The 109806-nt window shown below is 44.0% G+C and overlaps 1 protein-coding gene and 1 long non-coding RNA gene across 2 annotated transcripts; one reads left to right on the top strand and one right to left on the bottom strand.

Moving 5' to 3' along the window:
• Nucleotides 1-563: 563 nt before the first annotated feature.
• ELOVL6 (ELOVL fatty acid elongase 6) lies at nucleotides 564-80860 on the bottom strand. Its single transcript, XM_081209413.1, has 4 exons — nucleotides 80523-80860; nucleotides 9784-9915; nucleotides 6371-6522; nucleotides 564-2465 (listed from the first exon to the last, which is right to left on the bottom strand). The coding sequence occupies exons 1-4, from the start codon at nucleotides 80609-80611 to the stop codon at nucleotides 2041-2043; spliced, it is 798 nt and encodes a 265-aa protein (XP_081065539.1). The 5' UTR covers nucleotides 80612-80860; the 3' UTR covers nucleotides 564-2040.
• A 7678-nt stretch (nucleotides 80861-88538) lies between these two features.
• Nucleotides 88539-89248, top strand: LOC308594485. Its single transcript, XR_014011489.1, has 2 exons — nucleotides 88539-88598; nucleotides 88980-89248. It is a non-coding gene; the product is annotated as an uncharacterized lncRNA (long non-coding RNA).
• The last annotated feature ends 20558 nt before the right edge of the window (nucleotides 89249-109806 follow it).

The raw sequence follows: 109806 nt of genomic DNA, 5'->3' as shown, positions 1-109806 counted from the left end.
CGGACATTTTGCATGCGTCTCCTCAAAAATAATAATAATTTTTAAAAATCGCAATTTTTCTTTCATGAAAATGACTTTGCAGATCATGTGGTGGGAACCATCATGGGCAGCACCAGAATCAAAATGGATGCTGCCACGATCAGGATATTTTAAAGTACCATTTCCTGTTCCAAAGACCAGTCCCACCATAATGTTTTGTATTCGCAAGATGGCTTTTGGAACAATTCCTGTGGTGGATGTGTGCACACAGGGCCAGCTCAATATACTCTGCTGCCTGAGGTGATTCAGAAAATGGTACCCCCAGGAACTGGAATTTGTTAAGGGTCCTGGGTTGGCGGAGGGATAGGCAATGTTAGGTTCATGGAGGCAGGATCAGCTGCCCCTCACCTCACCTCATGGGCCCTGTGCGCATAGGGAAGCCTCACATCAGAATCTATTCAGCTTCTCGAAAGAGACTGCATGAAATGGATCTGTCTGTAGGGTGGCCGTTTGCACAGCACCAAAAAAGAAGAAATCACCTCCCCCCCCACCCCAAAAAGACAAACAAGAGGGCACAGTTAGCATAAAATCTGCATGTTCTTTTTATAAAGATAGGTGCCAGTTTGGAAATAATGGCTGAAATTTAAAGAGAAATATAATACTTCTCACTCTAGTGAGAATGGCAGTCCGTTGCCCGAGTGCTGGCTGTGGTTGGGCAACCTCAAGACTCCTTCTTTCCCTTGTTATGGTTCTTGCTCTTTAACCTGTGCTTGAGGAGTCCCTGGAATTGACTTTGGGCAAGTGATGTTGGTGATATATTCCCAACAAAATGCACCCATAGCAATCACACTCAGAGCCATCCTGTGCGAGAATTGGACTTCAGAAAAATAAATTATATACTGTACTATGACTCTCAAACGCTTCTCACCAGTATTTTGTAGGGCACGTTGAGGACTGGCCTACTCTGCCTTTCTTAGCTCCTGGATTCCTTTTCCCTGCTCTCCTTTATTACTAGCCCCAAGCATATTTAATTATAACTGACTGTATATTAAACTGCTCTTTTATACGCATTGCTTTTGACCAGACAATGCACGGGAACACATTCTTTCTGATACTGCATCTCAACAGTATTTAATTCTCAAATCAATATCTCATACCAGGTCTTCTCACAGCATAATACACAGTACTAAAAACAAAACAGAAACCCAACCAATTCCTCTCCATTTATTACTTCAATTGAGCTTAAATGGCTGTCTACAGCAGGCACTCAAGATTAACCTTTCATTTTCACATTGAAGCATTTAGGGTTCATCTCTTCCAAGGAGAAAACTTTTAACTTTGCAAAAACCTGGTATTGTTGGGGGTCAGAGCTCAGTGGGAGAGAAGGTACTTTGCATGCAGAAAATGGCAGGTTTGATCCTGGGACTCTTGGAGTTTTTATTTTTATTTTTTAATGGCTGTCAGGTTGCAGAACATCTGCCTGAGACCTTGCAAGGGAGCTGCCAGTCAGAGGTGACTCTATGGGGCTACATGCAGCTCTGACAGGTCAAAGTCCTATGTTCATATGACACAGATTGTGTGTTTCCTCTGCTCAAATCTTGTTCAAGTTTTGTATTTTAAAAACAACACGTTAGAAAGTATATATAAATAATTAGTTTGCTTTTTTAAAAATAAAAGTCATCTATGCTCAGGGAAACCATTTCTTTTAACATTTTATTTTGCAAAATCATTATCTTCTTTTGCTTCCCCCCCCCCTTAAAAAAAAGTGTGGTTGGTTTTTTAAAAGAGCAGTAAGATGTCTAAGAAGGAAGATGTCTTACAGCAGCCTTTTGAGATGCAAGATCATTCAGTGAGTCCTCACCATGACAGGATCATAAACTTACTGGTTTTGAACAAACATAGCTGTCCCTCAGCTGCTGAGTTTTAGTTGCACCATATATAAATGTTTCCTTCTTGTGCCATTTCTGTCCCCCCCTCCTCTCTTTCTCTCTCCCCCTCTTTGTGTTTGCCATTTTGTGGATGACATGAGCAGCTGCTTCCTTCTCTCTCTCCTTTCTAGCTTTACTCGGCCTTCCTTGTTTTTCTGGTGTTGCTAACATATGCATCAAAGAAGAAATGGCAGAAGAGCACAAAGTAGCTGAGGTACATAAGAGAACACCAGAAGACGTTGGAAATGTGTGAGTGACACTGGCCTTGTTGCATCCAGGCGAAGACCAGGTAGTTGATGATGCAGCCCACGAACATCTGTGTGATCTGCGATAGTGTGATAAACATGGCAAACTTCCGGGACACTCTGAAGCCAGCAGCCCGCAAGGCGTAGTAAGTGTACATGAGTGCATGCACTCCATAGTTCATGGTCATAAACCAGCCACCACCAGCTACCATGTCCTTGTATGAGTACCAAGAGTAAAGCAGTACAGTAATATGGTGGTACCAATGGAGGAAGATAAGCTTCTGTTTCCTAAGAACAATAAATATTGTATCTCCTGGGGGGAGGAAAAAACATAAGAAAAATGTTAGAACCCTGAAGCGTACTTGTGAATCAGGTGGCACTCCTAGCCATGGAGGTCACCTGGCCCTCTAATAACAAAGATGCAACCAGGACTACCACCAAACTGCCCATTTAGACATTTACCTGCCCATCCAACAACAGGCAACTTACTTATCTTCCAGACATGGAAACCACAAAACTTCAATCTTCCCAGGGTTCACACTCAGTTTATTGGCCCTTACCCAGTCCATTAAGCCCCTCGTTCAAAATTTGCACAGCCTCTTCTGATTCAGATGTTATAGAGCGGGGATGTCCAACTTCCAAGAGACTGTGATCTACTCCCACTAAAAAAACCTGGCAGTGATCTACCCATTGTATTGACCAAAGTTGTTGAGCTTTCTTGACGATCAACCAGGATAGACCAGGGACACCCTGTGATTGATCGGTAGATCGCGATCGACCTGTTGGACATCCCTGTTATAGAGAAATTGAGCTGTGTGTCATCAGCATGCTAATGGCACCGTGCTCCAAAAATTCTAATGGCCACTCCTAGTAGCTTCAGATGTTAAGTGACATTTGAGACCAATGGGTGCCCTGCAGAACCCCATAGCACAAGAGTACTTGCCCAATGTTATTTTCTTGGGTAGGAATGGAACTAACGTAATACAGTATCTCTGATACCTCTCCTATTCAATTGATCCAGGATGACACCATGGTGAATGGAACAAAAGATGCTGAGAGATTAAGTAAGCATGGCAGGGTTGCAATCCCCCACTACCTCTCCTGATTCAGCTCCTCCAGTGGGGTGAGCAAAGTCAATTCAGTCCCATAACCTGGCCTAAACCCAGACTGAAGTGGTTCTATTGTAGATCATCCATGTCATCCAGGAACATTTGCAGTTGATTATACTGTCAAAACCCATGAGGTGTAAGGTCATTTAGGAATTTTTTGTCCAATTTAGTTGCAAAGATCAATTTTTCAATGAGATTGATGCTGCAATCCTACTCCCACTGACCTGGGAGTCAGTCCCATTGAACTCATATGGGACTTTTCAGTTGACATGTATAGGATTGCAGTGACAGAATCAAAAGTCAGCTTATGACTGGGTTTGCATGAAATTTAAGCAAAGGCAGACATTTCACAGAAGATATTATTGAGAAAAAACTAAAATACATTTTTGAAATAACCTATTATCTTTCTAAGCATGGATAATGGCTATTTATCTTGTATTAGCCTGAGGAAAATGGAAGTTAAGTATAGATGAAGAAAATGCATATCAATCCAAGCCCTAATTATACTATGGTCTCTGAAGTCATTACATTTAGTCATGTCAATAGGTTCCAACACAAATTAACTTTACATTTAGGGAGAAGAAAAGTACTGTGCAAATGAAAAATATTGTGCAACTGGAATCAAATCCCTGAATTTTACCTATAGAGATACAAATTGCTTTCTGAACAATGTACAACTTTAGAGACAGCGTAAGACAGAAAATCTCCCCACAACTCAGTTCTTAACACACTACTTAGAAGATTAGATCTACTCAAAGAGATGCTCCCCAGCTAAAATGGCAGCGCTCTCTCATAGACTGAAACATCACAGCCTCCAGTTGGGATGTTCTTACTGAAATTGCCTGTATGGGAAAACTATCAATATCTAAACATATTTCTTTAGATATGTTTAGAGAGGAAAAGATTGCAAGTAAACAATGCCCTATCAAACTTAGTTATTCCATGATTCTTTCTAAGATCATTTTGTATATTGTGAGGGAGGTTGGTGTGGTACTGATGCCCCAGCAGAGCCAAACTGGCACCCCCACCAATGTGTGTGCAATGTGCCAACGTTCCCACTGCCTCACCCCTCTGGTAAGCTGCAGAGACACTGGTTCCAGGAGGCCAGTAACATTGCTGCCCTGCCCTGCAGCCGCCCCTGCTTCAAAACTCAAACAAAAGAATACTAGTAAGGGATATGAACCAGTGTCTTCATTACCTGTAACCCAACCTCATACATGTTTACTTGCAAAGAGGAAGGGGGTGAACTGGTGGTGCCAACTTCCAATGAAGTGGGCTTAGGATGGTAACCTAAATCAGCAGTAAAGCTGATTAGTAAATCAGTTTTCATATTTCACCATGTCATTTTGTGACCAAGTTAAAATGCCTGGGCACCAGTATGGTGCCTGATGTCTCCACTATCTGGAGGTGCATGCCTGGGGATCCTTGGATCTTGACTGTTTTCACACACTAATAGCACAGCCTGTGGAATTATATCCGTTATATTTTATCTGCACAATCAGAATAAATTTCAGGAACCAAAAAATCGTATTGAAAAAATACAACTTCCGAGCGGTCTGGCCCCCAAATGGCAACTAGACATTCCATTTTGGCAACTGTAATGCTGGTTTAAGGAAACATTTGGTGCCTAGCTTATATACACATGAGTTTCTAACACTGCCCCATTTCCATAAGCAACTGCAGGACTAATATAGGTAACTCACAATAGGTTTTCACACATTCCCAGTGCTTTTTTTTCTAGGGGGACACAGGGGTACGCATACCCCTAAACATTTTATGAATAGTTTGGCCTCATTGGGAAGCAGTATTTCAATATGAGTAGGAAAATGAGAGTACCCCTAAACGTGTGGTTTTTTTAGAAAAAAGCACTGGACATTCTCAACAGCAGTCTGAAGGGTACAAAGTGGTACCATTCTAAATGATGTGAAGCAGGTCTGGCTCTGGTCAGTGCACTTGGGGAACACAGGTTCCCTTGGGCCCCAAGAGGAGAGTAAGGCAGGATACACAACAAAGTTAATATGAAGGATATCTCCTTCTGGCTGATGCTGAAAATCAGCAATCACTGAAACAGCATATTCTTAATAGTCATCATTGTTTTGTTGGGTCGGAAGCCCTGTGAGGTTTCATGAGAAACAAGCTGTGGAACGTCTGCCAAATCACTGCTTCCTATTTCAAATTAGAATCTGCCTAAGAAACTTCAGGATAAGCAAACATAGATGTGCAAATGGGTTTGCTACTTACAAGCTTTTTAAAACTGCTGGTGAGGAAACTGCTTAGACACATCTTCATAAACTAAGGGATTAAGGGAGACTAGGTCTGGCCATTATATCTAGGTGAGGAATTCGTTAGACCATCCTGTTGGCAGGCATATGAGCAGGCAGTCATATATATGACTGATTTCTGTATTATTGTTTTTTGCTGTTCTGTTGGCCCTTGAGAAGTTTGACCCTTGAGAAGATTGTGATGGTTATATACAATATTTTGATAGGTGTAGAAGTACTGCAGAATGAACAATATATGACCGTATCTGTGTTAGGTAGACTCTGCGCCACCAATGGGTCAAGGTTTTTTTGGCTGCATTGGCCATTCACTGGGTTGGTGAATGGTTACTTTGTGTGGTTGCTAAAAAGCTACTTTCTTGCTCTTGGAAGATAGTTGAGGAACAGAAGCAAATGTAGAACCCACGAGCCTTAATAATCCAAACAGTACGAGTTAAGGACAACTATTCCATCTGGAATTTTGAGAGTCTCTTTGTCATCGACATATTCTTCATCTTCATATTATTCTTATCTGTATTTGTTATTTTTTTCACAAATGTGACTCACAATGACTTAACTATATTACAATTTTGCTCCACAGAGGAAAACTCATTTGAGACCACAAATACAAGTGGCTGTAGGGTGATTAATATATTGACTGAATGCAAAATTTTAAAGGCATTTTTCTAGCACTGTTATTAAGCAATCAAACAAGCACCTTTTCCAAGCACATCAAGGTGATTTACAAATATACCATAAACAAGAGAACTGCTATGAAGCAATCCTGTCACACCTTTGTCCTTTTGATCCAAATGTACCCCATGAAGTGAGAAAGGAGAGAAGGCACTCACCTAGTTCTGGTGCTTTGCTTAGCACAAATGCATAAGCCCAGAATTTGCTGACAGGTCCATTGTAAAAACTCTGGTCACAAACTGACTGCTTCAGTCCTTTGGTCATCAAAATGTACACCATATAAGCACCCGTTCGAACAGCACCAAATATACTTCATGACCATAAAGAGAAAACAAAGAGCAGTCGGTTATCATCAGAAAGTAGAAGACAAAATCCTTAGAGAGCCCAGATATAGTTACTGAGTGCAAGAAGCAGGAAGTACCTTCATTGTGCCTATCCTGACCTCCATTTAAGAACATGAGATGAGTCCTGCTGGATCCGGTCAAAGGTGCATCTAGTCCAGCAACTTGTTCTTATAGCAGCCAACCAGATGCTCATGGGAAGACTGCACCCTTTCTGAATACTCAAATAAAAAGTTCCCACACAAGAATTTAGTTAAGGATGCTGCTATTAAACACATTTATTGGAAACACGTTCCTTTGATTTTGTTGGACTCCAACTTCCATCAGTCCCAGCCAGCATGGACAGTGGTTATTCTCCAACATAGAGCTTATCATACAGATAGCTCAGCCGGTAGAGTATGGGACTCTTAATCTCAGGGTCCTGGGTGAAATATTCCTGCATTGCAGGGGGTTGGACTAGATGACCCTTGTGATACCCTTCTATGAATCTATGTTCAAGGCTACCCATTTACAGACAGTGGACGCTTCCTCCATGCCTCCTGTGTGAGAGACACTGCTTCTAGTTGGGAGGATGATTGGTGAGTCAATACAGTTTAGCGCAGGGCCTTCCAGTTGTTGCTGGACTCTTAACTCCCATCAGTGCCAGTCAACAATGGCCAGTGGTCCAATATTATGGAAGTTGGAGTCTAACAACATCTGGTTGTCCATAGGCTTCCTATCCCTGCCTTAGAACAACAGAACTCTTGAAATAAATATGCAGCACCATACCTTCTCCATAGCATTTCACATCTAGTTTCCAAGTAACCCCCTAGAATTAATCAATACTGAATTTCATTGCTACAGAAGACAGAGTGTCCTTGCTTTTGTAAGATTCCTTTATTTTGAAATTACTCATCCGCTCAAATACATTTGTGGGTAAATTCAGCATTTACAAATAAATATATCAAAGCTTCTATAATTATGCCAAAGTCTGCTGAAGGCCTTGCAGAGACTGGGGCATAACCAATAATTTTTTTTATTAAGGAAATATCTTAGTTCCGCCACATTCACAGTTAACAAGACTGGACAGCTTCTGGATTTTATATGCAAAGGCAATACTCACTTTTTAGCTAAAACTCTGTTTGGCAAGAGATCTCATTGGAATTAAGGAAGCCACTTAATAATCTTTAGGATGGCACAGGAGGGATTCATAAGCATGGTATAACACTGAAATAATCCTTAATGAATACTTCAGGGATGTAGCCTTGTGAAGTTACTGGGGTCGGTGGGAGAGGGCTAGGCTCCAAACAGAATCTGAGAATACTGCAGTAATCTGGAGATTTGAACAGTAATCCGAAAAGGCAGAATACCTGTTTCTAGAGGATACTCTTTAAGGTTCTTACAAGATCAAAGGTATCCAGTTGTTATAGCAACTAGAATATTTAGCCCTGAAAAGTATGTATCTATGTGCCTGTTGAAAATTATCCTGAGCAAACAATGAAAAAAGTAAGAAAGCCGTGAGGCAAATAAATGAACTCAATAAGGCTAAACTATAAAATAGTTTAAGCAGATTATAAATGGCATGGAAAGTTTCAGATGGCTGGAAGGAAAAGCTGAGTTCTAATACAATTATAATAAATTGGTGAAAAGAAAAAGGCTTCAATCAGTGGTTCTAAGCTGTTTTAAACTGTGTTTTTTAAAAATTTTGTATTTCAAATTGTGGCTAAATAAATAAATAAAGGGAGGGAATTTCAAAGTGCCACCACATTAAATCTCTGATTCTTATACCAAACACATGGAACAGTATCTGCAGGAGGCGCTGCCCTGCACAGCATAGCAATCCATTGGGTATATATGTTATATATGATTTTTTTGGTATCCTGGTCCCAAGATATGTAGGGTTTTGCATACCAGTGCCATCACCCTGAATTTAGCCTACAGCTAACTGGCACACCAGGGCACTGTGGGAAATTAAAATGGCAGTTCCCAGACTATTATTATTATTATATCTTGCACAAGGCAACCCAACCAAACAAAACAAATCCCACATAGATACATTAAAACCAAGAGGAAAGAGAAATACATGAAAAACATCCCACCCACTTCTAAAAGGCCACAGATAGTTAAAGGCCAACAGTCTGGCTATAGAGGAATGCTTTAGCTTATATTAAAGGTGGGGGGCTAGATCAGGCATCAGCGGTGGTAACAAAAATGGTTGCATGCTGATGTCAGGTCTGATTGAAAGTTACACTGTTCTTTTAAATCATACTTTATTGCAACAGCCATTAGGTTCCATGCAGAAAGCATGCTTTTTCAGGATGTGAAATCTAGACTCTTGCCACATGGGGGTGCTTTCACCATGTGGGAAACATGTTTGCATGCCTTTCATTTATTTCAATCCAGCCTTTTCAACGCCTGTTCCTGGTGCAGGTACCAACTGAATGCCGAAGTTTGCAATGTTAGGGCAGCTGGCAGTAGCACAATGCAATTTTCTCGCTCATACACTTTGCCTAGCCTTGTGGTTTTTGTCTTCCTTCCTGTCGCAATGCTTGTAGTGTGCTGGAGAAAGCGGTTAAGAAACTGGCAGTAACTAAAGCAGCCTTCCCACACCAAGGCCAGATTTAGGACTGTTAAGGTGGCTCCTTCACACAGGCCGCTGAACTGAGGGGGGCGCAGAATGGAAGGCGAGAGGGAGTGAGCTCACTGCCTGGACCTCCTGTCTGTACTTTTGATGTGAAAATTCCCAACCACAGAGGCTGCTAGGTTACAGAATTAGCTTTTCTAAGAACAGACAGCTTCTAGAGCTATCATAGTAGCTGGTTTGTGTTGCCTGCTACTAAGGACTAACTGAGCAGAGGTCAAGTGGTGGGTGCATCACGACTGAACTCATGTCAAGTGGGTCTGTGACCTGGGTCCAAGTCACAGGAAGGCATGAAAAAGTGGGGAAATGGGGGGGGGGGATTTTATCCTTGCTCAAGGTGCCATATGACCAAAGACTGCCCTTGCCCCAACCTGGTGCCCTTTATCCCGTGAACCGCCTTGAACCTGTGGGTATAGGAGGGCATATAAATTTAATAAATAATAATAATAATGTAGTTAAACTGCATCTCTCATCATCACTGACCATTGGCCATGGTGTCCAGGACTGAGGGGAGTGGCTGGCTAAAACATATGGAGGATATCAGTTTGGGGAAGGCTGCATTATAGGATATTGATTGTCAGGGGCATTCTTGTCATATTCCTCAACTTACCTGAAGACTGCCAGGCACAGAGACCAGAGCACTAGTGGTTTCCTCAGTTCAAATTTTGCTCGTTTGTTCATTAGATGTCGACCACCAAATATAAAGGCAGCATAAAGAGCTGAAAACAGGAAAGATTTTTTCCTGAGGGAAAAAAAAAACAAAACCCACAATTACCAAAAGATATCCAGTGAGCTTTTTAGCTGAATAATAATAATAATAATAATAATAATAAAATAATTTATTTATACCCTGCCCATCTGGCTGGGCTTCCCCAGCTATTCTGGGCGGCTTCCAACAAAATATTAAAATACAGTAATGCATCAAACATTAAAAGCTTCCCTAAACAGGGCTGCCTTCAGATGTCTTCTAAAAGTCTGGTGGTTGTTGTTCTCTTTGACATCTGGTGGGAGGGCGTTCCACAGGGGAGGTGCCACTACCGAGAAGGCCCTCCACCTGGTTCCCTGTAACTTGGCTTCTCGCAGTTAGGGAACTGTCAGAAGGCCCTCGGTGCTGGACCTCAGTGTCCTGGTAGAACGATGGGGGTGGAGACACTCCTTCACATTTACAGATCATCAAGGTTGCAACCCCAGATCCCTATATCTGTAAGACCTATTAAACTCAATGGGACTTACTAATGATTGCCCTGTTGGTTGGGGAAACACATTTGGTTTGGAACAAGTTAGTAGAGATGTTTCACACAATACATTCCTTTGTCCCTGAAAGCAGGTATATTCCTGGGTCATGCTGATAAACTTTGACCAGTTTGCCGCCAGAGCATTAACCACAGATTTCCTGTCTAGACTTAAGAAGTATTCACAATGTTCTCAGTTTGAAAAACAAACAAACCCCATAGTTTCTTGGTCTGAGTTAGTTATTTATTTCAACAATTTATATGCTGCTTCACATCACAATCTGTTGAACAAGGGTACAAAAAGATACAACAGAGATCTCTACATCTGAACCTGACCAATGTTTCTCATGCACAATAGAAATACATCATGACTTGATAAATCACATGCAGATAAACCTGCCTGTTTTAGTTGCAGAAGGGTTTTTCTTTTCTTTTTTTAATAAAAAAAATAATGATCCAGATCACACAGGCTGTACAAGTGTGCCTCAGGAGCTGCATGTAACCAACAGGCCATATGTTGTCCAAATCTGCTCTGCTGAGTTATTTTCCATCAAAGACTTGCAGTCATCATACACAGCCTGAACCAAAATCTAGTGAAAGCAATTCACTAACACAAAGGCCAACCCACAACCCGAAATTTAATGGATTTAAGTTTATTTATATATTGCATTTATATGCCACCCTCCTGCCAAGTCAACCCAAGGCGGTTTACAATTTAAAATACATTAGAATAAACAAAATATATTCTCTCCCAAGCTTCAGGAGCTGGTGGCTATTAGCTCCCTGCCCTGCTCTTCTTCACTCCTGCCTTCTCTCAGGGCACTGCAGCCAGCAGAGTGACATCTCAAAAGTTCCTGTCACATGTTTCTAAAGCAGCATATATCATGCAGATTCAGGACAAAAAGCCAAGCTCAGCTTTTAGCCTCCAGGAAAACAGGTTTGCAACCTGAACACAGCTAGACAGTCTTTTGTGAACTGCTCTGAGACCTCCAGGTATAGAGAGGTATATAAATTCAAATAATAATAATAATAATAATAATAATAATACAGTCATACTTCAGGATGAATACGCTTCAGGTTGAGCGTTTTTGGGTTGCACTCTGCAGTGACCCAGAAGTAATGGAACGCATTACTTCTGGGTTTCGCCGCTCACGCATGCGCAGATGCGCAAAATGATGTCACGCGCATGCGTGGAAGCGGCAAAATGCAACCCGCGCATGCGCAGGTGCGCAGTCGCGTGTTACGGTCACTTTAGGATGCGAACAGGGCTCCAGAATGGATCCTGTTCACATCCAGAGGTACCACTGTAATAGCTAGGGCTGGAGGAAGAGGGGTAACTTTTGCCTGAAACCCTGGAAAGCTACTGCTAGCCAGTGTAGGCTAGGGATAAATAACCCTTTTCAGCCCAAGGGTCAATCTTCCTGGGACCACATACCAGTGATGGGCAGGACCAGAGCAAAAGTAGGTGAAGCAATGGATGTTGATTTTACCTTTCTATAGCAGACTGGTTTCTGCACAAACACCCCTCTCTATCCTCCCTCCAGGCAAGCAAGGACACATTCCAGCCAGGCAAAAACTCTCAAGGAGGGCATGAAGCAGAGCAGCAGATGTGCCTAAAGAGGGAAGGAGGCCTGGAGAAAGCCTCAAGGGCCAGATAGAGAGGATTGAGGGGCCACATTGGCCACTGGCCCTGAGATTCTCCTCCTCTAGTATGGATAATACTGATTAAGATGGGCCAACAGTCTGGCTCAATATAACACAGCTGCCTGTGTTCAAATCACTGAGCTACCATCCTTCCCCAGCTGCTTTTCCACCAGTGGGATGTGGGCGGTACGAGTCCCCCCATATTTTCCCTTCCACATCTGAGAAAAAAACCATCTTGTCCAGCATAGTCCTAATTAGCCCCTCGCAGAACTACATTTCCCAGAGTGCTCTGGGAAGAGGGATTGATTGTTAAGCCACTCTAGGAGCTGGGGTTGGGGGACGGGGTGCAGAGTTGGGGAGGCTTCTTCCAGATCCCACTTTCCTCTCAACCTGCTATCAACCTGCAGTTCATTCTCCCTCACCATTCCGGTCGAACCACTGAATAAATAAATAAAACCACCTTGTTGGAATCTTTGCCACAAACCAATTCCAAATTTCTAAATGAATACTGTAGTGTCACCATAAAAAAGCCACTCTAGGAGCTGTAGCTCTGCAATAGGAATAGGGGTCTCCTAACAACTCTTGGCACCCTTGACAAACTACAGTTCCCAGAATTCCTTGGGGGAAGCCGGGGCTATCTAAGTGCTATAAGGGTGCTTCAGACATATGGTAAGGCCATGGCCAAGGGCTAATTTGTAGTTCAAACTCAAAGCAAAGAATTGGGGGGTTGGCGTGAAGTGACAAGATGGGATGGAGTCTGACATTTCAGACATTTTTTGACTGCACCAAGGGAAGGATTACTTCCCATACAGTTGGCTCTCTGCTGGTCTGTTTTCTTTTAGCCCCACGAGGTATCTCTTGTGTCTGTCTTTGCAAGATGGTATGCTATTGGTGGGTGCCACAGCACTGAAGTTTAGCCGATGCTTACATTTCCCCAGGGAAGCCAATTAAAAGCAGTCAGATTTGTTTATAGCCAATCAATGGCATCCTCTGGGCCCATGGGCAGAGTAAAACTACCTACAGCTCATATTTAAAATATAAAACTACAGGACAGACTCAAATCCTTTCATGTAGCTAAACAGCTCTTTGGGTCTTTACCTCTGTTGTGAATGTATATCAAGCAGAATAAAATTACAAAACCATTTCTACCCTGTTGCAATAGAACTTACATCAGTGCAAGATAATAGACTGGAGAAACCTGACCTCTCTCCCAGTTCTTTGGTTTTTTTTATAGGCACAATGTAGTTATTTAACAGAAAATGGCACCCAAATTGCACCTATTACTTTGTGTTCAAGCTGTATTAAGTAGGTCAGCATCTATAATTATATCTTAGGTCACTTCACAACTTTTTAATTAGCTCCTTATTTCTGACTTTTAAAGGTCATACAGTCTACATTATCTGCCTGTCTACATTATCTACAGAAGGCGTTATTGCTGGGGATCAGTAAAATGAATGTTTTGCTTCCCTGGCAAGATATTTAAACAGCAGACCCTACAAATGGGCCGTTGAGGCCTAAAATCTGGGGGAAAATGACATTGTGGAACAAAGGAGTGATGGCGTTCAGAGGAGCAAAAAAAACACAGAGAGTTATGGTGAATACAGAAGACCACATCAAAGTGTGGGTGTCTAGTGGCTGGTAATCTAGTCATCCATACTGTCATTTACAGGTGAGGAGAGGAGGAAAAAACAGCAACCAACAGAAGAATAATACATGGGGTAGCAGAGCCTGAAATTCCACTTGGTTCGGGTGTAAACCCTGTGCGTGAGTTGAGCAGGCTGGGAGAAGCATGCAAAACTCTACCCTGGCATCATCCTCAGTGGGCAGTGGGAGCTTGCAGATGCTCCCACATGCCTGGATAGCTTAGCTGGTTAGAGCATGGTTTGAGCCCTGTATGAGACAACTGCATATTCCTGCACTGTACGATTTAGAACCCCAGTTATGCAGGGTATTAAATCATGCAGGGAACTTCTATGAGTAGAGGAGACTTCTCACTCCCTACAGGGAATATCCCCGCTTGTCTCTACTCACCCGGCTTGTGTGTAAGGATTATGTGCAAACAGAATACCCAAGTAGAGTTGAAGAGCAACAGGGAATTGTGGTAAAAAAAACAATCCATCAGAAAGACTGCTTTTTCTGAGTCATGAACATGAATAAAAAAGCAAGAGGAAAAAGAATGGTCTAAAATGAAAGAGGGGGTCTGAAAGCATGAAAAATGAAGGGGGAAAAAGGGTGATACTACAGTACAGATAAAGGTAAGGTCTTTATGCTGTGCCATCAGTGTGCGTTCATGGAGTACAAAATCACAGATCCCTGCCCTCTTACAAACTAACATGTGACACAAGCAAAACAACAGATGGAAGGGAAGGGATACAGCAGTAATGTCTCATTTATATTCTTTGTTAAATACTGAGAAAATTTATGGACCCACCACTCTACTGATCTCATAAAACAGTCTTCCCCCAAACCCCACCAGTTGATGTTGGATTCCAGCTCCCATCACCCCCAATGGTCAATGGTAAGGGATGATGGGAGTTGTAGTCCAGCTATTATCTAGAGGCCACCAGGTTGGAGAAGGATGTCATAACATATAGCACTGGTACCAAAAACACTAGACCAGGCACTGGCTGTGGTCAGTGTCATGCTAAACCATTGTTTAGCATTACATGCACAAGCATGAGTGAGCCATGTGCTCCTCCTCTCCTCTCTTCTCCTCCCGCCCTGAAGCCAGGATGAGGCCTTCATAGATATTTATTTCCATTTTCTCTGAATCTTGGTTTCTTCCATTATCCAGACCAGGGATTGCAGTTTATAACAAAATCTGATAAGTTTAAGAAGCCAGGCTTATCGCTGATACTGACCTAAACGAGCAAATGAATGGAAAGCAAAAATGTATGGAAATGTGTCAACATTTATGGGAATGTGCCAGAGATGTACCATTTTCTTCCCTGAAATAAAATATTTGGCTACCACATGCTAAATAATGTGTTTCTGTGGACTACCAACATTGGTTTATATTTTCTATTCAAGTATATTTTGTTTGAATGAACAGATGGTCCCAGCCACATAACAGATACATAGAAATATTTTTACATTATATTTGGAAGATTGTGGGTTGCTTCAAATATAAGCATCTAATAGTTGATGTGAATCTCCATTGAACTCAAGTAAGGGAATTCCAGGCTCAGCCCATCTGAGCTGTATATATTAGAAACCACATAACATCCATTGTGATGGCTTCCCTTTGAAATCCCTTCTGTGCCTTTCTCCACAGTGGACTGACAACACAGCGACGGATTGTAACAGACAGCAAAGCCATCTCATTTACCTCCCTGCTCCATCCACAGATTGATTAGCTCATAGTGAGCCGGACAACATCAGACAAATGCTTGGAGCTGGCCATGCTCCAGTAGTCTTGGATCAAAGACCTGTCTTCTCTGCAACAGGGGAAAATCCAGCTGTGCATATTTTCTGTGGTCAAAATGGGACCTTGTATATTTTGGTTCTGTGGTCCTTGAGAGGTGAGCACCTACAGAAAAGGACTCCAGAGCCAGAAGGAGGGCACATATGGTCCAACAGAACAAACATTGGGGGGAGGCTCCCAGGAAGGCAGGGAAAGATTAAACAGGCAAAGGGAGTTGGGGAATCTTGGGCGGGGTCCAGTCAGCTGGCTATAAAAGCCCTGACCCTACCCAATGAGAGAGAGGGAGGGAAGAGGATAAAAGAGAATTGAAAAGAGGCAGCAGAGGAATAAAAGAAACAGGAATTCCAGATCTGGGGGAGGTGTTGAAGGCAGAGGCCTTGCTAGCAAAGTCCACATTTGGAGTCCTCCACTATCCAGAAGGCTGCTGAAAATTCCTACTATGGATTTATTACATTTATGTCCCCTCCTTTCCTCCAAGGAACTCAAGTGTCAGGGACTGGCCGGATGAGGAGTTGTGGAAGTCGCTTGACCAAGAGACCCCCCAGGGAAAGCACAGAAGGGGAGGGTTTGGATCCTGACTCCTGGTGGTGGGAAACCAGCCACACCCCAGAGGAGGGGAAGAGCTGGGAAGTACTGGAGGCTGGGAGCTTGAAGGATGATGAAGAGGAGGAAACAGGCAGGTGCCCCATCACAGGGAATCAGCACAGGGAATCAGACTTGGCAGTTCTACCACAGAGCTACCCTGACAGCTTCTCTGCTGACAGTCTGCAAGCCCCCCGCTCCCAGAACAAGGTGTCTATTGCATGTTAAAGAGCAGTGAGCCAGACATAAACAGGGAGGGTCTCTTGGGACTGGCCGTAGGCAGAGGGAGGGGCCTGACACAGAGGAATAGGAAGTGAAGGCAGCAGTTACAAGCAGTCTGAGCAACTGCTTTATCTAGACAGGAGCAACCTGTGTGTTCTCTGTTCTGCTTTCTTAATAAAGAAACTGTGGGATGTGAAACACAAGAGCAGTCAAGTACAACATCCCTAGAGTGGATGTCTGGACCAGCCAGTCGGAACTTCCTGTTTCTCCTAGGCTGGGATAGACTTCCTCTGCATGTGACTAGAGGTGGGCATGACCTCACCTGCCCAGGTAACAAAAGAGCAGGACTGGTCAGCCATCTCTCTCTGTCTGACCACATTTGTCGAAGAAGCAACATCTGCCTGCTTGTTGGTCATTGACCGTATTAAAGATATTTGATTTGATTTGAACATCTGCCTAGCCTAAGATGCTCTCTTGGCTTCCAGCTTCCAGCCAAGAGAGGAGAAAGGGACTATCTCCTTATGGAATAGTTTCCTGGTATATTACTTTTCTAACTTAAGTCTGCCTTCAGGGATCCATTTGTGAACAGAATGTGAGTGAGTAAACTCTCTTTATACTTTTATAGAAGACTGTGTCATGTCTATCTTTTTATGAGGGACTAAAGGAGAAATTACTAACGAAACTTATTTAGAGGCTATAGCGAGCCTGAGCAAATGCATCCGCTATGCAAGTTTAAAAAAGGTCTTTCTCTGATCTGCAAATGCCCTGTCTTCCTTGTTGGCTCCCTGACATCAAGTGATGTACATGGTTTCCCCCCTCCCCATTTAACTTCACAACATCCCTGTAAGATAGGTTAGGCAAAGAGACAGTTTCTGTCTCTAGAGCACTGAACACGATGTGTGTGATGTGAACTCTCTTTCTGCCGTCAGAAAGGATGTTTCAATGCTTCCTATGGTCCTGGGAGAAGGTAAAATGTAAGATGAAATTCAGCTAACCGGAATACAGCAGAAAATTTTACTAACCATGGTCAAAGATGTACAGAATTTAAATGTGTTTCCTATTCATCATCTTCCCTAACCAAAAAGATTCAAACTTCCTGGCTGAGATTCATTGCCCGCTTCTACCCCAGATCATGCACATGTTCCAGGTAGGTCTCAAGTTGACCAGATTTATTTTAATACTGTGTTTAAACTGGGTGCAGGGGATATTGGGGAGAAAGGAGAAATATACTTGTTGTTGTTTAATTGCAATCTCATCAACTGCAAAATTCACCAGCCACCACCAGCTATTACCAAATGTTGAATTATCCTTGCATACATAAGTAAAACCAAAGGTATAAAAGTATCACATTTCCTATTTTATCGTTGTTGTTTTGTAGCTACGTCAGAAGCAATGTATTTTCAATGGGAATTTCTACCTCACCTACCACTGTTCCAGCAATACAGCAAACATTTAAGTTATGTTGCTACTCGAATCTCCTAACACCACAAACATGTCAAAAACTGTAATTCCATAAATGTAATAGCTTTCAGTACAACAGGGAGCTACATTAATCCATGTCTAGATGAATTGGTTAGGAAACATATAACATATTTTGTACAAACATAGTGCTAAAGCCAGCAATTGTCAAGGCAAATCAATTTTTTATGTCTATCTATAAGGATTTCTGATCCAAAAATTTAACAGCAACAACGCTCACTAAACAATACCTCAGCCCAATATTATGTTCAGCAGCCTCAGCTTTTGTAGCTGGGGTCAATCAGGGTTCTACCCTCACAGACCTAAATATACCAAATGAGGACAAGCTGGGTATATAACAAGCTGGATAAGTTCTGATCTTTCTTCTAGGGCCCACAAAGAGCTTGATAAAACTTCTTTCTCTTCTCCTCTTCTTTTTTGCCTTCCAATGTGGGGAACCCAAAACCTTGGAGTTTAGCTGAAACCTTTTGCCAGGCCAGAAGATATTGCTTGTGAGCAGCAGTTGGTTCAGTGGCAAGTTGCACAGGTCCAGGCAAAAGGGAGCAAAAGGGAAGCCAAAATTGCCTGCATGCTGCTTCAGAAATAAGACAGTAATGTTGTAAGACAAGCCTTGAAACAGAAGCCTCTGGGGAATACGGTTAAGGCGGAACTTACCCAAAAAAAACTGCAGAAAAGAGCAATGTTGGAAGGGAAGACAATGTCACCTAGAATGAGGTCAGTGAAGGTGCCTAAGGCAAGACTAATAAATATCTTTGCTCCTCGACTCTTCTTAATACAGACTTTCACCATGATGGCTTTATCTTGTTAAGAAAGACTGACAGAAGTAGAAGACTCTTCCATAGGGGGCTAGATGCCCTTATAACTTCTCATCCCATGGTTCAATTGGTAGAGCATAAGACTCTTAATGCCAGGGTTGTAAGTTAAATAATAAGAGTCTCTATGCAGCCTGGGCAAAACAGCCTGTGCTTGAAAAGTAGATGAATTCCGGCACTGAAAATAATACATTATATTTTCAGAAGCATTTTATCATTTCCCCAACTTTTCTTTGTCAGATAAGGCCCTGAGAGACCAGGGTTCAAATCTCCATTCAGCCATGAAGCTCACTGGGTGATTTTGAGCGAGTAACCAACTCTCTGCCTAACTTACCTCACAGGGTTATTGTGAGGACAAAATGGGGAGGAGGAGAACTATGTATGCCATCTTGAGCTCCTTGGAGGAAATATAGGTTATAAATGTAATAAAACAGACAGTCGGATGGACAGACAAACAGTAAAATTTGTGAATGCTTGAATTGTTTATATTTTTGTGTTGTTAGCTGCATTGAATTCTACTGTAGAAGAAAAGGAAGATGTAACAAAAATTAAATAAATAGCTGTGTAGCACAGAAACCTGAGCATAAATGTAAGGTGTTATTTTGGATCTAAGAAAACCATTATGGTAAAAAAGAAAAAAGAAACCAACCAGCTTCAGGAGCAGACGTTATGAGAAAAATTACCTTTAATTATACTGCACAAAGTTACAACTTCCAACGCCCTTAACAAATTACAGTTTCCGGTATTCTTTGGGGGAAGTCATGTGCTTTAAATGTATGGCGTGAATACAGCCGTGGTTGTAAATTTTGCAATGCAAATGGATTGCAATGCAATGCATTCTGCAATGCAGAAAAACAGGACAAGAACAAATAGACAGGTCAATGTCTTTTTAATTATTGATCCTACATTATAAATATCTTAAGTATGTAGATAAATCTATAAACTGGTGAATGTGCAAATGATGTAAACATAATATTTTCCTTTATACAACCAGTAAAATTTATATTTATCAATATCAAGTGCATAGTCGTTTAGAAAGAGAGTCAAAAACTTATTTATAACCGCTAAAAGAGGGCTTAACAGTAACCAAGTTACTAATTAATTCATCTTTACTTAAAAATCACACATAGTTTATTCCGATGCCTGATATTCATAATTCTTTATTGATATATTGTGTGACAAAATTCCATCTGTTCATAAAGTATTGACATGTCATAACATCAATGTTACTTTTTAATGTTACCCCAAATTGGTCCATAAGTATCCTGCCCTGGATTAAAAGTTTTCATCATTTTGTTAGGCCCTGCTCCTTATTACCCTGTCAGAGGAGTTCTGTTCATACAAGGTTTCCTTGCCCCTTCTCCAACTGTAGGCTTCTGAAATCCTGTTTTTAATGGTCAGGGTTAGGGGCCTCCAGAATGGTATGCTGGGGCTGCAACAGGAGAAGAAAATGTAGATTTGGGGGTGGGAAAAACCCAACTTGTATGGAATTGGCTTTCTACTCACAGAACAAGGCACTTGCACTGGCAACACTATATTTTGTTAATGGTGGACTTCTATTTATTTCTTTAATAGAATGTTGTTTACAGTGTTTGAATGTATTTTTGCAATTTTTGCTTTTTCTGGTTCTCGTCCAATGAATTAATAATATTAATATTTTATACTGGGAACTGGGCCTTGTGCATTTTAGTGCTGACCATTGGTTTTAAGCAAATAAATGACTGACTGAATTAACAGTTCATTTTTATTGTTCAATCAATACTATTTTTTTTAAGGAAAAGTAAGCATATAACTAGTTAATAGCTTTAAATAAGAGCTTGTGAGGTCAAATGCTCCTGCTGTACTAACTGTATCACATAATGTGCCTTAAAAAGGAAGACAGTGATGAATCTGTACATTTTACTTAGGCATGTAATTTCATTGGCATCGTGACAAGATGCCATTATTACATGATTCCCAGCTGCAATGATTGTTTAAAAACAATTCCTTGACCTTTAAAGTGTTGTTAGATTTTTAAAACGGTTTTTATTTATTTGTAGCTATCCTGGAAATGGCAATGACCAAAAATGTCATAAGATGGTGCATAAACTTTTGAATTCTCCATCAGGCTAAATCAGGTGTGAGGAACCTTGGGCTCTTCAAATGTTGCTGTATATCTGCCATCATCCCTGGGCACTGATTACGCTTAGTCGGGCTGATGGGAGTTGTAGTTCAACATCTGGAGGACCACAGATTGTCCACACCTGGGCTAGATGAACAGAGTAAGGGAGGCACGGAAAGAGCCTGATTTGAATGTTTGCTAGCTCCTCCCATATTCCATCTTGGAATGCAACTCTTATAAATGAACAAATGCAGTTGTCATGGCTCCAACATTTAACCAACACCTCCACCCCACCCCCGGCCCCCGGTCCTATCCCTTTACCATCAAGCCTAGTGACATTTTGGTTAATCTAATTAAGGTATTGTCCAAATATGGATTTCAGAATTTTCTTCATGGGCGAGCAATGCCATTTACATTTTGTGTATAAATACAGCAATACTAAAACAATGTCATTTCTAGTTTGGCTGTTGTGAAGTTAGGAGGGAATGAAGTAAATTCATTACACCACATTATTCTTTCATTCTTTTTGGGTGTAAAAATCTCTCCACTTGTAAACAAAAACATGAGGCGGATCTGAGGCACACTGCCATGCTCCTACCCATCACTTTCACACCGTTTACAGTTCTCCACAAGTTTTTAGGGTGAAAGTCTGAAGTGGGGGGGGAAAACCCCTGTACTTATCAAGTCTACCAAAGAGATCTATAACCAGGGGCATAGGAAGGGGTGGGGTGGGGTGGGGTTGCGATCTGCCCCGGGTGCCATCCTTGAGGGGGGTGACAAAATGGCACACCGTGGGGGGCGGCACTTACCTCAGGGCCTAGCCTGCAGCCATGAGTGACACGGTGGCTCAGGGCCCCGTGCTGCCTGAAACGGCAGCATGGGGCTTGCATTCGCCAAATGGACTCTGTGGGCAGCTCGCCACGCCACCCCCCTGGGCGGATCGCCCCGCCCCCATCACTGCGGGTGCCGGAGCTGCTAGCTACACCCCTGTCTACAACCTTGTTTGTACTCATTAGCTCCATTTAAAAACCAGTGGCAAAATGTGAATACAGTGGTGCCTCAAGTTACAATTGCCTTAGGTTACAAATGCTTCAAGTTACAAACTCCGCTAACCTGGAAGAGTTACCTTGAGTTGAGAACTTTGTCTCAGGATGAGAATAGAAATCGTGTGCCAGCGGTACAACGGCAGCAAGGGGCCCCATTAGCGAAAGCATGCCTCTAGTTAAGAACTGTTTCAGGTTAAGAACAGACCTTCGGAACGAATTAAGTTCGTAACTAGAGGTACCACTGTACCTTGTCAGCTACTCAGTTACCAGTTCTAATTATTAGCCTTTAAAAAACGTCCAAGGAGCTGCCAAATGACATGAACAATGATTGTGGCAGACAACCAGAAGAACAATGCTTGGATAGTGTGTGCAACCATTGGCCCACAAGCTTCAAACAACATAAAATGTCAGAGTAACCCTTGGTGAAGGCTGCAGCATGTGCTCCTTCACACTCAAAAAGCTTGCGATGAGTGGAACTGCCTCCTAAAAACTATTTTTTAAAAGCATGTTTAATTTATTTCAAGAAAAACTGGAAAGGGGTGCAATGATTCTGGAACCCACAAATCCTCACGATCTGGAAACATGGTTCTAAGCATAAATGACCATGTAGAACTCTGGGGATAGGGAAATCCTCTGAGGTATGATGGCCTGTTTTCTGCATGCTGGACTGCAGGTATGATGTTGTAGCAAGTTAAGTTAAATTTGTGGTTAAACTATCAAAGGTGCGAGGTCCATTCTCATAGCACCCATCTGCAGGAAACACCTGAGTTAACTTGGATGCTTTAGCTAATGCATGAATAAATGCCTGTAGTTGAAAAGTACATATGGAAAGTACAAAGAAATGTGCCAAGGTGCATGTCTTGGACAACCAGGATGGCAAAAGCTACCCAGTCACTGCTCAGTCTCAAGCGTGAAACCTATTGCAAGGGGAAATCGCTGTTGATTTTTGTACACGTTTACACTGGACTATATGAGATTTTTCTTTGGTTGTCTACAGGAACTCACCAAGCCTGGAGCCCAGGACAGAGAGCCAAAGACACACAGAGGAGCCATCATCACAAAAAAGAAGAAGCAAGGATGGCTCTGCTCTGCTGTCTCCACCACTGTGAACATGAAGAACAAAGAGGACCTTGGATGTCTGAGAAGACCTGATCCATCAATGTTCTCGGCTCCTGGAGTAAAAAAATCCAGACAATCTGCCTAACCCAGAGAGACAATGATCTACATGAGAGGTATAGTTTGCCTTGTATGTGCTTTTATTAGCCTCTTATTGCTAAATGTGTTATGCTAATGTGCTTAAACAAACTGATTAATTCGTGAACTCTTGACCTAGTCTGTTCAGCTGAACCTAAAAGAGGCTGTGGCTACTGTAATTGGCTTAGAGACAGCAACACAGTTCTACAGAACTGGAGTAGCCAGCAGGGTTCCAGGACACTGTTGAAACAACAGAAACAACACAGAGTGGGCCCATCCGGGGCAGAGTTAAGCTCACTGGGATAGCTGCAGACAGTCTGAGCGCAATAGGCAATTTGAGTCATGGGAACTGAAAAACAACGAGCACATTTGCACTAATAGGAGAAGGCAGTGATTGGTTGTTGCTTGCTATATTATTTGTTGCATATAAAATCTAAACCTTTAGACCTTGAACTTGCTTTCTGCCCTGTCAAAATCCACCTCTCATTTGGAATAAAAGGAACGGAAAAGGGGAATTATCCAAAACTAGGGAAGGTGAGTCAAGGTATGCCCTCCAGATGTTGTTGACCTACAACTGCCATCATTCCTTTCTCATCAAACAACATCTGTAGGGCATGACGTTGGCTGCTGACGCATTAGGCTAACTTGAACTTTTCTGATTATGTTTGTGGTGCACCTTCCCCAAGCTGGTGCCCTCCAGCTGTTTTGGAATACAACTCCCACCAGCTCCTCCAGCACTGGCTAATGGGAATTGAAGTCCAAAACAGCTGGAGGGCACTAGGCTGAGGAAGAGTGACCTAAATGGAAAAAAGACAAGAAAGGCTGCAATAAGAAAGGTGCTGTAGCAACATGGAATGTGGCAACAATCCTACAAACCAAGCTACAAGATTTGTCAGAAAAGAAAAAACCAGCCTCAGATGGCTGAAAGCCAACTCATTCAAGTTCATAATATAGACACCAACATTTTGGCATGCTTCTAAAATATGGAAGGAAGTGGAAGGAAGGGTCATAGTTCAAAGACAGAGCGTCTTGTTAACATGCAAAATGTCCATTAAACTTTAATTAGTTTAATGTTAAGTAAACGTCCAGTGCACTTCCAACGCCATAAATCTTATCTCAGCAGAGAATTTCGTGCAGCGGTTGAAGAAGGCAGGAGAGTCAGTACCTTTCAGTGAAGAATCCTGGAGCAAGCACTTTGGAACTCAGGAAAAAAACTTTATTTACAAAAGAAAAAGCCCTGGCGATAAAGCACACATGCTTTTATCTCCGGCATAAAGAAAACTTTACTCTAAACTTAACTCATACTAGCAAACACGCCCATGGCCACAAACTGAGTCTGCGAGTCAGGTGGGGGGGGGGAGAGAGAAAACACATGGGTGAACTGACTATTTATACAAACTAACTCACATTCCTGGATGCTTAATGACTTCCAGCTGCTCAGTGATTAGAGCGACTTGTTACCTCTTAACCCTTTAGTACCAACACAAAAGGTTCCAGGTACAATCTTCAGCAACTCCCATGTAGGGCTTGGAATAACCCCATTTCAAACTCCAGAGTACTGCTGCCAGTAGTACAGTGGTACCTTGGTTCTCAAACTTAATCCATTCCAGAAGTCCATTCCAAAACCAAAGCGTTCCAAAATGAAGGCACGCTTTCCCATAGAAAGTAATGCAAAATGGATCAATCCATTCCAGACTTTTAAAAACAACCCCTAAAACAGCAATTTAACATGAATTTTACTATCTAACGAGACTATTGATCCATAAAATGAAAGCAATAAACAATTACTGCAGTCACTCAATCAATCAATCAATCAATCAATCAATCAGTAGCTGAACTGGGTTCCACACAGCCACAAAAACAAAACAAAAAAGCTGCAAATTCAAAAACGCAAAATAAATAGCAAAAACAGAAAGACCTCAGCGTAACACTCAAAACGGAGCACGTTTGGCTTCTGGAAAAAGTTCGCAAACCAGAACACTTACTTCCAGGTTTGCAGTGTTTGGGTTCCAAGTTGTTCGAGTACCAAGGCATTTGAGAACCAAGGTACCACTGTACTGAGCTATGTAGGGCAATGGTATGATTCAGTGCGAGGCAGCTTACTATGTAAACATTTACCCATGTGGGGGGAAAAGTCAAGCGCTTCCTTGAACCGTGCAGCAATGAGAATATATAATAGGGGAAAACCCTGTACAACTACATAGCACAAATGACCTCCTTAATTACATCCTATGCTGCATAGTCCAGGAAGGGCATGTCCAGGAAGGCCTATGAAAGCTTGTATCACGGTAAAATCATTAGTCTTTCAGGTGCCACAGGGCTCTCTGTTGTTTCTGAAGAAACAGACCAGCACAGGTATGTTGTTATGTACGGTTATTACCACAAGTCCCCAAATCACCTTGAAATGAGCCACAACTGGAAGATAAAATCAGGACTCCATGTTAACTCTTTTAAACAGCATTAAGCCAAGAAAACAAGCAAATGAAACTATAAAGACAAGAGAAGCTTTTTGGGTCTATGAAAAGCCCGAGCATATGTGTTGCAGGCAAAATGTCTTTGGCTTAATCTCCAGCTTCTCCAGATAGGGGCAGGCAGCCAGCCACTGTAGATGTAAGAGCAGAAGAAGGCGGCGGCGGAGGAGCATCTCCACCCCCATCCTTCTGCCCAGACACTGAGGTCCAGCTCCGAGGGCCTTCTGGCAGTTCCCTCACTGCGAGAAGCCAAGTTATAGGGAACCAGGCAGAGGGCCTTCTTGGTAGTGGCACCGGTCCTATGGAATGCCCTCCCACCAGATGTCAAAGTGAAGAACAACTACCAGACTTATAGAAGACATCTGAAGGCAGCCCTGTATAGGGAAGCTTTTAATGTTTAACAGACCACTGTGTTTTAATATTTTGTTGGAAGCCGCCCCGAGTGGCTGGGGAAACCCAGCCAGATGGGCGGGGTATAAATAAATTATTATTATTATTATTATTATTATTATTATTAGGCCAATGGTGCATCTAGTCTAACATCCTGTTCTCACAGTGACCACCCAGATGCCCGTGGGAAATTCTCAAGCAGGACCTGAGCACAAGAGCACGCTCCTGTGGTTTCCAGCAACTGGTATGCATTACTGCCTTCAAACATGAAGGCAGAGCATTGATAGCCTTATCTTCCAAATAGTCAGATGGACCAATGATCTGGTTTGTTATAAGGAAGCTTTCTATGTCCCTAAACTACCAGCCTAGCCTGTCCATATTACTTGACACTATTGACTACACCATGAATCAACACTCTCTCTCTCTCTCTCTCTCTCTCTCTCTCTCTCTCTCTCTCTCTGTGTGTGTGTGTGTGTGTGTTTGTGATGGCAAAGATATTTTTTTTAAGTGATGGGGATAGTCTTCTCAAGGAACCTTCAGATAAGTGACCATTTAGCAAATCTGTATTCAGACTCTGAAGCCCACACTCTGTGACTTTACATAGGTACAGTGCTGTAGCGGGAGGGTGGGGGGAAGCAGGTGAGCATGGCTCCAAAACTTACTGAACAGCAGGAGTGCTGATGTCATTTGTCAGAGCACCAGAAAAACCTATGAACCTATTTTGTTCTGGGAAGTGAATGAAGTGATAATGAGGATTTCAAGTTTGTTTTCAGGTTGGAATAAGAGACTCACAGAGCTGCAATTTCCAGAATGTTTTAACAATACCTCTTCCCAGGGAACTCTGGGAATTGTAACTTTTTTTGGGGGGACTAGGGGTCCCCAAACAATTCTCAGCACTCTTAACAAACTATTGTTCCCATGATTCTTTGAGGGAAGCCATGACTCTTTGGAGTGATATGATACTGCTTTAAATGCATAGTGCAGATGGGACCTAACACAGAGGAAGTCGGTTGCATTTCAACTAGCAGTAGATACTTTGTTAAAGTTCTCTGTGTTTGACAAATTGCACCCACATATCCAGAAATAATCACCACTGAGATCTTTCCCCAGGTGACCGTGTACAGTGGTACCTCGGGTTAAGAACTTAATTCGTTCTGGAGGTCCCTTCTTAACCTGAAACTGTTCTTAACCTGAGGTACCACTTTAGCTAATGGGGCCTCCCGCTGCCGCTGCACAATTTCTGTTCTCATCCTGAAGCAAAGTTCTTAAACTGAGGTACTATTTCTGGGTTAGCGGAATCTGTAACCTGAAGTGTCTGCAACCCGAGGTACCACTGTATAGGATTGTAATCATAGTGATACTAACATTTTTGGCATTGTGCTATGTACTACTACTATTTGAGATGCATGTGTGTGAGACAGATAAACACAGCAGCTTGCATTTCTGAAGTCTTATTGGGAGTGTGGCTAGGGTGATGGGGAGCTTCTGCTTTTCAAAATTCACCGCTAGATCACTGTGCAGGAAGCTGAAATGCCCACAATGCTCATGGAAAACCTTGAGTATAGGTCTCATAAGAGGAACATTTACCAGACCCAAAGGAGTGATGAAAATCCTCCATCACGTCCCCCATTCACACAAATGATTGGCACTGCATGCTTGCTGTTTCCATGCCTAGGCAGTTTGCCTCAGTAGTTTGTAAAAGTGATTAACATTTTTCCCTGCTGGCATTCTGTACCTTTAAGCAAGTAAAATTGCAATTGCACCTAATATATCTGCTGCTGCTTCTTTCAGAGGGCGTCTGGTGAGCAAAGGCAAATTGCCATATGTATCAACTTCAGTAAAGAAAATTAAAGCTGCAACTTCATTTGCTGGTCTCCTGGAGGTGGATATACTTGTAGATGCCAGACACGTATGCAGACACAAGTAAAATAGGTGAAAAGGGGGTAGTGATTATGAAGTGTGATGGTCAGGCAGGAACAATGTGGGGTTGTGCACTGACCACAAGAAACTGTTTATACCCTAATCTGGTGCTTTGGAAAATAGCTTGCCCCAGCCTGAGAGGCTTTGTAGGCTGCCCAATTTGGCCCCATCTGAGTCTGCTTCATGCCCTGAGCTATTGGGAGATCAAAACAATGGTTTACTTTTCTTTTTACAAAAATTGATAAAATTGTGAAGGCATAGTAGCCCCTCCAATCTACAGACAAACAGGTCCTGGCTCTTTTGTGGTTGGCCCCTTAAAGTTTGGGTTTTTGGAAGGGGAGAAAGGGACAGCCCTATACCCATTTTGAGGAAAGAATTGCTTTTTGAGGAATTGCTTTTTGAGGAAAGGGACAGAATTGGATAAAATTTGCTGGCAATGTCACTCTTCTGAGGTCATGTATCTTGCTGACTTTGAGAAGGATAGCTGTAGCGGCTTTTCTGCAAGGGTAGTCAATTCAGTTTGGAAGTAAATAAGAAATGTATCACTTAATTTCCCCCAGTGTTTAGTTGGCAATTGCTTTGAAAATTGTAGACATGAGAAAGGTGTGCTGGGTAAGGAACCAGCCAAGTCACAGACAAAAAGCCATGGCTCCTTTGAAGCTGATTTTTGAAGGGAAGAACCAAAGGGGATTTTTCTTCTGAATAAAACCACTCCCCTTAAATAAAACTTCACCTGTCAATCACAACAGAGCTTTCCCTCTTCCCTAGCTCTCTACTCCAACATCATTCACTGTATAGTAAGCTTAGAGACTTCACTTTTGCATTTAGCAGAGTGTTGTCCGCAGCATTTTTTAAGATGCCTGGATCATTGAGGCACTACAAAGCCCTTCAAAGACCTCTGTTTTGACTCATGCAGACTTGTACTGAACGTGTTTCACCTCTGACAAGTCCAAAATCCCTCCAAGGCCAAGGGATTCATCCAAATATGACACACACCCATACATTTTAGTTTCCACTCCAAAATAAGTAATCAACTGTATTTGAATAGCAAGTTTAAGTACAAGAACTACTTCCACTTCCCCAACCTGGTGCTCTCCACATATTTCAAGCATAAATAAGAATGACATAAATGTTCTTGCCCTAACAGTTAGGTGTGGCTCATCCTCCAGGGTGAAGCGGTGATGCAACTCATTGCTTCCCTCATCCCACTTACAATTTCTTCCCAGCAACAGAAAGTTCTGTAAGTCATGTTTCCACAGCTGTGAAGGTTTAACATGCCCTTGGTGCCTAGATGAAGAAAGGTAAAAGCCCAAGACACACAACACTAAGGTGATATAAAAAAAGGAGAAAAATTGTCACTCTTTAAAGCAGACTGCAATTTATACCCTATACTCTTTAAAGAAGACTGCCCAAGTGTTTGTGGCTGTGCAGAGATTGTAGCAGAGGTGCAATTAAGGTACAAAATATAAAGCTGTTTGATTTATTATTATGTAACTCAGCTCACAGACCATTATTTTCAACTGAGGGCAAGAGTGCTGTTAGATGAGAGTGGTGGCCCTTATAGTGGCAACTCTGGTGGTACTGGGCTGCAGTGGCTGGGCATTTCTCTGGTGCAGATCTGCCCTCTTTAAAGGCATTCTTGCCCTTGGTCTCAAGGCTGAGAGAAGGTTGGTGCACCTGGTTGCTCCTGGCAGCCTCAAGCTCATGATGAAAAGGTGACAAAGGTGCAATGTGTTTTACAAGGAAGCTTGAATAGCACCTGTAAGTGAATTATCCAGGGAACTTGTTTAGCTGAGCATGAAGAACCCTAACTATATGGTCAAATGGGCAGTGGATAAAGTATATGACCCGCCACAGATTAGTTCAGTTCATGATGTTCATGTTTGCTTTATTTTGAATATGTCCCAATTTTTTTCCATGGGAATGGGTTAGGTCTGCACAAGTTACTTCAAGACTTGGGTGTTAACTACAGGCTGGGAGGTTTGGAGGCTGGCTATGTAATCGCTCTTATCTGATGTCCCCAGCTGCTCTTAGTATGAACTATCATAAAAATGTGTCCTCTAGTAAGGTATAATATTCTAGCTGAATGTAGCAGGGAAGTCTCTGGGCAATGTACCGTTCAGTAATCACAAAAGACTACAGAAAGAAAAATTAAAGGAACTATTCATTCACCCTTAGGTCAGGTCACTCTAGGTCATGACTACAAGTACATACACATGGCTTTACATATACAATTCACATCGTTTCCAAATATATTTAGCTGCAACCTAACCTCACAGAGCTTTTTCTGTACGCTTGTGTATTTACACGCATTGAGGTGAGGTGGAAAATGTGCAAGTTAACAGTCCAAACCTAGAGGGTTGCTGCAGGAGCACAGAAACTTGGATGACTGAACAATTAGTTGTCAGCCCCGCAGGCTACGTAGGAGTTTTTGGAGTTATCGCATCAATGATCTCTTCATGCCGCAGCAGAGCTGTGTCATGCTCAGTTCTGCCCTATCCTGACTTAGCTTACTATTAACACTTCCTATCTCCTTGGCATCACTTGGCATCACTTCAAGGTGCTTGCAGGATCCGGCCAAGAAAACTGGGGTGGTTCCACTGCTTCCTGAGAAGTTTCTCTCCTCCCCCCCTTACGCATACACAATGGGGCTGGCTGTAGCAGAGGTGGCCTTGAATTTCTCAAACACATTTTGCGGAGGGCTGCAGAGCAGTGGTGGAGTATTTGCTTTGCATAAAGAAGATCTCAGTTTCAGTCCCTGGCATCTTCAGGTAGGGCTGGGTGAGACCCCTGCCTGCAACTCTGCAAAGCAGAGCTGGATGGGCTGAGAGTCTTATTTGGTATGAGGCAGCTTCCTATATGCACATGTTTGTAGATATGATAGGGGCCAAAAACAGTGATGGCAGTTTCTTCTCATTATCTGTCTGTCCAACCACCTTCCCCTGTGACCATTTTTCCCTTCAACAAGCCACCCAGAAATCCTCCTACAGGTGACTCTCATGTGGGGGCTACATTACAGGGATAGTGCATAAAGCCGAAATTGCATAAAGACAAACACATTGGGTGCAATGGCTGAGTGGGGTTGCCAAAACCTTTCCCCCCGGAAACCCACTCCCTTCCATTTATATTTACTAAGCACGTAAATTTGAAGGCACACAAGTTAAATGTGTTTGAGTTGTGTATTATAGGCAACAACTGATTTACACATGTCTGATGTGTGACTGCGCATGTGCTGAACCCGGAAGTGACCAAAAAACATCACTAAAAAGTTGCTAAAAGGGAGGAACGCACGTGGGGGTCCAGAACATAACCCCCATAGAAGGGGGTTCATAGAAGGCATGGTTGTTGTTCTGGTGGAGTGCTGCTACCTAGCACTCAACAGCCTCATTCTAGTGTGAATGTGAATGTATGATACCACACACACATATCCTAGCTCTTTGCCTTGCAGTTAATACCAAATTGTCTTTTCCTCTCTTATACATTGTAAAATGGTATTTGTTTGATTGTCGTTTAGTGGCTGATCTGTGATTTTAACAACAAAGATTGATTGAATTAAAAAAAATATGTTATTTTTAAAAAACAGAAACGGCAGCTTTTCAGGTAAAACTGTTGCAAAAAAAAATAACTTCTCCCATCTCTGAGGATGTATTGCTTTCCAGAGCCCCTTCCCAAAGACCACACAAAGTTCCATGAAAAATTTAACAGTGGAGCTTCTGGGCAGGTTCTAGTTTATATACCACTATATCAAAGAATATAATGTTACAGACAGTGGAACCCTGCATTTCCAATTGTGATCTACTTAAACTATGCAACAAGTAAAACAGTGCTAGCCAAACAGTGTTAAGGGATATCTCCAAATTATTGACTGTGTTCTCAGGGGAGACTGATGCTCATTGTGTTCATTGGAAATCACAGCGACTCAGCTCCTATTACCTGTGTAGGCCAAGTGCCAGGGATGTGTCTAGCTGTAAAAGAGATACTATTCAGTTTCTCTCTAAACAGTCTCCAGAAGGGACCAATCCAATTGAGGGATTACCCTGGTTTTTCACATTCATGCATCTTTTGAGACTGTGAGGTTATAAAAAGTTTGCACAGTCATAACTGCTTCAGTGTTCCAGTGGTTTGATTTTTCAGGCTAGATATCCTACATCAGAACTGGCTCACCCAAGTCAGATATTGGACAGAATCTGCTTTCAGATGATATGGTAAGCCACAAACTATGGTTTGCTGCGAAGAAGCAGCATGCCCAGTGCATACTGATGATTCACTCCTGCTGCCCTCCTCTTCTAACATTAGCAAAAGCAGCACTCCACAAATCCTGGCTCATCCGGGCAATCAAATCAGAGCTTATAGTTTGTGGTTTGTTCAGGGATGCAAACCATGAGTCAGGGTTCAGACACCTCAGTAAGCGGGAATGAACACACACTAGCACACTGCTTATTCATGGCAAGCCATGGTTTATGGCTTACCAGATGGGTAGCAAACATGGTACCCTTCAGATATTGATGGACAACAACTCCAATCAGTCCCGACCAAAGGACAGCGATGAGGAGAGTTGGAGTCTAACAACAGCCACATTGGCTACCTCTGGCTTACTGTGTCATCCAGATCCAGCCCAAGGGTGATTCACGGAGGGATACATTATCATCATGGATCTTTCATCTGCACTGACATAGATTTCATCTGAGGAAGTGCAAATGATGAAAAATCTCTTAACCCAAGTCTCCTGTTTTAATTGCTGTGTTGACTTAATTGGACTTTCCCCCATATTTTAATTATGGGTATTTGTATTTTATTATTTTTAAATGGGTTATTTTACTGTTTCAATTATAGGTGTTTATTTCTTATCGCTAATGCTCTTTGCTGTCATGAGGCATTTTGGGGTGAGATGCCACCAGCGTGCTGATGATACTCAGCTCTATTTCTCCAGAACCTCTGAATCCGGAGAGGCTTTGGAAACCCTCACCCTGACCCCTACCCACAAACTGCTTCAGGAACAGATCCAGGAGGGGTTAAGTGGGCCTTGGCCCCCAGGCAGTACAGGGCGAATCAGTATACAGTGGTACCTTGGGTTACAGACACTTCAGATTACAGATGCTTCGGGTTACAGACTCCCCTACCCCAGAAATAGTACCTTGGGTTAAGAACTTTGCTTCAGGATGAGAACAGAAATTGTGCTCCAGCGGCGCAGCGGCAGTGGAAGGCCCCATTAGCTAAAGTGGTACCTCAGGTTAAGAACAGTTTCAGGTTAAGAACGGACCTCCAGAACGAATTAAGTTCTTAACCTGAGTTACCACTGTAATTGGCTGGGGATCATAGGATGGATAGGGGATCCATGAACAGCCTCGGTTGCAAATATTTGGTTACAGTAACTACTTTCCCCTCACCCTTAGCTTTCTGAGGGACCGAATGGTGTGTCAAACAAAACAAAGCATGTCTCTTTATGGCTACAGTAGCGAACTGACCAGGATGTAATGTTACTGCTCCCCTGTTTCTGATACAGTTATCCCATTTGCAACAGTGTCATTTCCCATCCTACCCAAATTACATTTGCTCTCTCAGTGAACAGCAGCTCTGCTATTAGCAAAAGGCAAGCGAGACACAACACAGTCAGTGTGCACATCAGTCTGCATTAACCCTTGCCAACCTGGTGCCCTCCAAATGATTCAAAATACATTTTCAATCAAACCCAGCCAACCTTCCTCCTCCAATTTACTGGAAAAAGCAAAAATCAGGCTGTCCTGTATAAAACGTATACCCACGCCATCAAGTATTGACCTACTACACTTTCTCATGCCCTCATGATTAACCTTCCCCCCCTCACTCTTTCTTTAAATTAAGCTTTAAGGCCAAAGCTCATCTATTTTTATGCTATGTCTGTGAGTAAATTATAAATGATTTTTTTTTATTGTGACTTTGGACCAGAAGCTGCTCCTTGTTACATTTCAGCAAAGTGTCCAGCAAAATGAGTTGATTTTGCGTGGACCAACCTGGTGTTATTACTGAATCATGGTGCTTCCAATTTTCCAGGGTGCTTTTTTTTAAAAAGGAGGAAGTTTCAGCTCATGACACCAACCGGAAGGAACACATGCTGAACACATGGGAGAGCTAGACTCCTCTACCACCTTACAAGGGTGGGGTGTCTGGGTGGTCTTGGGTGGGGTATCTGGGTAGCCTTGGAATCAGCATCTGCTTCCTGTCCAACACATTTCTGAGTCAGTTCTGCTTAAGGCTTTCAAGAAGTATCGACAGATCTAGAATAATGCTATGCAGCTTCAGATGTTATAATGAATTGGTGCAAGGGGAAGCAGAAGCAATTTGGCCTTATGTTTGAGTCTCCAGTGTTGAAGGAGGGACTTGCAGAGCTGCCCTGGGGAAAGATAGGACAGTTTCAGAAATGCATAATACTGTGTGGAAAACACACACACTCTCATTTTATATGTTCCACAGACAATATGACATAAATGTAATTTGTGCTTTCTCTCCTGCATCTATAGAACATCTGAAAATGCCCTTTGTTGTGAACAGCAGTAAGGATAATGTGATATGGACTCTGTTATATGTTGCAAATGCTAACAGGGGATGAAATGAAGCAAGGTCTAGCTGTGTTATAGCTGCATACACATTTCTGATGTTTTATTTAAATGATTGCATTAAAAGCAATTCGAACCTGGCACTCTATATTTAAAACACACTTCCAGATCAATGTTTAAATGAGTCTTGTCTCTTTCATGGACTACAATGAGCTTTTGTTTTTGAAATTAGTCTCTCTTTGCTTTTTAAAAAGGTAACATTTACCTAATGAGAGAGAATTTATTTTGCAGGACAAAATCAGCCTCTTCTGCTACCAACAGATGCACTTCAGTGTAATTAGTTTCATGACTATTAATGAAATAAATCATTTGAGCTTCTGCCACTCAAATGTTAATGAGGGGGACTGAACAGTGGCTTTGTAATGGGATCTAGATCCATTTACCTCTGGTTCATTAGTTCAAATCTGTCCACTGTCTACAGTGACCATGGGTCACTTTTGCCTGAAGGATATTTAAGCTGTGCAATTCAACAATTGTTGTCAGCACTCCAAGCATCATAATCTTGACCAAATCAATGTCCTCCTCTAAAGATGCCATTCCAAGTCTACTGCACACTTTATTATTTTGTTTAACATTTTGTTGTGGCAGCTAACAGGGCTCTCCCATTCATTTGCTGACCAGACCCAAACCTGGTAAGCTTCAGCAAGGTGGCCATATCATGTGTGTCTCCAGACCATGCACAAATTATTCAAGCACAGCAATTCACAGCAAGTAAATTTAAAGCAGTACTTTCAATATAATGTCTATCCTTTCTAGTCTTTTTTAGGATTCATGTAAGATTCCCCAGTGTGCTTTCCCCTCCTCCAGTGTAGACATCCCATTGCAGGGATACTATTTTTGCCAACACTTGATCTGCAAAACTTTGTACCTTGGAAAATACTATTCATGGTTGCACTTTTGAAACTTGGCCCACAATTCCTACTCGTGTAGAACAATCTTGTGCATGTTTATTCAGGAGTAAGTCCCTCTAGCAGAGCTTCTTCCAAAGTAAATGCACAAAGAATTACAGACTTAATGACTGAGAAATATGCATTTCATTTAAAAATAAAAGGAAATGACCTTCTTTTTAAAAAATGCTATATTCATAGTGTTTGGGAGTGTTGCACCGGAGGCTGAAAAGTGATCTCAAAGCAACCAGTTTATACCAACTTGAAAGACCATTGTCATCTAAAATTGCAGTCGTCCCTTGGCTAGCTGCTCTTTCAAACATTAAATCAACTGTGCTTCCTGATACTTCTCATAGGTCTTGGAACATTCTCACTCACTAGTTATAACAGAGGGATATGTTTTGGTCATTCCTAAGATAGGGATACCCAATGGATGCCCTTCAGATGTTGTATGAACTCCAACTCCCATCATCTTTGAATACTGGTCATTCTGACAGGGGCTGATAGAGTCAAATAACATCTAGAGGGCACAATGTTGGTGACTCCTGTCCTAGAATGAACAAAGATCTATGCTAATCGATGCATCTATCTCTTTACATGGGTGATGTCATCTATGAATCATTTATCTATGATGTAAATCTAGGGACCTTTCGTCTTTGCATGCCGACAATTTTCTTCTGAAAGTTGAGAAGGAAGCACAATAGAAGCCAGAACTTGAGAATACCTTCCAAAAGCATTGAGAATACCTTCCAATAGCATTCCTGAAATAACTGTGGAGAGAGAGAATAATGAGTCTTCTCTTGACTATAGCTTCTCTAATACAAAGTAAGCAGCTTAAGAAGGCTTAGCTCATCTCTGCTTACCTAACTGCATATTTTTCTTCCATGACAAGCTAACATATACTATTCTTCCCAAGACAATACAGTCAAACACACATCCTCCCTGCGCAAGAAGAGCATGCACCTGCTCTGCCCCTTCGTATCACAGCAAGGCATGCTGCCAGTCATTACCACTCTGACGCTCTTGTCCAAAGAGAGAGTCTTCATTCTGAGAAACAGCAAAACGTGTTGGTAGTTTCAGTGCTGGCAGTATTTTTACAACTGTTTCTGTATTTTGCCTGCCTTTCAGTGAATAATCATCAAGCACAGATGCTGCATCCAACTTCCTGAAGGCTGGCACCACTTCAGGAAGAGGCAACTGGCACTGCTGTGTTTACACAGGATCAGCCTGCAATGGAAAAGCGCCCCCTCTACAAAGAGCATGAGGTCACTTTGCTGAGCAGAGCAATCTGAATGTGGGTGAGCTAGAAAGGAGACTGGAATACAGCAGCACTTTGACATCCTCCTGCACAAAGGATTCCCTGGACATTGTTAGGAATTATAATATTGCCAGCTTAGCTACCCATTGCCTGCTAAATTATGTACTCGGACTAGTTAAGTTCATGAACAGGACATCTGTTGTTTTAAGGCAAGTTGTGTGTGCGCGCACACACACAGAAACACAAAATACACACATCTGTAAACAAACAAAGCCCTGCAGATCAGATGCTGTGTATATTTCAGTGATACTGGCTCTCTGAGGCCTGCAACACAGTAAAATGCTACAGATCTTCCTTAACTGCCTGGAAGGAATGATCCGATTCTTCAAAAGAGGGGTGTGCTGGCAGTTAGCAGAGGAGGTTAGCTGAGACAGAACTGGAACAGTAGAAGCAATTTTGAAGAGCTTGTGAATACGTATCCCATATTTCTAATGTAAAGAGTTCCCTTTGCTCTTGAAATCCACACCCAGATTGCCAACACACTACAACCTGATTCATCTGAACAGCTTGGGAGAGATGCAAAGTATACAGGTCATTACCAGAAGTTTGAATAACTAGGAGTGTCATTTGTTTTAAATTCTACCTAGCCTTTTCACCCACAGTATTTTGTGTGTTTGTTCAGTCTCACAAGAGCTGTATGGGACACTGTCTACCTCGAGGAATTACTGTACTGACATGTTTTATCAGTGCTATATATTATGCTGGGGATCATGAATAAAAATAAAAAGTATATTTGACAGGATTTGTTTTGCTTCACTCGTTCACCAAAATAAGTGTCAGATTATCTTCTAGACACAAAAGATGATGCCTTAGGGAAAGTGTTTGGTAGCTATGTAAAAGCTATGTAAATATGCACAATCTGATTTTAGAATCATAGAAGCATAGCATAGCAGAGTTGGAAGGGGCCACAAGGGGCATCTGTGGCCCAACATGGGGCTCAAGCCCATGGACCTGAGATTAAGAGTCTCTAGTGGTGCTGTGTAAACAAACACAGTTGTGCAAGTCATGCATTTAATTAAAATTCCTGTGGTTTTTTTAAAAAACATAGTCACAAATGAGTGGGGAGAGATGAAACTCAGATATTAACTCTGGGGACCAGTGCATCAGAAATCCAGTTTCTTTAATTTTCATCCTCATGTGGACAGCTGTATATGTGTGCAAAGTTATTATTATGACTGATTATAAATGTGTGCCATACCTTTATCCTCTTGCTAGCCTGAATCAGTGTTCACCCTGAACCAAGCTAGCCTCACTCAGCCTCAGCCTCACTGGCATTACCTGTGGTTGTCACCAGTACCATTGTTCTTCCCTGCTCCACTAACAGTAGTAGTGGATTCCTGCTATTGCAGTAATTCCTCCACAGTTGCGAACAAGAAGGGAGCTTAGCAGCTGCAGTCAACATGCTTTTGAATAGCTGCTGGCCCAATGGATTCCCCACCCCTTCCACAAAAAGACAATCCACTGCCCAATCAACTAAAATTGAGATTGCAAATATGTGCAGAGCTCTAGGCATTATTTGGCCTTTCCTCCCCTGGTATATATTACTGTTCAGCCTGCTTTTTCTTCAGCCATGCTTTCAGGCACTGGCATGAACGTGAAAGCAACACTGACCTTTATCTAAAGAGCATCCTTCGGTTGCATAGATTCAGGCAGGTAGCTGTGTTGGTCTGACACAGTTGAAATAAGTTTAAAAATTAAAAAATTGTCCAGTAGCACCTTAGAGACCAACTAAGTTTGTTCTGGGTGTAATAATAATAACAATAACAATAATAATTTATTTATTTATACTCCACCAATTTGGCTGGGTTTCCCCAGCCACTCCAGGTGGCTCCCAACAAAATATTAAAATACAATAACCTATTAAACATTAAAAGCTTCCCTAAACAGGGCTGCCTTCAGATGTCTTCTAAAAGTCTGGTAGTTGTTGTTCTCTTTGACATCTGGTGGGAGAGCGTTCCACAGGGCAGGCGCCACTACCGAGAAGGCCCTCTGCCTGGTTCCCTGTAACTTGGCTTCTCGCAGAGAAGGAACCGCCAGAAGGCCCTCAGCACTGGACCTCAGTGTCCGGGCAGAATGATGGGGGTGGAGACGCTCCTTCAGGTATACTGGCCGTTTAGGGCTTTAAAGGTCAGCACCAACGCTTTGAATTGTGCTCGGAAACGTACTGGGAGCCAGTGTAGGTCTTTCATGTGCATGCACATGTTCAAGATACAGCAAGTTTTAGTGCATATGAAGCTTATTTATACACATCACTTCATGGGGGAAACCGTGAAGCCAGCCAATGCTCCCCTTTACAGATTATGGTGAGCGGGGGAAGGTTTTCCACCCCAATATGTGGACCATAATCAGAAGGATGAGGCATGAACCAGAAACTAAACCCAGGGCCAGCCCAACCAGTAAGCAAAGGGAGGCAGTGGTCTCAGGCAGCAGATATTGGAGGTTAGGGAGTGGTGATGGGGTGTTCGGAGGACTGAGTGGCAGGTGCCACATGATCCGCCCTGCACCTCCTACCTTAACTTGCTGCCCTGCCCTCAGATGTGGTGGCCATTGGTGTTTCATTTTGATCAATGTATGTGTCATGCAGCCAATACATTTTTTAAAAAAATCCACAACCTTATGAGTCACACAGTTCTCAACTGTGCGGGCTGCAGTGCCAACAATTTCCATATTTATCAGCTATGTTGTTGACTATCACCACCTGCAAATGGAAAACTCCCAGCCCTTCCCCACCCAGGCAGATCCAGGCATGCTGCATAGCTCAGTAGTACACATGTGCTGATTGTAGAAGATTCTGGCTTTAATTCCTTGCATCTCCAGGTAGGGCTAAGAAATTCTAGAGAGCTGCTGTCAGCCAGTGTCAAAATCACTGAGCTTGATGGGCCAGCGGTCCCTGACTCTGCATAAAGCAGTTGGTTACATTCCTGTCTGCATGCTTGTGTGAGGCAGCCCTAGGCGCTCCTGTGCAATCGGAATGCGGTGCGTTATTTGTGCATTTCCTTTTCTTCTTTTATTTGTTTTTACCACCTGCCATCTTCTCTCCCTTTGTTTACCTTTTTAACTTAAGTCAAGAAAAGTAACAGCCAGTTCCAATGGAGAAGCTGCCACAGGAAGGCTGTTTTAATTGCTTTCCCCATGGCAGTTCTCTCCGTGTGGCACATTTCACCAGAGGCACCAATTACAGAAGGGTGCGGGACCTCAAACCACTTGCTTGCCTGGATGGAGGTTAAAGAGGGTTGTGGGGGTGTAGAGAGACCTGGATACTGGCCATGTGCCACAAAGAGAAGATGCCCAGGTGCCAGGATAGTGCCTGATATCTTCACCACCTGGAGGTGCATGCCTGGGGATAATAATAATAATAATAATAATAATAATAATAATAATAATAATAACAATAATAATAATAATTTATTTGTACCCTGCCCATCTGGCTGTGTTCCCCCAGCCACTCAGGGCGGCTTCCAAAGAAGATTAAAAATACATTAAAATCCTTGGATCTTGACTGTTTTCACACACTAGTAGCACAAACCACAGGTGCAGGCTATAGGGGGCAGAAGGGGCTTCAGCCCCTTCTATATTTTGAGGCAGGGGACTGAGCCCCCCCACCCCGATTGAGGGGGGCACCATCCCCTGCTGCTCCCGGGCATGCACCAGACAGGGGTGGGAGGGTTGGAGGGCAATTTTCGCTCTCTGTGTTTCCCGCCACGGTTGCCAGAGCATCCTGCTAGGTGCCCGTATGTCCTGACAGACATGGCCCAATGGGGGGGGGCGGGATGTTGCACATGTGATGTCATGCATGTGCGATAGCTCCCCCCCCCAAATGTTGTGCCCAACTTGGTGCATCTGACATATCCTGTAGAATTCAATTTTATCTGCACAATCAGAACGCATTTCAGGAACCAAAACATTGTATTGAAAAAGACAATGTTTGAATTGTCTGGCCCGCAAATGGCAACTAGACATTCCATTTTGGTGACTATAAGTCTGGTGAAAGGAGCCATTTGGCACCTAGCTTATATATCTGATCTTGCTGTTCAAGGTCCAATATGCTTTCCTCTACTCATGCCAGTATCTGTACCTTAGGTATACATATTGAGCAATAGCTATTATTCACTAGTATGTGACAACAATTATACAGCCCAGTGAGCTGCCCTTGAAACACCACAGGGTGGAACTGGCAACCATTCCTGCAGTTGACTTCCCCTTCTTCCTATGCAACAAGTTGGCAGGTGGACTGGGGTGTTCCTTCTCATTTTTGCTAAGCTTTTTAATGGTCGTCTGTCTCCATTCTGAGTAGACAAGTTTCTGTGAGTAGGGCTAAATTTTCAACCAAGTGTGACTTTCAACTACAAAACATGAAGCCAGAAATGCTATAGCGCCATTAAAGGCCTAGCACCTTGTTTGTGACTACAGTCTTCCCCCCCCCCCCATTTGAGAGTGATCAACTTGCATGTGGCCACATATATGTGCAGTGCCGGAAAATAAATTAACAATTTGATTCATACCTGGAAATGGCAGGAGCAAGCTGGAGAGTCTTTGTGGCTCATGAGGAGACCCTCCCCAGAGCCCGAAGAGGAAGGCCCCAAAGAGTCTAGAGGCACCGCAGAGCTTTGTTTATGCTGCTCAGCCTCCCCACCTAACAGCTGATGTGCAGGGTAGTGCAGCAGCAACAGCTGCGCTTTGCTGTGTATCCTCCAGCCTCCCACCAGCTCCAGAACTTCAGTTCTAGCTGGGAATATTTTTTGATACGGTATTTTTGGTATGGATTGAAGAGAGAGGGCATTTAAAGGGTGTTTAGAGAGTGCCCCCCCCCACATTATGCGATTTTTCACTTATGTGCACAGGACACCAGAACATAACTCCTATGTAAGTGGTGAGTCCTCTGTCTTTGAACCACCCAGTTTCGAAAAGTTCAGAACATTTCCATGGGATTTTGTTGTGTACATTGAAGTACACATGGACAGGACTAGGACAAAATAATTCCTAGTATAATGCTGCTGAGTTGGATTTCAACAACTGATGATGCAGTAAGTGATGTTATTAATTGCTAGATGAATTCTGTTATTCAGTAAAGACATTCATTACTGATGACTCTGCTGTGATTTCAGTACAGTGGTACCTCGGGTTACATACGCTTCAGGTTACACACTCCGCTATCCCAGAAATAGTGCTTCAGGTTAAGAACTTTGCTTCAGGATAAGAACAGAAATCGTGCTCCGGCGGCGTGGCGGCAGCGGGAGGCCCCGTTAGCTAAAGTGGTGCTTCAGGTTAAGAACAGTTTCAGGTTAAGAACGGACCTCCGGAACGAATTAAGTACTTAACCCGAGGTACCACTGTAATTACATTTACTCAATCTTGCGCTGGAACAAATGTAGATCAGGAAGTCTTAACATGCATTAACATCCACAATTCTTCTAGCATGCGTGTGATACTTATTTCCTCCTGTGGATACAAGAGCACATGTGCGGAGAGATCCCTACAAACTCAACCATTTCTAGCTGCCCTGCTCAGTTGGCTACACTTGGGCAGGTGTGTAGCCACTGTAGTAAGGCAATTTTTGGAAATAAGGAATCTGTGTAACATTTTGGAAATAAGAAATACTCCTCTAGCTCTCTCCTTCTAGCACAATCAAATTGTGTGAGTCCCAGAGTAGGGAAGGATCATATCCAAAGTGGGGTTGTTGCTGTTGTTTTGCAACAAACAAAAGAAAGTCCAAATAAATTATATTTCTGCCTCATGCAGGGGACATATTGAGGTCCTGTTTGGAAGAAGAGAATGCCTTGATGCAGACAATTCATCACACAATACAAGAAGCAATATATTTCTCCCTAGGGATGCCACAAAACGCATCTTTCAGGTCTCTTGGCCAATCACACAGTTCAAAACTGATACCACAGCATCCTTCAATGCTTCTTCAGCATCACAAATTCTCAAACTATTTTATTTAAATGCTGTAACCTCAGGCTAAACTCTGCTACCCCAGCAAAAAGCAAACAGAAAATTGCAACTCATTCTGGTCAGGCAAACCAAATAAACTTGCCTTGTTTGGGTGCAGTAATTTTCATTTTTTATGTCAATTAGTTTCTAATTTAATTCTCGAATCACAAATTATATACATCTTCCTCAAATGTTCCATTATGTAGTGGGCAAATGATAGCAGTTAGTTGTAGGAAGCACTGCCCCACAAATCATTATTCCTTATCAGTATCTGTGGTATACAGTATACAGCTGCGAAAGCCCTGTCTTGTTGCCGCCCTCCCTCCAGCTACCCCTTCCATCTTTGTGCCAGTAGGACATTATAGTACTGAGAAATCTCATGTGACCCTCCCACACCATAGGGCAGTGTTTCCCAACCGGTGTTCCCCGGCACACGAGTGTGCCGTGAGACACCGGCTGGTGTGCCGCGAGATGCCTGGAGGGAGGCGGGCGAGTCGGGCGGCGAGAGGCGGGGCGGGGGCGGCGAGGAGAGGCCGCGCCTCCTGCTGCTGCCTGGCGCTCCTCCTCGCAGCCGGCAGCGCTGCCTGGGCGCCTCCGCGCGACTCTGTCTCGCTGGGTTTGGTCTCCCAGCAGAGACGGGTCACACGCGCCCCTCCCTCCCTCCCTCAGCCTGCGCGGAGGCGGATTGAGCGCAGCTGAGAGGAGCTGCCGAGGGAAAAAACGTTCACTTTTGTGCGTCCCTCCCGGCGTGACGCTGCGCGCTGACGTCACGGGGCGGGGCTTTAATGGTGGTGTGCCGCGAGATTTTTTTTTAGTACACAGGTGTGCCGTTGCCCAAAAACGTTTGGGAAACACTGCCATAGGGTACTAATGTAGTTCTTTGATCACTCATCATGGGATGTCAAAGGAGTCAGACAACGCGTTCCTGCCTCTCACCCAGGGGGCAGTTTTAAAAGACTTCCAAGGCCTTAATGTTTTTATATGCAACCACCCTCTCAAGAACATTGCCCAATAAGGTGAGACTGGCAACACGCCAGGAATTACGGTACTTATGATTTTCTGAATCCAGGGAGGATTTCTTTAGGAGTAGTTTTACCACTGCCTTCTTCAAGCAGACAGGGACCAGCCCATCTCACAATGAGGCGCTAGTCACCTCCATGGCCCAGCCAGCTGTCAACTACCTTCTACTTTTCATTAGCCAAGATGGGCAAGGGTCCTAAGAGCAAGTGGTCACGATGACCAAACTAAACTTCTTGTCTATGTCCTCCAGCCTTACCAATTGTATTCTTGATCACACAGAAGAAGGGAATGGATCCTGACCACTGCAACTGAGTGCTGTTCGGCACCCGCTTATGAGAGATTCCTTTCCTTTGCACTGTGCTAGACAGCTACATTCTGAATAATTCATTCTGCCACAGCCTATATAAGCAAAATACAAGTGTGGGTGTCACAGAGTGTAGGGAAAAGGGGAGCTCATTTGCCTAAGAACTCAAAGTTTCATCTTACCTTATGGCACGGGGCCAGGTATATACCCAGAACATTTGTTTTGCTTTTTTATGACAGAACCAGGATACAAAAATGTGCTCTTGCCCAGTTTACAGTTCCTAGAACAATTTAAGTTCCTCCCCCTTTCAGTTTCTGGATGACATCTGATGTAGAAAAGAAATGGAAATGATGCCGATTGATGTTCTCCCTGCCTTAAAATAGGTGGCATGGGGGGCCCACTAGGGGGCGCATCAGAAGATGGCTGACAATAACATCTCTCCGACCCACACGAGGTAATTTGGAGGCTATGATGGGAGTAATTAGCGTCCCTACCCCCCCCAGGATGGCTGTGCCCTATACCACCCCCGAATTTGTGGGGGTGGGGGCACTAGGCACAAAGCCCTCCTGTGGGATTTCGGCGCTCCCTGATCCCTGATCCGCGCCACTAGCTGTAAGAACTTCAAAAGAAACAATTTGGATGAAGGAATGCACATATTTCAAGGAAGGAGGGGGAGTAAAGAATGCTAACATAAGAGATCTCTGATAAAACAAGACGAGTTGGAGGAACAAGAATAAATCCTGAGAAGATACGCCAAGACTCGGTATGGCAAATGACTGATGGGGGAGGGGAAAACTTTCCTTTTTTTCCTTATGTGATTAAACAAGAATCCCCTCCCCTAACAAGTCAGAAATGTCGTTTTAAGGACTTAAGCTGTGGATTTAAGGCTGTGTGGAGATAAACTTTCGAACCAAAGCATGTTTTAAGAAGAGCGTAGAATGTATAAGGGCTTTGGAATGACGCAGTTAAAAATGCCGTCGCCATATTGGGAAGTTCTGTCGGAGGTCTTGAGTCTGGGAGGAGAAATAGAGAAATAGAGCTGTTTTTATATTGTGGGTGAAACTCCTCAGAGGGACTTAAGAGCGACAGTTCTGTAATTAATGATGGAAAGAGCGATGTTATCTATGAAGGCGATGATATATGGAAACCATCTCGATTTGAGGATTGGAAGAACGGAAAAATTCACACAGGATTATTATTGATGTTTATCGGCTTAAGGAGACTATCAGAAGAGATCATAACGAAAAAAGAGAAAATATATGAACAAGATGTGATGTGGAAACAGCAAGTCTGAATAGAATTATGAACTCTGTTTGGGCTGATTTGGACTGATTTGGACATTAATGCAGTAGCAAGAAGATGATCAGAATCCCTCTTCGGATCTTGAAATATGGGTCCCCCCAACAAAATTTAAAATTCGGCTTTGTAATTTGGAATTTATGTGATTTAATTTGATTTGATTGGCCGGTTAATAAAAATTATTTAAAAATAAATAAATAAGTGGCATGGAATATAATAATAATAATAATAATAATTTATTATTTATACCCCGCCCATCTGGCTGGGCCTCCCCAGCCACTCTGGGCGGCTTCCATAAAAACCAAAAATAAAGTAAAATGTCACACGTTAAAAACTTCCCTGAACAGGGCTGCCTTAAGATGTCTCCTGAATGTCAGATAGTTGTTTATCGCTTTGACATCTGCTGGAAGGGCGTTCCACAGGGCGGGCGCCACTACCGAGAAGGCCCTCTGCCTGGTTCCCTGTAGCTTTGCTTCTCGCAGTGAGGGAACCGCCAGAAGGCCCTCGGCGCTGGACCTCAGCGTCCGGGCAGACTGATGGGGGTGGAGACGCTCCTTCAGGTATACTGGACCGAGGCCGTTTAGGGCTTTAAAGGTCAACACCAACACTTTGAATTGTGCTCGGAAACGTACTGGGAGCCAATGCAGGTCTTTCAAGACCGGTGTTATATGGTCTCGGCGGCCGCTCCCAGTCACCAGTCTAGCTGCCGCATTCTGGATTAGTTGTAGTTTCCGCGTCACCTTCAAAGGTAGCCCCACGTAGAGCGCATTGCAGTAGTCCAAGCGGGAGATAACCAGAGCATGCACCACTCTGGCGAGACAGTCCGCAGGCAGATAGGGTCTCAGCCTACGTACCAGATGGAGCTGGTAAACAGCTGCCCTGGACACAGATTTGACCTGTGCCTCCATGGACAGCTGTGAGTCCAAAATGACTCCCAGGCTGCGCACCTGGTCCTTCAGGGGCACAGTTACCCCATTCAGGACCAGGGAATCCTCCACACCTGCCCGCCTCCTGTCCCCCAAAAACAGTACTTCTGTCTTGTCAGGATTCAACCTCAATCTGTTAGCCGCCATCCATCCTCCAACCGCCTCCAGACACTCACACAGGACCTTCACCGCCTTCACTGGTTCTGATTTAAAAGAGAGGTAGAGCTGGGTGTCATCCGCATACTGATGAACACCCAGCCCAAACCTCCTGATGATCTCTCCCAGCGGCTTCATATAGATGTTAAAAAGCATGGGGGAGAGGACAGAACCCTGAGGCACCCCACAAGTGAGGGCCCAAGGGTCTGAACACTCATCCCCCACCACCACTTTCTGAACACGGCCCAGGAGGAAGGAGCGGAACCACTGTATAACAGTGCCCCCAGCTCCCAGCCCCTCAAGACGGTCCAGAAGGATGCTATGGTCGATGGTATCAAACGCCGCTGAGAGATCCAGCAGAACTAGGAAACAGCTCTCACCTTTGTCCCTAGCCCGCCGGAGATCATCAACCAGTGCGACCAAGGCAGTTTCAGTCCCATGATGAGGCCTGAATCCCGACTGGAAGGGATCCAAATGGTCCGCTTCTTCCAGGCGTGCCTGGAGTTGTTCAGCAACCACTCGCTCAATCACCTTGCCCAGGAATGGAAGATTTGAGACTGGGCGATAGTTGGCCATCGTGGCCGCATCTAAAGATGGTTTTTTAAGAAGCGGTTTAATAACCGCCTCTTTCAGCGGGTCTGGGAAGGCTCCCTCACGGAGGGAAGCATTCACCACCCCACGAAGCCCATCGCCCAGTCCTTCCCGGCTAGCTTTTATAAGCCAGGATGGGCAAGGATCCAGGAGACAGGTGGTTGGTTTCACTCGTCCAAGCAGCCTGTCCACATCCTCGGAGGTAACAGATTGAAATTGATCCCACTCAACTTGACTAGACAGAACTCTAGCACTCTCCCGCCCCGGCCCTGCTCCCACGGTGGAGTCTACTTCTTCCCGAATCTGGGCGATTTTATCTGCAAAAAACTTTGCAAAATCATTGCAGGAGAACATGTGGCCCGTACTGGGCCCCGATGTTGCAGGTGGTTCCGCTAAATTGTGAACCACCTGAAAAAGTCTCCTGCTGCTGTTTTCTGCAGATGCAATAGAGGCGGTGAAGAAATTCTTCTTCGCCGTCGCTATCGCCACTTGGTAGGCTCGACGTTGAGCTCTAACCTGTGTCCGGTCAGATTCGGAATGAGTTATCCGCCACCGGCGCTCTAGCCGTCTCAACGATTGTTTCATTGCCCTCAGATCCGTGGAAAACCACGGGGCTGTCCGGGCTCCATGCAATCGGAGAGGGCGCTTCGGAGCCAAACAGTCAATAGCCCTGGTTAACTCCACATTCCAGCGGGCCACCAGGGAATCGGCTGAAAGGCCATCAACATGGGATAAAGCATCCCCTACCACTCTCTGGAAACCATTTGGATCCATTAAGTGGCGGGGGCGGACCATCCGAATTGGTCCCACCTCCCTGCAGAGGGGATGGGTCGCAGAGAAGTCCAGTTGCACCAGGAGGTGATCTGACCATGGCACTTCTTTCATTTCGCTTTTACTTAGTGTCAGATCACCAACATCCATAGAGGTAAACACCAGGTCCAAGGCATGTCCACGGCTATGGGTTGGGCCAGACTTATTCAGGGACAGCCCCATGGAGGCCATGCTTTCCACGAAGTCCCGAGCGGCCCCTTGTAAGGTCGTGTCGGCATGGATGTTAAAATCCCCTAGGACGACCAGGCTAGGTGTCTCCAGGAGAACATCCGCCACGACCTGAAGCAGCTCGGGCAGGGAATCCTTGGTGCAGCGGGGAGGTCGGTACACCAAAAGGAATCCTGTACTGCCCCTATTGCCCAACTTCCAGAACATGCACTCAGAAAACTGGGTCTTCCCAATAGGACGCCTGGTGCAAACTAATGACTTCCTAAAAATCACTGCAACCCCCCCTCCCCGCCCACGTGACCTGGGTTGCTGTGCGTAAGAGAAACCTGGTGGACAAGCAGCGGCAAGGACAGGCCCATCTGCTTCATCCAACCAAGTCTCTGTTACACATGCCAGGTCAAATCCTCCATCCATGATCAAGTCATGGATGGCAGTGGTCTTACGAATCATTGACCTGGCATTGCACAGCAGCACCTTCAGGTCACGTGGGTATCCCTTGCTGATTCTAGTATCCATCCGGACAGGACCAGACCCGGAGGCAGGGATAGTCCTCAGACAACGACTAAACCTGCCTCCTCTGTAATGACATGGTCTGGTCTTATGTTTTTCTCACAACAGAAATAGAAATCCAGGCAATGGGGCAGATCTATTTTCTTGCAAGAAATTCTCTTTCTTCATTTGCCCTTTCCATGGCTAGTTGCACACCATGCTTTACATCTGAAGCCAGTGCAAATGTGTAGGATGGTTGGAAGTTAGAAGAGGGTACAAGAACTTCCAGGGAAGTGCCCACGCAAACCAGGTGCTGCTCAAATAGTGCCAAAGTGAGAAGCATGACTTCTTCCCACATCAGAAGGGATCATAACTCAGGGAGCCCATGCCTTCAATTGCAAAAGGTCCTAATTTCAATCTCAGGTGATATGGAAGATCTAAACTGTGAGCTGCCAGCCAGGGTAGACAAAGGTTGCGTTGTCCTGCTTTTGCTAACCTATTGTGCAGGTTATAGTGCCCTTCCTGATGGCAATAATGCAGCAGCATTGGGAAAGTATTGCAGAACAACTAATAAAGCAGAATAAGGTGTGGATGATCTGTTATAAATCTACCACTAATCCCCTACCATTACATCAATGCCATGTTGCAAAACACCTGCAAAACAGCAACAATGCACAGTCTGGAGCAGCTCAAGGAGTGAAATAAGACTTCGTTGCAATTTAAATGGGAAAAAAGTCTACACCGGTTGTGCCAATCTTCTCTTCCCTAAAATCTCTGGGGGGGGGGTTGTGTTAGGAAGAGCTAAAAGTGTCATTGCACTTTTCACTCCTTATCTGCTTCCTATTCACAGCTGATCTATTACAGTACTTCAGTTCCAGGAGGGCATCATCCAGCTGTAATCCTACCCAGTCAGGGATCACACAAAAAGCTTAATGCCATTGTATAACCATGTTTTACAACCTTTCTCCGGCCTTTAGAAGGTTCTACTCTTCCCACCAAAGGAAGGGCAGTGAAGGAGTTGCTTCAACTTGGATTTGGTCACAGACAGATGGAAAGAGATAATAGTTTGTAGGTGTAGCTGGACTGGTAGAGGAGCTCTGGCAGGATTACCGGTATGCTGTTCATCCAGGGACAGTGATGCAAGTTCCATACGGTAGGAGTTATTTGGTTACGAAGGTGCTCCCCCATATTTGTAATTAAACACTGCACATTGTAATTAAACATTACACATGTGCCAGTAATCTCAAGTGCTCTCTTACCCAAATAAAAGTTACAGAAATATTATTATCCTTTATTTGATTTGTTTATCATCCTTCATCATAAAGTCTCAGGGCAGTTCACAGACTAAAATATAGGATTAAAACAAGTAAATAATTAAGCAAAACAGCAAAACAATAGCCCCATCTTCCTACAGACACATATTTGAAAGGCTGTAGAATATTAATCAACCAAAAGCCTGATTGAAAAGGACTGGTGCCTAAAATGTATATAATGAAGGTGTAAGGGTAGCCTCCCTGGGGAGAGCGTTCCATAAACAAGAAGCAACTACAGAGAAGGCCCGTTTTCATGTTGTCACCCTCATGTGGAGGTAGAGGAGGCACACGAAGAAGGGCATCCGATGATAAATGCTGAGTCTGGGACAGTTTATATGGGTAGAGGCATTCTTTGAGGTACTGTATTGTGGTCCTGAGCTGTTTAAGGCTTTACAGGTCAGAAACTGCACTTTGAATTGAGCCTGGAAGCTAACTGGCAGCCAGTGCAGTCAGGCCAGATTATGCTCAGATATTGCACTCAGGTCTTGCTTGTGGGCTTCTGATAGGTCTATGGCCGACTATGGAAGGAACAGAATACTGGACTACATGGGTCTTAGTCTGGTCCATCAGGGATCTCATGTTCTCAACCTGTTGCACAACCCTGAATTTCTTGGGACAGTAGGGTGTGTAGCAAAGGCCTTGATAGTAGTTCCCCATTTATGGAATTCCCTCCAGCCTGAGGTGTCTCCCTCCTTCATCATTAACATTCAGGAAGAATTTTAAAACATTCCAATTCTCCCTGGCATTTGCCATCTGAAATAAACTGCACTTGAAATTATTAGCTGTGACTGTTTTTAAGCACTTTAAAAATTGTATTGTTTTGCTGTTGTGTTGTTTTCTGCTCTGGGCTACTTTGAGAGAAAAGACAGGCTAGAAATTTAAAAATAAACAAATAGCAGTGCTCTAAATCTCCCATCTCTTTTGCACCCTGTTAGCTAATATCCTCAGGCAACTCACAGAAAACACCTTATATCTGCAACTCTATTGCTAATGTAAATGAAATCAGTTTCACCTGGTTGGGTGAGGCAAGGAAGAACAGCTGTGTGCTCACATCTCTGTCTCACAGCCTGGTGTAAGAAAGATGTAAATGAATAAGGCTCCATTCTTTTACATATCAAAGCCTACACTGTGCATTTCTACAGAAGAGTCTTCAGAGGAGGTGGGGGGTTGAGGACGCCTTTCACAACCATCTCCTCAATGCACTGCAACGTGATTGCCTGAAGAATGGCACTGACAAGCAAAACTGCAGTTCTCTAAAAATGGAAGAACAAATTACCAGAATGTAACTTAAGCTCAAGGGGCCATAGTCGGAATGCTTCAACCTAGTTGCTCAAAGGTTCGCCATGGGGACTGTGGGGTGAGCTTCCTACACACCCACCAGAAAAGAGCTTAATGCCCATAGGACCATTTTGTGGCTGAGACCCTCAGAAAAATTATAAACACCAACACTGAACCATTAACAGGCATCGAAACACTGGCCTGATCTACTGAACTGAGATCGATGCAGACTTAACAGCAAGAGTACGCCCTGCCTTGTTTTTCCTATAATGCCCTTAAGCTTACTACTCCAGTGAATGAAGACCGATTAACACTTCGGAATCCCTATGCCAGAGCCAAAAAATGCTCAGTTTTTACTCAGGAATATTATACAGGGATGGAGTTGAAGGAAGGGGGTGAACTGTAGTCATCACCTTTTCTACTCTAAACAGCCCCATGATCCTTGGATGAAGGGCAGTGTATAAATTCAACATAAATAAATAAATAAATAAATACTCCTGGTTTTGCCAATTTCTGGGGTTACAAAAACCCAGCTGCCCACAATGCATGGCCAGAGGTTTGGATCACACAGATGTGTACTGTAAAGATGAAAACAAAAGCCCCAGGACTTTGGTATTGGTGATGTAATCTTTAGTCTTCTCCATAGGGGAACTGTCAAGAGCCAGAGTTAGAGCACATGCTTTGAATCCCTGTTATCTCTAGCTGGGAAGGGGATCAAGCCCTCATGGAAACCCTGGAGAACCACTGCTGACCTGCATGGACCAGCCGTCCCTTCCCTGAAGTTCTCCAGATGTTTTAGACTACAGATTCCATAATCCTTGATCATTGGCCATGGTGGCTGAGGCAGTGTTAGAAACGGAGATATGAAAGCTAGGAGCTAGATGGCACCTTAAATCTAGGTTATGGGAGCAACAATAGAATGTCTAGGCGTGCTTTTTTATATATAACAAAGCTGCAAATGAATGAACTGCAGCTAAAATATTATGTTCACCACCCTAATATTCTTAAGAGGGTCTCTTCTACAGTCTTCAGAGAGTAGCTGGAAGTGGGGAAGCAGGAAAAGGTCTTCCTTTCCTTCCACTCCACTCCACTGTTTTAATCAGAAATCTTAGGCGCAGTACTGTACCCAAAGCACAGAAACTGCTTGCGCTAATGTAACTCCCTGTTGCAAAATGTGCCTAGAACAATGGGAGTTTCGAACACTGGGCTGGGGCTGATGGGAAATACAGTCCAAAATATCTGGAAGGCAACAGGTTTTTTTGAAGGCCAGTGTAGCCAATACTGATCTAAATGGTTCAGTGATCTGAATAAGGTAGCTTCCTTTGTTCCACATAAACATACACTTAACCCTACTGTCTAGGTTAGGTAGTTTCCGTGCAATTCATTATTTAAAATGTGATATTTGCAATTAATATACACATTTGTCAGGAGCATTTATATGGCAAGCATAGTAACAATAAGTAGATGAAATCCTTCCTAGCATTCAGGGATGGTAGTGTTTAGTAGGCAGAGGGTGAGGAACTTTAATATTTGAGGCCATTGGAGTCTGGCTTCAAGGAACACACAAAGCATTTTAATGGGCATATTGACAACTCTTACCAGAGTGTGCATGCAGGACAAACAAGAGCATCCTGGGATTCAATGCCTAGTGCACTGTCAGAGCTAATTGCATTTTAAAATAGTAGCAGAGGCAGTAGTTAGATTACAGCTGCCGAGCACCACCACACAAGTAAAGATAACATCAAATTATGCCAGAGGTGGGGGAGCAGTGCAACCGTGACTCAGCAGACTGCCTTAATCTGTTCGATTGACAAGCATTTCTGACTATTAAGATCAATGTGTGCAATCAGACTTCCATCCGGCTCTGCTGAATGAGACAATACATCAGCCTCCCTATTAAGACCTCCTCTTCTGCAGCAGGATCTATTTGTTTCAATAATACTTTAAGCAAGGCTGAACTGCAGTTTTCTTTGCAATCTCTGAGGCCAGAGCAAAATCTAGATGCCGTTTCAACAGAGCATGGTTGCAGCTGTAAATTTATGGAGTGCATGTAGCTTCTGGGATGGGAAAGGGAGCTGTGTGGGACTTCTGGTAACCATTTGCCAACTGCAAGCATTGGGAAACAGAGGCCATGGGAGATGGCTTCATTAAAAGATTTGCAACAGCAGTCTAAGAAGGCATATGTAGGAGTACATTGATCATAATGGGTACCATGCCATGATGGGGAAATTGAGGCTAATTATTTGTCTGTCTGCACCTTTGCCATCTGCAGGCAGTTTGAGCTGGCACAATATGTTGCCAGCTCAAAATGTATGAAACTGGTATCATGATCTGAACGTCATACCACTCTCAGATAATTAAACAATATATCACCCAGCTCTATTGGGAATAATAATAATAATAATAATAATAATTTATTATTTATACCCCGCCCATCTGGCTGGGCTTCCCCAGCCACTCTGGGAGGCTTCCAAAAGAATATTAAAATACTATAATACATCAAACATTAAAAGCTTCCCGAAACAGGGCTGCCTTCAGATGTCTTCTAAAAGCCTGGTAGTTGTTGTTCTCTTTGACATCTGGTGGGAGGGTGTTCCACAGGGAAGGCGCCACTACCGAGAAGGCCCTCTGCCTGGTTCCCTGTAACTTGGCTTCTCGCAGTGAGGGAACCGCCAGAAGGCCCTCGGTGCTGGACCTCAGTGTCCGGGTAGAACGATGGGGGTGGAGACGCTCCTTCAGATATACTGGACCAAGGCCGTTTAGGGCTTTAAAGGTCAGCACCAACACTTTGAATTGTGCTCGGAAACGTACTGGGAGCCAATGTAGGTCTTTCAAGACCGGTGTTATGTGCTCTATGCGGCCGCTCCCAGTCACCAGTCTAGCTGCTGCGTTCTGGATTAGTTGTAGTTTCCGGGTCACCTTCAAAGGTAGCCCCACGTAGAGCGCATTGCAGTAATCCAAGCAGGAGATAACCAGAGCATACAAATGGCATACAAATGCATCATTTTGATTATTCTCTATCTTAGGATGTCCCAGTTTTTCTAGGAAGACCCCTGAGCTTTCGTAAACTAGCTGACAAACACAAGGGCAACAGGTGATGCTTTGCCTATCACTGCACCTTCCTGAGAAAATCCCAAAAAATTTCAGCTTGTAAACACAGCTGGTGAAAGGCACAGGAGTCCAGGAATCAAAAAGAAAGGAGGTGGTGAAATGGAAGCAACAATCAAACTCTGTATTTACACAATCTTAAAACTCTGAAAACAATGGACTTTTTCCCTGTGGGAGTTTCACTGATATAGGATTGCTCCTCTTATGTAAATACAAGCAGTGTATAACCAGATAAGCTATGGACACACCAAGTTTTTTTTAAAAAAAATGTATAGTGGTGGGTGTGCCAGAAACCAACAACACAACCCTTTAATGACAACAAAATGTCCTATACTGCAATGAGATGTTGTAACAATGTTCTGTCCTAAGTACTTGGTGGCTCACAGCCTTTGACGTGAGTGAGTTTATAGGCTGGAGCTTTTACTTGTCAATTCTGGGCCTTGCTATTTATTTTGGTGCTGGATACAATATAGTATTTTGAGTTTATTACTTGATCCATTTAACTTTCTGCATCTTGTTGTAAATTGCTTAGAGTTCATGACCCTGTGGGATATGTAGAATCTCAGAGTTGGAAGAGGTCTAGTCCTACTTCCTGCTCAATGCAGGAAACCCAGAGTTTGAGCATCACCAGTGGTTAGCTGTAAGCAATTAATCAATTACTAATACTGGGGGATCATAAATACAAAGTTAATGCTAACCACAGCCACATCACAGCATGTTATGAAAATAGAATTTTCATTTGTCTCATAGAAATGGAAGCAACTAGAAAATCTGGGCAGAAGGCCTTCCATGTCCCACTGGGATTCAACAAGTTGTAGCAGCCATCGCTAACCCGGTGTCCTCCATATGTTTTGGGCTATAACTCCCATCAACCCTAGCCAGCTGTGCTAGCTGGTTGAGCTGATGGGAGCTGTAGCTCAAAACATCTGGATAGCGCCAAGGCTGACACAACATAAGGGAAAATTCATGATACACAAATCACAACTACCACCTCTAAGCATGCTCCCTATAGGAAAAGCATTTTGCTTGACTGACATATAAAGGTAAAGGGTAAAGGGACCCCTGACCATTAGGTCCAGTCGTGGCCGACTCTGGGGTTGCGGCGTTCATCTCGCTTTATTGGCCGGGGGAGCCGGCATACAGCTTCCCGGTCATGTGGCCAGCATGACTAAGCCGCTTCTGGGGAAACAGAGCACTGCACGGAAACACCGTTTACCTTCCCGCTGGAACGGTACCTATTTATCTACTTGCACTTTGACATGCTTTTGAACTGCTAGGTTGGCAGGAGCAGGGACTGAGCAATGGGAGCTCATCCCATAGCAGGGATTCGAACTGCCAACCTTCTGATTAGCAAGCCCTAGGCTCTGTGGTTTAACCCACAGTGCCACCCGTGTCCCTTGACTGACATTTACAATAACACAAAAGCTAATTGGAAGTAGGTTCAAGGCAAACCAAACCAAAAGTACTTCTTTGCTCAACACAATAGTAGTTTATGAGATGCATTGCCACAAGCTGCAACAGTCATTGATTTAGATGGCTTTTCTAAACAATTAAGCAGATTCATGTACACCTTCATTCCCTCTCACAAGTCTATTTCCTCCACCATTTTCAGGTTTCTCTAACTATAATTTGTTGTGACATTTGTAAAAGGTTAAAACCTTTAGTTGCCCAGGCATTTTAAATTAGGATATTTTTAGCTGGCTACCTGGTTTTCTTCCTATTAATTTTAAAGCATTACTGGTTATGTTTTATATCGCACCTGGAGATTTTAAATTTTCTTGTACACTGCCTTGAAATTCATTTTCGGATACAGGACAGTTTAGACATTGTTAAAATAAGTTGGACAGCTGTAGTTAGCATTTGCCTCCAAACTATGGTTTGGGTTTAGCACTCACCATAGATTGCTTGATTTGTTGTTTTTTTAATAGATATTTATTGAGATTTTCAAAGATTATATATACACACATAGATTGCTTGATTTGAATGTCATAGCAAAGTACTGATCTTCAACATGTGGGTGAGGGTCAAGTTATGGCCTGATCCAAGGTGGGTCACAACAAGAGCATCACCACCATGCAAATATATGGGGAAAGATTAAGAATGGGTCCCCAAATGCATGTTTGGGTTAAAAGTCAGTCCTGGGTCAGAAAAGGTTGAAGATACCTGGTTTAGAGAAAACCAGAAATTGGAAGAAATAATCAGTATGTGCAAGAAGAGAAGGGGAGGGGAGGAAAAGCTCAAACGGACAACATATCCAACATATTTCCAGTCCTCCAAACAGTGATCTGAGCAGACAACTGAGCCACCTTTGTCCCAAAATAAGTGCCAGAAAATAGGCTAAGTGACGAATCTGAGTGAAGAGTTCTGTAGGTGTCCTGTTCCCTGCCTATCTCTATTCTTGTTCACCCTGTATGTTACAATAATTCTACTCTGGGAGCAGTAGTAAGTCTTCTGGTCCTGAGAACTGAGCTGCAATTACAAAAGACTGTCATCAGCTATTGCCATAAAATCGGCGAGCTACAAAAGGCAAGTCAACTGAATGTTGCATGCTGCTCATCTTGCAGTGCTCTTCACTCTGGGGCAGGGTGGCAGCAGATGGTGACATTTTTTTATAGATATTTAATTATTGTTTTAATTATATATTTATTCCTTCCCAGGGACCCTTGGGGAAGGGCAAGTTACAAATTGTACTGATAAATAAGCACATCGAGCAAAACATATTATAAAAGATGGTGTAACTTAGGCTGACCTAAGTTGCCCAAACTCCATTCAGGAGCATTTGGGAGGAGCTACTGTTGACTGAGCATGCAGGTGAGTGTGGGCCCAATTGTTGAGGATCAGGCCCTGGATCACATTGCTGAGATGAATAGGATTTGGCATAGGTGTCTCTTCTTGCCTCCTTTCGCCTTTGCCACACCTCCAGAACACCTCTTTTGGGGACTAACTTCAACATAAGTTCCACTGCCTGAGGCCTGGCTGAGCCAGGGTGAGGGAATTACACTAACATAGCCCTGGCTGAGTTCAAGATCCGTTGAATTCAAATTTTCTCATCCTGGAAGAGCTTTGGCTTGGATTTGGCTGACAATGATCTAAATTAGAGCCCTCTGGAAGTTGCCCTAATTTGTATCCAAGATTGGCTGTCACCAACTACACAATCAAAGTAAAAATGGCTTTTTCAATTAACAGCATAAATTGTTGCAACTCTGTGTGTGAGGAGTTGGAAAGATTTGACATTTCTGCTATTGATCTAGAAAGCTGAGGAAAAGGGCATTAGAGAGATTGCTCTGTTGTACAGAGAAAAATAAATGCAAATATAAATTTTTGATATCTATTCAAATATCTCTTTAGTTTCGTATTTTTTCCACCAGCGTACATAAAAACAAGAACATTTCTTTTTAATATTTCAATTTCTTATTCATGCACCACTTTTCTGTTACACTAATACTCCAATTAGTAATACTCAAATTTTTAAAGCCATGTTTTTTTCTTGCTAGGACTAATTGGTTTCAAACTGATACAGGGAGTAAGCTTGCATGCCTGTTTATAAAGAGCACTATAAACTTAGCCTAGGCTTTTGAATCAAATGTGGTTTTTTATTATTTAAACACTGCCTCTTTTAAAACAAAATCCATTGGCTGTTGTGGAACAAGCTTTCCTAGAAAACACATTTGCAGTACACTTATTTAAAGCAAATTTTCACATCACTTTGTATAAAGAACTCTGATCTTATGTTAAGTGTGTGTGTGTGTGTGTGTGTGTGTGTGTGTGTGTGTGAGAGAGAGAGAGAGAGAGAGAGAGAGAGAGAGAGAGAGAGAGAGAGAGAAGGAAACTGCAGCCAGTTTCAGAGCTGTAACAAATATATCAATCCAAATCTTTAAAAATACAGTCTTTAAAAATACAGCTTTACAGGGCAAAAATATACTGAATGCTTCATGGATGTTCTGAGAAGAGAAGAGTCAAGTTTTGATGGCATTTCAAACCAACCCCCTCCCCTCCTGATGACATAACCTCACTCAATTCTCTCTGAGCGGTCAGCACAGACTTCCTGAGTTCCTATTGGTGTGCCCTGCATCAGCAGACATCAGAAGACAAATATTACTGGATGGACCATTACAAGGGAGGTAACTGTCATTTACTGCTGATAGCCTAAAGCTGACAGTCTGTACAAATGAAAGAAAAAGTGGGGTGTTGTTGCTCGCTCAGTGGTTTGCTTGGTTTCCTTTTTTTTTTAAAAAAAGAAAACAAACAAATTCTACAGTCACCGACCAATTTTTGATACTTCTGTAGCTGTTTTGTCTGAATAGCAGCTTCAGAATCTATTTTACAGACCCTTTCAACTAGGATGGTGTTAGGTTTATTGTGTGCAAACTCTGTGTAACTCATCTTTTGCAAGAAGTGCAATCGGATCAACTGCATGGCTGAACTTGTGGGCATAATTATATGCCTCCTTAGAGAAGACGGTTGTTCTGCACAGGAGTTTGCTCTGCTGAATGTTTGATTAAAGACTGCAAAGGAAAAATCTGAGGTGTCCTGTGCACTTGTGCTAGCAACCCCAAAACATAATTCCAGTGTGCCTAAAGGACCTCTACTAAAGAAGCCCTTCTTGAATCCCACCATACTGGATAACTTTCAGACCATCTCCAACATCCCATTTTTGGGCAAGGTACGGGAGCGTGTGGTGGCATCTCAGCTCCAAGAGTTTCTGGAGCAGATGGATTATCTAGATCAGGGTTTCACAAACTTGGGTCTTCAGCTGTTTTTGTACTACAATTCCATCATCCCTGACCACTGCTTCTGCCAGATAGAGATGATGGGAATTGTAGTCCAAAAACAGCTGGGGACCCAAGTTTGCGAAACCCTGATCTAGATCAATTTCAATCTCGTTTCAGGCCTGTTTATGGGACAGAGATGGCTTTGATCAGCTTGGTGGTTGACCTAAGCCAGGAACTGGACAGAGGGTTCTGTTCCATCCCCCATGCTATTTACAATTTACATGAAACTGCTGGGAAATGCTATCCAGAGTTTCAGGGTTCTGCATGCTCCTTTTCTCCTTTCCACCTAAATCCAAGGAAGCTGTCTCAGTTCTAAACTGGTGTCTATCATCAGTAATGGCCTGGATGAGGGTCAACAAGCTGAAACTTAATCCAGACAATTCAGGTTAGTCAGAAGGTGCAGCAGGGAATAGAGATTCGGCCTGCGCTGTATGGGGTAACACTCCCTCTGAAAACACAGATTGGGTGTGCTTCTGCACTCAGCCCTTAGTATGGACACCCAGGTCTCTGCTCAACAAGATTTTGGGAACTGACTGCTTTTAATGAAAAGGCTGGTACTATGCTGCATTATTGTAATTATTTGTCTGGTTTTAAGAGATTTTATATAAGTATATAGTTTTAATTCTATATATATTGAAGGATTGTTTTTTCTATGCTTTTGGCAGTTCTTGTTTTTACCTGTAAGCCACCTTGAATCCTATTAGGGGAAAAGGTGGGGTATAAATATATGATAATGGTGATCATCATGGTGATGGTGGTGCTTATGTTAATGACCTTATACCAGGTCAACTAAAGAGTGTCAAAAACCTGGAGTAGGAAGTGTGAGCTAGTGCAGTATTGACGATGGGCGGGGTATAAATAATAAATTATTATTATTATTATTATTATTATTATTATTATTATTGACGAGGTGTTGGATTTACTTTGTCAGCCAATTACTCGCCCATTTCTCAATATGTACTCTGCAATACTAGCCAATTATGTCTGTACAGCAACCAGGTGTTGTGAAAAGAAAAAGTAGATAAGCTCGTTGGCTGCAGGTTTGGAATCTGAGAAAGGAGGAGCTGCGACAAGTGGGGAAAAGGACAGACCATGAGATAGCACTGAATACGAGCCTCCGCAGATGGACAGGTGCTCCTTTCCCCTTCTCACAACCAGCGCCATTCCACCTTTCTGAATTGATAGCAACAGGCGCTGGCATTCCTGCAGGATCAGGACAATGGCCTATCTAGTCCAGCATCCTGTTCTCACAGTGGCTGCTAAGATGGCTGTGGGAAACCAGGGAGCAGAAAGATGAGCACAAGAGCATTCTCCCCTCCCATGGTTTCCAGCGACTGGTATTCAGAAGCATTGCTGCCTCCAGCTGTGGAGGCAGAGCATAGCCATCACAGCTAGTAGCCATTGAAAGCCCTCTCCTCCATGAATTTGTCTAGTCCTCTTCTAAAGCCATCCAAGTTGGTGGCCATCACTGCCTCCTGGGGGAGCATGTTCCATAGATAATACAGTGGACCCTCCGGATACGAATTATATTCATTCCAGGGATCCGTCCGCAACCCGTAAAGTCCGTAGGGAGAGGTGCCATTTCTGTGCATGTGCACGGAGCGCTTCTGCACATGCACACATGGCAAAACATTTGTAACCCGAAAGTTATGTATCCAGAGTGGTATGTAACTAAAGGGTCCACTGTACATTAATAATCCCCACCCCACCCCAAGAAAACAGTTTGATTTGCTCCATTCAGGACCTAAAGCTTTGACCACAAGGCAATGGCAGCAGTTTGGAATCTATCCACCCAACTATCTATTTATCTATCTATTTATCTTTATGGAGGCGAAAACAACACTACCCATAGACAAGACAGAGGAAGGTGTCAGTAGGTGTGGAGAAGCCACAGGGTTCGCAGATCCAAAAGAGGAAAATAAGACTCGGCTAGCTTAATATGCATGGCATGATGAATGACTCCTGGTAACACACTCCAGCTTCCACCTGAGGCAACCAACTGCCTGACTCTGCCTAATGGTAAGGACAGCCCTGCAGATGCCACCCATATTTTAAAGCATAATCACACTATTGCACACAATTCCATTTCACACAGGTAGAAAACCAGGCGTGGGGAGGGGAAGAATTGGAATATTCTGGAAGAGGACATGGAACCCTAAACAGGAGCACTCCACACTGCAAAGCTTTGTCTCAGGTCTCATGTGTATAAACCTCACTGGGATCACAGGCATGTCGTTTTGAGAAGGGAGTGTATAAACAAAATACTGGTAAATAGGATTATATTCTGGTGCTGTTGTTTTTCAAAACGCATTTGGGAATGTTCCATATTTTTGTAAAGGCTGTGTGTTTGAGCTCATTTCTATCCTCTGACTCCACTGAACACCATCAATAGGAGCTACTTCCAACTGGTAAAATTAGATTAGTATTTTTTATGTATCTACAGTGGTACCTCAGGTTAAGTACTTAATTCGTCCGTTCTTAACCTGAAACTGTTCTTAACCTGAAGCACCACTTTAGCTAATGGGGCCTCTTGCTGCTGCTGTGTTCTGTTCTCATCCTGAAGCAAAGTTCTTAACCCGAGGTACTATTTCTGGGTTAGCGGAGTCTGTAACCTGAAGCGTATATAACCTGAAGCGTATGTAACCCAAGGTACCACTGTATTTATGTTGGGGGAAAACAATTCTTGCCTTCATCCCAAAGTCCCAGGGTGGATTGCAACTGAAAATTCAATTGTGAAAACAGATAACACCATTACAGTTATAAAACAGGTATAGCCTTCATTCCCATGGGAGTCAGTGATGGCCAGTAACGTGGGTGACTTTGATATAAGATCAGACAAATTCATAGGACTGGGATATCAATGGCTACTGGATACGATAGCTATGCTCTGCTGTCACAGTTGGAGACAGCAATGCTTCTGAACCCCAGTTGCTGGAAATCATGGTAGAGGAGACTGTCCTGCATGCTGGTTTCCCTCAGGCAACGGGTTGTCCACTGTGAGAACAAGATGCTAGACTACAAGGGCCATTGGCCTGATCCAGTAGGCTCTTCTTACACTCTTATGAAGCCTACCTGAAACTATGGATTAATTTCAAAAGTTGACCTCAATAAGATCAATTGCGTGTTATGGAATGTTTGGCTCCATCAAACATTTTGTAACACACTACTGACCTTATTGAGGTCATCTTTTGAAATTATTCCAGAAATTGTTTTATTGATCTTACTGAACCTATACTTAAGCAGGATTAATGGTATGCTAACATACCATTGGTTGGTTGTACAATGGTACTATGCAATCCATTGTGGCTTTAAAGTAGCTTCCATTGTTGCCGAATAGCCAGGGAGGGAGCCTGAAATTGCAAGATAGTTCCCTTCCCTGCTCCTCACCCACATATCCCCATGCTGACAAGACTGACAGCTGATTATTATTTTGACAATGACAATGGAGAGGACTTCGCAACATGGTGATCGGACTGGGAATCTGATGGCTCTATAAGATTTGGCTCTGTAGAGCGAGGGGAAGAGCGAGAGGGCGACGGGGTGTCTCAGGGTCCTGCAGACTCACTGATGGCCCACAGACTGACTCTCTGCAAACTATTTTACTTCTGGTAAAGTACTTTGGGATTTACTCTGATGATGTCAAAATTAACGGATTTACAACTATGTACTTAAAAGGCATTTGCTGGCTAAAAATCAAGATCAAAAGAAGAGGACAAGATTATTCACTGTGAACACTGACTAAAATAAATTTAATAAAGACTCTCCTCCCTGGAAGAGAGGGGAGTGGTTGTGGGCGGGAGCCTGAGCGCCGCCCCTAGCAGGGGGCGTAGCCCCCTGCCTCCACCTCACCTGGCTGGCACCCACGCCCCTCTGGAGGCATCCAACCAGGTGCCTCGGAGGGGGCGTGTTCAGCAGCCTTTTGCTGCGGCGCCAGCCTCTCTCCGGCCTCATTCTTCGCCGTCGTCTCATCACGAGTCACCCACCCTCCACTCCCTTAGAGTTAGGGCTTAGGTCATTGGCCTTGCTATGGACCTTAGGTTGGTTGCCCTGGTTGTCTAGGGGGCCTGGTAGGAGTTTTTCCATTTGGCATTAGGCTTTTTGGTTTTCTCGCCTACCCCGTAGCAATCGCCACAACTTTTGTGGTATTGGTGGGTAGGTTAGGCATTGGAATAATGTGTTGTTGTGTGTCGAAGGGCTAGGTGTGGCCATCGCCTATGCCTTCAATTTTTGGGTGTTCCGTTAAAGGAATCTGGTGGTTGTGTGTTCTGTCCGATGCCTGCTTGGCGGGAGGCCATAGCACGACCCTCGGTGACATCAGGGGGGAGCCTATAGTTGGATTAGCATCAACAGGCTCCACCTACTGGTGAATAAACCCACTTGTTTTGAGATCCAATGCCTAAGCCAATACCTTTTCACTGCTGTAATCAATAAAGTTGTGGCCTTTCCATGCCCATTAACCTTATATCACGTGTCCTTGTGTATTCATTTCACATCGCGGGGGTCGGGTCCTCGAACCACAACATTGATTTACTATATTAGATTCTCTTCACTGATTGTTAATATCAGGAGACTTTAAAAGCGGCTACTATGCAGGGTTGAGAGACAGAAAAGGGAAGGTGGTGCCAGACTCCTGGGAACATCAGAGAGCCCCAACACCACTGTCTTAAACCTTCTACTTATGGTTGTCCCACTCACTGGATCATCACCTTGTCGTCCATAGTCACTTACGGACTTATTTCTAAAACCGTATTTATGGAAGACAATCTTACTCGGCTATGACTGATCGCCAAAGAAGATGAAGACTTATGATTGTGGAAAGGAAAGTTTTTAGCAATTGAAATCTATTTAATATTACTATGTTGGATCTTATAATTATTTTGATGTGAATGGATTCAAAGATTTGAACATATAATTGTTAAAAACTGAGATTTGTGAGAAATGTGGGAGAGGGAGAGGGATTAGGTTTGAAAAATAGTCTTCCTCTACTGAGTCTATGACCTTGACCAGGGGTCAGCAAACTTTTTCAGCACGGGGCCGGTCCACTGTCCCTCAGACCTTGGGGGGGGGCAGGACTATATTTTGAAGAGAGAGAAAATGAACAATTTTCGTCTACCCGCAAAGAGGCCTGAAGATGCTTCGCTTTACCTGTCCCAGTTGTTGTCCCAAAAGCAGCAGTTGGGCTTCTCCAGCCAGCCAGGGCTATGGCAGGGTAGGAGGCTGCGTTAGTTGGCGAAGACAGAAGCAGCAGCCCTGGCAGAGGAGCCGTGGATGGAGGTAGGGGAACCGGGGCATCGCCAGGAAGGGCGGACTGAAGGAGAGGGAGGAAGAGAGGGAGGAAAAGGCCGCAGCAGCCTGCAGCTGGCATCACACGCCCCCTTCACAGTGCCGCCATGCTGAGGCGGGCAGGCAGGTGAGCCAACTCCTGATGTTGACGGTGCCTGGTGTGGGATAAGATTGCTCCATCAACTGAGGAGAAAAGCACCACCATGTGAGGCAAAGAGAGGGAGGGAAAGAATGCATGCACTAGCAATCCACGCAGCAATTCCCAGACTGTCCACGGGCCGGATCTAGAAGACAATTGGGCCTGATTCGGCCCATGGCCCTTAGTTTGCCGACCCATGACCTTGACAAAGTACTGATAAAACTAAAAATAATATACGCCATGGTGGGAAAGAACTTTGTGTTTTGGAATTAAACTCTATAGAGGTAGCTGAGGAAAGGGGAGAGAATTGGTCCCCCCTCACTCTAAACAGGAAATGGCAAAAGGAAATGTTCAATGTTAAAACTAACTAGCCAGACCGCAAGGCAAGAGAATTTAAAATATGAAGTGTCTGATTATTAGAGCAGGGTAGTGATTCTGTTAAATTCAGGAGGCTCATGTGTAAATCTCTCTCAGCTATGAATGGGTGACCATGGATCAGTCATTATTTCTCTGCCTAACTGGGTTGTTGTGAGCTCAAAGTGTTTGTCCAGGGAGAATTGTACATACTACCCTGAGCTCCTTGGAGTAAAGTCATGATGAAATGTGGATCAGCTGCTGTAAGTTTGGTTTGGGGAAAGGCAATTCTTGCAAAGGTCCCATAGACTGGAATATCTTTGCACTGCATGAGGATTTGCAAGAAACGGGTGTCTAGTGCCAGGGATCTGTGGGCATTGGGCTGCAAGGAGGAGGAAGAAGGCAACAGAATATTGCAAGGGCATTAAGGCTCATGTAAAACTGGTCCTGCCATCCAGTCCTCATCAGCTCTGCCCCCTGCCACACTTGCTTTGGGAGTTAGAAGAGGGAAGCATGCTCTACATGCTATGGATTTTGAACCCAGCAGAATCAGCTTTTCACACCATGGGGAGAGGCTAAATGCCTAGAGCAACCTCATCTCTTGAGAGCCCCCCCCCATGATGCATGGATAGCAATAATAGCTTTCCTGTACAATCCTACCTCTCACCTTGCATACATAAATTCCATTAATTTCAATAGTGCTCATCTCCCAGCAAACATGCCTAGAATTCCAACCCCTTGCTAATAATGCAATCTTCCTTCTTTACTGCGGGGTGGTGGTGGAAGTGGAAACTGGATGTCTTGAAAATAAGCAGTCCCTAGAAATGTAGGAAACATTTGCATGCAGAAAGTTCCAGGTTCGATCCCTGGAATCTCCAGGTAGGGCTGGAAAAGACCCATCCAAAACCTGGGTGAAACCTTTCTGTAGTACTAAGTGTAAACACCACTGAGGTAGATGGACCAGTTTCCTGCGCACCCTCCTCAATCTTTCCAGTATTTTCAAGGAATTTAGTAAACATCTCCCGAGTCTCGGTTCCATTCCATTTTCTACCCCATCCTAAAGCATTATGAAATGAAGCTTAAGGGTTTGCTTCACTGGGGCCCTTTAACACAGTACGCAAAGTCACACATTTGATATAGACTTGCGGCTGATCTAATACCTGAAACTGGAAGGAATCAGTGTAAAAGCACTAAGTTCCCCCATGAGGCAAAACAGTGAGAGCTTGCTATTACTGAGATCCCAGCAGGTAAACTTCTGCAGCGAATTAAGATACCCAAGGGATTTCATAATGAGGGTTGTGGTTTCTTCTTTATTTATACCACATTCTGCATTTTCCCTGTTCGCAGAGAGTTCCAGAAACAATAAGAAATTAATCCTCTTCGAGGTAAGCGTTATTCTCGTGTTACAGCTGGAGAAACAGAGGCAGTTGTATGATCCCTACAAGGTCACTCAAAAAAGATGCACATCAGAGCCTAGCTGAGAATACAGATTTATACAACGTTACCTTGGTTCTCGAACGGTTTGGCTCCCAAACAAATTGGCTCCTGAACGCCGCAAATCTGGAAGTAAGTGTTCCGGTTTGCAAACGTTTTTTGGAAGCTGAACATCCGACGCGGCTTCAACTTGAGTGCAGGTAGCTCCTGCAGTCAATCGGAAGCCAAGCTTTGGTTTTCAAACCATTTCGGGAATCGAATGGACTCCCAGAACAGATTAAATTCAACAACCAAGGTACCACTGTAAATCAAAGTGTCCCTGTAGTTGACTTATTTCTTTTATAAAACTGATACTGTACACCACTTTATTGTAAAAATAACCTCAAAGCTACTTACAAAAAGAGTTTACCTGCTGAGTCACTTTTGTACTGAATAATAGTTCTACATTAATAATCTTGGAATGCAACATGTATTGCCCAATCATTGTAACACTCTAAAGTAATCTACTTCATTTAGCTTAACAAATATTTGGTAGTTGATTTTTTTTTAATAGTGTGACCTAGCTATTAAAAATAATTGCTTAGTATTAGAACCAGAGGCATACCTAGGGTTCCTTGGCAAGGAACTGTATCAGAGTCCCTCCCCCCCCCCAAAAAAAAATCAACCACAACAGCCACACCAGAAATTGCTACATGTTACAGAACCGAAGTACTTGAAGAGTCCAGGGTAAGGACAAAGTGAGGAGGAGGAGGAGGGAGGCGAAGCATGCCTTTGTGCTACAGTGCAAGAAGGAAAGGAAGCTTCTCCTACATTTTATCTCACCACAATGCCGCACACATACGGTATATTTCACACTCCACAGTATCCCACAGTCTACCTTCACACTCTCACTCGCTAGATCATCACCTTGTTGTGGTGAGTGAGCTTGAACGTTCCTATGACCCTTGTGAGTGAAGCCGCCGGGAGTCTCGTACTCCCAGCAGGGTCACCCAAGATGGTAAGGTCAAAGGGGAGAAGCTAGATAAAGAATGACCCAAGAAGTCCTCAATGGAAGAACAGGCGGATGATAACAAGCGGTATGTTACAACGGCTGTGAAGGCAGATGAAGGCTGCAGCAGAAAAGAATCTACCGGTCGTCATGATACTTATGCCATTGAAATAGAGCCTTACTGCGAAGACCGTGCGTAAATCAGCGTGCACTGATCTACACAAATAAAACAAATTCATGCACAGGCGTCTTCCAAAAACCCATCCCAAGTGGACTCACTGTTAAAACGGTGTTTATGGAAGACAAGCTGACTCGGCAAAGAAGAAGAAGACAACACATAGAAGATGAAGACACTGGCTTGCCATTTCTCCTACCACTCAGCTCTCAGCTCTTGCCTAAACTTACCACTTTACACAGGTAATTAAAGACACATTTCGGGCAGCTGGTTTTCCCAATCCTTAGATATGCCTCTGATTAGAAGTAAGTACCATGTTGCAAATCAATATCAATAATATTTACTATGAAACACATACCGTAAGTAGTTGAAAGATACCTGGTGTAATTCTTTAACTGAACCTGCACACACCTTGAGTTTGACTAGTACACCTAAGGAAATGTCCGGGAAGCTAAAGCACAAGCTCATTACAATGTAAACAATCACTAAAGATTAGCAGCAAATATCATCTGACAATAAGCATCAGTATCACATATAATTATTGCACAAGTTTGAAATGTTTCATTTCCCCCTTTAGTGAGAAGTGTGAAGCTCAACATATATTGCTCCCAGCCCTACAAAGCTCCAAGAAACTTACCAGAGGCAACAGAAACTATATTTTTCAAAACCAGACAATTTCCAACCTTTCAAGGCTACCCTTCCTCATAGGAGACAGAAGAAGCATCCACACATGACTTCTTTTGTGTTACTTTCCAATAAATTTCGAAGGTCACACAGAAAATTCTGAAGATTCACCTAACAGAGTACAGGTTTGTTTGGCAAAGTGAGTAAAAAATGAGAGTTGGGTATTGATACTTGTCCAGCTCTCAGCCATTCTGCTACTGTTAGTGAGAAGTGGATAAAATGCTTACTATAGATATAGGAGAAAGACATCTGGACAAAATTTTGTGTGTAAATCAGTGATGGGGGTAATAATTTATCCCTTTCCTTCCCTCCCAAATGGATAAAACAATTAGAGAGCTTGTTGGTGCAACAGATAAAAAAGCAGAGATGGGTTGAACAGGATAGCTCATTGCAAACAATGAGGCAAAGTACTATAGAAGACTATAGAGAGGCCATAAACTAGAATACATAGAATCATAGAAATGTAGTGTTGGAAGGGACCCTGAGGGTCATCTAGTCCAGTGATGACTACTTGAAAGAGTGAGATACAAAGCAGATGTCGAAAATAAGATACAGACTGGAGCATAGGTGTGCTAGCAATGATGATATGTGGGGTACAGAAGATAAGCAACAGACTGCAAGGTGGCACGCTACCTGGGGAACATGTATGAAGCTGCCAACAGACACAAGCTGAAGAAGTAAAAGATAGTGGGTGACAAAAGTGGGAGGTGACACAGTGGCATCCAGAAAAGAGAGGGAAAGGATGTGGATGGAGTTGTGGAGAAGGGCCTGAGAGCATAAACTGAGCTAAATTCCCTCTGTTTTCAGTAGCTAACAGTAAGGTGGTACATTGATGCCATTTCTATAAAGGTGTTTCTGTTGAAAGAGAAGTGCCTCAAATCTATTTGACAATTTGATCACATCATTTTTTTCTTCAGTTAGGCTTTCAGTGTGTCAGTAGAAGAACCAGATTTTTAATTCATCTTAGAGTTCCTAATGTGAGGCCCATTTTTGAAAAGTGATGTGCCCTGGCACATAGATTTGTATACAGTGGTACCTCGGGTTACATACGCTTCAGGTTACAGACTCCGCTAACCCAGAAATAGTGCTTCAGGTTAAGAACTTTGCTTCAGGGTGAGAACAGAAATCGTGCTCTGGCGGCGCGGCAGCAGCAGGAAGCCCCATTAGCTAAAGTGGTGCTTCAGGTTAAGAACAGTTTCAGGTTAGAGACTTCCGGTCGGTGCCAGCGCTTAATGGCGGTCCTGCCTCCGAGCTCCGGAGAAGGACTGCTTCGCAAGTTCGGGTCTTACCCGCTACGGCGAGCGGGGGACCCCTAAAATCTCAGGCGCTGAAGCCTGAGAACAAGGAGACTCGGTGGGCACCTTTGCGCCCCCCGGTACCGTGAAAGAGCCTTTTTAAAGGCTACGGATCGACATCGGGAGTGAGCGCGGTGCTGAGAGTCGCTACCCAGCCTGCGAAGTGAAGCCGCGTCGCCATAAGCGGAGAGCGCCGATTTCTTCCTGAAAAGAAAATCTGGACGGAATTCCCGTGAGTAGGATTTGAAAAACAATTGGGACCCTTTTAAATCTTGAAAATTGAGCTAAAAGCGGGGGATTAAATCAAGGAAGTCTGCCTCCCCCCGACTACATGAAAGTGAAAGCAACGGAACTTTAAACTTGCATCCGATGAAACTCGCTCTTTAATTAACCAAACCGGGCACTGAGACTTTAGATCTCCCCTCTAGCTAGCAGGGCAGAGGGGAGGTGAATGAGACTTTAAAAACTGCATGATTTACCTGAAGTAAAAATCCTCTGCTGTCTCATCTATTGAAAGTACGAAACGGTCTGCCCTTTCAGAACAATAGGTCACTGAACTGACTTTTGCCTGCAAAGAGATATTGTGATACAAAGTTCACATAGTGACTGGCTACAGTGTATTACAAGGAGAAACAGCATAAACTGGGAAACTGTGGCAATTTGCAGCTACAAGCTTTTAGCAATATTGACTTGGACTGTGTTAATCTCTCTTTTCTATACCTTTGGACATTCTCCTTTGTTCTTGTACTTGGACATTTTACTTTATGGCCATTTTGATTTGCTCCCCCTAGAGGGTAAAGTAAAGTTCGACACGGCCTAGGACAGTGGAATTTTCCAACAGGAAACAGCTCCCGTGGGAAGTGACCTTGACATGAGTGGCGCACAAGAAGAGATTGTCACAAGAGCCAAAATTAGGCAACAACAACAACAGCTGCAACAGCAACAGACAAAGAAAAGAGGTTCAATTTCAGCTGCAACTCCAGGACCAGCAGGAACAACAGAACAGGAAAAAGGAGCAGCTGCCTCTATGGAAGCTGTGACAGACGCTCTCCTCAAGATAAATCAAACTCTGGAGTCTTTGACAAAACAGACTTCAGAAAATACACAAAAATTAACAGAAATATCAGCAAGATTAAACCAGAATACAGAATCTATAAATAAATTGGTGGAGGAAAACGCTACTACACGTCAAATTGCCGAGGATGCCAAAGCTGTTGCTGGAGAGACGCAAGAGAAATTAGAGCCGATTGCTAAGAAGGTCTATGAGCATGATGCAACTTTGGCCTTGTGGGAGTTACAGAGAAAAGAGAGAAATTTGAAATTAAGATCGATCCCGGAGAACGAGAGAGACAATCTTGCGGAATACCTGACACGGGAGTTTGTGGACTGCTGGGATCTGGACGAAGACGAATTTAAAATTACAACAGCTTTTAGACTGGGTAAAAAACAGGACAGAAAGACCCCGAGAGACTGCCTGATTACATTTAGATCCAAGGAGGAAAGAGACAAAATATTAGGACTACATTTTGAAAAGGCCCTGCAAATTGGCAATTCAACTGTACAGATCTTTAAAGACATCCCAAAATATATCTTGGACTTAAGAAACTTCTACAAGGACCTGGCTCTTTTGTTAAAGAAAAATTGCATCCGCTTTAGGTGGGAATTTCCACAAGGACTGTCATTTGACTACAAGGCAAAAAAGGTGAAAATAAAGACAATTCAAGATAAAGACAAATTTTTGGCAAGAAATCAGGAGGACTTACAGAAGGGGACTGTGGATGTACTGGCAGAACAGAGGAGAGCACTAGATATCCTGAATCTCTCGATTGGACAAAAACCACCACCATCAGAAGAAGAGCAACAACTTGGAGCTGTTGGAGGAGCCTTAAGAAAATAACAAGATGGCTTTGCAATTCCTTAGTTGGAATTGTAATGGGCTCAATGGGCCTTTGAAGAGAAGACAAGTATTCCATATATTGAATAGAGAACAGCTGGATTTGATATGTCTACAAGAAACTCATATAACTAGAGCCCACAGGAGACTACTTACAAATAAAAGGCTAGGACAAGAATTTGTTTCATCAGACAAAGTTAAGAAAAGAGGAGTTGTAATATATGTGAAAGAAAAATGGGCTCCAAAAATGATATTTAAAGATGAACAAGGGAGATATTTGGCAGTGGAGATACAAGTACAAGGAGAAAAACTTCTAGTTGTTGGAATTTATGCACCAAATGAAGGCAAATCTGACTTCTTTAAGAGACTTCATGAAACCTTGACGGACTACTTGGACTACAATATGATAATTATGGGAGACATGAATGGCGTGGTCTCCACTAATATGGATAAGGCACAAAGACTAACAATCAGTAAGGAAGGGAGACTTCCTAAGACTTTCTTTGAAATGACTGAAAACATGGACTTGATAGATATTTGGAGAACAAGGAACCCTCTGGAGAGAGAGGGAACCTTTTTCTCCCAAGCAATGTTGACCTGGACCAGAATTGATCAAATTTGGATTACTAGTGGTATGGCTCCAAAGATTAAGAAGGTGGAAATCTGCCCAAAAACTTGCTCCGACCATAACGCCGTGAAGATGGAAATGAAACTTACAACAACTGGTCAATTTAGATGGAGAATGAATGACGCCCTCTTTCGAGACAAGGAGATCCTTATGAAGGCCCAAAAAACCTTAAAAGACTATTTTGAAATAAATTTGAGGGCTGACGTTGAGAAAAGAGTGATCTGGGACGCAAGCAAAGCGGTGATGCGAGGCTTCTTGATTCAACAAAACTCAATAAAGAGGAAAAAACAAAATGAGAAAAAAGAAAAGATTTTGGAAAAGATAAAAGAAGGAGAGAAAAAATTAAGAGCAAAACCAAAGTCCCAGGAGATTTTAAGAGAGATCAAGTTATATCAATCACAATACATGGAATTGATGAACCTGGAGATTGAATGGAAGATAAAGCAGATGAAGCAAAAGACATTTGAATCAGCAAATAAATGCGGTAAACTTTTGGCCTGGCAACTGAAAAAAAGGCAGAAACTAAATACAGTTACAAGTTTAGAAGTGGATGGAAAGAATATCTCTAAACCTAATGAAATTAGAAATTGCTTCCTGAGTTATTTTAAAAAGCTTTATACTCAAGGCCCGCAAAATGAAGAAGATATAGATAAATTCCTTGATAAATATGGACTACAAAAAATCTCTCATCAAAACAAGATGGATTTGAACCAGAGAATAACAGAACAAGAGATAGAGGCTGCCATTCAGAATATGCAACTGGGCAAATCTCCAGGACCAGATGGATTGACTTCAAGATACTACAAATCGCTGAAGGAATGGCTGATTCAACCATTAAAAGAAGTCTGTAATGAGATCCTTGAGGGAAAAAAGACACCTGAATCGTGGAAAGAAGCATATATTTCACTCATACCAAAGACAGAGACTGAAAAGACTCAACTGAAGAACTACCGCCCAATATCACTACTTAATGTGGATTACAAAATCTTTGCAGACATTTTGGCAAAAAGATTTAAAAGAGTGTTGATGGAGAAGATTCATGGGGACCAAGCAGGCTTTCTCCCTAAAAGACACCTAGCAGACAATGTAAGGAATGTGATAGATATTTTGGAAAAGCTAGAGGTGAACATAAACACTAAAGCAGTATTGATCTTTGTGGATGCAGAGAAAGCCTTTGACAATATTTCTTGGAGCTTTATGATAAAGAATCTCCATGGGATGGGGGTAGGTCAAGGTTTTGAGAATGGTATGGCTGCAATATACTCTGAACAAAAAGCCAAATTGATTGTAAATAACGTAGTGACGGAGGAACTTAAGATAGAAAAAGGAACACGACAGGGGTGTCCAATTTCCCCATTACTTTTTATCTCAGTTCTGGAGGTGTTGCTGAATATGATAAGGGAAGACCAGCAGGTTAAGGGAGTGCAGGTCGGAGCTAAACATTACAAGCTAAGAGCGTTTGCAGATGACCTAGTATTGACTTTGCAAGAGCCAAACACTAGTACGAAAAAGGTTTTAGAAATAATACAACAGTTTGGCCAGGTAGCTGGATTTAAGCTGAATAAACAAAAAACCAAAGTCTTAGGAAAAAATTTAACAGAGATAGAAAAGGAGAAGTTTCAAGAGGAGACAGGGTTGACACTGGTCAAGAAGGTGAAATACCTAGGGGTTTATCTGACATCTAAAAATGTGAATTTGTATAAAGATAACTATGAAAAATGTTGGTCGGAAATTAAAAAAGATCTAGAAATATGGTCAAATTTGAAATTGTCAATGCTAGGCCGAATTGCTGTGATTAAAATGAATGTATTGCCTAGAATGTTATTTTTGTTCCAGACCTTGCAGATCCTGGACAAGATGGAATGTTTTAAGAGGTGGCAGAAAGATATTTCGAAATTTGTCTGGCAGGGCAAAAAGCCCAGAATCAAATTTAAAATATTGACAGATGCTAAAGAAAGAGGGGGTTTTGCCCTGCCGGACTTGAAATTGTACTATGAGGCAGCAGCATTTTGCTGGCTGAAAGAATGGATGCTCCTCGAAAACACAGACATCTTAGATCTGGAAGGTTTCAACAATGCTTTTGGTTGGCATGCATATCTATGGTATGACAAAGTTAATAGTGCCTTTAAGAACCACATTGTTAGAAAAGCACTGTTTAATGTTTGGATAAGATATAAAGATCTGTTGGAAAACAAAACCCCTAGATGGGTCTCACCAGTGGAGGCCAAGGCAGTGAAGAAACTCAATATGGAGGTCGGATGGCCGAAGTATTGGGAAATTTTGGAATATGATGGAGATAAGTTGAAATTGCAAAGTTATGAGAAACTGAAGCATAAGGTACAAAATTGGTTTCAATATCATCAAATAGTGGAATTTTTCAAACAGGACAGGAAAATCGGTTTCCAGATGGAAAAATCAAAATTAGAAACTGAATTGTTAGAACCTAATACTAAGAATTTATCTAGAATGTATAACTTGTTGCTGAAATGGAATACACAGGAGGAAACAGTCAAATCAGCTATGATTAAGTGGGCACAGGATGTTGGTCATAATATCATGTCAGATGACTGGGAATGGTTATGGAACACCGGTATCAAATTTACGGCATGTAATGCCTTAAAGGAAAACATTATGAAAATGGTATACAGGTGGTACATGACCCCAGTCAAGCTGGCAAAAATTTATCATCTGCCCGATAACAAATGTTGGAAATGCAAAGAGACTGAAGGTACTTTCTACCACCTTTGGTGGACATGCCCGAAGATTAAGGCTTTCTGGGAAATGATCTATAATGAAATGAAAAAGGTACTTAAATGTACTTTTCCTAAAAAACCAGAGGCCTTTCTCTTGGGCATTGTCGGCCAATTGGTGTTAAAGAAGGATAGAGCTTTTTTTATGTACGCTACAACAGCAGCAAGAATACTCATCGCAAAGCATTGGAAGACACAAGATCTACCCACTCTGGAAGAATGGCAGATGAAAGTGATGGACTATATGACATTGGCCGAGATGACAGGCAGAATCCGTGACCAAGGAAAAGAGACAGTGGAAGAAGAATGGAGAAAATTCAAAAGTTATCTTAAGGACTATTATAAACTCAATGAATGTTAGAGTGTTTTGGTTCTTAGGAACAAAGGGATACAGTGACATAAGGTTAGAATATAGAGATGACTAAGATGACTGAGGTTGGAAAGTAACAATTGGGAGTTGCTATAAAATTATGGACATTGGGATGCAGAAAGGGGGGGTATGGGGAAGTCCCAGAAAAGAGGTTTATGAAAATATGTTATGAAATTATACGTGTATGTTTGGTTTTTTTTTTAAGTGTTTGTTTGTTCTTTAAAATTTCGTAAAACCAATAAAAAATTTTATAAAAAAAAAAAGAACAGTTTCAGGTTAAGAAGGGACCTCCGGAACGAATTAAGTACTTAACCCGAGGTACTACTATATGGTGAAACTGTTTTTTCCTTCCTGTCTCCAAGCTTGTCAAGTCTTTATGAATGTACAAAACATGCCTTCTCTGCACCAGCTATGAACTTGAGTCTTTCAAGGGGTATACTATTCCATCTAGAACAGGATATACTCTATATCCCAAGTCCCAGTTCAGCTCTCCTATTAACCAGAAAGATGTTTTGACTGATAGTATCAAAGACCAGGACTACACTCCCCCTAACCTGAGGGTGGGGGAACCTGTGATCCTCCAGATGTTGTTGGACTTCAGTTCTCATCAGCCCCAGCCAGCATCGTCAATGGTCAGAGATTATAGGAGTTACAATCCAGCCACATCTGGAGAACCACAGGTTCCCCACCCCTGCCCTAGTCAATTTCCAGTGAAGGTCACCCCACCAAGTCAGTTCCCAGTGAAGGTCACCCACCAAGGTGACCAAGGCAGTTTCAGTTCCAAAATCAGTCCTCAACTCAGATTACAAATGATCCCAATAATCAGTTTTGACCAAGGAAGCCTGAAGATGAGTCATTGCCACTCATTGGAGCAATTTGCTATGAAATGAAAAAATGAGAGACTGGCTTAGAATTGTCTAAAGTGGCAAGGTCCACTGAGGTCTTACTACTGCTTGCTTTAAAGTAGATGGTGCTGTACCTTCTGCAAAAGGTAAGATTTAACCAATCTTGCCATCTTGCTCCGCTAGTGGCTTTCACCAGCCAGGATGGACAAGGTCAACAATAACAGGTTTGGTCTCAAAGCTCCAAGCAACTTGTCCACATCCACAGGTTGAAGAAACTGAAATGTGTCAATCAGAATATGTCAAGCTGGTATCAAGGGCACATACATTGCTCATGATTTAAATGCAGAGTGAATTTGGAGCAGATATGGGCAACTTTATCAGCAAAGTGTTGGGTTTTTAAAAATAATTGCTCAAAGCGGGTTTTCAAAAGTTTGTTAGCTCCAGGTGAAATAAGGTCCTAACCACTGGAAAAAGCTCTGCTGGCAGGCACTGAACTGATGCGATGGTAGCAGAGAATTCAGATTTCTTTGCTGCCATCATAACTATAGAGTAGTCTCTAAAATGATCTAAAGCTTGTGTTTGATGTATCAAAAATCTTCATCCAATTATTATTATTACTATTATTATTATTATTATTATTAATGTATTTATGTCCTGCCTTTCTACAAAAGTACACAAGGCAGCATAGGCAAAAATCAATGTCATACCAGCACAATCCCAAAGGTTACCTGGAATACAAATCAAACTACCATCACCCTACGCCATCTTCAGTCATTTCAGTAAACCAAAGAGCAAGAGCACTTGCAGGCAGGAGAGGGTGCTTGAGGTATTAGGAATGAAGCCCCAGCCACAACTTCATCCTCCAGAGCAGTCAGGAATCCATCAGTGTCTGCAGACAGACCATTTTAATTGGCCCTTCACCCCTGCAGAGGTTAGGCATCTCAGGAAGCCTAGATGCTACCAGTTAAGGATAATTAATTACAATTAAGTGTAACTGTCATCCCCAGATCACCACCATCCTATCCCAGATGGACCACATCAAACATGTGTGACATCACAAGATCAACTGAGACAGGCCCATGGCGGTCAAGGAGGGCCTGAAATTCTGAGCTGCTGCAGATGAGGGGGGCTCAGGATATGAAACCAGTACCACCCCCACCAGGGAAGCTGTTGGGGAGACAGATGGATATGAGAATTCATTTTAAAATTCATTTTTCAAAAAAATTAAAGGAGGGATATGAATGTTCTAAAGACATTAAAATTTAGATTGCTCAGTATAATACTGTCACAGTCTTCAGTACAGCCATCAAGAAAGAGCTTGCAATATGATGTGCTGAAGGTCCTCAGTGCCCCCACCAGTTTACTGTTAAAAGAGCATTCTTAAGGTCAATGAATTACTTCCTAGATTTTCTATCCTTCCAAACTGCCGAGAAGAGCTGCTTGTACTGGTTTTGATAGATGGCTTTTCTTTATTTTTTGCAAGATTTTTTATTGTACTTTTGTTATTATTACATTCATATTGTTTGCTGCCCTGGGAACTTTTGAGTGTGTTGAAGATGTGTGATATAAATTTAATGAATAAATTTATTGTGGAAGAACCCTCTAGCAATAGACAGTGGGAAAAGGAGATGCATCCCCCTTTCTCACCTTTTTTTAGTGAGCAGTGCTGCTGAAGAAAAGTAATGGAGCAAAGAAATCTAAGAACCAGGGGTTTTTGCAGGGTAGGGGTGAGAAGAGAACATATAGAAGGACCAAGCCTTACACCAACATTTGCCATCCTAGTGCCCTCCAGACAGACTACAACTCCCATCATGTTGAAGCCACATTCATGCCATGCATTTAAAACACTATGATAACATTTAAAGTATTTTAAGGCTTTCCCCAAAGAATTCTGGTAGCTGTAGTTTGTTAAGGGTGCTGAGAGTTGTTTGGAGACCCATATTTGTCTCCCACAGCTGGTTCCTAGAGTGGTTTTTACAATAAGCCAATCTTCACATGGAGCATTGGGAACTCCTTGTGAGGGGAGAAGGCAGTTTTGTGAGGGGAGAAGGCATCTCCTAACAACTGAGTACTGTTGACAAACTACAGCTCCCAGAATACTTTGGGGGGACCCGTGCTTTTTTAGCACAGTATTATAGCACTTTAAATGTATTGATAGCTCAGTTGGTTAGAGCAGGGTGCTGATAACACCAAGGTTGCAAGTTCAATTCCCGTATGGGACAGCTGCATATTTCTGCATTGAAGTGGTTGGACTAAATGATCCTCAGGGTCCCTTCCAACTCTATGATTCTATGAATTTGGCCTGGGACTGATGGGAGCTGTAGTCCAAAATATATGGAGGGCACCAGGTTGGCAAAGGCTGCCACACTACCTCAAAGTGAGAGGGCCACAGCTCATGCAACAAATGTCTGCTGGCTAAAAGAAGTACAAAAGTTGACTAAAAGTCAAAAGTTTGCACAGAGTAGAGGAGGACAGGGGGAGAGATAGGGAGAATATTTAAGCTGCCAGACAAAGAGTATCTCTTTTTTGGCATGTCCCCTTTGGCAGCGGTTTGACCTGCTCATCAGGTGATCACGTCTGGCTCTACCCCCCTCCCCCAAGTCTCACCTGATGACTGCTGCAGGTCAAACCGCCGTGAAATGGGGCCAATAATGAAACATGCAAACAGACAAATCTAGACAGTTGGCAACCTCGTCTGAGGAGAGTTCCAAATCGATCGTCTGGCAGATCTGTGCCAGGTGTGGAAAGGAGCATCGCAGCGAGCCACGCACTTGCCTGCATGCCAACCTGATCAGCACACAGACTGGTCTCCTCACCCCAGCAGGGATGACTACCTCGTGGCACCGTTGTGCAACGGTGCCCTCGTTGGCTCTTGGAGGACCCAGACACTTCACCCCACCGATCTGCTGACCTCCCTCATGTAGCTGCTGCAGTTCAGGTGAGGACAGGCGAATGCTGCGTGACGACCGAGAGAAAGAGAGCGGGGTGGAGAGATTTTGCACGCGGGGCGCGCCAGGGCGAATCTGCTACCTGGCAAGCGCACTCGCCGCTCGCCAGCATGCAGGCTTGCCAAAGCAGCAGGCCCGGCCTACTTAAGGGAGGAAGAAGGGGCGGAGCGGTATGGCAGATTTAAACCTGAGAGAGCGTGAACTGGCTAGGGGCAGGCACGTGTTTATGTCTGGAAGGATGGCGGATCCCCGCAGGTCGCAGCGGCAGAAGCAGGCCAGGGGGACAAGAGGAGACACAGACACACACGATCAGCTCCATCCTTCTCCCTCCATGCAGGGAAAAGGGGTTGCCTTCTCCACCCATCTCCTTCCAAAGCGAAATTTCTAAGACAACAGATGCCAGGGCTCAACCTAACCGGGCCCCTCCCTTCCCACGGTGTGCCGGCGGCCTGGGTCACTCCGTGGGAGCGCGCTCTGCTCATGCGCAGAGGAATTGGCCACTCTCCGACTTGATTTGCATGGTCCCGGCGTTTCAAAAATAGGTTCAGGGACCGAGCCCGGGCTCAAAATTAAGCCCTGTCCGCGCAGCGGCTCCCATGGCGTCACCTCATTTCCCCTCTCCGTCTCCCCACTGATTCGCCCACAACGGCATGTGCTTGTTTGAGGAAAGGCGCGCGCGCATACACACACAGTCTCGCTGGCCGGCTCAGGCTAGATCCGGGGGGGGGGGTGCTATGAGCCTCTGTCTGGAAAGCTTCCCCCCTCCATTTTCCTCCCTCCGATGCGCACCATTATCTTCAAAATGGGGAAAAAAGGATGCATTTTTCAGTCCTCTTGGGGTGGCAAGTCAAAGTTTACTTGGAGAAGGCTGTCAGGATCAAAGGCACTTTTAAGCCAAGGACATTCTATCCGAGACTTTTATTGTAGCAAGAGATCTCGATGGAGATCAGATTTGGAATCGCGGCAGCAGGGAGGGAAAAACGGCCATAAAATAAAAAAGCACCTGACGAGTCTAGCCTAAAGTCTAGCTGTGAGCAGAAACTCCCTCCTACGGCAGAGTCAGAGAAGATGCAGGCCACTTCGTCAGCGGCAAATGCGCATCATTTTACATTTGCCCCTCTCCCCTTCTTACTATTGCTTTACCTGAATGTGACCAGCCTTACTACTTCTCGGCTCCCAAGTTCCCAGCCCCTCCCTGCCTTCCAGGCAACCGGCGGCAGGAAGAGGAACCCCTCCTCTCATCATCCTCTCCAAACCCATCCACAGAAATCTACCCCGCGCTTACATGCACGGCTATAACGTAAAAGTGATCCCAGCCCCACCGAGAGATGCTGGGAGCGGGGGCTTCTTTATCAGCAACGAAGCGAGGTTTTTTTTTTATTTTTGCATGGATCGAAACAAGCCTCTATTCACCTCCTACACACATACAAAAGGGGGTGGGGGGAGAGGAAACATGCATGGTAAGGCGTGGGGGGAGGTAAAGGATCCCGAGTAAAATTAGGAGTCACAACAGAAGAGAGGGTGCGAATTAAAGACGCATGGGGCGCAATGGGTGAAACAGAGCGAGGGCCTAATGCAAAACGGTGGTGCTGGAGAAGCAGATGGTTTCTAAGGACAAGGAACAATGTGGGAGATGGGCTCTATTATATAATATATCTATATACAGTATAGGCATCCAAATAAACAACAGGAGCCAGTCTCCTCCAGAAGACAGTGGTGTTCTTGTTCCAGCCTGGGAGGCTTCCCAACACTAGACCCATTCACGGAAAGCATTACCTACACGCGATGCGCGCCGACCCACACGCCAATAATGCACTCTGTGGCGCACGCGCGCGCGCCCCGAACGCACAGAGGCGTCTTGGGCACATTGGGCGATCTGCATTCTCTCCCCTCCGCCACCGCTCGCCCCGCTCCCTCCCTCCTTCGCTTGTAATCCTTGCCACGGCAGGAGGGAGGGAGCGAGAGCATCACCCGGAGACGCACACGCTTTGCTCCCAGCCAGAGAGCACCGGCTCGCCCGGAGCCGCCGCCGCCGCCGCCACCACCATCATCACTCACCAGTTCTCTTGCATCCATTGAATCGCTTCATTCTCGTTGAACTGCTTCTCGAATTCGTATTCTTGCAGAGTCAACACTGACATGTTCATTGGAACGATCTTGGAGGGGAAGCTTCCTTACGCCTGGCTGACAATACAAGGTCTGCGAAAGGCCCCCCTTTCCCCCCCCGCTCAGCGTCTCGTCAGGTATCCCCACCACACGGCCTCATCCACCACCTTCTCCTTTTCTTCTTCGCCCCTCTTTCTCTCTCTCAGCTATATCCTTGTTGTAGCATTGCTTTTATCCTCTTCCTATAACCTCCTCTCGTGTCTGGAGATCTCTCCTCCTCTCCGCTTCTGCAATCCACCCTGGGCGGAAAGGGAGCCGCGGCGGTCTTAGTGCCCAACCCTCGCTCAGAGCCTCCCCAAGTCCATTCATTCCTGTTGGCTTTCCTAACTAGGCAAGCTTCCAAGTGTGGGTAGAAAAGAAACGGGTGGAGGGGCGGTGAGGCGGGGCTTGCAGCAGTGCGAAGGTTTTGCTTTCCTAACCATGCTGCGTGACACATGCAGGCGATTCCCACGCTTCCATACCGTGAAGGACCTTTTCTGCTCAGTTTGCACATCAGATAACACCTTCAACCTGGCCTTCAAACCTTGGCAGCAACACACTTTTTAGGGATGTGTTTTAAACTTGTCTTTCCTCTCCAAGCCTTCCTTGATTCCTATCATTCCCATAACTTGATTAAAATGATGCTTGTGGGACGCCTTCAGGAGAAAAAAAGGCTAAGGAGTAAACCCTAAGTCCCTAAGACAATTGGATGGCACCTTGTATGCCCTCCTTCCAGCAACTTCTGCAGCCAGGCTGTTGCCCAATATATGGCTCTGCTTTCCTTTGGACCACATCAGTGAGGCTGAGAGGGGAGTCTTGTTGTCTGGGCAGCCCAGGACCTCCACGCACACTGCTCAGGCTTGCACCCCAGGGAGGTCATTTCAGTGCTGCTAACACCCCTGGAGGTGCACTCCATTGTTTCTTGAGATGGAAGGATGCCAACAAGTAAGAGTGCACCAGTGCCAGGAAGAACCAATTGAGCAAGATCTATCTGGGGAATAGATCTGAGTAAGAGTCTCTGCGGAATATCTTCCTTCGGTGTCACTGGCATTGTTACAGGTGCCATATAATGCTCCTGGCCAGGGCAGGCCCACTCTTGAGGCAAGGTGAGGCAACTGCCTCAGGCGGCTGGATCCACAGGGGCAGCAGATCCAGCCTCCAGATAATGCAGTGGCAGTGACAGCAGTGGCACGGTCCTTAGAGGCCAGATCTGCCCCCTCCTCAGCAGGCTCCCCTCTATAGGGGCCTCTCAGCCAATAGGAGGCATTGCCAGTCTCCTCCCACCCTTAGGGGTCTCCTGAATTCTGCACCCACCTTTTCCCCTCCCATTCCTTCAACCATCAGCTGGGGTTCATTTTATCCCCCCCCCCTTTGTTCCCAGTGTAGATCTTTATCCCCAGCTTGATCTTGCTGTGTAGATCTTTACTCAGCCCTCCTTCCCTGGTGAGGTGGTGCCATTTTGTGGTTTGCCTCATGTGTCAAAATGTCTCGTGCTGGCCCTGCTCATGGCATTCGTAATGAAAATATTTTGACGTGGAGGCACCCATACTTTGGAGCACCCTGCCTATTCACATCAGGCAGGTACATTCTGGTGACTGCTACAAAAAAAATCTGTTTAGGCAAGTCTATCCAGACATGTGGTTTTGCTGACATGTATTTTAATCTGGTTTTTAGCAAAACCAACAACAACAACAAACCACATTCTTTTTGAAGGTTTTTAATGGTTGCTGTTAACTGTGTTTTACTGATAATTTCATTATTTTATTCTTTTTGTTAACCACTTTGAGGGTTGTTGTTTTTTAACAACCAATCAGTATCTAAATTTTGTGAAAAATAAATAAAATTCTTGTCCTTTGTATTCTTCCTCACTACCCTATACAAATGCAGTAGTGACTCTTTATTTTGTCTTGTCTTTTCTTTTTTTAAAATGATGTAATCATACAGCTTGGGCCAAGCCTACTCTGCTATGGGTGAAATGATGAAGGTGAAATACCCAGAATGAACAAAAAAAGACCCCCCGTTTTCCCTTATTTCCACCATATGTTCCACACTGCATTCACAGTAAATAATGTCTAGGGAGCTACATAAGGAGATCACTGCTGGATCAGGCCAGTGGCACATCTAGTCCAGCATCCTGTTCTCAGAGCAGCCAACCAGATGCCACTCTGCTCACCTGTGATTCTTAGCAACTGGCATTCATGGATGTACAGTAATGCCTCTGAAAGTGCAGGATACATCGATAGACATCATGCCTAGTAGATGCTGGTAGCCTTAGGCTCCACAAATTTGCCTAATCCTATATTTTATTTTATTTTAAATTTTTTTAAATTAACATTTTCAACATAACAAAATATCAAAACACATCATATTCATTATTCCCCCCCTTTCCCGCCCCCCACCTCCCCAAGTATGCAGAGAACAACATGTGTTGAGAAATCAGAGAGAGGAGCTGAGGGAAGTCTTGGGGTGGGGAGGGTGGAGAGGGGGAGGGTGCCTAATCCTCTTTTAAAGCCATCCAAGTTGGTGAAGCAATGATTCGTCAACAACAACTTCGCCGGACTGGTCATGTTGTGCGGATGCCTGATGATAGTCTTCCAAAGCAACTACTCAATTCTAAACTTTAAAATGGAAAGCGTAATGCTGGGCTGGTGGTCAACAAAAGAGGTTTAAAGACTGTCTCAAGGCAAATCTAAAGAAGAAGAAGAAGTATAAACACTGACAACTGGGAAACACTGGCCTGCGAACGCTCCAGTTGGAGAACAGCCTTTACCAAAGGAGTCATGGGTTTTGAAGACACTCGAACTCAGGACACAAGGGAGAAATGTGCTAAGAGGAAGGCACACTTGGCAAATCCACACCGTGATCAAATCCTGCCCAGAAACCAGTGTCCCCACTGTGGAAGGATGTATGGATCCAGAATTGGCCTCCACAGTCACTTATGGACTCATTGTTAAAACTGTGTTTATGGAAGACAATCTTACTCGGCTGCGAGTGATCGCCAAAGAAGAAGACATCACTACATCTTGCTTAACTAGGTAGCTGCACATTTTACTGGGGAACCACTGAACTCAGGTTTGCATCTATGTAGCTGCACCAAGTGCCTACAATTGTATCCTTTCCTATCTAGAAAGATTGTGTCTTGTTAGTTTGTTTCCGTCATCAGTACTAGGTGAGAATTGCCAGTTCACAGGCACTGTGGTAGCTAGGTTAGCCAACCTTTAGAACATTTTAAGGAATGTTCTGTTAGCCATTTTTTTCAGGGCATGCTTATAGCACTTATCGGGAATCTATTAATTGGTTCTCCAGTTCCAATCAGTCCACCCGTTGATTACAAAAAAAAGGTGGATTAGAAACATTGTTTCAACTTCACAAATGCTAATCTAAAGAAAATCTGTGCGTGGGATTCCATTTCAGTTACCTTAACTGTGAAATAAAGAGTTGGATCTGACTAACCCCAGGGAGGATCCTAGCATGGGGGAGATGCAATTGGGACCCCAAGAAGTGTCTGAGCTCAGGGAGGGTGCAAGTATTTACAGGGAATAGAGAGCTGGATCTAGGGGAGGGACCAAGCAGGTTGGCAGAGGAGTGTACTGCCCCTATGGAACCAGACACCCCATCTCAGATACCTCCTGTTGTGGAGCTGCTCCTCAGTGCCTCCTGCCAGTGAGGAGAGTCAATTGGATGCTGAGCTGGCACCGCCTGCATCTCCAAGAACATGGGGACCCCACCACCAGTGCAAACAAACTTTGTAAGCTCAACTCACTTGAAGGAGTGTCCATCTGCTTGCCCAGTCCCAGGACTCTAGCTGCTTGCCACACTAAGTGCTCTCTGCCTGCCCTTCAAAAAATGAAGGCATGGGGGGGATGTTGCTTGTTGGATAAATATCTTAGCTTGAGTTAGGGATTTGCCCAGCATGTGAAGACAGGCTCTGGGGGATGGAGTAAAGGTAAAGGGACCCCTGACCATTAGGTCCAGTCGCGACCGACTCTGGGGTTGCGGTGCTCATCTCGCTTTATTGGCCGAGGGAGCCAGCATACAGCTTCCAGGTCATGTGGCCAGCATGACTAAGCCGCTTCTGGCGAACCAGAGCAGCGCACGGAAACGGCTTTACCTTCCCACCGGAAGCACTTTGACGTGCTTTCAAACTGCTAGGTTGGCAGGAGCAGGGACCGAGCAACGGGAGCTCACCCCGTCATGGGGATTCGAACCACCAACCTTCTGATCGGCAAGTCCTAGGCTCTGTGGTTTAACCCACAGTGCCACCCGTGTCCCTTTGAGTGGGTGAGACCAATAGCGGGCCCAGTTGTCAAGAAGGTGGTTTATGTGCATCCTGTAGGGGGGAGTGAAGGGCAGGTGGGGCTCTTCAACCTGGGAACGTAGTCCATCTAGGAGAAGGAAAAATCTGACCCATAACCTCTGCTGCTTTGCAGGATATCTTTGGGAGAAGAAAAGGCTAAGGAGTAAACCCTTCACAAGGGTGGAGTCCCTAAGGCGGTTGCATGGCATCTTGTACACCTCCTTCCGGCAACTCCTGTAGCCAAGCTGGTGCCAAATATATTGTTCTGCTTTCCTTTGGACCACAACAGTGAGCCCAAGAGGGGGTTATTGTCGTCTGGGCAGCCCAGGACCTCCATACGCACTGCCCCAGCTGCTACCCAGGGAGGTCACCATGGTGCTGCCAGCACAGCCGTTTGACCATTGTCTCTCAAGACAAATGGATGACAACAACAACAACATGTATCTTTATCTTTGGGCACCTGCTGAGTCTTGTAACCTGTCCCTTGCCTATGCACCCATCAGATTTGTGGATTAAAGACTTCAGCAGAAACCAAACGAGGCGTTTGAGTTCTTCATCCAACAATGAGGGCCAAGACAGTGTGTGGGTGGTTCCCATGTGTACCTTATATTTTGGAAGTTAGATGTATATCATGTTTTGAGGGATGCTACACTCCAACTGAAGGATCAGGTTCATAATCTGGGAGTACTCCTGGATTCCAACTTGTCACTGGAGTCTCAAATGACTTTTGTGGGTAAGAGTGCTTACCCCCAGCTTAGGCTGGTTTGCCAGTTATGGCCATTCTGGGTCAGGGATAGCCTGGCTTCAGTTGTTCATGCTCTAGTGACCTTCCACTTGGACTACTGCTATGTAGCCTACGTGGGGCTGCCCTTGAAGATTGTCTGGAAGCTGCTGCGTGTGGGCAACCCTGTGACACCAGTCCTGAAAGCAATGCCCTGTCTTCCAGTGAACCACTGGGCCCAAATCAAGGTGCTAGTACTAGCATATAAAACCCTAAATGGCTTAGGACCCAAATACCCAAAAGAACACCTTTCCCAACCATTTTGGGCCCTGTGTTCAGCAAGTGAGGCCTCGTTTGTGCTGCTGCTACAATGGGCTGCACAGTTGGCTGTGCCTCAGTTGAGAAGGCCCCAGTGGTGGATCCCTGGTTGTGTAATGTGCTCCCTAATGAGGTGCACCTGTCTCCATCATTATTATCAGGATAAATCCTGTTTATTCAGGCATTTGATGGCTGAATAGCACTGTTCCATGCATACATATTGGTGTTTTCTTAATATCTCTTTAGGTATGTCCAGCTTATCCTGATCTGACTCTTAATGTGATACACCTTTGTTCCTTTCTGATTTGTGTTTACCGCAAATGATAATCAGATTATTGGGCATAGTTTAAATACGTATTATGGTAAATCATAGGTGTGGGCTGGGGCTGATGTCATTCAAAACACCTGGAGTACACCTAGTTGAGAAAGGCTCTAATCCACTTGTCCTGGTTCCACTTGTTCTTTTCGTGTTCTGTTCTGCCTTCCAGTTTCTGCAACCAGAGGACATGGACAAGATTCTTAATGGGGTGAGAGCCACAACTAGCACTCTTGATCTTTATCCATTCCTGGATTATATTTTCTACAAGAAGACTAAGCAACTGGACCAGGAGGGTAGTAAATGCCTACACAATGGAGAAGGTGGTTCCCAAAAACCTGAAGAGGACTGTGGTTAGATGACATTGTTTCTCTTTAAAAAGCCCACATATGATTTGGCTGACCCTATTAACTTTAGACAAATGGTCTACTTCAGGAATATATTGGAGCATATTGTGGCAACCCAGCTCCACAGATTCTTGGAGGAGGATATATTGATCCTTTTCTGTCACTTTTGATTTGGTTTTGGGACACAGATAACCTTGGTTGACTGATTGAAGGTTCTGTGCTGGGATACAGAAAGGACCATGAACCTGGATCTCAAGTGACAATACTGGATCCAGGAATACCCCCAAATGATAAACCTGCCCCTTCCAGGGCAGTGCAACCCTGTCTACAACAGGCCACCTTCTCACCTCCTGGATTTGAGAACTTGGAACACATAACTCCTCTGTCTATTAGGATTCAGTTTCAATTTCCTGGTCCACATCCAGCCCATCACGGCCACCAAACACCTGTAAGCCAGATTCAGATGGAACAGAGGGACAGATAGAGCTGGGTGTCATCTGCATATTGGTGACATTCCTGATGACTTCCCAGAGGCTTCATATACAAGTTAAATATACAAGTGGGAGAAGATGGCAAGCTCTTGTGGCACTGAACAGTGACTTCCCATAACAACTTTATGGAAATGGCCCTGGAGCTAAAAGGAAACACTGAAGTGCAGTACCTACAACTCCTTGAGCTGCACCAGAAGGATAATGGTTAATGTATTGAAAGAGGTCAAGAAGAAAGAGTGGGGCTTAACTGCCCCCATCTCTCTCCCAGTAAATGTCATCAGCCAGGGCAACCAAGGCAGTTCCAGTGCCATGACCAGGCCTGAAGCCAGACTGAAATGGATTTAGATATATTCAGTCTCTTCCAAGCATTCCTGAAGCTGGACTGCCACCAACCTCTTAAGCACCTTGGTCTCTGTATGTGGGTCCCCCATGCACATCTTGTAACAACTAGAAGACATGCATTCAGTGTTATGGGAACATGTCTGTGGAATTCCCTCCTGAGATCAGACAAGCACTCTGCTTGCTGAACTTCAGGCACATGGCACAGACATTTTAAGGTAATGCTCCAGCTTAAGTTTGGTTTTATGATGAACATTTATTGTTTTCTTCTCTGTATGGTTTATTTTTATATAAACTGCTTAGAAATGCTAATGATTATGCAGTATAAATGCCTTAAATAAATAACAATGGACAGTGATTTAATTTTTACATGTCCAGCTACACAGTTTGCCCTCCTTTTGGCCTTCCCTCTTTCAAAAGTTAGGTATTTTAATTGATGTCAATGGGAGAGCGAAGGAGCAATCCCATGCCCAACTTCCTAGGAATAAGCCCAATTGACCTCAGTGGAATTTGCCTTTGAATAGCTATGCAGAATACTAAGATAGATGTTTACTCCCAGCTAATGGATTCAAATTGCAGCCTAGTCACTTACGGTAATTCTTTTACGCTCTATTTTTCATCAAAGGAGCTTAAAGTGGTGTTTATAGTTCTCTCCCCACCCCATAGTGACATTTTATCTTGGCAACAGCCCTGTGAGGTAGGTTTGGCTGCGTGACTGCCTGGCTCAAAGTCACGGAGTGAGCCTCGTGGCCAAGTTGGCACTAGAATCCTGCTCTCCCCCAGGTCCTAACCTGACGCTCTAACCACTACACCATACTGTCTCTCAGCAATTCAGCGAGGCAACCAAATTTATCGTTCCAATATCTTCCTCAGAGGCAACTGAGGAAAGCTTTCACTGTTAGGTTCGAGGAACGCACTTTCCTTCCCTAGATAAAACGAAATCTTAGCAAACTACACTTCGCGAGCTTTAAGACCCAGGAGCGCTCTCGTGGTCTGCAGTTGGCGAAGCCGACAGGTTTCCTACCGGAATGTCACAATGGACTGCACCACCGAGAGCTGGCAAGGGGTGTGTGTGTGTGGGGGGGGAGAGATAGAGACTTTTAAAACATTATCTATATGAAAGATATGTGATGCACTGAATCCACAGTGCCGAAACATGAGTAAGTGGAAGAGATTTTTTTTAAAAAAAATAATCCGCTGCAGGGGGACCGATTTAGCTCAGGGGCGCGCGCCGAACTCAAGCAACCGGTTTCGAGGCATTTATAAACCGGCGAGAGAAGTTGGGCGGTCCAGCTTCCCCCCTCACCTTTGTCTCACTTCGAACGAGCCCAGGATCTAGATTGTTCTGCAAACTGGCGGTATGAATGAAATGACGTCACGCCCAGCCGAATGCCCGCGAAAGAGGCAGAGCGCGGAGCAAGAGGGAGAGCAGCGCGGCGGAGGGGGCGCTTCGCCATTATGCCGGCCCACGGGCTGTAGGCGTGTCCTTGGCCAATCATCCGACGTGCGGCGGCTTAAGTAAATAAATATCTTTTTTGCAGGTGAGCCTACCAGCGCCAGATCACCACCAGCTGAACAACAACAGCAGCATTCCAGTGGGATAGACTTCCAAAGGCGTTTGCATTTTAGTCTTGCAGCTTTAACTACTCATCCTTACTACTCACCCATACACCCCCGAGGAAAATCGCTTTAAAGAACGCCGACACATGTACATCGTACTTCTGCCAAAGGCGATGGCGCTTTCCTTTCATGACATGCAGAGCTTCACCTGTTGATTTATGCATAGCAAATCCATGTCAAAGTAGAAAGAGCACAGACCTGGCTGGCTAGGTTTCTTTTCTGGCCAATAGCCAGCCCTATCTCGCCCTATCATGGGCAAGATGTTTCATCTCACTTTGGTGATCAGCTAATGTTAGTATTGTGGTTTTGTGTGTGGGGGGGTATGCTATATGCTTGAGCCCCCTTCAGGTTGGATTCAATTCTTGGAATAGCCAGGCTAGTTTCCTGGTGAGGTAATGGCCCTCTGTGTACGAGCCATTAAGGTAACAAAGGAAGTGGTTCTGTGGCAAATAACAGATGTCTCCCTCTCACCTTGCTGGCAGTTAGAAAGACAAAGGGCAGAGTGGAGTTATGTGAGCTAGAAGCTGGAAGTGTGCAGGCTGGGCTCCTGGGAGACACAGCTATGCCCGATTTCTGTTGGAATCCAAGGCTGTGGCCATGGGAGAAGCAAGACCCTCTTGGGTGTTAGTGTTGTGAACCAATCCATCATAGGCTCAGGTTGTATAAGCAGTGGTACCTCGGGCTAAGAACTTAATTCGTTCCGGAGGTCCGTTCTTAACCTGAAACTGTTATTAACCTGAAGCACCACTTTAGCTAATGGGGTCTCCTGCTGCTGCCGCACGAGCGGAGCACGATTTCTGTTCTCATCCTGAAGCAAAGTTCTTAACCCGAGGTACTATTTCTGGGTTAGTGGAGTCTGTAACCTGAAGCGTATGTAACCTGAAGTGTATGTAACCCGAAGTACCACTGTATGTGTAAATAGACCATATACCATAAAGACACTACAGTCTCCGCTGTCCCTCACGCTGAAGGGTAAGCACCTGGAAGCTCTGGAATCTCGCACTGCTTTCAGATTGGGGTGGCATGCAACAGTATATTACTTTCTCATTACAAGTTTTCAGCTTCCATAGGCTAAGGTTGCAAATCCTCAAACCAGTTGAACAAGATTGCTTGGCTTTAAGCCAGTTTCCTAAATGCAGCTGAACCACTGTAGATCCTATCATTCCAGTTAAACTAGTATGTTAAATGTAGTTTACTGTTGCATTTTCGTCACTTCCAGCTTTCTTTGTCACAATAATGGCCTGACCCAAAACATTATTATTAGTAGTATTAGTGTTAGCATTATTAGCTTATTTATACAGTATACTGCCTTTTCCCCTCATAGGACTCATGGTGGCTTACAGTTAAAAATAAGAATCGCTTAACCCCCCCCCCCCAGAAAAAACCCTATCCTTAAAAAACAACTAAACACTGATAGAACTAAAACTACAAACATATACGGTATATAATCTGTTTAAAACATACCAGAAATTACAATAAAAACAACACAGCACCAGCACTTTCATTAAAAGCAGTTCCTGTAGGAACAAGAAGATCTTCACACCTGCCAGTTGAAGGACAACAAGGGGAAACCAGTCTATGTTCTCCAGGGAGGACATTCCAGGGCCTGGGAACAACCACCGAGAAGGCCCTTTTAAAAGAGAAAGCCCACAGATTTATTGGAATTCTTAGTAAGCAAATGTAGACTGCAATACTAGATACACTAGCTAGTAAATCCCACTCAAAGCAGTGAACTTCAAATGAAACAGGAAGCTGCCTTACACGGAGTGAGGTTATTGGTCCACCCAGCTCTGTATTGTTTACACCGACTGGCTGTGGCTGTCCAGGATTTCAGACTGTGGTCTCTGCCAACCTTACCTGCGAGAGGTAAGGGAGGTGGACCTGGGATGCAGGGCACTGGACTTGGGATGTTCTACATGCAAAATGTAGGGTGTACCGCAAAACAACAGCTCTTCTAATGTATAGGATTGTGTTACAACAATGAATAAAATATATAGCTTTTGAAATTCAGCTTTATTTGAAATGGAGCAAAAAATAAAAGAAAAGAACATGCAGAGTCATACATTCTCAACAGAGTGGTATGTGTGATTACTCTCTACGTACTGTATTCCAAAACATTTGCTCTGTAATAAATTCAGGCTTTTTTCTGTATCAGATTTCTTCACTGTTTCTATAGACACTGACTGGCTTGTTTCTAACAGATGCAGAACCCCCTGCAAAATCACACACATACACACATCAGGAACTATCTAGGCTTGTAGGTTCCCCCATCCCTTCATCAAATATCTCTACCCAAGAGGTGTTTGCAGTGTACACAGAACAGATACACATTGAAGAGGAGCTTGCATGAGGGTCTTCCAGATTCCCTCAGGCCTTTGCTCTTCAAATGGCACATATTTCTGCCTATTCAGTGAGTGCAGATTTCCTTTCCAGTTTTGCTGCTCCCCATCTCTTCCGATGGGTTAACAGAACCCTCTTTTGAGTCCTCTCGAACTGCTGTTTGTATGAGACAGCAACAACAGCTTAGAGCTCTTTGCAGAAAGACCAAGGTTTAATCCTTGACATCTCGTCTTAGAAGAATCAGAACAGGGGTTCCCAAACTCATCTCCTTGGTTCTATAAACTCATCTGCAGTATGCTCTACCCTATAAAATAATAATAATAATAATAATAATAATAATAATAATAATAATAATAATAATAATAATTTATTTATACCCTGCCCATCTGGCTGAGTTTCCCCAGCCACTCTGGGCGGCTCCCAATCAGTGTTAAAAACAGTACAGCGTTACATATTAAAAACTTCCCTGAACAGGGCTGCCTTAAGATGTCTTCTGAATGTCAGGTAATTATTTATCTCTTTGACATCTGATGGGAGGGCGTTCCACAGGGTGGGCGCCACTACCGAGAAGGCCCTCTGTCTGGTTCCCTGTAGCCTCACTTCTCGCAATGAGGGAACCGCCAGAAGGCCCTCGGCGCTGGATCTCAGTGTCCGGGCTGAATGATGGGGGTGGAGACGCTCCTTCAGGTATACAGGACCGAAGCCGTTTAGGGCTTTAAAGGTCAGCACCAACACTTTGAATTGTGCTCGGAAACGTACTGGGAGCCAATGCAGATCTCTCAGAACCGGTGTTATGTGGTCCCGGCGGCCACTCCCAGTCACCAGTCTAGCTGCCGCATTCTGGATTAATTGCAGTTTCCGGGTCACCTTCAAAGGTAGCCCCACGTAGAGTGCATTGCAGTAGTCCAAGCAGGAGATAACTAGAGCATGCACCACTCTGGCGAGACAGTTCGCGGGCAGGTAGGGTCTTAGCCTGCGTACCAGGTGGAGCTGGTAGACAGCTGCCCTGGACACAGAGTTAACCTGCACCTCCATGGACAGCTGTGAGTCCAAAATGACTCCCAGGCTGCGCACCTGGCCCTTCAGGGGCACAGTTACCCCATTCAAGACCAGGGAATCCCCCACCACAACCCGCTCCCTGTCCCCCAAAAACAGTACTTCTGTCTTGTCAGGATTCAACCTCAATCTGTTAGCTGCCATCCATCCTCCAACTGCCTCCAGGCACTCACACAGGACCTTCACCGCCTTCACTGGTTCTGATTTAAAGGAGAGGTAGAGCTGGGTATCATCTGCATACTGATGAACACCCAGTCCAACCCCCCCCCTGATGATCTCTCCCAGCAGCTTCATATAGATATTAAAAAGCATGGGGGAGAGGACAGAACCCTGAGGCACCCCACAAGTGAGAGCCCAGGGGTCTGAACACTCATCCCCCCCACCACTTTCTGGACACGGCCCAGGAGGAAGGATCGGAACCACTGTATGACAGTGCCCCCAGCTCCCAGCCCCTCTAGACGGTCCAGAAGGATGTTATGGTCGATGGTGTCAAAGGCCACTGAGAGATCCAGCAGAACTAGGAAACAGCTCTCACCTTTGTCCCTAGCCCGCCGGAGATCATCAACCAGCGCGACCAAGGCAGTTTCAGTCCCATGGTGAGGCCTGAATGGTCCGTTTCCTCCAGGCATGCTTGGAGTTGTTCAGCAACCACCCGCTCAATCACCTTGCCCAAGAATGGCAGATTTGAGACTGGGCGATAGTTGGCCAAATTGGCCGGGTCTAAAGATGTTTTTTTAAGAAGCGGTTTAATGACCGCCTCTTTCAGCGGGTGTGGGAAGGCTCCCTCACGGAGGGAAGCATTCACCACCCCACGAAGCCCATCGCCCAGTCCTTCCCAGCTAGCTTTTATAAGCCAGGATGGGCAAGGATCAAGGAGACAAGTGGTTGGTTTCACTCATCCAAGCAGCCTGTCCACATCCTCGGAGGTAACAGATTGGAATTGATCCCATGTAACAGGACCAGACAGAACTCTAGCACTCTCCCGCCCTGGCCCTGCTCCCACGGTGGAGTCTACCTGCTTCTGAATCTGAGCGATTTTATCTGCAAAAAACTTTGCAAAAGCATTGCAGGAGATCTTGGGGTCCCTACCAGGCCCCGGTGGTACAGGTGGTTCCGATAGATTGTGAACCACCTGAAAAAGTCTCCTGCTGCTGTTTTCTGCAGATGCAATGGAGGCGGCGAAGAAGGCCCTCTTCGCCGTCGCCATTGCCACTTGGTAGGCTCGACGTTGAGCTCTAGCCCGTGTCCGGTCTGATTCAGAATGAGTTTTCCGCCACTGGCGCTCTAGCTGTCTCAACGATTGTTTCATCACCCTCAGCTCCGGGGAAAACCACGGGGCTGTCCGGGCTCCATGCAATCGGAGAGGGCGCTTCGGAGCCAGACAGTCAATAGCCCTGGTTAACTCCGCATTCCAGCGTGCCACCAGGGAATCAGCTGAAAGGCCATCAACTTGGGATAAAGCATCCCCTACCACTCTCTGGAAGCCAATTGGATCCATTAAGTGGCGGGGGCGGACCATCCGAATCAGTCCCACCTCCCTGCAGAGGGGAAGGGTTGCGGAGAAGTCCAGTTGCACCAGGAAGTGATCTGACCATGGCACTTCTTTTGTTTCGCTTTTAGTTAGTGTCAGATCACCAACATCCATAGAGGTGAACACCATGTCTAAGGCATGTCCACAGCTATGAGTTGGGCCAAACCTATTCAGGGACAGCCCCATGGAGCCCATGCTTTCCACGAAGTCCCGAGCAGCCCCTTGTAAGGTCGTGTCGGCATGGATGTTAAAATCCCCCAGGACAACCAAGCTAGGTGTCTCCAGGAGCATATCCGCCACGACCTGAAGCAGCTCGGGCAGGGAATCCTTGGTGCAGCGGGGAGGTCGGTACACCAGTAGGAATCCTGTACTGCCCCTATTGCCCAACTTCCAGAACATGCACTCAGAAAACTGGGTCTTCCCAATAGGACGCCTGGTGCAGACTAATGACTTCCTAAAAATCACTGCAACCCCCCCTCCCCGCCCACATGACCTGGGTTGCTGTGCGTAAGAGAAACCTGGTGGGCAAGCAGCGGCAAGGACAGGCCCATCTGCTTCATCCAACCAGGTCTCTGTCACACATGCCAGGTCAAATCCTCCATCCACAATCAGGTCGTGGATGGCAGTGGTTTTATTCATCATTGACCTTGCATTGCACAGCAACACTTTCAGGTCATGTGGGTTTCCCTTGCTGATTACTGTATCCTTCCGGTCAGGACCAGACCTGGAGGCAGGGATAGTCCTCAGACAACGACTAAACCTGCCTCCTCGGTAATGACATGGTAAATGATATGACATTACTGTATTCAGAATAGTGGTTTGCACAACCCACTAAGGAAGATAATAACATAATGAAATTCAAAATAGTTGCAATTAATTGCATATTTATTCAAAATCCCATTAAGACTAAATAGTTTAACTACTTCAGCAAAATTGAGGAACTTCATCCAGTGATCTCTTGTCATTTTCACCTTCAGTGCCCCCTTGCCTCTTAGTGCCCCACTAGGTAATCCTACCAGCCTCTTCTGAGATAGAAGGTGCTGGGGAAAATCTCTCCTTGAGAACCTGGATGTCCCCTGCCAATCTGAGCAATCAGAAAAGAGTGGGCAAGATGGCCAAATTGTTTTTGTTGTTATTATGATATGTATTTTTGTGTTTTTATCTTGCAAACGACTCTGTGATTTTCGGATGAATGTTGGTATTGAAATTTTAATAATAATAATAATAATAATAATAATAATAATAATAATAATAATAATAGTTTGATTTGCTGTAAACCCCTTCATGGATCACTGCCCCTTCATGGATCACTGCCTTGCCATGGCGAAGGGGCTTGAATAACTTAGAGAAGCTATGAGCTATGCCGTGCAGGGCCACCCAAGATGGACAGGTCATAGTGGAGAGTTTTGACCAAACGTGATCCACCTGGAGCAGGAACCGGCAAGCCACTCCAGTATCCCTGCCAAGAAAACTCCATGGACAAAGACAACAGGCATATAAAAGTAATGCTGATTGCTGAAGAATTGATGCTTTTGAATTATGGTGCTGGAGGAGACTCTTGAGAGTCCCATGGACTGCAAGAAGATCAAACGTATCCATTCTTAAGGAAATTAGCCCTGAGTGCTCACTGAAAGGACAGATTGTGAAGCTGAGGCTCCAATACTTTGGCCACCTCATGAGAAGAGAAGACTCCCTGGAAAAGACCCTGATGTTGGGAAAGATGGAGGGCACAAGAAGAAGGGGACGACAGAGGACGAGATGGTTGGACAGTGTTCTCGAAGCTACAAACATGAGTCTGACCAAACTGCAGGAGGCAGTCGAAGACAGGAGTGCCTGGCGTGCTCTGGTCCATGGGGTCACGAAGAGTTGGACACGACTAAACGACTAAACAACAACAACAACACCACAAATCTTTTATTTTTTACTGTATTTCTGTTTTTTATGGAAGCCGCCCAGAGTGGCTGGGGAGGCCCAGCCAGATGGGCGGGGTATAAATAATAAATTATTATTATTATTAAATCTAGACTGTTTTTGTGATGTTCCAGGCAACCAACACATCTGATCTGTGCATAAAGCATGCTTTGAACTGGTAGAACCTGCTTCCCCTTAAGCAAAATTTTCAGGCGTCACTTACATCAGTGATGACAATATGGCAAGTGCAATTTCCAGAGCTTAGCATCTCCAGTTCTACATGTGTCTGTAGACTCTTACCTGCATGCCTAAACAAGTAGTTAAGGAATATCAGACCAATAATAATGAGAACTGGGCCTTTGAACATTCTCAGCATCTTTTCTCTCTCTCCAAACACTGGGTGAGCTGCTCAAGATACGAAGCTTGGATGCCCACGCAGAGTTAAAGTGTCATTCTCTCCTGTCCCATGCTGGTTTCACTATGTGCAGTCAAACTAGCTTCTCAGCAACAGTGAATCAGCTTTCCTAATTCACTTGAAGATTAAAGTAGAAATTACACCATTTGTCAGGGAACTGCCATCGGAGCTAGAGGTGGAGGGAAGGCTCCAGAGGGATGGCGGAGAGGGTCCCAGTAGGGAGAGAGGCAGCCCGTCCGCTGTGGAAGGAAATCAGCGTAACACCAGTAGAGAAGGGGAGCAGATGGGGGAATCGGAGAGGAGGTTCCAAGACTCCTCGCCGGAGACCAGCGGAGAGAGTACGGGTCCTCCGCTGCCCACACCCTCCCTGCGCAGAAGGCTTCCGCGCAGGGAGTCTAGGCGGAGACTAGGCGTCAAGGAACTTTTGTGCTGGAAGAAGTTTAAGAAACGCCCACTGATGGATTCTGCCAGCGACTGAGACAGTCACGATGCTGGAGGCTGTTCAGTCAGAAAGGGTTTAACCAGGTAACCTCGCCAGGAGTGGCGGCAACTTACACACGAGCAACCCCTAAATCCATTACACCATTCAAGTGGATTAGAATGTTTTGGGTGTTGCTTCCCCCAATTAATGTGATTATTACTGTTTGTTTTGAGATTTCAGTGGTACCTTGGCTAGCATCTGCATGGTGGTCCTTTCTGGCACTGGGTGAAGATATTTTCCCCAGGCTCTTCAGCTTGTTTGCTTTTCAAGTAGTACACACCCTCCAACATTTCTCCAATGAAAATAGGTACCTCCTATTCAATAGTAGTAGTAGTAGTAATCATAATCATAATCATAATAATTTTACTATGTATACCCCACCCATCTAACTGGATTTTTCCGGCGACTTGGGGCAGCTTCCAACATATATAAAAACACATTAAAACATTAAACATTAAAAAAACTTCCTATACTGGGCTACCTTCAGATGGCTTGGGGTCGGATAACTCCTTACTGAGAACTTCTGCTGTTTCTGAGAGCCAGTGTGGTGTAGTGGTTAAGAGCGGTAGACTCGTAATCTGGGGAACCGGGTTCGCGTCTCCGCTCCTCCACATGCAGCTGCTGGGTGACCTTGGGCCAGTCACACTTCTCTGAAGTCTCTCAGCCCCACTCAGTTCACAGAGTGTTGGTTGTGGGGGAGGAAGGGAAAGGAGAATGTTAGCCGCTTTGAGACTCCTTCGGGTAGTGATAAAGCGGGATATCAAATCCAAACTCTTCTTCTTCTTCTAGTTGGTTTTAGATTTCATGTTTATGCTTTAATTTTGAGCTTTATGAGCATAAGAGCCCTGCTGGATCAGGCCAGTGGCTCATGCTGTCCAGCATACTGATCTCACTGATCTCACAGATGAAGATAGAAAGGACCTGAAGGACCTGCAAGAAGGACCTGAGTGCAAAAGGACCCTCCTTTCTTACCATTTCTCAAATCTGTATTACTTATACCCAGAGAACGTTTTGTTAATGGGAATTATAAATATTGTTATTAAATAAATGTGATATAAAGATATAGAATTAGCACTGTTGGTTAATCTCTTTTGATTCACATAGGTCATTCAATAGTCAACATTCAGAGTTCATGGAAATTTTGTAAATACTACCTGAATTCCCAAAAATGGCAGCATTTCAATGCATATACCGTATTTTTTGCTCTATAACACGCACAAGACCATAACACGCACATAGTTTTTAGAGGAGGAAAACAAGAAAAAAATATTCTTAACAAAATAGTGGTGTCAGAGCTGCTTCAAGATCCTAGCTCACAGAGGATCACGCTAGCCAGCGGTCATTAAGTAAAAGTCTTTATTGAGTTACAGTTTCCATTCCCAAGCTGCTGCGTGCAACTCTACGTCTAGTGGCTAGATCGGCGAAGCTCCGTCTGAGTCTCCGCCCCTTGTGCACCAACTTAATATCCTAGCCCTGCTCCACCTTTTCCGCCTGACTGCTCTCCTCTGGGTCCCTCTGCCCCCTGGGGTCTCTTCCTTCCGGGATTCTTCTGACGCCGACCCCCCGGAACTCCCTGTCTCCTTGCGCCGGGCTTTAGGACCTGGCTCCCTTTCCTGGCTGCCTACTGCGTCACTTTCCTGTGCATTTGAACTTGGCGCGCGCGCCCAACCTTCCACTTTCCGTCTGACCGTTTCTTCGCTCCCCGATGGAGGTGTGGCCACTCCTGACTCGTGCCCTCCCCCCTGTTGCGAGCTGCCAGCGCTTGATCTCTGGCGCTCCTCCTCTTCCCTGCTCTCTGGCTGTGACGCTGGTCCCGATTTCCAACTGCTCTCCTCTGAGTCCCCTCTGGCTCTATCTTCCTGGGATGTCCCCCTAGGCTCCCCCCTTGCCCTGACCACTGGTGCTCCTTTCTGTGAATCTTCTGATTCACTGGAAAGACTCGGAGATCTCGGGTCGTCGTCATCACTCATCTTTTCTTCTGCCTCCTCCCCCTCGCTCTCTGTTTCCTCCCTTGCCCTTGCCTCTGCTCCTGAACCCCTGACAAGTGGATATATGATTTTTTATGGTTCATGCTGTGGCCACAGACATGTGATCTGACAGTGAGTTTGGAGTAGCCCAGTGCAAAAATCCTGAGGATCCATGTGGATCCATGCTTTGTAACCACGGAGGAGGGAAGGAAGGGGAACCATGGATCCTCTGCTCACAACTGCAGCAGATCTCCCCCGCCACCTGTAGGCATTCCCTCCATAACACGCACAGACATTTCCCCTTACTTTCTAGGAGGAAAAAAGTGAGTGTTATGGTGCAAAAAATACGGTATTTTGTATTACATCTCCCCAGAGGGTGTTATACTTGACTAAGTCCTGTTCAGAGTAGACCTGGGTCTAACTCCAAGGCCATTGATTCCATCTATGGTCTATTCTGTGTATGACTTATTGAGAAACAGTCCAGTATGACTTTAGGTTGCCATCCACCACCGTTCATTCTTAAACCAAAGTCTAAGGTTAGATGGAACACACAGAGATTGAAGTATTTGTTTATTTTGTGCCTTTATACTGTATTTTACCTTGTGAACTGCCTGGAGATATTTGGATGAAGGGTGGTATATAAATGTAATTAATAAATAGTAATAGTAGTAGATCCAAGCCTAAACTGCAATGTAAGCCTGCAGGCATGGTCTGTTTCATTCTTTAAAAGCTTTTCAGTGCCTAGTGCTCTAGATACTTAACAATTATAATTGGTAGTAACAACAGTGTTCATCATCACTATAATACAGTAGTAGTAATAAAAGGGAAGTGAGGTTGCATTAACTTCTGTATGATTAGTAACAAACCACATCTTTCTTCGTAACTCCCTGATTATAATCCTTTTAGGTAAGGGTCTCCATTTTGCCTGGAAAAGTGACCTCACATAGGACAAGTCACAAAGGGCGAGAAAAGAGCAAGCATACAATGGGTATCCTTTGTTGATATAGACCATTGGGGTGTCCCTCATGTTTATTCAGCAGATCTGGGTCCTCCAGAATATGTGCACATCCTTTCCACTCAGTCCTCCATGTGATAAGGTCTTGGGGTACCCCTATTAGTTGGCTTCTTAAAGACCTAGGAAAGGGAAGGCACACACAGCAGTACACATCAAGGTTAGGAATCCCCACCCAAAGGCTGCACATTGCACCCCCTTTGTACTACACACATATTCATTCCCCCTATGGTAGGGAAAAGGAAGTTCTACTAGAGTCCCATGGACTGCAAGAGAGATCAAACCAATCCATTCTTAAGGAAATCAGCCCTGAGTGCACATTGGAAGGACAGATCCTGAAGCTGAGGCTCCAATACTTTGGCCACCTCATGAGAAGAGAAGACTTCCTGGAAAAGACCCTGATGTTGGGGAAGATGGAGGGCACAAGGAGAAGGGGACGAGAGAGGATGAGATGGTTGGATAGTGTTCTTGAAGCTACTAACATGAGTTTGACCAAACTGTGGGAGGCAGTGGATGACAGGAGTGCCTGTGTGCTCTGGTCCATGGGGTCATGAAGAGTCAGACATGACTAAACAACAACAACAACTAAAAATAAAGGTAAAGGACCCCTGGATGGTTAAGTCCAGTTAAAGGCGACTATGGGGTGCAGCATTCATCTTGTTTTCAGGTCGAGGGAGCTGGCTTTTGTCTGCAGACAGCTTTCCAGGTCATGTGGCCAGCATGACTAAATCACTTCTGGCGCAACGGAACACCGTGACAGAAACCAGAGCACACGGAAATGTCGTTTACCTTCCCGCCGCAGCAGTACCTATTTATCTACTTGCACTGGCCTGCTTTCTAGGCTGGGACATAACAACGGGAGCTCACCGCATCATGGAGATTTGAACCGCCAACCTTCTGATCGGGAAGCCCAAGAGGCTCAGTGGTTTAGACCACGGCGTCACCCGCATCATGGAAGTTCCACTAACATTTATCATTACCCATCCTCTCCATTATCTTATGTGGTGGGGCAGGGACAGGACCCCACTCTCTTGTTTTATAATTCTCTCTCTCTCTCTCTCTCTCTCTCTCTCTCTCTCTCTCTGTGTGTGTGTGTGTGAGAGAGAGAGAGATTCAAAGAGCATTGACATCTAATTATAAGGAAAAGAATATTTGAAAAAATAGACAGACTAGGTAAATAATGGGTGAGGAAGATTAATGGGGGAGGGGGAATACTAGTTAAAGGTACTGCCATATGAATTAATACTTTGCAGGGACTATATTGAGATAGGGGCGACTCTTAAGATACGTCGTAAAGGTCCGCCCAATATCCACATAATCCTCAAGCTCTGTGGTTCCCTGCAGCACATGCTGATGACAAGTAAGTTTTTCCATGACTGCAGTACACTCCATATGCTTCTCCGTCTGCTTCTCCATCTGTCACAAGTATTATAAATCAAGGCTGATCTTCATAAGCCTGGTGGAAAAGAAGCACCTGGTAGTTTCGCAAGGGCCCTTCAGGAACTCATAACTCACCAGTGTTCACCAGGGCCTTTTCAGTTGTGGCTCCCTGTTTATGGAATGGTCTCCCCAGTGAGCTTCAACTGGAGCCATCAAAAACATCTGCTAAAACCTTTACTCTTTACCCAGGCATTTGATAGACTATGATGATGTTCCTGCTACATTATTGAGGGTCACACATGGATTTTTTTAAATTAACAATTATATGTTTTGTTATTATAAAGTATTTTATCCTCACAACAACCTTGTGTGGTAGGGCAGGCTGAGGGTGACTGATAGACTGTGAGCTTCCTAGTCGAGTGAGGACTACAACCCTGCTTTCTCTCAGGGCCTAGTCCGACACTAACCACTACATCACACTGGTTTAAAGGCAAAGTTACCTAATCTGCACTTTCTGAAACAAAATATGTACTTGCAATGCAGTTCTCCAGCCAGGTAATGTCTATAAAAATGCATAGACCAGTGCAAAGTGTCCATAAAAAATGCATATATTAGTGAAAATAAATGCATTTTAGTTGGAAACATTATTTGCAAATATATGTATATGGGGGGGGGATATTGCGTAGATAGAGGTGTATCATCTTAGGAGAAAATTGTACTAAAATGCTGATGTATTTTCTTGAGATCTTGCAGTTTGTTTTTTAAAGCAAACTAATGTATAAACCTGGATAACTGACCTCAAGAAGGAAAAAGGAGAAACTGAAAGAAACAGAAACGGACAGATCTGCCTATTCCTCCACACAACCCAGCAGCCCTTGAATCTGCTTCTGATGGACACAGTGTCCGCACCAGACCCCAGCATTGCTGGGCACACGCCAAGTTCCCAACAGGGATCCCATGCACTGCTGCTCGTCCTCCTCACCACTGCTGCCTGTTCACTTGCCCTTTCAAGGATGAGTGAGCAATGAATGAGAGGAACATGGAAGAGAAGTGCAAATGTAAACACATTGCTGAAATGAGCAATGGGCTGGCTGTCCCTCCTTAAGAGAGGAATGGAGGGAAGTGAGGAGAAAGGTATGAGGACAAAAGTTTTTTGCTGCTGTTCTCCTGGTTCATGCACTGTACTAATTCTGGAGAAAGTGATGAATAGCAGGCAAAAAGCTGTTCCTCCACTTTGAGGCACCTGCTTTGGCACTAGGCAGTGCTGAAGCACAGATTCATTAGTTCTGCTGCACCATCTGGAAGCTGTAGAGAGTAGAACATAAAAGGAAATTCTGGTCAGGTACTGCTTTCTACATTTCAAATAAATCTGTACAATTTAGTGCCAGGAGAGCAAAAACCCAGAGCTTTGACTTTTTGATGCATGTGACCCTAGCTCTCTTCAGAAGGATCTGCCACTTTTGGCTCCTCTCACTTTCTCTTTTTATTCAGTTTTGATTGCCACATGTTTGCAACACATTTGCAACCGTGTCAACAGTTTAGTGTGGAGGCAAAAACATTCCTCTTCTTCCAGGCCTTTGGCTAATTAATCAATCTATGGCCTTTTAAACTGCATGTGAGTATTGTTTTTGTTTGTTGTTATGCTCTGTATTTTTGTGTTTTTATATTGTAAACTGCCCCGTGATTTTTGGTTGAAGGGTGGTATAGGAATTTAATAAAGAATGCTAAGAAATAATAAATGTGCCCACATTTCTATGCAATTCTATGCCTAATGGGCTCATTTTTTGGTAATGTTTTGTTGCCAATACTGGGAACAGTCATCAGGTGATTTGAGGTCAACGTACTGATGACACCCAGCTCCGTTTTCCTGTTTCATTAGTGTCAGAAGGAAAGCTCTTGAATTGGTGTATGGAGGTGTATGGACTGGGTGTAGGCAAACAAATTGAAGATAAATCCGGATTTGATGGAGGTGCCATGGGTGGTTGCTGCATTTCCCTTGTCTGCTAATGAAGGATCACTGTGATCTATTCAATTCCGAAACTATGCCTGAATCCAAATTGGAATGAATCCAGATTATCAGTATCTGCAAGGAAAACAGTATTTGCAGCTGGACAGTGTTGTAGACCAACAGATTCAGGGTAGCGGGGGTGGTGTGTCCTATTTTGTTGGTTGAGGTGAAATGAGAAGTACTGCTCTGCTCTTCTACCATCTCTGCCAAAATGGACAGATTCTTCCATGCCTGTATTTCATGCAACACAGCTATTTTATCTGCTAACAATGGTGTTCCAACATTCTAGTATTGCATCATGTTTTTTATATAGTGCTGGCAGTAACACCACACGTTTACCCCGCCATATTCACTGGGGCTTTCTCCCAGATAAGTGTGCATGGACTGCAACCATTCTGCCTACCGGTAAGTACTTTGGGTGAAATATTCCTTCGGCTTTCAAACAATACCATTTACTAAGATGTGCAAAAAGATTCACAAGGGTTTTGACAGAAACTGAGATAGAGATGGGGCATTTTATATTTCCCGAGTGCTGTGAAAATTTAAAATTATGCTGTTTTGTTTTCAATTTATTGATGTAATCTGCCATTCCTGTTTAAACAGAATTGTGCTTTATTTACCATGTAGGTCCACCACGTGGGGAGAAAACTACCTCCATTTAGGTGAGTGATATTCTGCCAAGCAAGTGCATTTCTATCAGAAATAATTACATATAGATTAGAAACAGAAGAAAATACTTCCTCGATATGTGCTGATGCTCTCTCAAGATGCACTGATCACTGGGCCTTCTCCTTAGTGTGTTCAGGATTGCAGCCATTTAATTCAAGTTTTCGCTGTTATGTTTCCTTGTGGTCATTATTTATGGACAGTCATATAACACATTATCACTACCTGACCTACCAAAGTATTTGTTCATTTCAAACCAACAGGAATCTGAATGTCAACAGCAGTTCTGGCTAGTTCTATGAATCACATTCTTCACTCCTGTGAAAACACCTCAGAGCATTCAGGCCAAATATCAAAGCTAGGATCACCCAAGTGAATAGGAGCTTGTCATGGAGATGATATGTGTGGATCCAGGAAAAGAAGACCATTGTGCTGGGTCAGTCAGTGCTATTATCAACTTAGCCCACTATGTATGCATGGTTTGGCAGAAGAATGAAAACCACACAATTTTACTTGTGGGGAACATCACAGATTTGTTTTTAAGGCCAATTTCATTGTACAAATGCACAGCCATGAAGTGCTCTGTGATCCATTGGTGTGCCTAGATTCTCACTGATGATGATGATGATAACTTCATTATTTATACCTTGCCCATCTGACTGGGTATACAGTAGTGACCCATGGTTCTCTTTCACCAAGTTTCACATGCTGAGATATTTGCAACCCTTTGGATTAGAGCTAGTCTGACTTAAACCTTTCATCATAATTCCTTTGCAACTATGAGGCTATCATATACTCTGTGCGAACAATTATTATCTTAATAGCTATTTGGCAGGGGCAGACTTTTGTAATATGGAACCTTGAGCAAGGACAAAAATTGGCACCTTGTGTGTGGAAATTGCTTGCACCACCCTAAATTTGTCACTGTTACTTGGAAGCCTCAGTAGGATGGGGTTATGGTCACAGACTTCAACCCTTCACCTGATTACTTGAACACTAAATGTGTATAGGTGGCTGAACTTAAGTGTACTATCTCAACCTCCCATGAACTTCGGATGCATCTCCTTCCCTGAACATGAGGCACTCAAAGAAAGATCTGAATGTGGTAATGAGCCTCCTTGATACTGCAGGGCTTCTGGTTGCACCGAGGTTCCTAACTAGATCCAGATTGAATGCAGTTAGAAACCCCCTTTAGAAACATTGATCGGAGCAAGAACGTCTGAGCAGATGGGAGCCATGGGATGGGGCTTGTATGCACACCATGATCCTCTGCAAATATCAGGGACTGAACTCAAGAGGGCGAGGTGGAGGAGGAGGGATGGTGGAGATCATCCCCTTCCCTTCTCCTGATGCTGCAAGGAGACAGCTTTGATTTACAGCAGGGCTTTGAGGGGTTTAAGGAAAGTCACAGCTCAGAGAGAGACAAACAGAAAAGTTGGGAAGTGTTAGAAGAAGGGGGTGGACTGCAGCAGGGCAGCTAGATGACACGTCACTGGAAAGTATTTCTGATCCCACTTCTCCCAGAATGTGGAGTTTGTTAAGAGTACAGTAACAAAGGACTCAAAGACATTTGACCATGAGCGGCCACCGTAAGGGAAGATGCTGTTGCTAGGAAGGAGGAGCCCAGTTTGGAGCAACGCCATGTTGAGGCTGGTTGTGTCTTTTGTCTCTTGCTATTAGGATTCAGTAAAACTCATTAAAAAAGGACTCTACCTTGTTTTCTCTGTTTTTGCTGCAGCCAGGGGAGGAATAGCTTTCCCAAAGCCTTGACTGAGCCTTGACATTAACCCTCATGCCTTCAGGCAAATGTTATTTATTTTATTTATTGTTATGTTTATATCTTGCCTTTCCTGCCAGGAACTCAAGGTGGTGTACATCGTTCCCTTCTTTTTCCATTTTTTATCTTCACAACATCCTGTGAGGTAAGTTAGGCTGAGAGACTGTGACTGGCCCAAGGTCACCCAGTGAGCTTCATGGGTGAGTGGTGATTTGAACCCTGGTTTCCCAGATCCTAGTCCAGAACTCTAAGCACTACACCGAAAGGGCTTTAGATGGCTTTAATGGTGGATTAGGCAATGTCATGAGAGATAGCAGTATTTTGAAAATTCTTGCATTGGTAAAATAGGATAGCAATAATCTTCCTCCTTTGTTCAGTGTCAATATTGTCTTAACCCCGGCCAACAGTATATTTTCCTTACAGTCCCCATTAATTTTAATATCATTAATCTTATTTACATAACTAACACAATATATTGGGTTAGATCCAGAGTGTCTCTTCTGAGAGTGAAAACACGCCTTCAGTTTTTGGAAGGCACTGAGATCCAGGAGAAGTTTCTGCTTGTGGAAGCAGAACCAGGTAAGTTTCTATGCCACCCCTCATATCTCCTCCCACATCATTACAGAGTGTCCCCCAAACCTTCCAATTGGCTTTTCAATTGGCACAGAGGGCCTCGGAGAAAAAAGGGACTGGCAAAAAAAATTGCCTCCCAACCTCAACAATGTCCCATGAGTGAAGTACGACTCGTGGGAACTCTGGATACTTCTCATAAATCCTTAGGCTGTGTACACACCATGCATTTAACACACATTTCTCTCTCCCAAAGATTCATGTGAACTGTAGTTTACCCTTTATGGAGCTACAATTCCCAGCAACCTTGACATACTGCAGTTCCCAGGATTCTCTAGAAGGGGAAAATATGCTTTAAATGTGCTTTAAATGTGAGGTGTGTACACAACCATAAACCCTATGTATATTCTGTGCCACTATTTCTTAAACATTTTTGATCATCTCCCCTAACTCCCATTTTCTAAAATAAAAACAGAAAGACTCCCACTGGGTGCTAGTACCTAGAAAAGAATATAAGGATCAAAGAAGGTAAAAAGAGATCCACCTCAATGACTCTGCTACAATAGGCCAAGTCCTGGAAATGTTCTCTACATTTTGTTGTCCTGAGTCCTATAGCAGGAACACCTTCATTGTGCTACACCATTCTTTTAGGAAACAAGTGCCCCAATCTAGCAAGCGAAATGTGCAAGCGGAAGAAAGTTTCTGTATACAGAACTGGCATGTTTTCAGCAGCACATCCAGCACTCATACACAGCACAGCATTTATCTAGAGTCCTTTGAACTAGCTGGGAATTTGATGTAGCTGGGAATTTGTGTTTCCATCTGGGGCTTACAGTTGTTCTGCATGACTAGGTGCCCATAACTGGAGCTGGATGAGGGCCAAAATGCCTAGTTTGTACAAATTTCTGTCTGGGCAGAGGGTAAATGCTGCAAGTGAGAGATGTGCTAAACTCATATGAAACAAGCATTAGTGCACGATAGACCACTGATGCAGAAAAACCATCTATCTCGCCGTCCTTTCATGTCAATTTATGCAAGAACTTTTGTCTTCTATTATAAAATCCATCTATGATTGTGGACTAAGTAAAATCTGCTTATGAAAAATTTAATTTGCAGTTTAGAGCTTGATAACTTTCTGCACCTCATGACGCCACATGATTAATCACCCAATAAAAAATATTAATGGGGAGTGTAATGGCGAATGAAGAATGATAGGCAGATCCTGATCTCAGTTATAATGGTATAAACTAAAGCCAGCCACATTCCATTCTCCTTTAAGGTTTGAGACCATTGTTAATGGTAGCAAAATTCCTAAAATCCTGTATAAAGGGGGTGATACCTTTACTATCTCTCAGAAAGTGAAGGTATCACCCCTTTTATACAGGATCTCAGAAATAAGAATTGCCTACATAGCTAAAGTGGTCATCTAGCAATCCTGCATGATGCGAGGTTTATTAAATATATTTTGGTTTAGCCTTACTTTTATTTATATTTATATTTATAAACTACTGTGTCATCCAAAAGGTCCTTGAAGTGACTGTTTTAAAAGTACCAGAGACTGCTTAACACACATTCAAAAGAAGCGCCAAAGCAAGTTTAATAATTTTTTTCATTTTCAGATAAAAGTTGTCCCCAGAGGGCAAATGAATGGAGACCTCTCTCCCTCCCTCGCCTGGCTGGTAGTTAGAAGGACAAAAACCAGAGCAGAGTTTTGTGTGAGCTAGAAGCAAGCAAAAGCTGGAGAGATAGAACCACACTTGGTTTCTGCTTGGGAGAAGTAAGACCTTCTTGGCTGGTGTGGCACATATGCTGTTGTTGAGGCAATCCTGACATATATGCAATAGTGGCTTTGATGGACAGGCCTCATAACAAGAGACAGAGCATTCCATCAGGGGCTAGATTACAGGTCGTCTGATCAATCACATGTTTTTTCTGCTTAGAACCATATAGGAGGGACCTTTTTTTGCCATAGCTGTACTTTTGGATTAGGATTGGCTGAGTGGTAAAGATTGCTGATTGGCCAGAGAACAACAGATTGACAGAAGTGTTTGCAGAGCTTTTGTGAGTTCAAATATAAGTATAAAATGGGGACAGGAAAGAGTGAGTGGTTTTGAGATTTTGAGGGTATTAAAAAGAATGCTTGTAATTCCCACTGGGAGGGCTGTGGTCCAGTAGCCCTAATGGGACCACCTTTACCAAGCAAACAGTGCTAGCTTGAATCACTAGTTTTACGCCATGTGGACACCAGCCCTTCTGAGCTTCAAAAGTACTTATTTAGTAACAAATGCAGCTGCATGCATTTCCACAGCTAATGCTAGGTTCTCTATCCCCATAGTTCCAGACTGGGGAGGAAGGAAATAGAACTAACAAGACAATTACCTAAATCCATTGTTCACATTATAGAGATGCATCGCTTCAGCAATTAGCACAAGCAAATTCTAACTGGAGCAGAAATGAATCACATTTTTCCATCAGCTTGCACATTTTTGCCCTAGAAACTTTGAACTCTTTGACATTTTTATGTTCTAAAGCATAGCATAGATCAGCTTGCAAATGTCGTCAGATAGATAATTGAGGGGGATGTTGTATTTGTTTGTTACCGTGGGCATAGCCAGGTTTTTTGTTAGGGGGGGCAGGCCTTTTGTTGGGGGGGGGTTTAGAACCTCAGTTTGCTATAAATTTACCGTATATTGAATTTTATTGATTGGGGGGAGCAGCTGCTGCCCCTGCCTCCCCTTGGCTACATCCATGTTTGTTACTATGTTATATATTTTTGTGTTTTTATACTGTAAACTGTCTTGTGATCCTCAAATGAAGAACTGTATAGAAATAATAATAATAATAATAATAATAATAATAATAATAATAATAATAATAATAATGCTATAGACAGAAATACTGTATAGATTAGTGTAGCGACTATATGGGTAAAAATTGTAGGAGAATGGAACAGTGACCTTACTGTGAGGGTCTGCTATAGACCGCCAAGCCAGACTGAAGACTTTGGTAATCTGCTCTAAAAGGCATCAAACATTCAAAAACAAACTTGGTGGATCAGGGAAATGCTGTGGATGTAGTGTATCTTGATTTCAGTAAGGGTTTTGTCAGAGTTCCCCATGATATTCTCTCATGGAAACTGGTAAAATGTGGGTTGAACGAGGTAACTGTTAGGTGGATTTGTAGCTGGTTGACTGATCGAACCCAAAGAGTTCATCACCAGCCTGGAAAAAAGAGACAAGTGGGGTGCCACAGGGTTCTGTCCTGGGCCCGTTGTTGTTTAACATATTTATAAATGACTTGGATGAAGGAATTGAGGGGATGGTCATCAAATTTGCAGATGAAACCAAACTCTAAGATTCTATGATTCTATTAAATCTCTTGAGGTTGAAGAAGTTGCCTACTCATGCTTTAAGTTACTTCTTTTAAGCATCCTGCCATGCTCAGTTATTGCAGCCAAAGGGTGATTTCTACACCTAGAGTCCTTTAAGTTTCATAAGGGTGATAGTTAATGATATGTCAGCCTGTGAGAGAGAAAAGTCTAAAGCTGCTATTACCAGCCTGCTGCCACCACTTGAGGAATTTTCTTCTGTTTTCTTGCTCCGTACCTTGCACTGCTAGTTGTTGAGCACTGTGA

The sequence above is a fragment of the Podarcis bocagei genome, assembly GCF_964188305.1.
Source record: "Podarcis bocagei genome assembly, chromosome: 9".
NCBI classification, from domain to species: Eukaryota; Metazoa; Chordata; class Lepidosauria; order Squamata; family Lacertidae; genus Podarcis; species Podarcis bocagei.
The sequence above is the reverse complement of the archived record's forward strand: the minus strand, read 5'-3'. Positions and strand labels throughout refer to the sequence as shown.

Bases quoted from the DNA above. Each gene is read 5' to 3' on its own strand.
- ELOVL6 (XM_081209413.1), bottom strand. From the start codon at position 80,611: ATGAACATGTCAGTGTTGACTCTGCAAGAATACGAATTCGAGAAGCAG. The intron at 9,916-80,522 runs GTGAGTGATGAT...TTTTTCCCTCAG, and splicing joins CAATGGATGCAAGAGAACTG to GAAAAAATCTTTCCTGTTTT. The intron at 2,466-6,370 runs GTGAGTGCCTTC...TCCTCCCCCCAG, and splicing joins AAGCAAAGCACCAGAACTAG to GAGATACAATATTTATTGTT.